We start from the raw sequence: 144,179 nt of genomic DNA on the forward strand, positions 1-144,179 counted from the left end.
GAGGAGGAGTGGCTTAAGTTGCCTGAATTATTTGCTTAATGTTGCTGTGCACTCCCAAGCTCTAGAAATGGATATGCATAGCACAACATTAATCAGCACTAATTATGCCCTTAACTTTGGTCTTCATCTCTACCAAGCCTTACTGAACTGTGAAGGCTTGGTAGAGATGAAGACCAAAGTTAAGGGTCAGTTACAAGCTTGGTAGAGCTTGATGAAAAAGCTTGTAACTGATACTTTGCATGTGGCTATCTGGTGCTCTAGTTACAAGACAAACAGCATCTCCTTACCTCTTTCTTACACATACAAAAAGAAAAAAAAAGAAAGAAAGAAAGAAAAAAAGAAGAGAGGAAGAGAGAACCCCCAGGTGAATCTGGCTGGGTGTGGGCAGGGGCAGCGTGGAGGTGAGCGCTGAAGAAGCAGTTTCCTTCCTCCTCTCCCTGAACTCTCCACACTGGAGCCTGGCCCAACCACTTCACAGGTAGTAATGGATGCAAATTAGATAATCACAAGCATCTCAGATAAACTTAACATACTATTAGAGACTCTCTCATAATACAATGGCAGAGACACACAAAGACGTGTCATCCACAGAAATATTACTGCCATGACTAACTGGCAGGCAATATTTTTATTTCTGAGGACTGTGCTCGGGGTACAATCCTTGCCCCAGCCCTGGATTTCCAGCCCAGAACTGAAGAATCATCTCCCAGCATAAGGCTTCTGACTACACAACTTCAATACTGAAGTACTCAGATCTTGGGCTTATTATGTTTAAAACAGAGCTGCTTTTTAGTTTTTCCTTTTTCTTTTTCCCAAAGGCAATGTACATGCTTGATACAGCCTTAAATATTTTTCCCATTAGTATCCATTTTTAAAATATTGCACTATGTCTGCTTCCTAAGTGTTCTGGGCAACAACATACAATTCTCTATCTCTCTCATTTATTTTCCTATCAAATTAATTAAATTAGAGTATTAAAACTTGCAACAGCTGCAATATGACTGCAAATAAAAGCACAACTGTTTAGATTTACAAGCAAAGTCACTAGTTGGTTTGAATAAAAGCATTAGGAAAATCAATTATCATTCCAAGCTTTCCCCCCACAGCCTGAGAAACAGCTGACACAGCACAAACGATGAGGCAGAAATCTTTAGTAATGTGAATAGGAAATGTGAGTAAACAACAGGGAATTGAAGAAGGATGGTAACTTCTGAAAATGCAAAGGAAAAAAGTAAATTGATTTTACAACAGACTTAAATCCTATTTAAAACTATCCAGAATAAAATGATATCTTAATTAGTGGTCATGGAGATACTGAACAGTTTAAAGACTGATTCCTTGTAGGCTCTAGGAAGTATGCTTAGCCTTTTTGTGTGCCCTCCTCTACACTTCATTCAAATATGGTGTAACCACCTCACATCACACTGATTTTGCCAGAAGCATTTAGCATTGCCTTTCAACTTTCCCTGCATTTAAAAACATGAGTCCAAAATGCAAAAAGCATACCCCTGTAGCAAGCCAAGGCAAGTAAAAGAACACTATGAACAGTGGATTTCTTTAACTGCTTGTCACTGACAAAATACAAAAAAAAAAAAAAAAGAAAAAAAAAAGAAAAAACCTCTAAAACCAAAAGAACCTTACCTTTCCTACAGACATTGTAGCAATCCATTTCAGTGACAAAGTTGTTGGCATTTCCACCACAGCCAGTATATGTGAACTCTTTACATGATTTAGTCTTGGTGTCATAGTAATAGCGAGGCACAGAAGAGGAACACAATCCTTCATCCTTTGGGCTATAGCATAGCAAGGGGCCAGCTTGGGAAAAAAGGACAAAGGAAAAAAAAGAGTGAGAAAAATTTTAAAAACATTATCTCTGTACGTTGCTTCTTAAAATTGATTCTGAAATAAATTTTGTGTCTAAACAGCTCTTTTTCCCCTTGAACTGACACTATTACCAATGACTTCAGAGACTTTCTACATCTTACTCCTGTGAGCTGTGACTTTGAGAAAGCAATAGACCATCCTAGAAAACAGGATTAGATCCCATAAGTGAAATTCACCAGCTATCTCCATTTGTGATGCTATACATATGACAGCAAAGATTTTTATGTAATCTTTTTCTGTATATACAGGAATAGAGCAATAATTTCAGTGGAACAACCTCTATAGAGAAAAAACAAGGCACAACTTTGCTATGATTTTCCCAGCAAATTCTGCTTGCAGCAAAAAGTACAAATCCAACAACTTTCCTCAAGAGCATGTTTCTTTCTGCCTCAACAAAATTTTATTTTTTTCTGCTGTAGCCCCTTTATCAACTCATTGTATGTGCAACAGAAATAATTCAGCTTTCACCTAAGAAAATGCTGATAATCTGCCATCAGCCACAAATAAATGTCATCAAGCACTAATAACAAGGCAGTGACAGCTTTTACACATTCTGGTAGATCTTCAAAGAGCCTATCTTGAATTAGATATAAATCTGGTATTCATGTCAAAACTTAGTTATAATCACCTGCTCATAATTGCCACCAATCTTATTTAAAGCTCAAATGGAGAGACAGTGAAGAATCAAACCAGGCATCTCACTTTTTTGAGAAGCTGAGCTGTTGAGTGCCAAAAACCTGAGCCGCCTACCACCATCTCAGACCTGAATTTTAGAAAGGTGCTTCTGCTTTACATTACACTACCACTTCCCTGAATGTGACTGCAACAAGCTCTGACACATCTTCCTCAACACAGATCTTCAGCCTTATTATTTCTCTTCAGATACACCTGTACAGCTCTCTAGAAGTCAAGAAATTGATTGGGTATAACTGTGGGTATATTTAAAATCTCAGTATTTTTGTTCTTCCAGTAACAGCTAAGACAACATATTAAAATTAAAGTTGACAATATAAACATCTGCTTTACACAAGTCTTCAAAAATACCACTGTATGGGTATTAAGAGGAAAATATCAAATAAAGTATCATCTTCATATAACTTTCAAACCATCTATTTTATTAAAAGTTTGGAACAACCATTACTTTTTTCTGGCAGACAGTAGTCCACACAAGACTGCAAATCTCTGAAGTTGTTGCCATTTCCATAACAGCCACCATAGATGAATTCCTCACACCTCATCGAGCTCAAGTTAAAGGCATATCTTCTTAGATAACTCCTGCAAGGTCCTTCATCAGCCTCCATCCGGCATAATTTGGGCACTTCTGCAGAAAAAAAAATAAATTCAACCTCTGTAAAGCCAGCTCTCCATGCTTTGCACACAGAACTGGCAGTGTAGTGTGCCTGTACAGAACAGGTAGTGTAGGCAAAACTGTATTACTTCAGTCACAGGCAAATCCCAGTCTATCCCACCTGTTTTTTTCTGGAGGAATCCAATGCATTAATAAGCGAGTAAGTGCAATATAAAATCACATTTAAAATACTAATAGATAAATTCCACACACCATCTCTGGGTCAACTGACTGTATTTTCTGCCCAAAACTGACATCAGCAAGAAGCTGCAACAAGCAGCAGAGTCACCAGTTGGACTCGATCATCCTAAATGTCTTTTCCAACCTAAGCAACTCGAAGATTCTAAGACTCTGTGATACATCGGGTAGGTGCAAAGCGTCCCGCAAAGCCAAGCAGCCTCCCCGGCGTGTCTCCTCCAGCCCCCTGCCACCCCGGGGCCCTCTGGGGCACTGCCGGTCCCTGGACTCACTCTTGATGGTCCAGCAGCTCTTCTCGCAGTCGTCGAAGGTGAGGAAGTTGTTGGCGTTGCCGTAGCATCCCCCGTAGGAGAACTCCTGGCAGCTCTGCGTGTGCCGGTCGTAGTACCAGCGCGGCACCTGGGCGCGGCAGGGCCCCTCGTCGGGGGGCAGCAGGCAAGCGCGCTGCTTCTCTGCGGAGACACCAGCCACCGGGGCTGAGGCCACCGCGCCGGCGGGGGCGGCCCCAGCCCCGCGGGGTCCCACCGAGGGCCCGTTCCTACCTGTGAGGGGGCGCTGGGCCAGCGCGGCGCAGGCCAGCGGCAGCAGCAGCGCGGGCAGCGGCAGGCGGCGGCCCGTGGCCATGGCGGCAGCGGCGTCCGGGAGCGAGCGGCGCTTCCCCTCCGACGGCAGCGCTTTATATGCACCGAGGCGGCTTCCCCGGGCCGCCTCCTTGCGCAGGTGGTGGGAGGGGAAGGTCTGATTCAGCGGGGCAGGAGGTCTCCGCTGACCCGGCCGTCATCGGGGTTCGGAAGGCTGCGCGATGCGGGAGTCCGGGGCCGCGGGCAGCCCCCGCCCCGCCCCGCCGCGAGGAGCAGCGGGGGCCGGGCGGGGGGCGCCGCCGGGGCTGCCTCCCCGCCGGGCTGCGCCGCCCACAGCCCAGGGGCCTCCGCCCTGGGGCTGCGGCGAGCTGGCTGGGGTTCAGCCCCCGCCCCACTCACGTTACGGGATGATGCTCAAAAAACGTTTCCTGTAAATCACGGCGAAATCTGGGACAGGTCACTTAGCGAAAGCCCCCTCTCTCCTCCCGTCATCCTCGCCTTCCCCCCCGCCCCCCCCATCCCCCGCCGAGGCCGCTCCCTATTCGGAACCTCCGGATAGAGGACGGTGGGACGCCGAAAATCAAGCGCTGATCCTGCTGCGGGTCCTGATCCAGTCGGATCGAGTAACGGCTGGATCAGGACCTGCGCTCTTAGCGAGTGCTGCTGAGACAGATGCACGGCATTAGTTTGCCTCCGTAGTGTAAAACGCTGATGAACTTGAGAAAATGAGGCATCATCCCAGGGCTTGGACTCTGGGAAAACCCGAGGGGCCGAATGGATAACAACTCTGGCAATGCAAAGAGGGACGGATTTCGGAAAATATCATGACCTGGTTTATTCTACAGATTGTAACCCCACCAGGCAAAGAGGTGTGGGAGGAGGGGGTGAGCAGCAAACAGCCTACTTTCCCTCTCTAATCTATTAGACACATTGCATTAATTACTGTTTACCCCAGATTGAATACAGTAAGAGAGATAAGAGTGGCTGCATATTAGGCGTGTTCTCCATAGATAACGACAAACTAATCTGATCTCCTATTGTTCTTCTCTGCTCCCTTTACTGTGACTTTGGGCCGTAGTCCTGCAGGCAGGCACTGCCCTCGATGGGTTGCAATACAGGGCCCTGGAAATCTGTGGCCTGCAGGAAAGAAGACACAGTCTGTATGGGCTGTAAGCAGGAGGCACTTCAGGGCACCCTGATTACTTGAACTGACTTTCTCCCCATGGCTTCTGTGCTTTTTGTCATGGAGGACTACAACCTAGTTTCCTGACATAGTTTTATTTTTCATTAAGGCAAGAAAGGAGGAAGTGTTATCCCTACTCCACCTACATGACTTCTGAAAGGGTATGAATGGCATCTCTTTCCCTCCTTTTTCAGAACTGCTCCTTTTTTCAGAATCTCCAGTAGCTAAAGTATAAGTGGGTGCTTTAGTGACAAGAAAATAAATCGTGGTGTGTCTTGAATTGTCACCATGGGACATATTTGCCTTGCTTTATATTCTTATAGCTACAATGATTACTAATGAGTGTCCTCATTTTTAGGGATTTTGTTCAGCATATTAGGCAGAGCAGCTATATCAAAGCTTATGCCCCTCCAGAAGAGAAGAACCAACAAACAAAAAAACCCCACATACTTTTTCTATTTCCAAAAAAAAGCAAAAGGTCATCTTTCTAATATTGGGAAACTAAAGTGGTTTTAATATGATGTTCTTTAATATGTTGTCCTAGACTGATGTCCTTTAGTTTTCATGACATTTTTTGGAATTGCGAAGAAAGAAATTTAAATACCACTTTAAACAATAGGAGCAAAGTGAATGCTGTAATGCAAACACCATTTTCAACATTTTCACTTTCCTCTGTTTACAGACACATAGAAATCAAAGTCTGATTTAAAGCCACCTATCCACCAATGCTGCTATTCAGCTTCTCCTTTGCTTTAACTTAGATCAGGTAAATACTGTTAAAAATATACGAACGACAATAAAAGTTAACACAGTGAGTGGTAGAATGTCCATTACTGACTGCCATCTGCAGAGCCAGTCATGTCAGCAGACAGGTCAGTGAAAGCTTTCCATTACAGAGCTATGGACACCAAATTCTTCCCACCCCAACCGTGTCAGTCGTGTGCCAGAGCCCACCTTCAGCTCACTCCTGCACCCTACATCTGCCTCTACCACATCACATGCTTTCTGCCTCTCCACACCACAATGTTTCTGCTTCTACCAAGAGACCAGGCTGTTCTGAGACACTGGCCAGCCAGCTCCTTCCACCTGTTTTGCCTGGCCCGGGACCAGCAGCTGGTGGGGTTTGGGAATGCAGCTGTCAGTGTAGGTTATGGGGGTGTAGAAAGTGCATACCACCAGCTGGGGAGGGGAAGATAGTAGCCATAGGAAGAGGAAGAAAAACTGATGTTAGTGAACTGGCTGAAGTAAAACGAATAGAAACTCCAAGAGCACTATAGGAGCAGTGCTGGAAAAGATGTAAATCTTACATGCTGCTGACAGCTGCTTACATCTGGTGAGTAGAAGATGTTGGAGAAAGGAGTGTGTTTAAAGGGAAAAAAACAGGGGAGAAAAGAGGGAGGGCTAACTGCCTATAAAGATCTTTGAAGTGGCAGATAACAGAAGAACTGCAAGCCCATTTTAATGGCCTGTAGCTATGTTCAGTCTCAGGGGTCCTGAAGTGTGCTTCCATTGGAAGGAAGCAGCTGCTAGGATGAGAGATGCTAGGAGCTGTACAAACATGCATGGAGGGACCACTCAGTTTCTAAAAGCATAGAAACCTATTTGGGATCTAGACCTCAAAACCAAATGCAGCCACAGGAGAAGAATTTCCTAACTCCTTCTTGCATTTTCTGAATGCATCACTTCCCTTATGTTGAGTACTCCACCCCAACACCTGTCATAACTCCATGTGTTCAGAGACCCTTGTGCAAGCCAGGCACAATAACCCTCCTATGCAGTGTTGCAATTCTTCTTTGCAGACATGCCTACCAAAAAGTTGCAATGTGTGGCTTTGATGGGCTGGCCACCTGTTGAGGCACTTTATATGGGAGTGGTTTCTTCCCCTATCTACCTTGGTCCAGGTCATCTGTAGTGGTAATGCACAAGTATTGAGGAAGGTACCCATGCACACCACCTGCTTCTGCCTTAGCAGCAGAGGAGAAGAACACAGAACCCAAGGATACAGGTGGCACAGAGCATGAGTCATTTCTATGGCCGAGAAGTGGATGGGGAGGAGATGGTGGGGAGAAAGATCTCACTGCTGGGCCAAAAGCTCCAGCCGACCTCGCTGCTCTTGCCCCGCACTGGAGTTGCAGAGGGTGAAGCCAGGGAGGTCAGCACAGGAGGGTCTTCCAGCTCCCGGCTCCTGCTGAGACGGCCGGACCTCCCTGCTCTGGCAGGGTCCGTGTCAACGCCCCGGCAGCGGGGCCGGGCCGGGCTCTAATCCGGTTAGGGGGGATTAGCGCGCAGGTTTAAAGGCCGGAGAGGCGCGGGGAAGGGGTGCGGGCGCGCCGGAGAGGAAGCGGCCGCCGCCGAGCAGCGGGGCAACCCGGCCGGCAGCGTGTGAGTGAGCCCGGGGGCGGACCGGGGGCGGCCGTCCCACAGCCCCGCCACCGCCCGGGGGCTCCGGCCCCGGCACCCTCGCTGCCCAGACGTAACCTTTTTTCCTCACTCCCTGCGTGCTTCGCTAGTGTAGACGATGCCAGCCATCAACATCGAGGACCTGAGCGAGAAGGACAAACTGAAAATGGAAGTGGAGCAGCTCCGGAAAGAAGTGAAGCTGGAAAGGCAGCCGGTGAGTGGGCGCGGAGAAGGGGCCCGGAGCTGCCCGGCGGGCTGCGGAGCCGGGGTGTGGAGCGGGGAGCGAGCCCGTTCCTCCCCGGGCGGCGGGGCCGGGCGCGGCAGGGGCGGCCGGGCGGTGGGAGCCTCTTGTCAGCAGAGGTCCGGCTGTTATGGGACGGCCGCTGTTTGCACCGACGGCTCCTGCCACCACTTTGGGTCAGGGGCCGGGGACGGCGCTGTTGGCACAGCACCGCTAACACCGCGTAGGAGCGCCGGGGGTGGCTGTGGAGCCCGGGGGAAGGAGCGCACTATCCCGGGGATAAAGCGCCCCGAGGGGCTGGCACGGGCCTGCCCGCCGCGGCAGGATTTGGCACCACTTAACCCCGGTGGTTTCGGCACCCCTTAACTTCCCTTCCCCGCGAGTCCCTAGCGCCCAAGGCCGGCACAAGACCGCCTTGCCCGGCGAGGGAGGAGCACGTCGCGCTGTTCCCCTCTTCTGTAGGCAGAACGCACAGGGACGTGCTGGTCCTAGGGGAGGGGTTGTCCTCCCCTGGGAAGCCAGGGCAGCCTTGTCGCGGCACTGCACCCTGCCTGGCCCGTGGCCGGGTCTCGGCTCCCCCCGTCCCCGCCCCGCTTCCCGTGCTGTGCAGTGCCCGGGCAGGAGCCAAAGCACCGCCCGTGCCGAGCCGTGACCCACCCAGCCTTGTTCCACAGACATTTAGACATTTACACTGATTGTTCCTTCCCACAAGTACTTTCCCCTTAAAGGTTTATGGTTTTGTACATTTTCTATAGACTAAAGATGTGCAGAACTGATCTTGCTCCATGATGAAAATATATTTTTTTTTAATTCTGCATGCCAGCAGAGGCAAATTACACCTAAATAAACCCTTCAAGTTGGGATCAAAAATACAATTGTATGTGGGAATCAGTAGCATTAGTCATGTTGATTACATTGAAGGTCTAGGTTTTACCCCAAGAATAAAAATGCCGGAGTTATGTTTTAGCTGTGAGTTAGGTATCAGTGATTGTACACGTTGCAGTATAGTCTAAAGCTTCAGCAGTATTGAGGGCTCAGTGTCCAACTAGTGTTGATACCTATATCATCTCTCAGAGATGATTCTTAGACAACTGAAATACACTCTGCAGGATTTAAAGTTTTGGAAACAATAATAATTTTAAATACTCGTCTACATTTTTGGAATAAACCAAAACCCTGATCACTTTAGGAAAATGGGTATTTTTCAATTTTCCTGTAATGAAGCATGCTTAATTCTACCCATGCATTGTAACAGAAGTTTCATGGTGAGAATGAAATCAGTGTTGTAGTTGCCACAGTCCCCTGGTACCTGTATGGGTGTTACAGGGACTGGGAAGTGCAGAAACCACATTACTGTTGGTACCAAAAGAAAAACATCAGCCAAAATTTTGTTGACCCCCACTAACAGCTTTACAAAATAAAAATGAAGTGGCCTTTGGAATGAATAAAAATTTCTAAATGTGTATTTAAGCAGGCTTTTTTTCTTATAAGTGAAAGTGATCCTGGCAGTGCTGACTGAAGTAAAACCCTCGTCCTTCATATACTCTCTGTACTATGGTGTTAGGTGCTCCAGTTTGAATGAACAAAGTCAGCAAGGCACAGAAGAACAAGACACATGTAATGGGATTTCTAGGTGCAGCTTCTTCTTTGCTCTAAGGCAGCTAGATCTTATTTTATGCACTGTTTTATTGGGAATTAACTCTGTTCTTTCTGATGGCTTAAAGCCTAATTTTGCACAGGCCATGCTCTGTTGTTTGTGATGCAGCAAGTAAATTCATTAGTTCTCTTGTTGTAGTTTTACCTTTGAAATAAAATATAATTAGCAGAGGAGGCAAGGGGCCTTAAATTAGAAATACTAATCATCTAGTGGCCTGGCCAACAGCTGGTTCCTGCTGCTGACTCTGCAGAGCAGTACCACTGCAGGGCCTGCGGGTAGCAAGGGAGGAGGTGGAGACAGAGCAGGAGTGTGTCCTTAGGCATGAAAGGTATTTGAGCATCTAGGGACAGTTTCTGCTGACACAGAGAGCAAGAGATGTGTGTGTACAAGGAACCTAAGGAGCTCCAGACGTTCACTTGTGCACTCTTAGACTCCACAGACACCACTACCACATGTGCTGCATGTGCTCCCGTGTCAGTGAACAGAAACTAAACACTCTTCTTCTTCATAGATGGGTTCTGTGCAGGCTTACCTACATCAGTGCTAGTTTGATATGAATTCTATGGGAAGTGTTACGGTCTCAAAACACAATAGGCTCTTTTATTAACCATTGTTTGAAATAACCCCAGGTAACCAGTGAATAAATTGTCTTTTCTACTTAGGCTCTCAGTCAAGGTGCATCATTGCTATAGTAGAACTGCAAAGTACGAATTGGTATTACCACTGAAAAATCATTGCTGAATATTTTGTTTGTGAAAAACACATAAAGCCATAAATATTTTGAAACTGAATTGAAAGTTACTGACCCTGAAACTATTGACCATAAGTCATGCTGGTGCTGAGGGAGAGTGTGATCCACAGCTTAATAAAACTAGATTGGCTAATTATGAACACAAGTTTAACTATGCAGCAACAGGTGTTTGGAGTGGCATTTACATTCTCAGAGATACTCCAATGTTCTATCAATATCAAGCTGTGAAAAGAGAGGAAGGAAGCGAGTATGCACGTGCTTGGTGCTCCGTGGCCAGATATTTTATGCTTGGTGGGAAGGTGAAGGAGGGAGAATATAAATTCACCGGTTTTCTCCACTGAGGAACATTTCCCACGGCCGTAACGCAGCCACTTTTCTGTCCTTTCCCTCGAGGTGTCCAAGTGCTCCGAAGAGATCAAGAACTACATCGAGGAGCGGTCGGGAGAGGACCCGCTGGTGAAGGGCGTCCCCGAGGACAAGAACCCCTTCAAGGAGAAGGGCGGCTGTGTTATCGCTTAGGAGAAGGAACCCCGCGCCTGCCCCTGGAGCAGACATTCCTCCCGTACCCGTAGGGAGTGACTAGCGTGTCCCCACCGCCGCCGGTCTCTGTCGTACGAGCACAGGAGCGGATTTCTTTTTATTTTCTATTTCTCCTTACAAAAATACAGAAACCCTCGCGAAAGCTGCCGAGCCCCGCGCCGGCCGCTGGGCAGGGCCGGCTGTGCCCCGCTCCCCGCCGTGGCCGGCCTCTGTCCCTGCGCGGGGCCCGCTCGCCACCCGCTTGTCGGTCGCTTCCTGGCTGTTCGTTGGTATTAAAGAAAACCTGCTCGTAACCCGAGAGCTGCCGTGACTTGCTGCAGGGGCGAGAGGAGCGGGAGGAGGGACGGGGCGGGGCGGGGGCTGCCAGGCGCCCCGGGCTGGCTGTCGGGACACGGCGGCTGTCCCGGCCTTTGCCCGGCTCCGGCAGCAGCGGTGGCCATGGCGCTGCGCGGCGGCGGGCGCTGGGCGCGCCTGGGCTCGGCGCTGCGCGGCCGCAGCTCGGGGCCGCGGTACGCCGGGGACACCCCGCAGCACCGCGACCTGCGGGAGGCCCTCCGGAAGGTACCGAGGGGGGACCTAGCGAGACCGCGGGACGACCGGCCTCGCCGCCCCGTGCTGGGAACGAACCAGGGCAAGGGCAGCGAGCCGACAGAACGGCTCGGGGTGTGCTTAATTGAGTAGACTTCCCTCTGCCAAGGCCAGAAACGGAACCGTGTGTTCCCTGCCTGCGGGTGACCCGCCGGGTGGCAGAGCCCTGCCAGGTGCGAGCTGCCCTGGGCGGAGCGGGGGCTCGGTCCTGCAGAGCAGGGCACTGTCCCCGTTCTGGAGGCGCACGACGGACACATAAGGCTCCCCTGAGCCTCCTGCAAAACTCAGTCATAAATCAAGAGGAAACGGAGCGCTTCTGGTAACATAGTGTGTAGAGTGAATGCCAAATGGCAACCTGCAAGAACAGCAGTGCTGGTGAGCTCTGTGTATTCCATGTCAGCGAGGTCAGTGTCACCTGTAGATCTCCGTGGTACTGTTCATGGTGCCTGCCAAAGCCAGAGAATCAGCCGGGTCGGCTGTAGGGAGCCCTGGTGTGGTGCCCACTGTGGGGCCAAGCGCCGGTGAGAAAGAGAAATCCACCTTTAACCTATGAACTGCTGAGAAAAGTGCTGGAGTTCAGTATCTGCTGCAAGGGCCAAACACCATTATTGTGGCCACAACATAAGAACATACAATGGGGTCAGGAGAAGGGAATATAAGGACTTATCTCAGATTGTAGCCAAGTTTCCAAATTCTAGCTTCTTGTGCTGTGTTCTGCTGTAGTTTTTTAAAAACAGTATGCTCTGCATTGCCAGATACTTTCAGGTGAATTTGGAGCTATGCTGTCCTATCTTTCATGGATGCTTTTAAAAATTACTTGTAGAATCTTTTATTTCCCTGAAGACACTTAATTATTTCCAAATTTCACCTCACCTCCAGTCCACTGTGGACAAAAGATAGTGGAGTTACTTCTGAAGGTAAGATTTTTTTAAACTTTCACACTTCCAGTGTTAAAATATCCCAAACCCAGTGTTTGGGTCAGATTTTCTATCACTGAGATCTGTTATCATCAAGCTTTGGGAGAAGGGGATGTATCTTCTGTGTTATAAAAAAGAAATCCGAGCAAGAAGGAAAAGAGGACTTATGACTTGTCACTTTCTTAGTAAATTAATTTCATTACTCTACATTCCTGGACTCTTTGCAAAGCAGAAATAAGATGATACAGAAAGAACCAGAAGCTAGAAATGAATCCTCACCTGGATTAATAGTGTAGAATTTTGTAATTAATACCTTTGTGTAAAATTTGTGCTGATTCTGTCTGGAGAGAGCCTTCATATATCTGTGTATCTGCCCAATGAACTTGTGCCCTGGCACACTGCTCTTCATTACCTGACCAGGGACAACAACTGCATTATTAAAAAATTAGTGTCATGAAATGCAGAGGGCAAGGCCAGACCTTGTAAAGGAGGTGATCTGGTTCTTTGTCATGGGTAGGTTAAGGCGCACATTGTTTTGTATCTCAAGTATTTGCAACTGTGTATTTATTGAGGACAGGGGAAGTAGCTATATTCGTGTCTGCTAGTGCAGTGTTTGCTGCTTTGTTGTGTGACACACGGCTTTTTTTTTTAATAAAACTTTCCCCTCCTTTTCCCTTTGTTTTTATGCTCTCCATGCCTACTGAAGTGCAGATAACAGTATGCTCTACCTTGCTGGGTTCAGTGCAGATAATTAAATCATGGGCTAAGAGGGAATGTGATGCTACATTTATCACATAAAGCCTTGTGATGAAAGTATTGTAGAATAAGTCACAATAGACAATTGTCTGCTTTTTTCATTGCCCTGCATTTAAAAAATGCTTATATAGCACTTATTTTAGATTTGCTCTGAGCATATTGGAAAAAAAGAAAAATCACTATTTATGTCAAATCCAGTCTGATGTTGTTCACACAAAGCTTCTAGAAATCAATGTTTGTTTTGTCTTAAGTTAAGCCTTTCTCCAGTGACTTTAGGATAAATTGAAAAGTGTCCCCAAAGTCTTTGGGAGAGAATGACCATTCAGTATCTGCAACACATTTTAAGTATACCTGTTATATATTCTGGGGCACCCTTTCTAGAAGCTAAATCCAGATGCGAGTACCAGAGAAATCAGAGAAATGAGCAGTGCAATTCCATGAGTGAGAACTGGGTTTTTTGTTTGTTTGTTTGCATTAATTTTATTTTTTAGTGTGTTAACATACTTTAAATGATCTATAATTTCCCAATTGTTCTGAGCAGGATGAGGAAGAGACCCTTATAATTCCAGGGGGCTGTTTTTAGCAAGGGTATTGAAATAATCCTGTGAGTGGTTTCCTTTACAACTTTATAGGTCACCACCCTTCCTCTTGGAAACTGAAAACGTAACTTTTCCTTAACTTGGTGAACAATGCTTGCAGCACACTGATATCCTACAGCTTGCTTCAGTAATTAGTATAGCTGGTTTGAAGAAAAAAGTTTGACTTATTCTGTGTGTGTATGTCTAACAGTATTCATATACATACAGAATGCATATGGGCTGCCTATTTGTCTTTTTCTTTGGCATTACAAGTAAGAAACTTTGGTGAAATTTGACATACATTTTGCTGGAGCTGCATGTAATGTAAAAATGACATTTCACTTTATGCCCATTGATGGCTGGGTATAGTTACACAGTGTTGTGTGTCTGTGTCTCACGACAGTGAGACTCCACCAAGGGACATTGCTTCATTGTTTGCCACTCTTGGCTTGTATGTCATGGGTTTCTGTTTATTAATATATATCAATATATTTGTGCAGCAGTTAATGTCTCGTTGTATTAGAGCATGCGAGATCTGAATTTAATGTTAACATTTCTTTTAACTTTCTGGTAAAATTTCTATAAATTTTTGATCAAAATAGTGTGGCTCTTTCTGACTACCTGAAAATAACGAAGGGTGACCACTATTAACATTGGGATACCTTGGATGGAGCTGGTTTGTTTATCGTTGTAAGAAATCATAAACCCCTACCACAGGATGGTGAAGTAATAGCTTGATGGTATTAGAAAGAATCACTTAAATGCCAGTTTCTCACTAAGTAGGAAGAGAGAAAACATGCAGCTGAATCTGAACGATACATGACTGGCACCTGTGATTTTAAAACCTAATTTATCATACACCCAAGTTAAACTCTTCTGGAAGAAAAGTTAGATGTGACACTGGCAAGGCTCACAGATTCTGCACTGACTACCCTTCTGTCTAAAGGAAGCAAAATGTATTCCCAGATTCTGGGGTGTTGCAGTAGTCTTTTTCATCTTGTATCTGCCAGAAACATCACATAAACATTTAGGGGCTAATTCTCTTGCTGGTACCAAGAATTTTTGGTAGCAATTTATCAGAGAGGAAATCTTCAGCGTTGAATTTTGTTGTTATTGGGAGAGGCAGCTGGGGTATACCACTGTATGAGAGACCATCAAATACACCTAGCAGTGCCCTACCAAGAAGTGCTTTTAAATCAGTGGAGGAGAACAGGAGTGGAAAAAAAAATGAGGTTCAGTTTATTTAAGCAAGCTCTGTAAAAAGCTTTTTCTCATAATAGGAAAAATGTCACTTTCTGTACAAATGTTCCAGAGTGTAGCAAAAGTGCAATTAAGGCAATTTTGTAATCAGTGCTCCTATTTGTTACTTGGTGTCAGAGCAGAGCTGACATTGAGATTGAGTTGATGGGTCCTAACACTGGACTTTTTTTCCTGCCTCATATCAATGTTAGAACAAATTTCCACTGTATCTAGTTAGACTTTGCAGTGAACAGCTTTTACTGTTAGTACAACTATGTACAACATAGTACAACTATGCCTAGTGGATATTTTTGTGCTTCAGATCTAGCTATTATATTGCTTTATCATTGCCACATTTGATTAGGCAATACAGTTATGCATTTATGACAACTAAAATTGTGTCTTAATAAGCTTTTTATGCCTGAGGAAAAAACTGGGGTTGAGACTGGTTTTGTCTGACAGTTCAAACGTGATGGTGTGGGCTGCAGTGGGAGAATTTGTTTTGTTCCTCCAGGGATGTAACCCAGATTCAAAAGGAGGACCCAAACCCCATCATGCCAATCTCTGGTGGAAATTACACTCTATCTAAGCAGCACTTCTGTGTTGGAAAGTATGATTTGCAGGAGCAAGAAAATCTCTGTGGTCACTTGCACAGTCCTGTATCTCTTTCATAACTCAGTACAAGTAGCCTGGATAGTATTCTGGTGGCCAGAGCTCCCTGTCACCCAAAATGCTCATCCCAGATCAGTGCCTAGATTGGCACAGCACACATTTTTGGTCTTGTAGGACTACCCTGGTTTAAAAGCATCTGCCCTCAGATCCTAGGAATAACTGTGCCCTCAGCACTCACTTTTTTCACAAATTTTGGGATCCTCCCTTTTCTGCCATACTCTTGGATAGGGCAGTTGAAAGGGGTGAATTTGTGAGTGTGCAGGGACTGCCAAGACACTCAAGTCTGCACAGGAGGGATTCGTCTTTGCAACAGTCTTTGGAAAAATGACATAAGGAGGGAGAAGGTGTTGGCTGTGATTATGTGTGTTCCTCCCCAGCTGGAGCTGCCTTCTAGCCTCTCATTCCTCAGGAAATGGTTGAGCAGGGCTCTGCTCCAGAGTGGGGGTCTGAATCTTTTATTTTCTTAGCATGGTGTTGATGTGTGCCCTCTCTGCTTCAGCAATGGGGCTCCCAGATGTGCCAGCAGCTGCATGGGGTGGAGGGCAGGACATGCTTCTGCACTGCCTGGTGAACTTTTAGCATTTTAGGATTTCAGTAAGTGTTGGAAAAAAACAATGTAGTTGATTAGGGTTTGGATTTTTTTGGTTTCCTGAAGTAAAAACTGTAGTCAGATGTATGGGACCAAAAGATAATCAGTATTCAAATTTCTGAACCAGTAATCAGCCTTGCTTTACCTATTAGGTTTGATGCAAGGAACTGCATTGCAGTGAAAAGGAGGAAGCACAATGATTTAAACAGAAACATGTCTAGATACTGACAAATGAATAGACCAGGCACAATTGCAGAATACTTATAAAGTACATGTTTTTTTCCCATGGAAAATCAGATATTGTAAAAGTAGATGAGGACAGTTATGCTTTATTACACAATGAGAAACTGCCAGCTCTTTCATTATAGGATTTTTCCTTCCACTATTTTTTTTTCCTCTGAGAAAGGGAAAATTTCCTTTAGTAAATGTTAGTTCCTGTATTTGGTGATCACTGCAGCCTTTGGTACCCAGTGCAGTAGCAGATTGCAGATTACTTTGTTGCCTGTGGCACAGCTTGATTGAGGGTACAAAAAGGAGTTGTTGTGCTCTGATTAATCAGTTTTAACTGCATGTATTTTCCATTTAAGCCTTATATTTTCCAGCTATTAGGAAAATTTTGTGGGTTTTTACCTTATATAAGCCTACTCAATATTGGTTTAAAATCCATTGGAAGCTTCTCTGGAAGGTCATTTCTGGCCACAGCTATGTGCAGCAGCATTGGAGAAACCAACTATTTTTTTCTTGTCAGTGATATATTCCAGCTGGCTTGAAGCCTTCTCTTCATCCAGTAGGTTTTTTCTGTCTGTGGGCTACACCTTATTCTGTAGGCACCAAGTGGAGCCATTGGCTTCTGCATATGTCATGTACGAAAAGCTGGGGAAATCAAATGTTTGAAAAACTTTAATCAATATTACTTTATTTTTGTTCTTTATTTTAATTACCAAGAAATTCTACATCTAGGACTTTTTTCTGCCACGTTTTTATGGGGTCACAAAATGGCTGTCTACTTTTGAACTGAACTTTTTCAGTTCAACCCCATATCATCATGGAAAATGTTTTCTTGGCTTGTTTCCAGAAACAGTCTGGCAGCAACTCAGGATACAAAAGTTTCCATATCTTCATTGAGGCCCAGCCTCAAATTCCATATGTAAATAGGGCAAATTTTTCATTGACAATTCTTGTAGCTGATCATTTGCCCAGGTGTGTCACATGATATATTTGGCTGGGTAGCCAACTGGGAATATTGAGTAAGAGATGCATATTGTATCCAAATGCCAAATCTTCTCTATTGTGGGCGAGAGGAGATTGTCTGTGAGGCAGACAAGTGTTTTGGCAGCATCTGGGACATTTACTATCTGGACATGACCCCTTGCATTGAAGTGAGTTATATTTTATGTACATCTCCTAGGTGAGCTCCTAACTAATAATAACACATATTTTTATAGGAGGATTTAGGGCTACCCCCCTTGTTTCAGTTAGTATTAAAAAATCCCCTAAAACAACAAAAAAAACCCCCAAACCCAAACAACCCCCCAAATAACCCACCCACAAAGAAAACAATCCCCAGAAAACAGTCCTGCAAAACTTCCTGAAGACCTTTGCCCTGTGCTGGTGGTGCATCCTGAAAGAGGAAGCAGTAGGCTGCAGCTTTGCTCTCTAGATTGCTGCAGACCACAGGCAAGCCTGTAATGAAGGATTTTGCTTGCCAGAAGAAAGTGCACTAAATAACTTTGTATGAGCAGGCAAGGTTAGCGCTGCAGGGAACATTTTCTGGCTGCTGTGTGGTTAAATCATATTTGTTTAATGGGGTTATTTTTAGCCTGTTGTGGTGTTTTAAGTCACATACTGCCTCCCCTTCTGCACCCAATGTGCAGAAGGGGAGGCAGAATGAATGATTGCTGAATGATTGCTTCTTCTGCTGCGGTGCTGAGCCCGTCATGTCAGGCTCTCCACCACCACGCTGGGGGATCCAGGCACGTGGGCTGCTCCTGGCTTCTGCTAGGGTCTCCTGCCTTGTGTCATGGGGGCTGGAAGCACAGCACTGCCATCCATCCTGCCAGTGCTGGAGGGACTTCATAAATGCAGGAGGGACAACAGGACATGGATTTGCCTGCTGTGTGCTGTAGGCATTCTCATCAGTGAGCTGCCATGGCAGAAGCTCAGTCTCTCCACAGCCTCTCTAGTAGGTAGTAGTTACAGGGAGCTGACTTGCTTCTCTCACACACCTGTATTCTCCCTAGTTCTGTCCTGAATGTGTTTCCACACCTCAGACTCCTTCCCTGTACCCTTTCCCTACCTTTCTGAAGAGTATTACTGGGAAAGGATTGTCCATCAAACTTTATTTAGGACTTTGGAAGAGTCTTGAGAGAGTTAAGGAGGGCTGTGACCTCCAAGCCTAGGAGTGAGAAGAAATGAGTAATATGTTCTGAGAAACTCATTCAGGTGTGCTTGGGATGCATGTCTTGGGGGAACCAAGATGGAGATCAACATGTGAGAAGTGGGCAGCTGCTCTTTGAACATAGGACATTTTTCTTCCACATGTTTTTCACAGGGTCATGAAATGGATGTCTACTTTTAAATTGAACTTTTTCAGTTCAACCCTGTATCATCATGGAAAAACCTCTCCTAGATCCTCCTGGGCAGCAGCTGAGAAGACCTGCACAGGCTGCAGGTGTGGCCAGTCAGGAGCTCACCAGTGGGGTCCTGGCTGCCTTGCACCCCTGGGATGGGTTTTGGTGTCCAGGTTTGGTAGCGCCAATGCGTGGCCCATGGGTTTGCCTACCGCAGCTTTGCCTGGAATCATTCTAAAGTACTACCTTGACCTCAGCACAGTGTTGCTGCAATGCTGAGTTGTCTCACTGTGCAGTCATTGCTTCTTGTGGTTTTGATTAAAACTGAAGGACAATTGTTTTTTTGAAGGCTGTTAATTATTTGCTTTATTTATTGATGATATGGAAAGCAAAGGAATCTCTTGTCTATTACCTCTTGTTCAAGTCATTGTTGCACTAATGTCTAGATATAACCCCTCAAGAACTGTCGTTAGAGGTTTGTTGTTTATTTATTTGCTTTTTACATTAAAGATCCTATTAACTGTGTCATCTTTGGGTATTATATCAATAGAGCTAAGTTCAATTACTGTAACTTGATTCAAAGGGGAAAAAAATTCTGCTCCTAACATAATATGGAACAGATATGTCTTAAAATCCCAGAATCATAGAATGGTTTGGGTTGAATAGGACCTTAAAGATCATCTATTTGCAGCCCCCCTGCTCTGGGCAGGGATGCTCAACACCAGATCAGCTTTCTCAAGGCCCCTTTCAACCTGACCTTGAACTCTTCCAGGGACAAGGCATCCACAACATCTCTGGGCAACTTGTTCCAGTGTTTTACCACCCTCTGAGTAAAGAGTTTCTTCCTAACACCTAATCTAATCCTGGCTCCACAGACTCCATTTAATCTTCTTAATCCAAAATACCTTTTACTTAGACATTTTCTCTTGCTTCTCTAATAAATTAGTCTAATCTCAGCTGAGGTGTAACTCACAGGAAGCTGTAGGAAAAATTTGTGTAATTTTTTAAGAATTCAGTTTCTTGTTTCAAAATTCATCATCTTGCTAATAGTGTGCTGAAACTGTATGCTGTGCAGTCTTACAAGGGGTACTTAAAAGAGGTATTGTATGTAGAACTGGTGTGGTCTTTAATTTCTGAATTGCATGATAGGAGGTAAACATGCTGGTGAATAATGAAAACTAATCTTTAATTGCTGTAAAAGTCATTTGTACATACTCTCAATACCCAAATTAATTCAGGTACAGTTTCTACTGTTGTAGAATGCATTTCTTTTAGAATTCAGAATTAAATGGCATTTCTCATGTTTCTGGGTAGTTGCTGATACAACTACAATATCAGCAAAAAATACTGAGCATCAGCATCACATATTTTTGTTACTTTTCTCATTTAAGTAACATACTAAGTTTCAGTGGAAAATAGTCAAAACTATTCCAATGATTTGGGGGGATATTTTCATTGCTCTTTTCTGAAGAAAAACTAAAATTACCCGTTTCTAAAAAAAGTCTGAATTTATGTCTCTGTCCCTTCTCTAACCCTGCTGTGGCATTTCCCCAAACCTGGGCAGGAAGCTACAGGTGCTGTTTTCACAAAACTTTGTCAAGACAGTTTCTAATGAAAACACTTATTTTTCTTACCATCATTCAACATGAAGTAAATTTTTTGGCTTGATCCATTCCCAACTGGGCAAGTATCCAGAGTGTTTTTAATAATTCACAGCTGATAACAGCCCTGAGGCCATTTTTTGAAGGCTCCCCAGAGAGCAACCTGAGCTCATGCTGGGATGCAGGCTAAACCAAGGCTGCCTCCAGAGCCTAGTCCTTTAGGTTTGCATCTTTATTGTTTGGACTAAGTAGCCCGAAAAAAACACCAGTTCCATACAGACTGTTCAAACTTACAGTTTACATAAGAATTACTGTGCACTTGCTGTCAGGAAAAGAACAGTTTTTGTTGTGGTATACTGGTACTTCAGCAGGTGGGAAAGTTACATGGCTCCTTAATCAACTTTACATCCCAAATGCCATTGAAATTTGGCCAGCTAGATTAAGTGGAAAGATTTCTTTTGTGGCTGGGAATGTCTGACAGATGACATCTGTAGTATGCAGTGCTAAGTATTTCTACTGTTAGAAGTTTTAGATCTTGTTATAGTTGGTATCCTAGTGATAGAAGTCTAAATGCCGGCACCCATGATTTCCATATTTCTCATGATAAAGCATATATAAATAAGCAGGCCAGCTGCTCACATACTGCTGAAAGCTTGCTTCTGTGCAATTGCCAAACACTGCATGGATACTTTAGGGTTTAAGTTAAGATGCCTGCATAATATTTGCCTGCAGTTCAAGTGTACAATATTTTTCTGAGGGCACAAATGTGAGGAAATAGCTAAAGCCAAGGGAGACGACAAATCAGATGGTTAAAGCACAAAGCATTATTTGACCTGTCTTTAGCAAGCTTTTAAACAAATGTTTAATTTTGTGATCATTCAGTCACTGCTGGCTTGACTCTTTAAAAATACCTCTCCTTGCTTTAATTAGCTTTTCTAGGAAGGGATGACAATACCCAGTAATCAGTGCTGAAGCACCAGCCAGTTGAGGAGTACTGTAGTTCTTCAGGAATTTGGCTTTTATTTTTATGAGGTTGTACAAGGGAAGGTGTTCCCATAAAACCACAGTGAATGGTCCAGTAGCTAAGAAGAAACTGTGGCTATCAGTATCTGGACTGTGATTTAAAAAAAAAAAAAAAATTAAAGTCATACACAATTTATGGTTTATGCAGTGAGGTTGTCTTTGGGGGTTTAATTGTTGTGTCATGCAAGGAAGATCATGTTTTACTCAATGTGGCAAACTCACCTGGTAATAAATCAGTTCTATTAAGCAATTTGAGTTTTACTCAAAGGCACAGGAGCAAACCTGCAGAAATCATGGCTTAGTCATTGAGAATGTGCTTAACTTCAAAGGTAGCTTTGTATGTGGCTACAAAAAATTTGGCCCAGTACCAGCTACAACAAACAAAACTCTATGTTAGTATATTCACCACATATTTTTTGCCAAGATCCATCAAAATACTGGAATAACTTTTTGTATGCTCTTTCAGGTATTCCCCTGGGTGTTATCCAATGAGCATTGCCAGATGCTATTACAGCCAAAAAGGTGTTTCACCACCTTCAACATTGAGGGTCAGCATCTTAGGATCTGAGCATATGGGATGTGGTAATATAGAGGAGAAATGTGAGCTCTCCTAGATAGGGTTATGCCAAGAATTATTTTACTATTGATCATTAGGCCTGTGTTAATCAATTTAACAGTGGGAGAGAGATAATAATTACTGAATGAGTTGAACATTCAGTATACGAATTTCTCAGAATTTGGTGAAAGAAGTGAAAAAGTGATTTTCCTGTTACTAGCATTCAAGTATGCTTATTTTTGTGGCCAATTGGAAGACAGAAAGCAGCCATATATGGGCTGAAATTCTCCAAAGAATGTGCCACAAATACATATTTTGGAAGAAGGTTTTGCAGGGTCTCAAGAACACAGCAGTCATGGAGGGAGAGGATTCTATTTCCAGCTCAAGAAATAGTTAGCACCACAGGACTTGTTTATTTAGTGGGGAAAGAAGACTAAGAGGAGTAAGTTCTTGAAATAACAAATTCTCTCTTCATGAAACAGCAGAGTAGTAAAATCATGGTCCCAAGTTAAAGGCATTACCTTTCTATTGGGAACTGCTGTTTGTTAAAGGCATGGCCTTTCTCTTGGGAACTGGTGTTAGTTTGGTAGGGTTTAGTTTGGAGCCCCTTGTGAGGCTGACTGAGGTGTGTGGTGCCCTTGGCTGCATGGCAGAAGCAGCCTGTGCCAAGGCCTGGTTTAGGCTGCAGAGCTGGGCAGAGGTGGGCATGACCCTGCTGCCTCGTGATGAGTTGGTAGGCAGCAAGAGCACACCTGCAGGCTGCCCACTTTGCTCCTTTCCCATGGCCATGGAAATCTGGGACTTTGTGGAGCAAAATATCCATCTCTTGTGCCCTGAAACCTGAGAGTGTCGCTGGATGTAATGGCTGTAGTGCAGATGTGTTTTGCTTGCAAAGGGAAGGGAAGGAAACGCTGAAGCCTGAACAGAGTAAGGACTGTAGTCAGGCAGCTTAGGACACTGACTTTTGGAAGGTGTGCAGCATTAGCAGTAGCACAGACAAGAGCTGCTCAGGGACTAGATTTGGAATATTATAAATTCTGGAAGGTCATACTTTTCCAGTACATGTTCTGTCAGACTTGTGGGGAAGTCTAAATACAGACATACTCCAAACAGCACCAACTTCCTTGAGAGTGTTTCAGGCAAAGGGAGAGGAAATTAATCTCTTCTACTTGACTTTCTTGGAACTGTGTATGGTCATCAAGAACAGATCAACCTTTGTTGCCAAGGTTCTTTTGAGGATAATCCAGATTTCCTTTCCTTTCTTATCACTTTCTAGAAACTGTACCAAAAAAGGTAACAAATAATGAGGGAAACAGCCATTTTCATAGACCTTGGAGAAGCTTAAATTAGCCCTGATGGCCTGTTCTAGTAGTAATTGCTGAAAGAATTATTTACATTTGCCTGATTACATTTGTTGAAATAGTTGTGGGTGAGTGGAAAATAAGGATATCCATCAGGAAGTAAGAAAATTGGCGGGCTTTTCTCTGTATATTGTTTTGTCTTTTTCTTCTTGAATTAGTGTTTTTAGGTGTCGTGGTTTGAGGAGAAATGGTTTTTTTTGGGTGAAAGTATTCAAAAGTTTTTGTGTAGGATGTCTGTGTTTATAACTTGTGCAATTTGTTTTCCAAATCTAGATCATTGACAAGGAGATTAATCCCTTTGTGGATAAGTGGGAAGAAGAAGGACAGTTCCCAGCACATAAAGTGTTTAAAATCCTGGGACAGGCTGGATTCCTTGGTGTGGATAAGCCAACAGGTAAGCAAGTGTGTTACTCCTGACTATTAATAATGATAGACTCAAAAGACTAATTCACTTTTGCCCCAGGTCAAAGCATGGATTTGAATTCAGTGCAAAGTTTGCTTATATTCCTCAGTCATATACCTGCTGGTTACCAACTCTGCAAATACACAAAATAACATTGTTGAGTACTTAAATACAAATGTTAAAACCTGTATGACTGTTATTTTAAAATTAGGGAAATGAACATCACTTCAATTTTCAAGATAAAATCTGTATAAGAACTTTCCTTCTGCATCCAGACACATATGAAATAATCCAGATCTTCATTGAAGAAACCACAATTTGTAGGCATTAGAAGCATTTTAGGATTTGGCTTTTTGTACTTCCTGAACATGCAACCTCTCCATCGCTGCAAAGGATGAGGACAGTGTGGCCTTTAGGCTATTATCCCCTAGATTGTCTTTAAAATGCATTATTCCAGCCCACAGAAGCCTGAACAGAGCAGGAGGCTGATGACACAGAGAGCAGGTTTTTGTGTGTATGCTTATATATGTTGGTGACCCAAAAAGTCCAGAGGAATAGGAAGTATTTCTGCTCTTCAGCTAAGATACATATTCTGCTATCTTGGTACATATTCTACTTTTTTTATATGTGATATAATATATACATGTTTTCTTTTCAAATGCTGCTGTTACATGTTCAAGTCAGAATTCTTGGTGATTTTCTTTACCCCCATTTTCCTACATTCAGAGCAGCTGAAAGTGTTTAATAGTTAACTGCAGATGATTTTCTATAGAGGGTAGCTCACATAATCTCATCTATGCCACACCACATCATGATATTGCTAAGGCACAGGGTTCTGTGCAACAAATCATGTCTTTTTATCACTTAATTTCAGAGGAAATATTCCCTCTTGAAATGAACTCAAATTCTTATATTATAATGTGGAAGGTTGTCCCACAGCTGTTCAGCTGTTAGACCTCAGAGAACTGTTGGGCTGTGATTGTCTGACAAATCCAATTAGGTCTGAGCTGGTATTTCTTTACAGAAATGCTGACAGTTCAAGATTATACTTAAAATCTATTTAAAGGACAAATAGGATTACTGGGGGAGAGAGAAAACCACTTCTGTTTTCTGCTATAATTGTTTGATAGGCAGATTTGAATTGCATCTCAGTGGGTCTCCTTTGCATTGCTGATATTTGTGTTGGGTGTAATAATGGTGCATTGCATGGCTGGCAGATTTCAGTTCTGCCTTCTTATATTCATCTCAGGGCATGCAGAGGCTTCAGCTGGGGTAAGGAACCTTAATGCTGAAGGTCCTGCACATAAAACAATACAGAGGTGGGAACTTTGTATAATGCTCACAAAATAGCTGGACAAGAAATAACTGGAGTAAAATCCAGTGAAGAAGGGGCTCGTGGAAGTAAAGGTGGCACAGAAGGTTGCATGCACTTATTACATTTGTCATACTCATGTTTAAGACTATTTTAACTTTGGATTTGATGTTGGCATCTAGCTGTTAATGTAATTTATTTGACCTCTGCAGCTACATTTTATAAAAGGTATAAAACATTGATAAAATCCTCAGCAACCTGTGATCCATCTCAGTTCAGTATTGTTGGACACAGAAAGTGCACCAACTCCTTGGAAGCTGCTGTCTTTGCAGCATTCAGTTGTGCAACAGATCTAGTTTTGCTCTGTAATGGTGTAATGCCACCAGGTACATCTTGAAAGTCCTGAAACTTCCTCCTGATGGTAAGTCAAAGTAAGGTGTGTAACAGCAGTGTATGTAACCGCACAACTTTGGCAAAGCCTGAAATTCTTTGTCTTCTGTGCTTCTGCACAGTGCTTAGGCTTGCTGTATACTGTATAGGCTTAGTGCATACTGTAAAATGGAATTAAAAGATCCACTTTTATACTCTGCTCAGCCACTTCTGTTATTTAGTTGCTGTTTGCAGAGAAAGAGAAGTCTTATGAAATTTGAAGAAGCCAAAAGCAGCCAGGAGCTTTGGAGGGGTGTTGCAGGTGAAGCAGGGAGGTTAAATTGATTTGAGGAGAGCAATTGCAATGCAGAGCACTTGTGAGTTAACAGTCTGCCCTACTTTCTCTTTCACAAACCAAAATTATCATGTTGTATCTCTTCAAACCCAGATCATGAGACATTGTCTTTAAAGAGCACTGATTTTTTTTTTTTTTAAGTTAATTCACTTTAGTAATACTGGTTTTGAAATACTAGTTTTATTGAATTTGTTTTTTAAAATCATTCTTTCAAGTATGGAGGGTTTTTTTCCCTTCAGAAATAATTTTGGAGCTTCCTAATTGGGCAGAAATCGGTCACAAACTTGTTTTGCTTAGATAGAAGGAAACATCTGTTGGATTTTAGATTTGTTGAAAGTAGACTTTTTCGTGTGTAAACACCATTCCCTTTATGAACAATGAGCTGCTTCATGGGAGTCAGGTTTTTAAAAGAACGTGCCTTACATGTGTCCTTAATCACTGGAAACTTTCTCTGTGTGGAGAACTGATTTGGGGCACTATTTGTATTGCAAAGGCTTTATCAATTCCCACTGTATGCAGTTGCAGGCTACAAACTTGAAAAAGCTTTTCCTGTATATTTTTTCACAGTTGTTTACACAGTAGTTGGTTCTAGTGAATATTGGCTGTAGTTCAGAATGTTCATTGGAGGTCGTGTAAACACTGTGGGCAAAGCTCAGACATGCACCCATAATTGGAGAATTTTTAAGATCATCAGTATATTTAACTTACTGTCTGGTCAGTTCTCTGCCAGAGAAAGAATCTTTGAACAATTTATCTGCTGTGCTATTCCTTACATGACTCAAAAATAGTGCATGTGTTAGTTTTCCTTAGGAAAGAGATTGTTTTCTGTTACACTGCAAGATTCTTCCCACTAGTAAAATACACAGTGAAAATTGAATATAATTTATGCATAAAAAGTGTCTTTTTGCTGTATGCAAAATGTGCATAAATTTACTTCATTCAGGATTTAGAAGGAAAAAACATCCCTATATACTTACTATTCTTCATTTATGTTTACTGTGTATTTCTCCATAAATTATACAATTTTAAGTTATTGAGCTACTGCCAGTCCCAAAACTAAGGGCAGAGAATGTTAGGGCAGGCAGCAGAAATGTTTAACCAGTCTTGGTAGTTTGCCATTGAGTGTTTTGCTAAGGGAAGTGGGCAAGACATATTCTTTGAACTGTTCTATGTGCAGATTAGATGAGATACTGGATTAAAAGTGGAAAGCATCTGTGTGGTTATTTGTGATCTTATGGCTTATGAATCAAAGCCTTGGCTGTTGCTAAATTATAGGATGTATTGCCAAAAATGCAGGCTCAAAATGTACTGTGTGCCTGTGTATGACAATGCAGATGATTAAAAGTTGTTTTATCAGCTGATGTAAAAGCACAGGAATCCTGTAAAGGATGGGAAAGAAGGATTTGTGGGAGGGCAATGTTTGCTCTCCTGCATATTCACATGGCATCACTGTGAAACATGAGTGATAATGATGCCTGCTCTGGGTGTTTCATTAGTGTTTACACTGGCAATACTGTAGGAATACTTAGTGGAATGCGTTAGCATCTAGAAATATTTATGACAAGTTTGTCCAAATAGTAGCCTTCATTTATTACTGTCAGACACCTAGCACTGAAGGTAGAAAATATGTTCTTATACATTTCAGGAAAATTAAGTAATTGTGGTAGGATTTGCACATGGATGGGAAAGTATAGTTCTGTGTTGTCAGTCCCCTTCCTCTTCTGCTGGGACAAATGCCAGATTTGGGACTGGAGAAAGTAATAAGCATTAGCTTCTTGTCACTTCAGAGAAGCATCTAATAAAACAAGAATAATGTTTCAAGTGTATGATTGCACTGCAATTGGAAAATGATACCTTCCCTTCAGAAAGTCTGTGTATTAGAAGTGTCTCTGTGTTGAATGTGGGGAGAGAATATAGATCTATACTATCCTCTAAGGTTAATTCTGTGCAAGTATACATTTGTCTGGTAAAAAGAGACCTTGTGAGAGTTTGGGCATGGAGAATCACTTGGAAAAAGTTTATGGGGTTATTTTTTCCCCTTTCTGTAATACTAAGTCTTGTTATTATACAGAATGAGCATAGAAGGACCTGGGAGGAGCAAAAACTAGAAAGGTGAAACAGGATTTGATGGTGACTTAGACAGTAAATGGAAGGTGTTCAGGTACTTCTGTGGATAGAACTAGGAGGGATATTTGTCAGAATTGAATTAATTTACCCCAAACCATTCCTGCATGGCAGTAATGGACCAGCTGCAGTGCTTGTTCTTGGTTTAGTAGATTTAAGTATAGTCTGCTGAATCAACTGCTTGATCTTTTACCTACTTACAAAAGAGTGCAATAATCATTAATAAATAGTAGTGGCACTCTAAAGGTTTGCAAGAGGAGCCTTTGGGCCATGCTTTCAGACACCAATGAACCAATAAATCAGCACTCTCAAGTGTTTACCAGCTATAATCTCTACCTGTTTGGCAATCAAGAAATAATTTTGGTAGGCCTTTAAAAAGCAGTAGACCAAATCAGCCACTGCTTTATTTGAATCAATTTAATGACAAAAATTGTGATGTGTGTCAGGGGTTTGGAGACCTTGATCAGATAATTATAAGAAATTTCAGATGCTTATTGGACCTTCTCATTCAGTGGATTGGATTGAAATCTCAGGAAAACAGGGTTTTGTATGTGTATATACATCTGAGTTTTGTGTAGTTGAGACTTTTTTCCCCTCCTCCACTGTTGTGAAATGCTGACTATTCAAGTCCCATCTAGTATCTTGCAAGTGAATGATGAAATTCAGTTGAAAATGGTAAGGGAGGGGACAGTTTGCTGCATTTCACAGATCATCAGGTATTTCTGATCAGGCAGAGAAATGAGTTTATCTTGGTTTTTATTTAGCTGTGAACCTGACTTGGGAAATGGTTGTGTTTCTTTTCTTCCTGGCTGGTTGGGAAATGCAGTGGTACCTCTGGGAATAGCTTGTTCAGCTATCAATAGCAGCCAGCAGAGAAGTGACTTACTGAAGGACACCCAGTCTTTGTAGAAGAGATAATCTTCCTTTCAATGTGTTGTTGATAGAGGGATCAGATTAGTTCCTGGGATTCTGCTTTTGTGCTTCAGATAAGGCAAATCCTCACACTTGTGGCTTGTAATGCAGAACTCAGCAGTACTTCATGCAGTTCAGGTGTGCTAATAACAATACCTTAGGGGTCAGACTTAGGAGTTTCTGAAATCTGGTATGTGTACAGGTTATGTCAAAATTATATTGAGAAGGCAATTTAAAATGTCTCTTTCCTGGAGAAAGTTAGAAGCATCTAACTGGTAGCAAATGCTCAGTTATGTATGTGCAATTAATGCTTGAGCTCTTGACACACATTTCTCTCACAGCAGACCTGCCATGCCAAATTCCCTTCTGTGAATCACAGGCTTTGCACAAACTGTCAGACCCACGGGGTGTCTTGAATCTGACTTGGAGCACTTAGAATCTGAGAAGAGAGTGTTACAAGCATCTGTCCCTGTTCTGCCCCACTCTGCTCTGGGTTGTGCAGGAGAGTCTTTCCTCCATTGTGCTTGACTTCCCTCTAGTTTTGCAGGAAATTGTTGGGCTTGGGGATTTTCAAAGAGATATATCTGATAAAAATCAGATGTTCTTGATTTTATAGTTATGAATAAGAGAAGAATGTACACTAAAGAGAACAGTTGAATATATTAAAGATATATGAAATAATATGATACCTGAAAAGAATATAGGGATTGAGACATTATCAAGTAAGACATACTGTTCAGGAAGTTGTTATTGGAGGCGTCTTGCTTATTCTTGACTTCTGTAGATCAAATAGCAAGACTGTCTCTTGACAAAGCTTGGCCAATGAATGAGGTTATACTAAAACAACCTGAGTTTTACAAATATGTCTAACTTACACATAACTGTCTTTTCCCAGTCTCAAGATTCTTGACATCTGTCATAAATATAAATGGCATAATTCAAAAGCTTTCTGAAAGTATAAATGCACCACTTACGCTTATATGTCAGTACACATTTGAAGTGTGGACCAACTGTGAGAGACAAAGTGACAAGGAAAGTGTTCTTCCAATCAACAGAATTGTACATACACTGAAATTTAATTTAAGTTTTCTGTTTTACAGAGAAAGTTTTGAAGTAAGACCTCAGGGTCAGGTTTTTTTCTGTTTTTTTTCCCTTTGTTTTGTTTCTTAAGCAGAGGCATGGGAGGCTATTCGTGATAAACAGAGTACTTCTTGCAGGACATTGTATTTCCTGAAGAATGTGTCTGTTTGTTCTCTTCGTGCCTTTCCTGGGTGGCCTAGAATTGCTGATTTCTGTTATCTCTAGTGCAGTAGCTATAGTTTTCCATAAGACTACAAACCCACTCTGTGGTCTTGCCTGCCCTGGGAGATTCTTTCAGTGCTGGGCAGCAGGAGCCAGGAATGTGGCATGACTCTGGAGGAGGGCAGGAACTTCTTGCGTGGGACCTTTGGAACACCATGACCTGTGTACAAGCACTCCCCCTGAGCCTGAGAACTGGCAGAAAATGGGCACTTGCTCAGAGCCTCAACCATTTACAAATCACCTTCACTTGTACACCTGAAAGGGGGCCCAAAGATAGAATTAATGAAAAATTTCCATGAATGTGTATCACAGGAGAAAGTATTTGAGTTTTTTGTGGCATCATTGAATGCTTTAAAATTTTTTGAAGGTGACTTCAGTCAGCATTTCTTCTGTTTCCTATACTGTGTGTCAGAGGAAATGAATGAGACTGTTTTCACCTTTGCTGTATTATTCAAGAACAGGGGTCTCTCAACAGAGCAGAAGATCAGTGAGTAATAAGCCTTCTGAAAGGAATTTTTTTTCCCTTTCTACATTATGTATAACCTGTGAAACTCATTCCACGGAAATCACAAGGAGCAAAGTTTAACAGGAATCCAGAGAATGTTAAATAAATATACAGATGGTGGCACCATCCACAGTTACTACAGGGAAAGTAATTGTATTCCAGATCATCAGCTGCTCACTTAGCAGGTGAATACACCATTTCACAGCTTCTTGTACTCTGTGGCCTCACCAACTCCCCCCTGAATAGCACATCTAGCACTTCTCCTTGTGCTGGAGTCTAAGCCTGGCAAAAACATTCATCATACATATTTCAACTTGTTCAGGATCCTTCCATAGCCCAAGAAAGGAAGCCTTTAATTAGTCACAGAACCATAAAGTTTGGAAAAGACTGCTTAGATCCTCAAGTCCAACCATTAACCCGGCATTGCCAAGTTAACCTTTGTACTTTTCTCCATCTTTGTATGTTGGAATGGTTGTGAACATGTTTTTTACTACTATCCATATTTATTTTCTAAATCTTACCAACTGTTTTCAGCCACCTCTATCAACTTGTGTTTCCCACTGAGCCTCATCTCTTTCTTCTTGCTTTTTTTCCCTCTTGGGAGGATTCTGGTGGGTCCTTGTGTAACTTCCCTAACAACTTCTATTTGCTGCTTCTTTTATTGTAATTGACTTTGGAAAGACTGAAGGCAATAAAAATATTTTGCAAAAAAGTAATGAAAAAGACCTCTGAATCAATTTTTCTGGTTTCTTGGTCTTTGATTGTTTGTTTGTTTTAGGTAGAATAATGAGGGGCTCTTTCCCCTCCCTCCCATTTTTTTTTCCCCAAGAGCGAGAGCATGGGAGCAATTTGCTCTTCTGTAGTTGGTGAAAAAAAGCTGTTAGTTGAGTTTGTCACTCAAAGCTGGTCAGGAAATTCTTTCCAGTGTGTCCAGATGCTTCCTGTGCACAAGGCTGCTGTCATACTTGGCACATGATAAAAATAAAAAATAAAAAAAAAATCACACTGAAGCTGTTTTTTATTTTGGTTTTGACCAGCTCCTTTGGCACCATGGAGGGAGGACAGTTTTGCTGGGGGGACAGTGACACTGTGCTTGGGGTTGTTTGGAAGAACAAAAAGGAACCATGTAAAATTTCTATTTATTTGTTTCTAAAGCCTTACACTAATTCATATTCTGCACATGTCAGGTTCTGCATTATTAAAAGAAAATAGGTATAGTAGCTGATACTTGTAGCAGTGCTGCATTTAAGAAGAGATTTTGGCAACTTTGTGTTCTGGGGGGTATTTGAGCTGATCACAATGCATCCTCTGACCTCTTTGTGGATTGTATTATTCTTTTACATGCTTCTGCATAGGAAAGGTTGTGTAAGCTGTACCTTCTGGTTGTTCCTGTAAAACCTGTGGGCTGCTGGACCCATAAAGGAAACAATTATGCACTAGTTACCTTTGGACAGGTCTCCCCTGGACTCCCTGGCACCACACTAATGAGATGCCCAGATAAACCTGATTCTCTCAAGAATAAAGGCAGTTTCCTACATTTTAACCCTATGTCCTTCCCAACAAAATGTTTGGAATCCCTTCTTCTGTCTCTGCCCAGGTTGAAACTGTGTGTCATCAGATCCCATAGCCCCAGAGGAGGATGTGGAAAGAGGAGAATACAAGAGGAAACAAACACCAGGAGGAAAATTCTTTACATACAACTCATTTTGACAGGAAATGTTTTGCTCCTTCCAGCAGAACTTTGTAACTATTTTCAAGATACTAATTTCACTTTATTCCACTTTTGCATTTATTTCTTGCTACCCAGTTTCTTCTCTTCTAGAAGACAGATAAGTATTTTGGTCTTTGAAAAGTATGCTTCATCATCAGCTTAAAGTCACCAGCAGATCTTTAGTGCACATGAATGATGCTATAAGTTCTGCTGCATGGTACATTGAAAACTGAAGGAATCCTGAGTTTTGGAGGTGCCCACTGAACATGCTTCTGCAAACTGATTGTGCAAGAACTGGCCTAGCTTGTAAAGCCACTGTATTGTGTAACTCATAAGTAGCTCCCGGGATTTCAGAGTATCATCTTTGAGATGGATCAGAATCTGGCTACTGCACAGATTCTGTGGTGCTGCCTCCTAAATTAGGGAAGGGAGGGAAAATAGCCATTTTCTGTTAGGAAACTGGAAAAAAAGTGGAAGATTTTGAATTGGACTTTCTCTAAAGATATTTTTCAAGCAGTTTAGTTAGGTGTCTGAAGCATAAAACATGTAAATGCAGAGGATTAGAAAAATCTTCCAACTTTGATCTTGCCAAAGGTTTGACAGGTTTTAATTGCTCCCAGGTTTCAGACTTTGAAACAATCTAAGATGAAAAAACTAAAATGATGAGATTATAGGAGATCTTTACCTTTGCAGCAACCACTATCTAGACCTATAGCATAGGTCTATAGTGTGGTTTCTGCAAGGAAAAATGCAGAGCATAGTGGGGAAGGTGGAGAGGGAGGCCCATTCTATGCTGTACCTTCTGCCTGCATGATGAGCTTTCAGGGGGCATCCTCAGGTCTCCTGTCATAGTTTCAAGCTGTCTGGGATTCATGCTGAGTTCTGTGGGTAGGCTCTCCAGCATGGCTTTAAAATATTTTGCCTGGATTTGGGTAGATTTGTGTTTGTGGTGTGCACAGTCTTCCAGTGATGGCTTTAGAAGGAGAAGAATTTAGAGGAGCTGAATAGAGAGTGGACATGGCTGGGAGATCTGGGCCCTGAACCTGCTCCCTTCTCCTACCACTCCAGCAAGCTCTGTAATTAGCTTGTCTGTAATGAAAGGTGGAAAAAACTTCCAGCAGAGACCTTCCATGTCCTGAAGAGAGATGAAGCAGCACATGTGAAGGGTTGTGGTCTCTCACAGTGTTACCATCATCACCTTTCCTGTCATTTGAGTGAAGACACTGGTAGTGTCTTGAAAGAAAAAAACAGCTGATATTTTAATGTAATTTTCCCTTCATTTCACTATTTTATTTATTCAATGGGTAGTTGTGAGCTGTATTCTGTAAATGCCTCCACATGCTGGATAATCTAATTTTCCATGTGGGAGAACAGAATAAACTTTAGAACACAAAAGGTTGCCTAGAAAGGTGGCATTAATTATAAAAAATTACCATCAGAAGGCAGATTATTATACAGAACATTCTTTTTAACATTATGAAACAGCTCCTAATTTAATACTAAGTTTGAACTGACAACATTCAAAAAACAATCACAAAGCTTTGGAATTTAATTTCTTGTAAGGGAGTATCTTAAGAGGTAGTTGTTGAAGCATATTAAGTAAGTTTAGGAGGAAAGGAAATTTAAATAGAAGTTCTGCTACATAATAATAAAGGGATTAATTGAAGTCATTAATTTCTGGTCATAACAGAGCTTGGTGAGAAAAGGTGAAATGGAACAATACCCAAGTTCTTCTCTGAGTCTCAAATATCCACGAGCTGTAAATATGAGAGTAGCCTTGCAAAGAACAACACTGCAGCTGGGGGTTCTGGTGGATGAAATGTTGGACATGACCCGGCAAATGTGCACTCATAGCCCAGAAAGCCAAAAGTATCCTGGCCTGCATAGAAGGCAATGTGGAGAGCAGGTCAAGGGAGGTGATTGTCCCCCTCTCCTCTGTCCTTGTGAGACCCTACCTGCAGTGCTGCATCCAGCTCTGGGTCCTCAGCACAGGAAAGATTTGAGCCTGTTGGGGCAAGTCCAGAGGAGGGTCATAAAGATGATCAGAAGGACAGAGCACCTCTCCTGTGCTCTGAGAAGGATGGTGCTGTTCAGCCTGGAGAAGACTCTGGAGAGACCTTGTTGCAGCCTTTCAGTTCCTTAAGGGAGTTTATTAGAAAGGTGGGGACAAGCTCTTTAGCAAGGCCTGCAGTGATAGTACAGGGAGTAATGGTTTTAAATTAGAAGAGGGTAGATTCAGATTAGATGAAAGGAAAACATCTTTTGCAATCAAGGTGCTGAATCTCTGGAGCAGGTTGCTCAGAGAGGTGATAGATGTCCCTTGTGTGGAACATTCAAGGTCAGGTTAGACAGAGGTCTGATCTAGTTGAAGGAGTCCATGCTCTGCACAGGAGGGGTTGAACTAGATGACATTTAAAGGTCAAGCCAAAACATTCTATGAGTCTACAGAGTTAATTTCACAGACATACAAATATAAACAAAACTTACAAAGAAAAGGATTGTCATTTATTTGATGTATTGTTTAAAAAGAAATGAGAAAATTAGGCAACAAATAGAAGGAAAAATCAAAACATAAATGGGCACCAATTTGTCTGTGGCTAAAGTTGCAAAATGTGAAATAGACAGTGATGAGGTAAGACTTGTGTTTTATAATTATCCCTGGCTTTGGAGTGGTACAAGCCCTTACATGTTTTCCTTTTATCTCTAATTATGCCAACTTATTAAAAAAAAAAAAAAAACCACAAAAAACCCTAATGCCCCCTCAAAAAAACAGCAAAACACCCCCAAACCAAACAAACCACCAACCTGCTCCAAGAGCTACACTTATGGGGTTATTAGAGGCCACCAGTGTAACCAGGTCCATGATGCTGGGTGGATGGTGGGTGCCCACCTGCAGTCAGGCTTCACAGCTGGGAGCTGAAATGCAGAGATGGCAAAGTCTGGAGCAGATCCAGAAAATGAACCCTAAATTTGGGAGTCTAGGTAGCTGTGATGAATGTGGGAGACAGGAGATTTCTGATCAGGATGGTTTGTGCTTGCTCTTGGATGATCCTGAGGGAGTTACTGTAGTCCAAGAGTGGAAAGATCCCAACAAATGAACCTTGTGGAGAAGTGTTTACCTCCAGCATCTCCCAGCATCCCTGCTTAGCTTTCAACCACCCTTCCCACTCTTGTCTGTGATGTTTTTGAGTAAAGGTTGTTTGTTGGGTTTTCTTGTTGTTGTTGTGAGCGTGGTAAATTTTAGAAAAAAAGGTGAATGTTTTAAGAACATAGTAGAAAACGTTCTTGCTGTTCAGATATTATGCTGTCAAACCACTTGGCAGAGGTGGTTTTACTTCAGCTGACTCTGGAGAATCTGAGGAATGCCACAAATGAATTTTTAATGGTCAGCTGCAATTCTAATAAGTAACAAATTGCAACCTATCAGGGCATAATTTAGACTGAAAAATATCTCAATGATATGAAGTAATGCTAAAGCACAGGGCCAGATGAAAACACCACGTTCAACACAGGCTTTGAACTCCCTATGTTTCTGAAGCTGAAAGCACAATCAAAACATTGCTCTTCTTTTTGGTGTATGAGATGTGTGTCATCTGCAAAGGATGAAACTGGAGGAATTATAGTTAAGATTGGTTTTAAGTTGATCCTCTGTTAAAACTACATCTCAACATACATCTTCTTCATGCAACAGTATTTTCAACACTCAGGCTGCTGGCTGCAAATTGGATAGTTGAATATAGCATCCCTGTTGCTTGCCTGTGTCTTTTTAGCTGTTATAGGTCAAATATCACCTTTCTTTAAATAACCTCTGTGCAATAAAAGGCCTGAGTGCTAATTATTGGATTTTGGCTCCATTGAACATCCATGAGAATTGGGGGACATGCAATTTTAGTTTTTTGAGAACTGAGATTGTTATGAGAGAAAAGAAATTATGTGATAAATATGCTTCTTCTTTGTTTGCCTCCTTAGAACATCTTTCCATGCTGGTTTCTACTAAAGCACTTTTAGTTTTTTGAGAACTGAGATTGTTATATGAGAGAAAGGAAATTATGTGATAAATATGAATCCTCTTTGTTTGCCTCCTTAGAACATCCTTCCATGCTGGTTTCTACTAAAGCCTTCAAGCTACCTGGAAGCATGTAACCAGATCAGTCAGTCTGTCCTGGTGTGTGTCTGCTGCAGACCTCCCCTGTCTCCCAGAACGACTGCACTGTTGCAATGCACAGCAAGGGAATGATGAGACAGGTGGCAATCACTGCTTGCAGCGATTTTAAAGGCAGCATCCTCACTGACTTTAATAAGCCCTGGATTAAAGGGCAGGAGACATCTAATGCAACTTCTCTGTAATAAAGGGAAGCTCCCTGAGCCACTCATGGAGATGTCACACAGGGAATGGGCAGATGTCACCATGGCCCCTTTCTAAGTTTTCAAAGTTTGGGCAGAGGGATACCTGTGATGAAATAACACCAATGCTACCTGGTCTGCAGCAGTGGTCTTGGGAAGCAAGGGGAAGACACTGAAAGGAGTTTTTATGAAGCTGTCATTAGAGTTTGCTTCTGAAAATAGCTCTTACTTTGATAAGTGCTCAGTTTCCTTTAATACTTTGGGATATTACAAAGCTTAGCCAGATTAATTTGAGAACCCAAAAATTTAGCAGTTCCTGAGTGTCTGAAAAAGTCCTTAATGGATGAGAGGAGAGAGACAAGAATGTGTGCCACCAAGAAAAGAAATGGGATGTGAGCTGTAGCTGCCCACTCCCTTGGCCCAGCTGGGGCAGCTGCATTTAGAGCTGCTTACCCCATACACCCCAGCCTTTCTCCTGGCTGCAGCCCAAGAGCCTGGAGTGGGGAGCTGGTGGTGCAAAGCCTGAGACAGAACAGGGGGAGCAAGGTACCTGGAGCTCAGACAGGATTTCCCTCTACATGATGGCAAAAACCACCACAATCTAATTATTTTTTGTTTGCTGGGTCACCAGGCAGAGTAGTGATCATCACTGATGCTATAAATATTTATAGAAAAAATTCCATTCCATCTTCCACTTTCACTGAGGTATTTATCCTGTTTCTCTCTTTGTTGTCAGGTTACCCACCTGATTCATTTTTCATCACTCTACACTTGTGGGCTAATGCAATGTTGCATATATTCCGATATCCATGAGAAGAATGACTATACTACTTTTGCAGGAGTGCTTTTTTACTATATATTTTGCATGCTGGTAATAGAGTGTTTCTGTATTGCTTTGAGATGGTACATTATTATTGTTGACTGTATTTTTTTCTTTTGGATATATTATCAAAGCCTTCAATGTTTTTTTTTTTCCTAAGAAAACCTTTATAAATCCATTTTCAAAGCTGTGACTTGCATTTATATATATATACATATTTTACACAGCCTTAATATGTTGAAGAAAAATCAGGGGTCAAACAGAAGCTCACAGATCTAATTAATGAGTTCTAGTAAATGCCCTTAAATCCTTTGTGCATTGGCAGTAGGGCACAGGGACTCCTCTCCTGATGCTTATTTTCATTTATTTCTTCGAAATTTAATTAGCATGGCTTACTCACTAATTCTCAGTGAGTTTTGAAAATATTTAATTTGAAACTAATTAGACCAATTCCCTGACTATTAATTACCCAAACCTGCAGATGTAGGAATGGTAGGAGATCAGTTCATGTGAAGACACAGGGTGCAGTTTTGTGTCAAGGCTGAATCTCAGGTGTGGCTGAACAGACTTAGGCAAATGTCTCCAAATCTTTCTCTGTACCCCTTTTGTCCTTCAAAAGAGGGAAGAGGGGAGTGGCATAACAACCTCAATATTGTGCTTGGCCTTTGTCCTGCAGGCAGAACCAGGTCAGCCCCAAGCAGTGGTGTTCAATCATGTCTGAAACATGAGTCAGTGTGGCAAGACATGTTGCTGGTGCAGAGATGTGCATACCAGGTGTGTTTCTTGTGGTACATGCATGTGTGTGTGTGCATATGCACGTCATGACACATCACAGAGTCAAGGAATGTCTGGAGTCAGCAGGGACCCACGAGTATCACAGGGTTCAGCTCCCCACCCCTCTCAGGACCATCTAAAACTAAACCATAAGACTAAGAGCATCATCCAAACATTTGCATTTTTCCAGTCTTTAAATTAATGAAAAATTTTTATTTTGCCATAATTTTAAAGGGTGAAATAATTGTATTTCTTGTGGAACTTCATATTTTTCTGAGGTTCTTTGCTTACTGGATTTCAGGATATGGGAGTCTGTACAGGAGGTCTTGTTTCAGAGGTTCAATGTCCTGAAGTAGACATGCTGCTAGTTGGAGATGCTCGTTTGGAAATCAGCAAGTGAAATTTCAGTGAAGTATTACAAACTCTTAAGTTTTCCATTCCTGCTTCTGGGCAGATGGGCATTACTGTATCTTGCAATAACTGTGTCATGAAATGTGTTACTAAGATTTGTAAACTTGCCAGCTTGATTGAAGTGGGGAAGCTTGCTCATGCTTCATAACTTTTGTGGTTTTGTATAAACATTTCTTCAGCATTCTCAAGTTGTCATAAGGATCATATACCTGAGTCTCTTTGTTACTTCAGTAAAGACACAGAGGCTTAGATCTCACTCTTTGAAGAATAAAAAAAGAAAATTATGCTTTTTTTTTTTTTTTTTACATTTTCCAAACAATGCTGTCCATTTTTCCTGCTGGTACCTTGGTTCTCACCTGAGACTTTAGTCTTGCATCTTGCTGAGTGTTTGGATGTGGCTTGTTAGCGGTGGACTTGCAGACATGGAAGCATTGCTGCAATGTGCTGTGCAAATCCTGCCCAACTAGTTGTTTTCACATAGACCTGCAACCCTGCCAGGCGGCAAAAGGTGTGGATGGCAGAGCAGAGAAACCACCTTACAACTGTGGGGTCTGGTCATGCAGCAAAATGGGAATTAGATTTTTCTGTGCATCATTTGTTGAAATGGCAGCATGAACCCTTCTTCTGCCTGATTAAAGTCAGTGCAACAGTGAATACTGCAGAAAAAATTAGGAAAATACTAGCAAGATTCATTTCTGTGTGTTTACAACACAATAGGTGTTCCAAATGAGTTGCTGCAGGTGCCCTGCATTTTCAGAGACCCTCAGCTGCTGTTAAATCGCAGTTGTGCACTGGGACGTTCACTGTGTGTTCTTCACACTGACATCAAAACTGTGCCTGCTTTCATGCTTGTCTCCCAACCCCCCATTGCAGGAGGGAATGAAAGAAGCAGTGCTGTTTCCTGAAACCCATAGGAGATTAAGTGTATTTTATTTTCATGAGAATATTCATGAGGAGCTGCAGACTGAACAACTTGAACCTGTAGTAGTAAGGGTGCCTGCAGTTTCTGTCACCCTTCATATCTGATGACAGTAAGATGACTTACTTGGGGTAAAATTGGATCTCCATGCACTTGGTTGCTCTAAATCTGAAGCAGCAATTGAGAGTATTCTTAAGTAAGGTGTCTTTTAGTCTGTTATCTAGAATTAATGCAGTGTGCATTATTGGCTAGGAAAGCTGAGGTTGATTTGTTTAAAACTGTAGAAACAACAGAGCCCTTTTCCTGGCACATGCCATGTCCAGTGGAAATAATAATAAAAAATAAACTTAGATCAGTTTTTAATTTTTTAACTCACCTTAGATTCCTGATTCTTCTGTTTTTCCCAAATACAAGATACTGAAAAATTGCCATTTTATATGCTGCTAGAGACAAGTAATGTATTTTATCTAGTTTAATTTCATCTGTGATCTTGATTTATTTTTTTACCAATCTGTTAATCAGCCAGAATGACATTTTTGAGAGGTCTTCTTGTTTGACTGTTGGGATAACTTTGCTGTGGTGCTGGACTGCTTCTGCCAGTGAAAGACATAAGTTCAGTAAGTAGCACTGAACCATGTTCTGCTGTAAGAGTTTTGCAGTTGTCCTTTATGTCTGAGCAGAATTTAATCCCATTCTTTATTTTAATTTATTTTCTTCTTTCTCTTTGCTACAAGGCTGCTTTTCTTTCTGCATCTGTTTACCACTTGTGTTGCAGAGGTCATCACTGTAATTACCAGTGAAAGCTCAAAAAAGAGGAAATCAATATTTTCTGTGTTTCAGGGAATTTTCATATACAACTCTTAGGACAATAACTAAATTAACTGCATATTTTACTAACATTGAGGACAGATTTGGAATAGAAGCTATTAGCTGGGCATGTCTTGGCCTGAAAGTTTTTGGCAAACTAATGAGGTCAAGGAAGAAATTAGAAAGCTCAAAGGATTGATCTGTAGGAACAATTTAGGAGCTCTCTAGTTGAGCTATGGAGTGATTAGAGTCATGTGATTACAATGTGTCTGGCATAAACAAGGAAATGAGGACCTGTTCAGAACAGAGGAAGAAAATGAGAAATACAGACTGAAAAGCTTCCAGCACATGAAATTCTGAGATTATCACTTTTCACCAAAAGTTGGAAACCTTAGTGGTGAAGACATACCAGTTGTATTCATGGAGAAGATATGCAGCTGGGACTCAGTCTTCTGGGACCTTCTGTAGAGGTTCTTGGCTTTCTTTCTCATGTTCTCAAGTCTTTAATCATCGTTAAGAGTGTCTTTATAGGTAAGACAGATATAAATAAGTCTCTTTTCAGTGAACAGTGCAAGAGTATGAATAATGAAAAAAAATCAGGTTGGTGTTGCTAATAGCTTGTCTTCAGAATCTCCATACATTTGTTCAGAAAAAATGTTTATTAAACAATTTCAAGCACATTTATAAGTTTGTTGTCTGTTAGCAAATGAGCAAAAAGACCATTTCTGACTGCAAATTATTTGCTTTACTCATTTCAATCACATAAATATTTATTTTATAAAAATTTTTTTGCTCTGTGTCTTTGTAAAATAAACCTGGCTTATATCATCATTGAAAGTAGTGAAAAATGTTAAGTCATTTATCATGCTAATGAGAAAATAATCTCAACTGTAAACAGAAAAAGATAAGTAAGGAAACCATCAGTCCTCAGTTTTCATGCTGCTCCCTCTAGACAGCTTGTTAAGTCGCATTGAAGTTAGAGTTTATGCCATGGAAAGACTTCTAAAGCACATTTTGGGGAACAAACCACCAAAATTGGTGTGATCTTGTTCATGTCTTTTGTTATTCTGTCATGTAAAAGACCCAGATAGAGTATTAAACAGACAAATATGAAACTTCTGTATAGAGTTTGGATATGGGACAGAAGGTTTTTCATACACATTTAGTTTGGTTTGATATTATTGAGACAGCCCCGTTGGGATTGGTGACACTCATTAAAGAGTGTGTAGGGTGGCCATTAGAATTAGAAAAAAGGGAGCTTTAAAGTGGAAGCATACTTTCGTGCCATAAAGGTTCTTAAAGAGCTGGTGTAAATTTTACAAATTGATTTTAAAAGTAGTCTTCTAATAGTTAAAAGTGGGGAGCCCCTGTGTTGTGCAGGGAGATAGCATAACCAGTGAAGTACCCTGGTATAGTTTAAAACAATCTACCACTCTTTAGTACTGGTTATTTTGTAACTCTTCTGTTGCTCCGGGCAGTGGTGATTGTGTGGCTGAGGGATGGGGAAACAAACAGCCAGAGACAAATTGTTAGGCTGGAATAACAGCAGAGCTGCTGGCAGCTCCACAGTGTGACAACCGTGGCTGCTCCAGGAGTCAGAAACCCTTCTCCTGCTGATTTCTGCTGGCAGATGTGGCAGTGGTTCACACTTAGGGATAGTCTGTTACCTTCAAACCAGTGCTCACCGTGGGATAAGGAAAATGAGAGTCCCAGTTGGTGAAAGTTCCAAACCTTTACCTATACCTGTTTGGGGCTGCAGTCTCTGTAGAGCTGTGAGCCACCACCCAGTTGTTAGGTTTGTCCCGTACATGCCCATTTCCATGAGGGCTATTCTTATACCAGACAAGATTATGGGATGGCAATAAAAATCTTGGTCTGTTAAAGGTGAGTTCCTCTGAGTGGCGGAGCTGGGTTGTTTATCCAGTCTCTATCTGCCTCCAAAGAAGCTTTTCCTTACTGTTTGCTTTTTCCAGGAAGAAACTCCAGTAAAAGCACATACCAAGTTGAGGATTCATATTTCCTACCACCCATTGCTTCATTGAATTAGGTTTAAAAACAAAATACTTTCATTCTTAAACTTCTTTCTCCTTTGTTTTTTGCAGTGGTGAGCATCACTCCCCATAAATGTCCTCCTTCCTTTCCATGCACTTCCCTGAAATTGTTCTTCTGTTGTGTTCCTTGTTAATTAATTATACTACTCTCAGCTTCAGGGTTTCTTTTTTTTTCTCCTCTAGCTTCTTTGAGACTAAGATAAAATCCCATAACTTGTGTATCAAGAGACTTACTCTAGTTATCTTGCAGCATCTACTTTGTCATAGAGACCAAAAACATCACAATAGTAAATTGTAGGCAATGCACTATTTCTAAATTACTTTGTCCTTCCACACCATCCTCCTCCATGTCTTTTACTAGTTTTGTAAATCCTACTGTCATCATTAAAGGGAAAAAAAATTCTTCTTTTCAGTAAGTAGTAAGGCATTTTAAAAGAAATTTCATAGTACAATACCAGGGCTGTATTGCCTCACTGGCCATGTATTTTGAAGACATGTAAAATGCTTCTTTGCTTATGCAAGGAGATAAGAAAATGAAGCTAGATGGATGGGTAAATGAAAGATAAGAAGCACAACTGTTTGGCCTCTCTCTTCCTTGCAGGAAAGGCCTGATAGCAGGTAGTGTCTTGTATCTCTAAGTGGAATCTGACTGTCAAGACATGGAGAGGCAGCAAGGCAGTGTGGGGGGCTGAGTGCTTTTGCTTAGTAATTGGCAGAGCACAGCACTGTGGCTGTTGATGACAGCAGCTGAGAAACTTAGCTAGAGGTCAGATTAAAAAAAAATAAAATTTGAGTCAACAGGGAAATATCTGGAATAATTAAATTCCAATATGATTAGTTTTTATATAACCTTGTTGCAGCACATTCTCCATTGCTGGCAGGCTAAACAAAGAGGTCTTCTGATCCTGCTGTAAAATCTGTATGAATTCGGTTTGGATTCTTCCACCTTTTCTGCGTTTGTAATCAACAAAACAGTCAGATCAATAAGGCCCATTCATCTTGCTAAGATATGCCAAAAACATCCTGAATGGGGGATAAAGAAGGTAAATCTTCATTAGCATAAGAATCAGGACTGAGTGAAGCACAGTGCCCAAAGCTGCATTTACACTGATAAAGGCTTTTCATGGAGGAAGAAATTAGGGAGCAGTTTCACCCCAGGTTAGAATGGAAAACACAAACCAGAGAATGGGATTTGTCTGAAGACACATCTTAGCTCTGGAAAGTTGGCATGGAAGCATACACTGAGAGATGAAAAACAAACAAAAAATCATAGCAAAATTTGTTACGTGATTACTCAAGCATATTCATCTTCAAATAAGAATGACAGTTTCTTGTATCACGTTGTCCCAACACAGTAAAACTTGCTAGTTCTTCTCTTTTTTCTGGAAGCTGACAGGCTGCACACATCTTTTCAACTGCAGGGCAAGATTAAACAGCACTAACCACTCCAACACAAAGTCAGAAGTGAGCCAAATCTCACAGAGTGAATTGCAATTAAATTGCAAGTGGAAGACATTTTCCAGTGGTAAAAGATTAGTGTGGGTGACCTCAGTCTGCAGCAGCAAAGCTTCCAAACAGCAATTTCCCTAAAATGGTAAAAGGTTGGGGTTTCTTTTGCAGGATTTTCTATTTCTTTCCATGACAATACTTCTAACATGTAAGAAAAATCTGTGCAACAGGAATATGTATCTAGCCTTTCATGTAAACCTCCTTAAAATGCAGAGAATAGTCACATGGTTTGGTTTGAAAATGTGATTGCTAAGGTCTGTCTTTTAGCCTGCTATTTAGGTGAATTAGTATTTGCTGCATTTTTCATGTCTTGCTTTAATTAATGGCTCTCAGTTCATACTTTATCAGTGCTACTCCAAAATTTAGAAAAAAGGATTAACCATGGTTTGAGAGAGATTTCAAACAAGAAGCAGTTCTTTATTGACTTTTGGTGGTGTAAGGAAAACAGAAGCTCAATCATTACGGTTATACCATGTTTGCATAAATGAGAGTAAAATAAATAAGCTCTTTTTTTCCCTTTGCTTCTGTGTTGGAAATTTTTGAGATAGAAGATATGCATTCATTCATGTTTTACTTGTTTTATGTTGCCTGATTTGAGGTGATGAGGCTGTAGCTTAGAAGATGCTGTGATCTTTTCCAGATGGAAAAACTCATCTCACTTCCCTCTCTCTTTTTGTTGTTATTGTTGTTTGGTTAGTTGGTTTGGTTTGTTTTATTTTTTAATGGAAAGAGAATTCTAGCTTTACAAGTGAGGAATTATTCATGTGAGTTTTCATTGTTTCAATGATGTATAGCATGGTCTTAAAGCTTATTACTAATTTTTAGTGTTCACTATTCAATGAACAACATATTTGTCTTTTCCTTAACTATTGTAAACATAGGGTGAGAGTTGAGCATAAATTGATGTCTTTGGTGTGGGCTTTCTCATTCTTTATGGTTCTGTAGAATGATGTAGTTGGGAAAAAGGAGGCACAGTCACTGCTGCTTTGCTCACCGTTAATTTGCTGCTGCCAGAATCACTCAGTTTGGGTCTTCCTGATGCTGAGAGATGCTATGCACTGGATTAATCATAATGAGTTAGCAAATAGTTCTTAAGGAGGAAAAGGATTAGAATAATGCAGCACTGAAAGGTTATGCAGTATGCCAGGATCATGAAGCTTATAAATTGTAATGCATTTATTATAATTGGGTCACATTGCAGATGCTTATATATCACTTTGTTTCTTCAGCATCTCGCTCTGCACTTTGAACATGCTAACACTGATGAAAAAGCTGCTTTGCACCCTTGAACAGCTGCCCTGGCTCTTGGGCAGTTTATAAACACAGTCTGAGTCAGTGAGGGCTTGGTGTCTCCACCAGACTAAGGGTTCTTAGAGGTGTTGATCGTGCTGGAAATGCATTTTAAACCAGAACCATTCCAGGACGGACATGTGCACATCTGCTGCCTCTGCTGTGCAGCATGGAAAGCCCACAGTGTCTCAGCTGCAGGGGAACTCCAAGGGTCCAGCAGCAATGGGCTCTTTGTGTGTCATCAGGATGATCCCTGCAGCCTCAGCCACCTCCTGTGTCTTGTGCTGCCCACAAATGAGGAAACTAATTTAGCCCAGCACCTCTTTAGAGTGGCTCTGAAATACTGGAAAGCTTATCAGCAAGCTCTTTGGAGATGTTGTATAAGAGTAACAAGGAGGTGATGGAAAATATTTCTCTCTCTGAACAGAAATGTCCAGGAGGAGACCACATAAAACAAAGGATTCATCAGCAATCTTACTTACAGTGGCTGCACAGTGAGATGGCTAACTGTGATAAAAGGTGCCTATGGTAATAAAACCCTCTTCAGTTCCCTTTCTTGCAGGCCTGTGCTGCCCACTGGGGTCTCATGGCCACAGAAGCCTGCAGTGATAGATGGGTGCATGTGAAAATTAGGCAAATATTTTGTGACTATTGAGTGTCCTTCTAAAATAGTGCCTCTTATTAGGTGGAAAGTTATGAAATTCAGAAACATGACAAGGAGCCTTAAAATATTAAAATAATTTTCTGATTGTGTGTTTTGTTTCTGGAGATTCTTACACTACTTGTCAATAAATTGCATGGTATTTTATTTTTTATTTCAGATGTTTCAGTTACTCATTTAGAAACAGTACACATAACACTGTATAAACACCAGGTGTCTGAGGGATGCTTGCAAGTGCTTTAAAAATTCTTTGCAGTTAAATGGATCTAATGGAAAGTCCATCATACAAGACCAATTAAAAAATTAGTCGTAATATGTAGTTTTTTTGACAAAAGCTTTTTCCTACATGAAAGGCTACTTTTCCCTCCCCCCACTTTTTGTCTACATGTAGATGTGTGGGAGAGATAGGAAAAGCATGATTGCTCTGGAAAATCTGTGTCCTTGGGAGTGGAAGGTGGAGGGACTCCAGCCTCCCTGTTTTGTTGTCTGTTTGTTTGTTTTAATTTGAAAGGAGGGTGTGTTATTGGCTAAATTATTGAGCCATGAAGATAATAATTTTTAAATATCTCCTGGAATAATTTCTGAATTTCTATGAAGAAGGTGGGGGTTTTGCCCTGAATAAAAATTGTTTTGCTTGTTTTATTTTAAAATATAAATATTTTAAATTCGGTTTCAGGGACATCCCATAACAATACAATACATGTGTTGATTTAATGTAATTTGCCTTTCAGAATTTCTTGGAGAAAGCAATGACATTTAATTCCTTTACAAATTTACTATGTGACCACATATTCAGTATGTTAAATATTAAATACACATTTATTGCTATGTAACTCTAGAGTGATATTTTGAGAACAAGAATTTGAAATAAATTTTTTTGTATAGCTACTCATAAAAAGTAAATTACTGAGCTGAGTAGTGAACCCTTCTTGGGTTCCTGAATGGTCTGTAAATATTCAGAACTGGGAGAGGTCTGACTTTAGTCTTAAGTGTTTAAATAGCAAGTGGTACAAATGCATCCTTACTACAGGCTTTAATTTGCAATGGTTGAATCTATATTTTATTTCTGCTGTAAAAAGTTGCAGCTAAACTGTATAGTAAAAGGGTACTTAACTACTGGGTGCATGAATTCTTAGGATCATTAATTATAATTGAGGTAGGACTGGGAATCAAGGCAGATGACAGGGATATTCTGAGGAGGAGGTTTTGTTGGCTTTCTGAAGTCATCTCAGTCTTCTGCAGATACCTTTAGCCAAGTCATTGTTCCCTTTTGCCCTAGATTAATCTCTAGGTATGTTATGGACCCCAGTGTGTCACACTGGCAATTGTGTAATAGGCAGTTTGATGTGGTTTTTATTGCAAACTGTATTATAATTTTATCTGGTCTGCAGCAGGGTGCTGTTATTCCCTCTTGGAACCACCTGCTTTTCATTGGTTTGCGAGCTGATTTGTTACTGATTTCCGAAGCAAATCTATAAGAAGAAAAAGATAATTCTGATCAATAATAATTTCGTGGAGGAGTCAACATTGTGTGATGAAATGCTTATAGAAATAATACAACACTCTGAGTAGAAGGTTCTTTTGAAGAAAATAATCTTGAATGAGGATTTTTTTTTTGTGGTATGCTTGCACTGTACTGAAAATCCTTTCGGTTTTGGCCAGTAATGCATACAGAGCACACCTTCCAATGTCAGCATAAATAAAAATAGTAAATAGCATATTTCACATTGGAGATAGCAGTTCAGATCAGAATCCTGTTGTGTCAGCTTTTCTACAAACAGAGAGGAATAATCTGTTTCATTGTATGGTCTGGCTGACAAATCTTAAGGATAAGGATGCACGCAGAATCATAGGCAAAAATGAGAACTGAGCCAGATATTTGCAGCTCTAGAATATGGTTTAAAACATTTATCCACATTCCTTAAACCAAATAAAAGTTGTCAATGAAATTTTTTCTCCATTAAAATTACCAAGAATAGAGAAAGCACGGAAGCATATCAGTTTTACTAAAATACTGACTTTATTAGAGAAAACAAAGGGAAAGGCAGTGTTCTGACATTGCAAAAATGCTTTCATTTTTATCCCAGAAATGGTTTTGATTGTGATCTTTCCTTTGTGTGTCTTTAAAAAAACCTGAGGTCACCTGACAGAAGCATACAATTTAATATTATAAAAATACTTAGATTGTTTCATTTTTATTTGACTTTTGTTCACAGTTTGAGATCAAACCCATTGCATTTCCTGGAAAACTGCAAATTTGTGTTTTGTCTCGAAGAGCTCACCACAATCCATTGCTCACAGCTAGAAATACTTTTATTGCTTTGCTTTTTCTAGCAGAAAGCAGTTCCAAAACCAGTCATGTTTCTCAACAATCACAAATACAGAAGATGGTTTCCTTTGGTTTCTGCTGGACTTGGGAACTGAAACCTCTGGAGCTGCTCCAGCAGCACGATGGGCTGTCCCACAGGGTGAGGGGTTGGGAGCTGCCAGAGACAAGGAGCTGTGGAGCTGGTGGCCCCAGCCCTGCCCACACTGAAGGCTGTGTCAGCATGCAGATGCAGATGCTGCCAGCTGAAGAGAATTTGTAAACAAGGAAATTATCTAATGACAGAGGGTGTGCTTCTGGCTGCAGCGTTACTTGATGGATGTCTCTTTAATAATCTGTTGGCTGTGGCTGTGCTGGGACTGTGCTGACCTGCAGTGTGGCAGGCATTCTAGGATGGCATGTTACCTTCTTCTCAGTGTCTGACCCAACATCTCAAGGACTTAAGAAGTCAGCCATGAATGGAAATTCTAATGGAAATTCATTTAGTTCTTTAAATCTGTGCTGATCAGGAATTCCTGTGGAAACCTCCTGCAGTGCACTTCTGTTCCAAGTTTGCTGCTACTGAACTAAAACCCCTGTGCTGGCCAGGCTAGCTCCAGAGCATGTCCAAAGTTTATTTCATTACTCACTGCACACATGATGAATTTTTTTTTTTTTTAAGTTATTGCAAATTAACATTTTTCAAGTTTCTCCCCCCATGCCCAAAATTAAAATTGTCAATTTATAATTCCATTTGTAGATTGTAACTTTTGGAAAGTGTGAACTAGTAAAATTTATGTCTTTGGGTGTGACGTATTAAGTGTCTAAAGTTTCCATATCAGACAAATGTGAATTTCCAACAAGCTATTTATTATCTTGGACTGGAATAAAAGATCTTGTAGGGAAGAAAATTAAACATAGCTTTCAGCTGATAAATATTTAGTCTTTGTATTAAATCTTAGCAAAGAAATTTTAATAAGTAGCAAATGTAATAAATCTGTAATCCCTAAATCACTTAGTATTGCTTAAGCATTTAATTATTTATTTGGAACTCAGAAGAAACAGAATGATGTTTTTAATATGGACTGTATATCCTGATACCTTAAAGGAATGAAAGTAATTGGATGCCTGAAAGAAATGAAAGCAGTAAGTCTGCTTTTTGTTTATAGAGAACTAAAACTGAGTACAGTGACGCCTTTTCATCCAGCTTTGAAAAATTCCTTACAAATGTACATACTTGTATTCAGTCCTGTTGCTCATCTCTCTCTTGTGCTTAAACTGGGGTACGTTCTTTGGGCTATCTCTGTTGGTTACCCATTGATAAGTCAATTTCCACTTTCTTTCCTTGTTGACCTAAGGATGGTTGAATGTCTGTGCATTACTGTATGTTCCTTATACATATATGTTATTTGTGCATTCCCACTTTAAGTCCTACTGAAAAAAAAATTGCCGTGATGCAGAGTAACGTAAACTTTTTGTGGGAATTTGTGGCAGACCATGTCAGAGGACCAGTTCTGAATAGAAGCACCAGCAGCACATAAAAGTGACATACCTGCTTCATCCTTGTACAGGTGTGGGACTAATTATTACCTGTTCAATGTGAACTAATAGGTTTAAGACAGCTGAGCAGCTGTTCAGACATTTTCTTGGGAGGAAGAAAATGGGAGGAAGAAAATTTTACATGGGGCTGACAGATGCTGATGACAGATTTCAGGGCCTCTGAGGGCTGACTCATGGTTGTGTCAGGAGGACTGCAGTGAACAGTTGTTGGATTTGATGCAGTGGAGGCCTGATCATCAGAAAGGTGCCCACCTTTAAGCTGGAGAGAACAAGCATTCACTGCTGGATATGCCTGACTCAGAGCAGGCATATTTACTTGAGCATCTGCAAGCAAAGGTTAGAGTGGGCTGGTGGCCTGCTGGTAGCAACGTGTGTGCTCGATGTACGTAAGGAGGCTGGCAGCTGTGGCTGGTTCACTGATCTCAAGCAGCAGGCAGGTTGCAAAGGTGATATCCTTGAATTTGCATTCTATGATTTGTTTATGAGCTTGCCCAAAGAGAGTCCCAAGGAGAAGTAACATGGCTTTTCCACTGAAGCTTAGGAAAGGTGATAGTCAGCCTTTATACTTCTTGACTTCATTTTTCTGTGTGTTTGGTGTTTATTTCATTTTCTTTATGCTGTGGCATTTAGTTTGACTGACATTTTCAAATGTACAATAATTGAGATCTGTGCTCTTTAACCTTAAAGAAAAAGCTGCAAGCTACTTTGATTAAATTCCAATTCTTTGGAACAGATGTTGTATCAGAGGAGAGTGGGGGGGGGGGAAATAAGCTCCATTTGAAACTCCAGGCAAAAGACAATTGAAGAGTCTGTGACCAGGGGTTGCTTAAAGTTTTTCTCTGGCTTGGAGCTGATGCAATAGCTGGTTCCTGTGGCTGTGTGCACTTTGGATCTTCTTTTTCCTCTTTTCTGTTTTGGCTACTACATCTTTTACATTGTTAATGTTTCTTATGTTGCCATGTGTACATTTTATTCTATTGTACCGTGCAGCTTAGCTTTTCCTCCCCCATAACATTGTTTATGCACATTTTTGGGGGTTCGTGTGATAGGGTTTTTAAGAGCTCTGATAACCTTCTGAGCTCAAAGTTTTATGCAAATGTGATTACTAACTCAATGTCACTGGGTGATTCTGCAAAAGCACTTAGAAAAGAAAAAAAACTTACAAATGTTTGAGGGATGTTTCAGAAATCAGAGGGTAGCAAGCGTAGGTGTTGGAAACTTGGTGATTTAGAATATAATGCTCTCTCTTTTTAAAGTGTCCTACACAGCTTTGAACCCTTTTTAAATGTGTCCATGCTGTCCCTAGCTGGGGCCAGGTCTGTGTGGTGTATTTATCTGCTTATTGGTAGTATTTATCTGCTCAGTGGCAGGCACTGCCAAGTTCCTCTGTGGTGGTGTTATAGGAGAGTTTTTATTCTTACACTGTGTGAGAAGTTTTTCCTTTATTTTATAGTGTAGATCTGTCTTAATCTAAAACAATTTAGATCACCTTATTTGTCTCAGTGAATTTCATTTCTGTGGTGGCAGCTGTGATGACATCTGTAGCAAGAAGGAACAGAGTACAGCATACAGTACAGAATAATACAGAATACAGAAGAAGTTTTGCAGGAACACACAGTTTGTGTTGTTAATTGCTCTTGGAATTGTACCTGTGATGCCAGCCATGAGTGCTTGAAAAGTAATGAAAAGCCAATCCATATTTTTCCTTTTCCAAGGGCTGCTAGATCATGAGTGAAACTAAAAGTTTGGTTAACAGAGTAAATCCTTACCTGTCCTGAAATTTTTGGATTAAGGTTTACCTGTGAGAGAGCAAGTACTGAAGGTGACTGTGATCTTTCTTTACAAATAAAATCAGGAAGCACTATAATTTTTCCTGGTTTGGGACAAAATTTCATTCAGATTGGGGGAGTTTGGTCTCTTTTACAAAGGTAATCTGTTAAAAGGAACTTTACAGTGGTTTATTTGTGTCTGAAGGTTTTTCCTTTGTTGGTTTTTTTTAGTTTGTTGTTTTGATTTTTTTTTTTTGGTGTGAATTGATCTGGGAGGAAGAAATAGCCCAAAAATAGAAATGTCTTACTCTCAACAAGACTAAAGTGGACTCACAGCTTTTCTGTTACTCTTAATGAGGGTTTTTTTTCCATCTTCACCCAGCCTGAAGCAAATAACCAAGAAGGCAGGAGGTGTTTTCTGAGCTTCATCAGTCTCAACTTTTCAGAATGGATTTATGGGAAATTCCACAAGACAGAGAGTACACCTTTGGTAATTCTTTAAATCCCTTCAATATAAAGCAGAGGAAAGGAATTCTGATATGGATTTCTGTACTGTCCTACCTGATGACATTTGCAGTTATGTAGATTCAAGGCTCTTTGTACTTCTCTGGAGTTGAAATTCTTGAACCATATTTATGACAGGTAAAAAAGGTTTGAGAGCTTAAATTTTGCTTCTGTTGATGTAGGCTGTAATGAAAACTAGCAATTAGCTTTGTCATCCTAATGTCAAATATAGGAGTCTCTCAGACCTATCTTCAAATTGGGATTTGATTCATGTTTTGTCTTTGACAAATATGAGAGCACATTTTGGGGTTTTTTGGAATGAGGTAGATGCCCAGAGTAGAAATAATACTGAGTGATTTTCTTTGGTGTAGATACACTTCACTGAAACTTTGGAAAGTATGTAAACACACAAGATAAATTATATAAGCATAAGAATTTAAAATGGAGTTCTGGATTCAGCTGCATTGTGTTATCACCATTCCTTTATCCAGGCTCACTTACATTCTTAAAATAATGTGAGGACCACCTGTTTCACCTTGCTTCAATTCACTTACAGACCCTTTTCACCACAGATATTGTCATTCCCACTAACAGCTGCTAGATGGGATTCAGAAGCAAATTCCAAATAGAGGCACTTGTAAACTCTTACAAATTTTTGACTAGAGACTTCAAGCCTGTCTCATCATGGAACAGTCATATTTGAACCGTCCTCTTGAACAAGTGGCAAGAAATGCTCTGGTCTTCACTAAAGTGAAATGATTACATGAAAGACTTCAGCTTCTCATTTGCCTTTATGACTCCTTTTTCATAGACTTTCTGTGCCTTTGTTTCTCCAACTGGTCTTCTCACCAGGGCTTCCATTTTGACATGTTGCAACTAGAGATCATGTCTTGCTCTTTTATTTGCAGTTTTGGGCATCATCTGTGCCATCTACTCTAAATTCACATGTAAAACTCCTGATATGCTAAGCTGTCAGATTTAGTAGAATGTACACTTGTGTCTTTTAAAACCAATGTTTTTTAAGATTCACTGTGTTCTTTTGGCTTCCTACTCCACTGCCAGTTTCTACAAACATCACATGTAAAAATTTGCTGGTCTGTATAAAATAAGGAGCTTTTGTGGGTTGGGAATGTTCAAATAATATGATGGTGGTGATTAGTAGAAAAGCAGAGATCCAGTTTAAAGGAATAGGTCAATATGCTGACCATGGTGTGGTGGGTTCATCTTGGCCAGCCCCTAACTCACTCCCTCTCTTCAACAGGACAGGGCAGAAAATACAATGCCAAGGCCTGGCTGTCGAGGAAAGTCAGGGAGATTGGCTACCAGTTACCATCACAGTAAAAAGCAGACTTGGCTGGGGAAAAATTATTTTAATTTCCTGCCAGTTAAAAAAGATTTGTGTGATGAGAAGCAAAGGCAAATTAAAGCAAGGATGTTCCACCATCCTCTTCCCAGGTTCATCTTCCATTCTTCATTCCTGACTCATCTACCTCACTCCCCACCCCAAGCAGCACAGCAGGGTGGGGATGGGAGGTTTTAGTCAGTCCACAGCACATCCTCTCTGCTCTTCCTTCCTCCTCACACTTTTTCCTTCCTGCAGCTTGGGTCCTGCCCATGGGCTGCAGTGCGGAATCTTTATTTAATTGTGTATTTCTGTGCTCTCTGCTTTGGACCTTATATTTTAATTGCTTCATAAAAGAACCTGAAATCTGACAATGGATAAGATATAGTATTGGGCCATTTAACAGCTGGAAGTTGTACTATTATCATCAAACTGTAACAATTTGAACATAGTTGAGTTGCCTCTTTCTACCTGTTTTCAGCTATAAAAGCAATAGTGCATTAGACTTTCTGCCTAGTTTAATCTACTTTGTGCTTTGTTGTTTTAATTTTCTTGCAAATTAAAATTGGTAATGTAGCCAAACAATTCTCTAAAGGTCTCTCATCTCATTTTAAAGTAAAATGAAGTATTTACCCCAGAAATGTTTTACATGTGAATATTTAAAGATACTTTGTTATTTTTGATGTGGAGTTTTTTGGTGTAGGTTTTTTGCGGTTTATTTTTTAGGAGTTTTTGTGTGTGTATGTATTCGTTTGTATGTTTTGTAAAGCAATCAAATCTGGAATTGATTTGATTTCTTTCAGTATGGATTTTTCACCAAAAATTTCACTAAAATTTTCACTCCTATGTTAGGCGTGGTGTTTGCTCTTCTGAATTAAAATTTAATTGACCTATTAGCATTACCTCATAGTACAGATACTTCCAGGAAGTGGTGTTTGTTGATGAGACTGGTGAATACAAACCAACTACCACCAGCAAATTGCCTTTTTTGCAAATAAGAATTATTCCAAAAAAGAGAAATTTCTGTCCTAAATAAAAATTGAACATTAATTTCATAAAACTTTTACCATCATCACTGAAGCAGATGGAAATAAGAATGGCTTGGTGGTTTTGTCTCAGATTGAGAGCTGAGTCCCATGACATGGAGGGAAATGTGCTCGCACCAGCCCCAAAATCGCTGCCTGGAGTGTTGGCAGTGGGTCTGCGAGCACCAGGCTGCCACTAGGAACTGAGGAAAAAAGGAAATTTCTTTGGTGCTTGTAGCCAGCACTGCCTGCTAATGCTGTGAGTGATGCCACTGGCAGCCTGGCTCAGTGTGGAGGGCCAGTTCTCCAAAGAGATGGGACACAACTGTGTTTAGGCACGGCCTAAGTTACCTGAATTACCGGGGATGTAATGGCACAGACTGACCTGACAAATCAGTCTCCACCTTGATCAAGTATTCGGGGCTCAAAAAGACATTCCCTGTCATTGTCCATCAAATCACTCACATCTCTCCATGACACTTTAACTTCTAGGCTCTTGGAACTGATGAAAGCTTAGGTGTGGTCTGAATAATGGTTTTACCATTTCCTTCTGCCCTTCCTGCCTGTATCTGTGGTTGTCTCTTGTGTTATCCATCCCCAGATTATAAAATCTTGGGATTTTATTATCTCTTTGCCCAGCAGGACTTCCCTCTCCACCTCCCAAAGCTTCATTCTGCTCCTTTATTCCCTTTGGTCAGAAATTATTTCATTGCTAGCCTTTTAAAAGCTGGCCTTTTGCAGTATTTTGTTTTTAAAGTGTACTGCTTAGTAACTTATCTCAAATGAGAGCAAGAAGAGTCTGTTATGTGGTAATATACAATGGATTGTGGTATGGACAAGGAATGTCTCTAAGCTGTATACTTGGATAAAGTAGCCCTTCTTTGGGTCAGTTTTGTACATAACATTCCTCCTGGGGAGTTACTTAGGATAAATCAAGAAACTAAGGTTTTGATCTGTGAAATTTAAGTGAAAGATGGGAATATAACTGCCTGGTAGAACAAACTAAAGGTAAAATCAGTAATAACAATAGTCTGTTAATAAAAGCTTTGACTGATTTAAAATAAAATTTTAAAAAATCTAATGAAAAGGATTTGCGAGGTGCCAGAACTGAGGTTATCTATTATAATTCTGCTATAGATCCGTGAAAAATTAGGAAAATCTCTCTCATGCCAGATATCTTTAAATAGTCTTGCCTTTACATGCACATACAGTACTGCTCTTCAGAGCATTTATTGATGGGGGCTGTGTAAAGGCAAGAAAATTAGATTATCTGTTTTGTTAAACACATTTCCATATTGCTGATGTTTCATTGTACTGCTTAAGCTCCCAGCAGGAACTTTAATTTTGCATTTTTGAGAAACAGTATTTTCAAGCAAAAGGTTGGTAAAGTAGCAGGTTTTTTTTAATTCTGACAGTCTAGACTATTCAGTATGACCTAAGGACAAATGTTTTTGGAAACCAAATTTTATGCTTAGCCTTTCCTATTGTGTTTTTCCTCTCAGCAAAGAAAGGATGCACAAAGATAGGTTTTGTGGGTTTAGGAAACAGATGATAGCATGCAAAGCCCCATGTTTATATGCACTGTGGTGTTTTGACCTTTATTTAATGGTGTTTTTTGAAAACTTCAGAGCAGGTCAGGGAAGGGTGTGCTCAGTGTTTGAGGTCAGCAAGTGAAAACAGGCGAGGGTCATCTGCCCCTTATTGTGTGTGTGAGGGGTGAGGGTTTGTATCTATTAATTTGGAATTTTCTTAGCCGGTCTTCAAAGAAGCTAAAAGGAAAAGAAAAGAAGCAGCATTATCTAATCAAAGCTGCTCAGTCAACTACTGACGTCAAGTAGTAGCCTTAACCTTCACTTTCTCACTGTATTTCTCTTGGACTATAAGCTATTTAACACAGCTAAAAATTACCTCATCCATCATAGCAACGTAGCCTTTTTCTGTGCCTCACTATGTAGTGGGTTTATCAGCACTGAGCATGGGAATGAGGTGAAGAATAATTTCTTCTTTAATTGAATTTGCAGATTGGAATGCTAGGGGGAGAGGGGCAGAAATGGGCTGTGCTGACACCAGGCCAGCACCCCAGCTTGTCAGCTCCCTGTGAACAAGAGTGCTTTAATCACTGCACAGAGCGGGTGCAGGGTGTGGAATAAATGCATTCAGTACTGCAGTTGTGTCTAACATGAATTTTGAGCTACAGCAGTAATTCAGAACAGAAACACGACCTGCGTGTGGTCACACTCCGTGCTGACTTGGCTGCTGTGTCTGAGAAAGATGATTGCATTGTGTGATGAGAGCGGGTGTCAGGTGTTATCATGGGGAAATAAAAGCACTTATTATTACCTTGTGGTGTGATTTGTTCATATGACCTTGCTATTGGAAAGAATAATTTTGCCTTCTGGTATCATTTGCAACAGCATGTCACTTCTTCCTGCTGTTTCCAGTAAAAGTAATGAGGCTACTTAGGATACTCAGAGGTGACCTGATGTGCACATAGATAATTAGAGCAGGTGTCATTCTCAGTTCAGTTCTCAATATTGTAGAGAATAATGTGGTATTGCTTTTGTGAAAGGGAAGCTGGTAATTGTCAAATACTTTAAAATTAGCAGTTAAAGTTGGCAGTCCTTGCAGTAACAACATCTTTTTTTGCTGTTTTTCTTGTTGCTTGTGCCAGTCTAGAATATGAGAATGACAGATTTGTTTTTTCCTCAGAATATGGTGGCATGGGTTTGGACTTCTCCTATAATATTGCAGTGGCAGAAGAGCTGGGATATATCCGTTGTGGAGGTATTCCCATGGCCATTGGAGTGCAAACTGGCATGGCTACCCCTGCTCTTACAAGGTAATTTTCAGAAAGTTTGGTTTAACCTAAATCCCAATTGTTATAAATAGAAAAAAGCAATACTGTTTACTGTAGATTTACTTCCTAGTAATGCCTGAGGAAAGAACCTACTCTCTACTTCTCTCAGTTTGCTTTAGGGGAGAAAATACGTTATCTTCATTTTTTTTTAATGCTAGAGTTATATGGATTATATGTTAAAACATAAACCTTGTTGAGTAGTAGATGATATGTTTACAAACACAAAATATTGGTACCACAACCAATTTTAAAAAATTTAATTCCAGAATCCAATTTGTTCATGTTTGTCTTTTTTTCTTATATCCCTGTGCAGTTATACTAAGGATGCATTTAGTTGTAATGATTAAGATCAGTCTAATTCTGCTTTATAACTTACTTGCTCTTTTTCCAGCTTTGCAAGGTGTCAGTCCTAAAGTTGTAGCACATATGTCATGCTTCCTAAAAATGCCCATTCTAGGCAATTAATAATTTTTCTTTTTCTCATCAGCTATGTCAGTGTTCCCATGTTAATTGCTTACTCTCATTTAGGCTCCTGCATTTTCTTAATCTAAATTGTTGTGGTTTTTTCCTCCCTCAATAAAAGTTACCAACTTCTTAATGTAGGAGTTTTGCAGATATTCTGTGTCACAACCGCAGTTCTTAAAACTAGAGTGGGGCAACTGGTTGATCTAGCAGTTGGAATTCCCTCAAATATGGATACATCTAAAATTCTGGAAGATGAGGGTGGGAGCTAAATTCCAATAATTATGTTGAAATCGGGAATTTCTCTGCACTAAACAGGTATACAAGAAAGGAAGTTTTGCTCAGAAGAACATTTTAGGGATTTTTTGATAATTTTTAGGGGCTTGTTGACTTTTTTCCCCATTCTGAATGGAAATGCCTGTAAATCTACTGAAGAGTCTGGAATATAAGCTCTATTCCCTTGGCACTGGCTTATCCTGCCATATGTGTGACTTTGGCGGTCTCATCTACAATGAATTTTTCTTAAAGTTTTCTTCTCCTTTGTGTAATGTAACAACGGCTTGCTAAATTCATGCAGTTCTGTATGTCTCTTGCAACAGTGCCTTAGCTATAGTCCCACTGAGAATAAGAATAGTATTTTAAGACTTCAGACAGTACTGACTTGCCCTCATGACAGCCTTTTATTCAGGGGTTTAAAGAAAATCTATGGGTAAAAGAAAATGGGATTTTGTTCCATTGCAGTTTTTTGGCCTTCACAGTAAAACTGTGAAGTTATGCATCTTTGTGCTAGTGAAATCCTAAAGTGGAAGTTTTTGGAAAATAACAGTGAAATTGTTGTTAACTTGATGAAATCTTTAGTTGAGTTTGTATCTGTATTATTGAATTTTTCCCCCACTGCTGAGGCAATTCCACTGGCTATTTATACAGTGCAGTGCCCCCCCACACATGTAAAAGTGAAACTTGGTAATGAAAAGAGAAATCTGCTTGCTACAGGAAATTTTGCCTGTGTGTATCTTTACCTCATGCTGTGTAGTGGGAAGACCAAGTGCTTGTCCTGGGTCATGGATTCAAATGGCACCCATGTCCTGGATGCTTTCTTTAAAAGTATCTTGTATGGTGGGGATGCTAAACATGTTCATAGAGAGAAGTCAGATTTTGCACCTTGGCTATGCATTGTTGCACAAATCAAACAATAATGTGGGAATCAACCATCAACCCCTAAAAAAATCCTCTGTAGCTCTTTGTTGGCTTTCATAACCTTGGGCTTTGTTCAGCATTCATCCAGCACATATTGAGTGTACCCACAAACTGACTCCATGAATGTGATTCCTGTAATTCCCAGAATCCCCTCAGTGAAGCAGTAACACTTTATAAATTTAAGAACTTAATAGATAATGCTTTGTCTACAGTGATCTGACCTTTGATGTTTTGGAACATAACTTTCTGCCAGGTCTTTCAAATGCATTCAGATATAATACTGCCCTTCTTGCTGACAAATAGGTGGAGAAAGCAGCTCCTAGCTGAGGCAGGGAATGATATGCATTTCCCAGTGTTTGTAGGCAGGCCTGTAGGGTGTCACATCTGTAGTGATATCAAATCAGTGTGGAGCTGCTTGTCTCAGCACTAAGCAGTGAACTTACCCTTTTTCCACCCCTGTTGTTTATAGGCAAATAGTAAGCAAATTTAAGATGGGCAGAATTTTACAAAAGTGACATATTTTTAACACAAATGCTAGCAGCTGAGCAAGAAGCTAGCTGTCCCCTGCAAGGCATAGAGACTCACCATCTTCTGAAGATAGTGTTCCCCAACTAATAATTTTTTTTTTTTTAATTGCAAAACAACATCTTCTATAACCATATTTTTGGAAAGAACTGAACTGTTTTCTGGAACTCAAAACAAAGAAAGACATCAAACCAAAAATATTACTCAAAGCAAAGTTCTTGCTGTGAAAATCCTCTGTTGAAATACTGAAGGTTAGCAAAGTTTCAAGCATTAGAAAACATTGCCAAAAATCACCACTATCTGCTCTCATAATCTGATTTTCCATGTTGTTGGTTAGGCTGTTTGTGGGTTTTTTTTTTTTTTTTTTTGACTGATGAATGTGCAGCTGGCCATACTTAATCAGGCCCCATGGAAAATTAAAAACCAAAGTTTGCTGCCTAAAAATCATGGGTACTTTGTTCCAGTATGCTAGAGGAAGGAGTAGGCACTCCAAACTTGCTTCTTGTATTTATTTGGGATTGCTGCTGTGATTTGCAGCAGGGTCAGCACTAGGAATTCAGTTCCTTGTGTGCACCAAATGGAAGTGTCTGCCAGATCCCAGTCTGTTCTCTGGCTGTCCCATGTCCTTTGTGCCAGGGTTAGTTGGAGGGGATGACTTAGTCTTAGCTTGAATAGCACCACTGCTTTGGAAGTACTGGGACAATGGTTTAGCAGGAGGCCCCAGTGAGCCTAAGGGGCGAGTGGTGATGATGACCTGAGAAGCCTCACAACAAAGAGGAGGCTGAGGAGGAACTTGAATTTATGGATTACTGGGCACAAGACATTTCATGACCCAAGGAATTTTTGAGTCCCACAAGAAAGGTCCAAGAGCTAGACCATGAACTCACCATTCTCGCTGCAAGAAGAAGTCAGTGAATCTTAATTAGGACAAAATCAAGCATGAAATGAGATGTAGCATATCTTAAATGGATACAGTCTTCTAAACAACAGGAAAACAGCATGTGCCTCTTAACTGAATTTAAATAGAGCCAAGTGAAATTTTTTGTTAAAATACGATCCACAATTTGCTGTTTCCCTTTTAATTTTTGTGGAGATAAAAGAACAGCTGGAAGAAGCATTAATGGATTTTACTGCGTGATTTAAATGTAGATGTGAAATAGAAATAATTTAAATACAGGTCTTTGCAGATGGTGCCCATCACTTGTCAAAAGTTTTCAGTCACCACTAAAACCTGGCAAAGAGATGGTGCAAGAAAACAGAGACCAGGTCCTCCATCCTGGTGGTTGCAGAGTAGTGCAGGAGCATTGGGAGGAATCCTCAGGGGTTATGTTTATTTAGATCTGGAACTTTTAAAGCAATAGCTATGAAGATAAATTTTGGCCATCTAGACCACACATTTCTGTGGGAGTAAGATGCCTGAATACTTTTTAAAACTTCTTTGAAATGATTGTGACTGCACTTCTGGTGAAGACTCTGAATCACAGCTTTGGAGGGTATTTATTCTATCTTTTGGCTCTGGGACAGCTTTTATGTAGTCATAGGAAAATTGATCACTGTGTGGGTAGAACAAAATTTGTAACTAACTTCTGAATAAAATTTACCTTCATAGGGTTTTAATATTCTATCTTTTTTGCTATATTGTTGTAGGTTTGGTTCTCAAGAATTGAAAAAACAGTTCCTGGTACCAACAATAGCTGGTGATTTTGTGGCTTGCTTGGGAATCAGTGAAGCTGGAGCTGGGTCAGATGTTGCAAGTAAGTCACCCTAGCAAACTGTCAGTTTTAGACAGCCTGATGTTTTAATGGAAAGAATCTGTTTTTCCTGACCCTTCACTTTGCCCCCATCCTTTGTAAGAAACAAAAGGAAGGAAAGTCTGGTGTGGTGAGAGCAAAAAGTAACATTCCAGGAATATAACCCTCCCTTCTCATGCATCCAAAGCAATCAATTTTAACATATTTGCCAGGTGAATCAATGGAATAACCTTGTATAGGCTGAGCACAACAGATTAATGCAGCTTTTATGCTGGCCCCAGTTTTCTTCTAGTGCTGTCCTGCTCTGTCCAGGCTCACTGCTGGCAGGAGCACTCCAACATCTCATCAGCTGCACAGCCACCTTCAGTTGTGCAACTCTAGATGTCCTGACAGGGAGCAGAACCCGTGTAGCTGGACTAGAACTGCGGCTGCCTTGACAAAACCTCTCCACTGAATGGGGGAAAACTACAGAGCCTCCCTGTTCTGAAAATGATGGCATCACTTTCAGAATGATTTCCTCTTGTTCATCCTTCACCTCGGCCCCTTCTGTCATTCCTGTGAAGCAAAAATATCTCTCAATTGGTGATTGCTTTATTTAGAGCTAATGAAGAATTTGCAATGTCAAATCTATTATCTTTATGATTTAGTTACTTTACATGCAACTGTTTTTTTTTGGTTTAGTGCAAGAATATGTTTAGAAACCAGGACAAATGAAACTATTATTCTGAAGTGCCTGAGGCAGTAGAAAATTTGAAAAATTAAATCAAAACAGATACAGTAGAAAAAGAATATATGTCTCCTCTGATGATAAATCATGGACTGCATGGAAAAGGGAATGATAAATGACCACTTTTATAGGTCTTTCTGTCTTGTTGGACATAGCATGGTCAAGTTGACCACATTGTATCCTTACAAATTCCTGAGACTTCTTCCTGCAGACAAACTTGCCAAGTATGACAGACATTTTTAATCCAAGGAATCCTATATCCATCTCCATGAGCAAACTCCTTTTGTTTTTTCAAGGCAAATAGATAAACATCCAGTGCTTGAGCAAGGCTGCAGCAGGTAGATTTCAAGAACATTAATGTGGATAATGAAATAATGGGACTAAATCTTCCTGCATATTTCATTGCTGTTTTCATTTCTGGGTTAATTGAATTTATTCATAAGAAGAACTCCATAATTTTAGTAGATGTGTTTATTAAATAGTACTTATTAATAATGCTTACTAATTATAAATAATAAATATAAAAATATTGAATTTCAATATAATTTAAACTGCATTATTGCTTGTTATAATTTAAATATTATTAGGATCGAAATAATAAATTGTATAATAGCACTTATTAATTCATTTATTAAAGTAATTATAAATTTGAATTTTGCTAATATAAGAAATGCAACATCATTTATTTTAATAAATGCCTCTCTAGTTTAATTAGATGATCATCAGAAAATTCTAAATAGGAATTTAATTTTTTTGATGCAGTGTTCCAGATAAGAAGTAACATAAATATGCTTCCAACAGCATCTTGTTCATCATCTAGTTAAAGTGGTATGATACACTTAGATGAATGCAGTTAGAAACCAATTTGGAATCAAAGAGGATTATCTTCTGAACCTGTGCTGCAGCTTGGAGACACACTGCAGGATGAAATGAAAATACTTTTTCCCCTGTCCTGGAAGGTTTGATCCCTGATATAAATGCCAAATCCAGCTTACAGTGCTTCTGAAGGGCAATTGAATGGACAATTTAGGTATGAGCAACAATAGCTTGTGTTCTGAGTTGCACCATTCTGCACCATCTCCAGAGGGCCCAGCTGTAAAGCAGACTGAGGTGTGTGAAACTGCACTTGGTGCTTCCTTTTGTTGCTCATGCCATTGGGATGTTTGTGTCCCTAAGAGAACTGAAGGGACATAGCAGCTGTTCTCATGTGAAGGTTGGGGATGTGCTTCTGCCATGTGAGCCACTGTATTTTAACCTGAAGAATGATGCAGAGTAAGGTATCTCTCACATTTTTTCCTGCAGTTCCAAAATTGCTGAAGGTGATATGAACACAGAAAACAAAAATAATGTTTACATGAGAACTGAACTGTGCCTCAAACTAATTTATTCAGAATTCAACAGAACAAAAAGGACTCTGTATATTAGTCTAATTCAAAATTCATATCAATTTGAAGGAACACCTGTCTGCTTTCAAGTGTAGTTATTCTATATTGTCCATAGTAGTGACCACGTGCACCAAAACTAGCACAGAGTTGGCTTGAGAAGAGAAACAGAACAGTACAAATGGTACAAAGAGTGTCTTTAATTTCAGGATTCTGGTACTACAAAGCATAAATATTTGTGTCAATTTGATTTATATTGTCTCATTCTATCTCACTCCAATTCCACAATTTATAGAATGTGGTCTGTGGGTATATATAAGAGACCACGTCATGGAAAACATTTTTCTCACACACATCCTCTATCTTCAGCTTATGTTCAGGTATCTGCAACTAGCAACACTGTTCATGTCTACCTCTTCCACATAAAAATCTTGCTCCATTTTGTCTCAGTGGAATCCAGCCTTTCTGCTTTTCTGCATTGAGTTTGTCTTTTCTGAGCATAAAACCCCAGAATTTCACATGGTGTCTATAATGGCCCAAATACATTTCCAACCCTGGAAGAATTATTACTCTCCAATACATGATGTTACACAACAGCTTGCAGACTTGTGAATCCTGTGATTAACTGTGGATCATCCTCATTACCAGTTTGCTATTGAAACATTGCAGGGTTTAGCAATCACTTTTATAACATTGTGTCCAAGTACTTGAATTTACCAAGTTGAATTTGAAAACTCAAGATTTTTCCTTTCTTGCTGGGCCATACTTCAGTTATCTGTGTTGGTGGTGTCTCCCAAGTTTGTGTCACAGACAAATTTAATTAGTTTATTCCTGTCCTTTTAAAGATCACTAATGCAAATACTGAGTAGGTTTTGTCCAGAGGCTGGTATCCAGGGAGGGGCTTAACTAGTACACTCCCTGCGCATCAGAACTTCTTCTTTTAATGAAACCTGATGCAATTTCTGCTTGGCCAAGTTCCTTATGCACATTTCCACTTTTATCCTAATTCTTATATTTTCAAAGTTTAACTCATAGTTACCTAGTAGAGTTAATTTCACTTCCTTGGGTTCAATAGGATTTTTCTCTAGAAAATCCTATTTCATAATAAATCAAGTTTGGTTTTGATAATATTCTATGAGTAAATTGAATTCTCTTTTATTTCCAAATGTATTTTGAGGCTGTGCAGAGTGCCAAACTAGCAACCTCTGTTTTCACTAATTTCAGTCTTTCTTGTACGTGTTTTGCTTTGTCAATCATATTTGAATCTGTCTGTAATCTCCTGTGAAATATTTCTTTTTTTGAAAAGAAATGCCTAATTTTTTTACATGCCTAATTTTTTCCCATCCTCTTTTAATTTCTGTGGCTGAAACAATTTTGTTTGCCACCACAATCTTTGGTTTTGGTGGTTTTAACCTGCAAGATTTAACTTAGTTCAACCTGTTTCAGTACTTGTATTCTAACCTCCAAATTGTACCTTACTTCCATGATTAATTTTGTTCATTTCCTGCAAGTCATTTCCTGGTTTTTGAAATTATTATTCATTCAGTTAGACATGAAGGTATTTCCTTAAAGTTTTAGGTTAGTTTTGTTTCCTGTGCTGATGATGTAAATTTCAGATATGGGTTCTTCATATTTTACTTTAAGGATGCGTGTTACCTATCTTTGACTGTAACATTGACCTTAAAAGTTGAAGCCAACCTTACCTTCAGTCAGATCTATTTGAGTGCATGGCTGGACTCAAGTGCAGTAGAGAAGAAAACTGAGGCTTGAGTACGTGTGATTTGAACAGTGATGACCAGCCCTGATTGCTAATATGGCATCAGCTGTATCATTGGCCTCTGGTGATGCCTTGTGCTCTTTCCTAGAAGGGCTCCTCAGAGAATGCTGTGTAAGAGGTTGTGAGAGTCAGTGGTGTGTTCCTGCAAAAATGAGTTATGGAGCACCCACTGACGTAGCCTTTTCTCAGAGATATGCTCTGTCAGGGAAAATAATTAGTCAAATATTACTAATTATCTTCACAGCCATATTCCTGAGTGACTATAGTATTCCATTTGGCTATAGTAAGTAGTTAAGTAGGTTTTCAAAGCCTGTTATATTTTAAACATATTATAAATTATATCTTGGTTTGATCATCTTTATTGATAATCTCTAATTAAAGAGAACAAATTCTTCACAAGATAATTCAAAATAGCTGTTTCTCAAGTGTTTGAAACAAACTGAAAATTGAATCTGGAGTACTTGAACATTCTCATTAGTAAGGCACTTGTTCTTTAATCTGGTGGTTAGGCCCCTCTGACGCCATGCCTGCAAGAACTATTTACATTTGTGGTAACATCACAGTGCTCATTGTGCAGACCTTCTATGGCACTTCTATCTAATCTCTTCAGTAGCTGTTCCACAACAAAGGGATGTATGATGTAAATCACTGTGTATGCTCCCATCCTTGTCACACCATTTCAGTACAGTCATATTTCTTATTCCAGCTCTTGTGTGTCCTTCCATTATTATTTAGTCTCCATGTATATGAGTGTCCAATGTCTGTGTCCATGTACTATGAGTGCCAGTACTTTAGATTGCTTAAGCTTCTTGGCATTCATTATTATACAGATTTCATATCGAGTCCCTTGGACAGATTTGCCACAGTCTTTTTATTGGGTGAGTTCCTCTGTGTCTGCTGGTTTCATCCACATGATTACTATCTCTTTCCCTTGCTTACATTCCTTTACCCATAGCTATATCCCATACTTCCTTATTTTATATCTTATATAATTTTCTCCTATCATTTTTCTCCTGTGCTTTCATTAACAAGAAAAATTTTCAGCCATGCTGACCTCAGTCCCAGTTTATCTTCTAAATGCAGATCAGATACTTGGGTTTGCTTTTGGTTTTTGTTTAGAGCCCCAGGGAAGAATGTGCATGTGCAGACTGAGGTAATTGTGTACGAAAGTGTAACCAGATGACTTAAACATGCCTGCCCACTCCACTTGGTGTCCGACTCCTACCCTCCAAGTCTATGATCCCCCTTCAGTGGATGGTCTCTTATGGATTTCATAGTCTTGGTAGATTCACAGATGTTATTAAGAGTGTGGCTGGGTTCTCTTATACCATCACCTACTTATAGCTGGATATCTGTTGGAGAGTCTTCATCAACTGGGGCTCTTGTCAAAGAAGTTCAGTTGCAGGGAAAAGAGAGGAGCCCTTTGGAAACTCTGCTGGAGGATAAATAATAGCTAATGATTCTCTCTGGCTGTCTGTTGCAGGTTAGGCTGCTTGCAGCATGATGTGACGTTGCAGATGAAAATAAGATTGGTTTTTGCCAGGGTGTATAAATAGCAGGTGTTTAGAACTCCTTCATGCCCACACACTCAATGCATTCAGACTTGGCCTTCAGTAGTTTACTAGCTTTGAAGGTATTGCAGCACTGTGACCAAGAGCATGCAGGAAATGCATGTTGATTTATGTTTATGCATTAACAGATACAGAGGCTTGTGTTTGTTTAAGTCATGACTCTAGAATTAATGGCCTCCTCAGGAGTAAGGCACACAGTAAGAGAAACTCTAACAGATCACCTCACGGTGAAATGCTTCTCTCCCAAGTTTTTGACCACCACATTTACTTAGGAAGTTTTCTGCTCTCATCCACTGGGAAGAAGACTCCACCTAAAGGAAGGTGGGAGAAGTGGTCCTGTTTCCCTGGCTTGCCTTCCAAGAGTTTTCCAGTCTTGTTTGCCTTATGGCCTGGAGGGCTTATAGGGCAGGAGAGTATGAGGGAGAGCCAAATAGTTTTCTGTCTGAGAGCAAGGGAGTGACTCTGCCAGTCATACCTGGACCAGTATAACTCTCCTTCACAAGAATAACCCTTCATTTCCTGTGTTTTGAAATAGATATCAAGACAACGGCTGTGAGAAAGGGCGATGAATATGTCATAAATGGTGGTAAGATGTGGATTACGTCTGGGACCCAGGCAGACTGGATGTGCCTCCTGGCAAACACCAGTGAAGGACCTCCCCATCAAAATAAATCTCTCATATGTCTGCCAATGAATCTACCTGGTAATAACACAGAACTCTCTGTCTTCTCATTTGATTTTATTGGTGTTCTTTGTATGCCTGATACAAGAAAGAAAGGTGTTTAACAAAAATATATTTAGAGAAGCTGTTCAGATACATTTTCATGGCAATGATTCATAACCATATGAAAATAAAAGGATAAAGAGTTTAGAGATTTCAGACTTGGGAAATACCTCTCAAGCCTGGTGGGCTTCCTGAAGAAAATTGCAGGCATATTCAGAGTGTTTCATGGCTGTGCTGTGCAAAGGGATTCCCTTCACCAGGGCACTATTACCAGTTAAATTATAAAAATAGTCTAAGAGTTAAATATGGGCTGGAGTAAAAGATTCAAATATCCTGGAAGTAGAGACTTGGTTTTGAATAAGACTAGCAATTCAGGTGAAGATATGGAAGAAATACTTCCTAAGCTAAGGCTGCCATCCACACAGGTACATCCACACAGTGTCTGTTCCTGAGTAATCTACAGACCTCACAGAATACACGAGTGCTTTATGCATAAAGAACATCATCCAGAGAGGATGCAGTTGATTGTGCCAGTGGGGATCTTTTGCAGTTTTGACAACTGTTCAAAAGTTTATACACCTTTTCAGTTTTACCTCATTTTAATATTTAAAAATATGCATCATATTAATTTACGCACTATATAATATATAGTATATTTAATACTTAATTTTTAAAGTTTATTTTATGCTAACAGTTTAATACAATTTAATAATTTAACAGTTTAATACAGTTTAATACAATTTAATAATTTAACAGTTTAATACAGTTTAATACAATTTAATAGTTATTAAATCTAGAATAATGTATATTAAAGTATTTATATATAAGATATTTATACTCAGGGATCTTTTGTTCATTCAATTCAGAGTATTTTACACACAAAGTATGTGCCATTATTGGCATTTCACAAGTAGGAGCACCACCATAACAGTGAAGGGAATGTCTCTATATTCACTTAATGGATTAGACTGAGAACAAAACTCAGGTCTCCAGTGTTGCAAAAGAGGATGATGAGAGCTTCTTAAGGGAGTGCCTTTTAAGTGAATTTAAGCATGGAGTAAGTCAAGAAAGTGAGTTGCCTTGGGAATCAAGCAGGTTCTGAGTGAGCTGTGAGTTTCTACTACCTCTGCTCATGCCAGACTGGCTTTGAATGGGAGCTCATGGAAGACAGACCTGAGCTGCTTCACTAGTTTCGAACTTCATCCTTATTGAGAAGTGATGAGCAAACATGTAACTTACAGCCAGAATTGCTCTGAATTTCCAGGGAAATTCACTTATCAGCCATCTGCTGAGAGGTGAATGAAGTCCTTCTTGTGATTTTTCATGGAAGGGTCAGAATGCAAATGCAGTACTTCTTCTCTGAGAGCGATCTTCTTAAAAAAACAAAGCAGCTGACCCGCAGCTGGTGGCAGATAAAATACATAGAAATTGACTTAGAGGTTTTCAGCTACTTGGCTTGTTCCAAAAAGACACAAGTTGTAATTGCTCTAGGAGAGGGGAGATGTTAGATCTCACAGCCTACACACAGACCTTCTTTACCTGCATTAAACAGATTTAGAGTAGAAAAATTGTCTGAGACACTTTATTCTGATCTTCAAAAGTGTATAAGTCCTTCTAGGAACAAAATTTGTGCTCCTCAAAATGCATGTGTTCTAATTCTTCTGTGATGATACACATATTTATCTCCAAAGGGGTCACAGTACCAAGATTGGCGACCTTTTGAAATGAAGTATTAAGGCTGTTGATTGTGTTCTCTGGGTGAGTCATATCAGAAGTGAGATTTTTCAGGAAACTCCATCTGGTTTGAAACATCCTAAGGATGTCTGTCTGCTAAAGATTGTGCTCCATGGAGGGCAGCAGACCAAGGCTGTACGGGAAGTGTCTGGAGGACATCACAGAATGATGCACTCTCAAACGTCTGTGGATGTATGTGTGTCAAAGCTCAAAAACAGCTGCAATGGAGAGCAAATGTGCTATGTCTGACTCACCTCTGCAGGCACCAGCCTATATGGCTGGGTAAGGAAGGATCTGTGGTGTATTTTTGCTAAAAATCTAAGTTGTTTTGTATTTATATAGGGTGGTGGGGAAAAAAAAGAGAGAGAAAAAAAATTCCAAGTATGAAAATGAATTATTAATTTCAACAATTGATAGTTTGTTGGATACACAAAGTAGGATTTGCTTCTTCTAATTTTAGATATATATACTCTCTAATCTGGGCTGAAGCAAATAATGGTCTAGATTTGACAGACACTGCTGAATCTATTTCTCATAAAGGAAGTTTGGACAACAACGCCATGGATCCACATTAGATATCCAAATTTGGTGAATACTCCTCATACAATAACAATGCCTTTAAAAAGCAGCTGAATTTTTCATATAATGAAAGAGAATCTAGCAAGCTGCAAGATGTCTGTGTATAAGGTATATAGACAAATGGCTTGCAGCCCTGATATGGTAACTATTTTGTCCTCTAGTTTGTCCTCTGAATCCTCAGATAGCTCTAGGGGAGATTGTAAAGAGGAGTTAATAAGGAGAAGAGCAACCATCAAAAGAGAAAGAGTGTGTTTCTTGGATTGCAATTTAAAATGTGTCTGTTTCCATTTGTAATGGCACTAAATGGTGTCAGGAGAGAGCAACTGCCTTTTTCTCAAGATAGAATACAGAAAATAAAAGAGATTGTCAGAATGCTAGAGGAATGGGAGAAAATAAAAAATCAAAGATGCTTGGAAAGAACTGCCCAGGCAGAGAAATAGCAATCCATCTCAATGATGCTGGTGCTAGTAGCTCAAATGGCTCTGTTACAGTGATTCTAGTAAGTCAGGTGCCCTTGTTAAATTCAGATTTGTGAGTTATTGCATATAATTTATTTAATACAGATGAACACCAGGAGTTAGCTGGACCAGTAATTTCTACTGCTGCTGGTAATTTCTCATTTGTAGTACCCCTTAGGAAGAGAAGGAAGGTAATTACATGAAGGGAGATTTTGATGCCCCCATAGTGGCCAAAGAGGGGATTATATATGATTGCCCTCCATGGTGTAAATCATGTGCTAGCCTCAGAAGGGGCATCCCATGAGACTGATGCAGCTTGGTCTCCTTGTGCGGGAGATCCATGGATTAAGAGCAAGTTAAACTGGTAGGGCATGACAAAGGGGCGTGCTGCTGGACCCAGGAAAAGTGAACCACAACCCAATCTGGAAGAACTACAGGTAGGAATCATCAGCACATTTAGCTCACTAACCAAGCCTGTAAGAGCTGTCTTCAGTAGTATTTGCTGTGTGTGGATCTGGGAAGTAAACAACGGGATTAATTTAGCAATGTAATAATGAACTGGCAGCAGTTGTGCTTTCTTGAGGAGAGTCCTTCTAAACCACCCACTAACAAGAGCAGTAAGTGCATCTTCATATGGGTCAGGAGCAGTGATTACATAAAGTCAGTTGGCTTTAGACCATACATGATCTCTGCAACTCTCAAAGAAGCCAAATAGCAGTATTCCAATGGGAAACAATGTTCCTGATTTCATCTGGACTTGCTTCTAAATTGATCAGTGTGTGGTTATTTAGCTATGTTTTTAATATGGAAACAAACTACAAATGATTTTTTGGCTGACTGAGTACAAATTACTGGATAATTTTCAATTCAAAAGTCAAGAATTTTTATACAGCTGTCTTGATTTTACTCCTGCATTGATCATATATCAAAGCAAGTCTTCCTAATACAGAATCTGTTTACAGCTTGGTTAGTGGAGAAAAAAATCTTGAGTGGAACTTGTGGAAGTCTGTGTGAACATTGTTCTCAGAAAAGTCTTGGCATTTGTAAATAATGTCAGTATTTCCATAACCTTATTTAGTGCAGCCAGAGAGAGTAAATTTGAAGGAAATGACTGCCAACTTCTTCTGCCTACAAAAGCAAAGTAATTTTCATATGTCTGAAGGCCTCCTGTGAGTAAAGGGTGAGATGTCTGTATTAGTTCAGAAGGAGCTGTTTTCTGAAAGCTGTGAAGAATAGCAAGATGTGAACAAGTACAGAGGAACCAGAACAATCTGTGTGGTGACCAACCAGGTTCTACTGAGCCACGCCAAAGAGTAGTAGGGGATTGAAAAAGAATAAAGAGGAAAATAACAACAGAATACCTTCTCATCACAAAGCTGGTTGGAATAACATGAACATGAGTAGTAAAAAGCTTTGATTTTCTGGCAAAGATACATATGCTGAGTTGGAGGACTGTTTTGCTACACATACAGACTTGCCAGATGTAACTAACGTGTTATGAACAAATCCTTATGCCTGGTTGTTGTCCTCCTTTTGCTTTTGGAACATTCTTGACTTTCACCCTGAATATTTGAATTAGCTCCAGATCAACAGGGAGATAAAAGCTGAAGACAGGAGAAATGCCACGGGAAAACAGTGGGTGCCTGTTAAACTCTCATGGCACAGGGTAAGCCATGCTTGCATCTGAACAACAGCAGGGAAGAACTTGTAGCTGTGAAAAAGCAATGGGAAGGAGTCCTGCCCAGGGTGATGAGGTGGCTGAACCCTCACGTGGCCAGACCTGAAAGAACCACCTTCATCTTCAACACCCATGCACGTGGGATCAGAGTCAGTGCTGTGTAGACAGGTCTGTGGGGAACCAAACCCTCCTCACAAACATACACACGTGAAAACAGACAGTGATCACTGTACCAGAATAAATCAGCGTAGGCTAGGAAGGGGAGGATAAATGAAGAAGAGAGGGAAGGAAGAGGATTTCCAGGAGGAGAAATACTCTTAGCTGTAGCTTAAAATGTAGCTCTGTTTTTTGTCCTTACTGAATATTTGTGTACTGTTTCATAGCAGTGCAGGCACTCGGCAAATATTGCCAAATTGAATTTCAGCATTTTATTGTAATGCTAGATAAAAATCAAACATAAACAAATAAATATTGCATTGTTTGAAGACCTGTGTGGAATAAGATTATTATGACTAATAAATATTAATTATTTGGGGATATAGTGAAAAGTGGGACTTTTACATTTAACGTGTAATAAAGTGGAAAAACATTTTAAAATAAGAATTGTGACATTTCACTCCAGAACACTGTTATGTTTTTCCTGAAGGTAGGTTGCACTGTTGTCTTGGAAGATGCACTTACATCTGCAGACTTTTCCTTCTGAAAACTTTGTATTTGTTCATAGTGCTTCTATTTTTTGTGGTCTTTCCCATACACCTTTCTCTTCAGGCATTCATGTTGCTAAAAAGATAGACAAACTGGGTATGAGGTCATCGGACACAGCTCAGATCTTTTTTGAAGATGTAAGGGTCCCCTGCAAGAACCTCATCGGTGAGGAAGGAAACGGTTTTACATACCAGATGTTGCAATTCCAAGAAGAGCGGCTGTGGGGAGTAGCCAGTGGTAAGTCATCATTCATGCTTCTGCAGGGACACAGGGGTCACTCTTTGCATGACTCACAGCACTTTTCTTTTCTGGTAAGTTGCAATGATCTTTTAGGATCTGTTTTTGAAATCCATCATAGCCTGGATACAGATGACATTCCCTTTCTGTAGAAAATTTCCTTTTTCTGTACAAAAACCTGAAGCAGAATTTAATTTGTGAGCCATTGCAGAGGGTCTTTTTTGCCTTGTTTCTTTTTCTTGTTGCTACTCTGCTAAGAAAATATGGCATCATGTTATGTCTATTATAAATATAGTGCAAAGGCTATCACAATATCAGCATGAAATAGAAGGACGGTAACTTTTCCTATAGTACAGTGCGTTATGATGCTGATCATGGATTTTAGAAAATTAACTGATTTAGAAAATTAGCTTTGTTTTGAAAATCTGTTTTACCTCTGTACACTTTGGATATAAGTGGTACATTCCTTTCCCTGAAGTTATCTTGTCACAGAGTTTATGTTACTCAGAATTCAGGCTGTACTCAAATCTGTGTATTTGGGTTATATGGATCCTGGATATCCCAGGAAACCAGATCCAAGTCTGGATTGTCTGCTTTCAGCCTGCAAACCTTCTCCCTACCCCTCAGTGTTTGGTTCTTCAAGTTAAGTAGAATGTGGTTTAGTGTAAGAAGATTGGTCCTCTTTAGATTCCAGGGTTGTCCAAATAATGTCACTGTATTCATGCTCCTGTGCATTCCCTGTCTGTCACTGTCTGTGTGTGGCTGGGGAACTGAGCATTCTAAGAGGTGGTGTTTTGATTCAGTGAACAAATAATAAAAGCACTCACTGTTTTGGGCTCATCACAGACCAAACATTTTGGAGTTCAAATGCCCTCTAAAAAATTTTTTATTGAGACAAAGTTCTTAGTTCAGCCTGAGAAAAATAGTACATGTGAGAGTAGTTTTTGCAGAGGACAGGAGCTTACACTTGATGAGGATGTCACTGCAGACTCGGGCAAGCAGGAGTTGCGATCTTACCACTGCTTCTGCTTTAATTGAGGTGTATACAGACTGCAAGGATGTGCATTGTGCATTTCTGTGCTCAGTTTGAAGTCTAAATTAAACAAACGATGAGAAGCTCTGGGCTGCAGTGAGACTCCCCAGGCAGCAGAGTAGCCGGCAGCATTAGTCATGCCCGAGGCAAAAGTTACAGGCGTGCTGACAGCATCAATACACAAAGCCTGGCAGGTTAGATCACTCCTGCTAAAACCACGGGCAGCTTGGTACTGTCCAGTCTTGCACAACTGCCTGGCTGTCACTGTGCTCTGCCAGGAACTGGAACACCAGGTTTCAATTCCTTTTTTTGTCCAAAACAACGCAGCAGGAGCAGGTGAACCCTTGCCCTGGATGAGCAGCCTGGGAAGGGCCTCTCTCCTTGCCTGCTATGGCCAGGCAGGGGCCAGCCGGGAGGAAGAGTCTGGGAGCTCACCAGGGAGAGGGAGCTGCCTTCTGCAGTGGCTACTGTGTAAATCTTGCTGGACCCCTTGGGTTTGCTTTTTTTTAACTATCTGATATAAAATACATAAAAGCATTGGCAGCAGGGACAAGACCCATGGTTTGAGCCAGGCTGCAGACTTCAGATGCAGCAATCCCAGAGATCAACTATTGTGGTAAACAAGAAAAAGAGTAACCAATGTTCAGAAGGGAGACCAGTACTCGATGGGTGCAGTTTGTTGTATTGCAGCATCTAGAGTTATCATCTTCCAGTCCTGAAAATAGTTTCACATATGTTCAACCATGACAACTCAGGTGAAGGCTCAGATGTGTGAAACCATGTAAGTGCCTTCAGTAGTTTTGTGCTTAGGTCTGCATGTTTAATCCTGGTCTTCACTTCTGCCCCTCAGTAGGACATTTCTGTTCCTTCCCAGTTCATGACTGTGACATTGAAAAGCATCAGCCTGCTTTTAAATTCTTTAGGGACCAGTCCTAGGATCCTCGCTTTCACTGCTTCTTTTAACTTGGAAAAGGCAGTTGACTTGTCTGTTTTTCCTTTCTGGGTATTATTTTGTTGTGTTTGGGGTTCTTTGTTCTGTTTATCTTTGTTTTGTGGGGGGTTTTTGTAGTTTTAATTTCAAGTATCACATGCTCTGGACTTCTTTTTGTTTATTAATTATCTTTTTTGTGGCTAGGATCTTTCTTCATTTGCTTTTTTTCTTTTAAAATCTATTTTCAGTCAAACAGGTTTAAAATACAAATGGAAAACTAGCTTCCTGGAATTCCAAAATTTGCTCCCGGGTGTGGTCTCTTCTTCTGAGTGATATATCATCAAAGCATTGTTCAAAGTCACTGTGTTTCTTGCTCCATTGAAAGAAAAAAGGTGCCACGTGTCTCCCATGTTGTGACACTTGGCAAACACTGTCCATTTGAGGGCCTGTTGCATTGATTACAGGAAAAGAATGTTGCTATGGCAAAAAAAGCAAACAGTTGTCTTGTGAATTGCTTAATTTAGAGACAAAGAGGGAGTTCAGTGTGCATGTGAGAGCAGAATGGCACTTTTCTAATGTATTCTATTTGCTCCTGCAACTTCAGTTTTATGAGCACCATTGAGTCATGGCCAGTAAGGAGGATGACAGATCCTTTTGCATGGGCAACACACGTCCTTAAAAATCAGATTGCTCAGCTTAGAGCTCACTGTACATTTCATTAGAGAATGATCAGTCACAACCGATGAAAAACATATTCATTTCCTTTTCTTTTGAGAGGAAACACAGCGACAAGACAAAGTGTCTTTACGGTGAGCAGAAATTTTAAGTGGAATAATATAAGTAGTCTGGAGATACGAGGAAAGGATTATTCTGCATTGGCAACTTCAAGTGCTTTCAAAATTCTCAGCTGTGTGGTAGGCCATGCATTCCTTAGGCTGCCCTAGAGTGACATTTCCTGCATGTGCTGTCAGTTGAAACTCATGGGGTTTGTCTGAGGATGTGGGGAACATAGTATAAGAAAAGGAAAAAAATACACAGAAAAAGAGGGGGAATTTCCTATTATGAATGGCATTTCTCTGAATTTGTATGACTGGGAAAGTGTTGTATGCTGTTATCTTGTTGAACATGGCTGTTGGCTGTCATGGTATTCATGATGTGCTGCATTTTGGTGGTTTGCTACACAGCCAGGCTTTGCCATGTTAGATCTGTGCTCAGAGCTCTGAGTGAGCTCTGAGCACCTGTCGTCAGCATCACAGAATGGTTTGGAAAGGGACCTTAAAAGTTCATCATGTCCAAACCCTCCACCATGGGCAAGGACACCTTTCACTAAACCAGGTTGCTCAAAGCCCATCCATGCTGGCCTTGAACATGTCCAGGGAATGGATGTGTCTTGGGGCACCTACAGCCTCTCTGGGCAACAACGTCCCAGTGTCTCACCACTCTCATAAGACATTTCGTAGAATCGTAAAATGATAGAATGGTTAGGGTTGGAAGGGACCCTAAAGATCATGTAGTTCCAGTTCCAAAACATTATTCTATTTGTTCAATCTAAATCTACATTCTTTCAATTTAAAACCAGTCCCCCTTGTCCTGCTACTACAGAGTCTAGTAAAAACTCTGTCCCCATCTTTCTTATAAGCTCCCTTTATATATCAAAAGTCTGCCATAACGCCTCCCCAGAGCCTGCACTGCTCCAGGCTGAGCAACCCCAACACTCATAGCCTGTCCTCATGGGAGAGGTGCTCCAGCCCTTTAATCTTCTTCAGGACCCTCCTCTGGACCTGCTGCAACAGATCAATGGCTGTTTTGTATTGTGGGCTCCAGATCTGGATGCAGTACTCCAGATGGGGTCTCAGGAGAACAGAGCAGAGGGAGAGAATCATGACCCTTGACCTGATGGCCTCTTTTGAAGCAGGCCAGGACAGTCCTTAGATTTCACAAATGACAGTTCCTGAAATAAGAAGAAGGGCAGTAATGGCAGCGAATGAAACAGGAGAATGGATCAGCAGGGGCAGGAAAGAGGCAGTGAATTGGAGAGGTGGACGCTATAAGAACAGTTTTCCCAGAACCCCAGTCTGAGCCATGACGTGTGGTGACAGCCTGAGCAGAGTTTGACCAAAGTGCCTTCATGATCTTTAGACCTTTTGCAAGCAGGACCTGAACAATTTCTGTCCTGTTTCTTCCCACCTGATCTTGCTCCTGCCTCCTCTTTGCTGTTTCCCATCCCTCTTTCCCTGGTGCCGGGTGCTGGGAACCACCCAAGCCATGCTGGAGAACCTTGCACTGACAGACCAACACAAGATGAATCCCTTGTCCTTATCCCTTCCACCTCCCTTCTGCTCTCCTAGCGCTGGCATGTACTGTTTAATTTCCCACCCAGCAGCTCAGACTATGCTGTATTCTTCCCAGATTTCGGCTGGAGGGAAAGGGACAAGTGATGCCTGGATACTCCTTGCTCTTTCCCTACATTTCTCAAACTGGAGACCATAGACATACAAGTAAAAAAGCTGTTGGTGTTATGCTACAGTGTTATGTGATATTGTCTTTCAGAAGGACAGTATTTCTATTCAAGAGATATTCCTGAAAAAATAAATTTATTTTCCTGTCCAGAAAGCCAACATTTGGGTGACAACATAGCGTGTTAACACAGAAGAAATGAGGACATTACTGTATATGCTTTTCTGAAAAAATAAGCATTGTGGTTAGTTGTATGAGAAAGGAAGGGAAAATATTTAGGTAATGAGAAAACCTGATCACCCTGTGGAATGTGGAGACATCATGGGAAAAACGGTGCTCTGTGGAAGTGATGGTGAATGATCATGGCAGGGGGAATTGGTGGGATGCAGAGTCTAAAAAGGACAGCAGTACAGAGATGAAATTTAAATAGCATGATCTTGAAAACAAAGCAAAAAGGTACATGGAGCCACACCAGGCTCCTGCAAGGGACTACAATGTGAATAACTGGCAGGTAGGAAAAGGGATTTCATACTAGTCCAAGGCTTAGGTTTATTTTGCATTTCACATTCAGAGTTTCATGGTTTTAAATGCAAATGGATGTGGATATGAATATTTTGAAAAGAGAAAATGTGACCCTTCTCCTACAGATAGATTTGTGAAATCATGCCCTGCTGCTTGTCATAGTAACATGAGTCCATATTTGCCAAACAAAATTCTCCACACATTTTCTATCTGCTGTCATCCCAGCTACACTGCAAGGGACCAATAGCTTAGTCATTCACTTCAAGGCTGGTTTGCCTTGGAAGAGAAACTTTTCCCTTTTTTCTTGTTTAAAATGAGATATGTCTCAGTTTGCACAAAAAGCAGCAGCAAACTAGCTCTGCTTTAAAGCATCATCTGCTGCCTCTCTCACCTGTTTTACAGCAGCCCTATTTTCATGCTGCTTCCATGATGAGAATTATTTGTTTTTAAAGTGGGTTTGAATTTTTTCTTCTCTATGCTGGGATCACAGAACACAGATGTAATAAGCAGTCTATTTGTGTTCCTTAATCTCAGAATAGGTTTCTGCCCTCTCCCTGAAGGCTTCCTTTAATTTACATTTGTATAGCCTTCCTCACCAAGCCCACTACACTGTCTGCCTTCAGATTTTTTTCCAGAATTTTAACAAACATTCAGGACACCGATAGCATGGAAAGTAAGAGTTGCCACAAGCTTTTGCTAGGGCCCTAAATGAGACCCTAAGCATAAAGTTTACCACATCATGTTGGTACTGCTTTTTATGACTCTCCCTCTTTCCTACCCACTTCTCTTCCCTCTCTTCCAGGTTTTGGCAGTTTGGCAGTTCCAGGGCTCAAGTGAGATAGATGTCTTCAAGGTACAAGGAAGTACCAGACTCTCCTCAGAATTGAAGCTTCCCCCCAGACTGAGTGTACAGAACAATTTCCTTTAAAAAACCTAACGTGTTGCTTGTACAATGTGAAAAAACCCTTATTCTTTCAACAAGAAGCTAAAGAGATCTGGCTAAAATGATGTGTTCTGTGCTTTGTTTCTTCCAGCCCTGACACCAATGGAAACTATTATACAAGAAACTATTGCCTACACACGGCAGCGGAAGGTGTTTGGCCAGCCTGTCCTGCACAACCAAACCGTGCACTTCCGCCTGGCCGAGCTGGCAACCGAAGTGGAGACCCTGCGCTCGCTGCTGCACCGCGCCGTGGGTGAGCTCCCACATCTGCTTCCCAGATGTGCTCCTCTTCCTGCATAGAACCTTGTCAGGCTAAAGGAACATGGGGAGGTGACTTCCAGAGTGACTGCTTTTTTCTCTCTTATTTTTTCATTAGCTCTCTATGTAGAAGGCAATGATGTGACAAAATTTGCTTCCATGGCTAAGCTAAAGGCCGGGCGTCTGACACGTGAAGTGACTGATAGCTGTCTCCAGTTTTGGGGAGGAATGGGATTCACCAGTGAAGTTCTCGTGAGCAGGCTTTACAGGTAAGGGAGTAATGAAAATACAAAGTGGCTTTAACTGAAATTTAGCCTCTTAAGTGTCCTGTTAAACAATCATCTACTTAAAAAGAGCAGCAGCTTCTCACCAGTGTGAATGATCTTGTTCTGCTTCATAGCATGTCACTGAAGTGGGTTGTGGATGCAAGGACACCCAGTGCAATTAACTATGGGTAGACATGTGTCGGAACTTACTCTTCTCTTGCCAAATCTTGGCTTTGCATTACAGTTGTGAAATTTGAACTGCCCACAGGTTAGCTTAAATGTCAAATGCAAGAGGAAAACTCAGTATTTTGGCTGATGGTCCTCTGGTATCTGCCACAAAGTAGAAAAAAGGTGGGAAAATTGAGAGCTACCAATCAGTGACTTTTTTCTCTTTGCTTTTTGTTTGCTTGTAATCTTGATTACAAGAACAGAAATAAAACCAGAAGCTTTCTTCTAAAATGAATGAAAATCAGCTTTCTCTTTTTCCCCAGACATGTGTGAAACTGGAGTTCCCCACTTGACTTCTGTAGTAGCCTGTTCTGATAGCAGTCTCCACCCTTTTAGTCACACTAGATACCATGTGAGACACACAAGAGATGTAATTGCTTCCAGAAAGTTGTTAGATTGTTAAAATGGTCCAGAGGCCTTTTTGCAAATTATTGAAGTCCCTTCAAATTTTAGTCTCTATCTACTTAGAGCACAAGACTCCTTAAGGAAACAGTTTTCTTGGTATCTGGCCTCAGTGTCTTATATTTTGTAGAAGGACCAAAATTGACCTTGGATTCTCTTGCAGTAACAGCTTTCTGTTCAGCCCTTATATAGACAATACCTAATCCAAAGTTAGCCAAATCAGTGGCTCAGTTAGTTGAAAGTTTTGGTAAATGTGTCTGTGTAAAGTGAGAGCAGAACACTTGAGAAAATCTGCAAAAAGATTGCTTCTTAGGTAGGTTGAATTACTTTCTCTATTTTTAATAGCATTTTATGAACAAGAATGCCATTGCAGTAAATCAAGAGATCCTCAATATTTTTGACAAGTGGACTCCTGAAATTTTCTTACAAAGGTACAGACTGCTTTATGATGGTGGTTTTAAGCCAGCTGTCAATATGATGGTTTAACTTAGTTATTTTTTTCACAGCCTTATTTTAACAAGTAATGGTCACTGGTGATAGAGAAGTTAAGAGCTACTGCAGTAAGCAATCTGAATAAAATGAATCCCTGCCTTTGCAGCACTTACTGTAAATTATGTAGTCTGGACAGATTAATGCGGACCTGCTTTTACATAGTTTTGTTAAAGATTTCCTAGCCCAGTATAGTAGTGCTAACTGTGAGCAGGGCTTTTCTGGGTAGATTCCAGAGTGATTTCCAAGTATAACAGCAGTCACATTTTTCCTCAGAAGAAATCCAGTGTTTCCTGTTGGTGTATGCAGTCATCTGGCTAAAGAAATGTATCTTTCTACCTCTAAAACAAATACTGTTATAAATGAGGCTAAAGACAGTGTGATATTTATACTCTGAAATTTCCTATGAATCAGTAAAATTCTACCATTGAGTAACCAAAGGTCCAGGAAGGGACAAGGAGAGTTTTACCTAAACAAACAAGTTCAAGATAGAATCTTGTTAATCTGTAACAATAAGCAAAGCAGCAGCTTCCCTAAAACCCTTCTTATTAGTACAGCAGTCTGAGTAACCATTCACGTCACTGTGATGTTTGTCCAGTAGCAGCAGTATCATTGCACAGCAGGACATCTAGTCCTAATCTTCAAACATTTTTGTAGCATAATCTTTATGAAGTTCCCAAAGAGATGTAGGTTAATCTTCAACACATCAGGCTGTTACTCACTCCTCAAAGAACACACAGCACAATGCGTAGTTAGTGAATGAAGTCTCTGAATTTTAGTTATTAGGGTCAGTTAGAGATCATAAACAGAAACAGCACAAAACTGTTTGCCAACTTATTTTATTCATATCTGTCATTTAATCAGTAACATTTTAAACTTTGTAGAACAACTGGCATGTCTTATTTTCTGTTCTCTAGAAAGCAGAGAGCTGCATGAAGAGAGCTGCTTCACCATGGAGGTGTCTATAGTGGGTTGATTTTATATATGTAAATGTCTCACTTGTACAAATTCTAATAAGAACAATAGGTTAAAAAAAAAAAAAAAAAGCCTGGAGCCCAAATATCAAAAAGTTTCATAGAAAAATACAAGCCAATATAAACCCCATAAAGAATAGGCTTTCCAAACTGTACCCTAATAGCAGGATTCTGAAGAAGGAAAGCACTACCCTGGAGTCATGCTTGTTTATTTTTCTCTCCATCTGAAAGGACTTAAAGACATCATGACTTGGTAAAGTCACGATGTCTTTATTGAACAAAGCCATCATTTATATGAAAAACCCAGGTTATGAGAGACTGAGGAAAGAAACCTTTTAGAATCAAGTTTATTGCAATTTTTTGGACTTCCTGAGTTTTAAAAAATTTCAGGTAGTGATCCATATATTTTAACAGTAATTATGTGCACTTCAGTTGCTATAGGAAGAACTTATGTGGTCTTATGTGGTTTGATTGTTTTATTTTTAATTAAGATTGTTATTAACTGCTAAACATCATGTATAACTGCTTCCAGTTCTCAAAAGTTTTTCTCCTGTGAGCTGTGATGGGGAGAATGCTGTAATTTCTTTACTTGCTACATTGTAAAAGACTCAAGAAAGCAGTATTGAAAAATATTGACTACTCATGTGAAATAGAAGTGTATGTAGCATTGCAAATGCATAGCTGCAGAAGAAACAGATTTTCATTTTACTCCTCAACTGTCATGTAGTTATTGCAATATGAAGGTCTATTTGTAATTGAGGATAGTTAAAAAACAAACTTCTGTATAATTTTAAGTGGATTTTTTTTAAGTAATGTATTTCTATCTAGATTTTTTTTTCCTTCCCATATTTCAAAAGTTAGTTCAAATACTTCATTCAGTTTAATTTTTTATTTCATTGCTTATAGTCTTTCATTCTTTATAAAACATGTCTAAACTTGAGTGAGTCCAGACAATTGGGGGCTTTAATCAGTTTTTTTCATTATAGTAATTTATAGTTGTACCAAACAAAATGAAACCTTTCCATTTCTGCTGACAAAAACAATTTGCTTTGAAGTCTGTACCTAACTGCTGAGACAAGACTTAATACCAGTTGTTGTCATCTGTGAAACGAAATCTGCAGTTTCCAACTTTTTCTGCAGAGGTTTTGAGACAGATGCCTGTCTACCACTTTCTTTGACTTTCATGAGCACTTTGAGAAGGAATTTAGGAGATGAAGCACATGACATTTACCTTTAAGATAGCAAATCACGGCAGGTAACTGTACAGTGATGACTTTAAAGTGGAGCTATGCTCAACTCTCTGCTTTATGCTCAGAGCAGGCCAAGGTGATGCTCATTCCCTCATCTTGGCCTTCAGAATGTCCCTGAGGGGGAAGGAACAGGGTCGTGGGAAGTGGCAGGCATGGCTGTGGGCTGTGCCACCCTGGTCAGAGGCCTGCTGGGTGGCACCAGCTCAAACTCTTCTCTCTAGAACAAAGCCTCCTTCAGATTCTGCTTAATTTGGACAGCCTATAGGTAATCTAGCTGAGTCTGAATATGGAAGAAGTCACAAAGTATTAGGCTTGAGGGTTCATCAGTACCTTTTTTGGAGAAAATTCTTGCCAGTAATAAAACCTTAAAATAGTTAAAACCTGAAATAGTGAGTTATGAGAAAAAAGGGTAAAGGTTTTGTAATGAAGTGCAGTTTGTGCTGAAAAGAAGCAGTGTATAAATGTCTGGGGAGGCAGCAATACTCTGAGCCATGCAAACCTTGGTAAGGTTTTTTACCAATGGCCTTCTATCAGGGAAGTGGAGAGAGGATCTCTGAGGGACTGCTGCCATAATGCCAGGCTACTCGTGGAACCCAGGGCTTAAATCACCAAAACTCACTTTCTTCCCCGTCTGACCGGCACTGATCTCTGCCAGAAAAGGGAAAAAAAAATTCTCAGTTTATTTTGGCAGGAAGTTTGAAGTTTCATGAAGACATCTGCATCACAGATAGTACAGCAGGCTCCTCTCAGCTTGTTTGGGAACAGAAAGAGCTTCAATCCAATTCCATATGGTTTTCCAGAGGAAAATGCAGTGTAGAGCAGCTCCCACAGCAGGCCCAGCTTCTCAGCTGTAGATAATAAATGGTATTGGAAGGCACAACTGCAAACATGATCCCGTTTTACCAGCTTGAAGCTACAGACAGATTTAGTGTGCCATGAGCTGCATATAGCACATTACAAGATCTAAAAGTTTGCTTGTGCTGTGAATGGGTACATGTCTCTGCTTTATGGCTGGGGAAATTGCACACAAGGGAGAGCTCAGACTGGGATAAGGACGGGCTCTGATTTTCAGGAAAATTGGGACCAAAAGTTTTAGGGGCAAGGTAATTGACATGGCTTAGCTTGTGCAAAACGAGGTCCAAATGTCACTCGGGATGCAGAGCGGTCAACACCAGCCAACAGAGGAATGTTAAACTGCAGACTATTTTGGATGACACTATTCAGAAGTACATTTTCAGGCCATAAACGAGAGGTTTCCTAATCATTAGAACAACTTTCTTATCTCATAACTTTCAAATTAGGGTAGAAGAAGATTAAAGGGAGCTTGTTTTTTCTCCTTCAAGCAGTGCTTGACACATTTCTGAAGGCTGTATGACATGGCCTCTATGGAGACAGGAAACATGATTTGACAACATGGAGGGCTTTTTTTTGCCTGTTGCTACCTAACTAGAAGTTATTAATCACCTGGATTGAGTTTGGTGGGTGGAAATGGCTCCTCACCCTCCCTCCGAAGTGCAGTTTTTTTAACTTGACACGGAAGAATTTTTTGCTTTTATTCATTAAAACATGGATTAACTTTTACCATTTATGTCTCTTGATTTGGTTGAGTGAAGTCTTATAATCTACAGTGAGTATTTCAGACACATGGGTTTTCCTGAATGTAAGAAAACTCTTCACAGGGAATATTTTAGAGGAATAGAACACAATAGTTGGATTTCTCTCCTTCCTCAGGTTAACTCCCACACTCTAAAGAAAACAGCATTCAATGACATTCAACAAGTAGCTAGAGGTTTGGTCCCTGAAAATGACACCTTTACAAATTGCCTGGTGTGCTGCAGGCTGGTTCATCACGGTCCTTGGTCAGGGGGAAGCCACCCCATGCTGGTGCTCACCTCAGCAGGGCTGCAGGTAGTTCAGCATGTGGCAACAAAATGGTGATGCAGAAATCAAAAGCAAGATGTTGTTGTGCCAGATCAAAAGCCTTTACAGCAGTAGCCTAACAATCTCCCTCACAAAAGCAATCATATTCCAATATGTATATATATTGAAATATTTATTGTCTATATTAATAATGCATTCTTGATATAAGATAAACTATCAAGTCATAAGCATACATTAAATAACTGATATAGAAGTTGACCTCACTATGTGCTCTTTCCCAGCTTCCTTATAGAGTTTCTGGCAGGATAGTTAATCCTGTGGTTTTGTCATCTTATGATGAAAGCAAGTTTCTTTCCCAGAAGAGGCTGCTGGATTAAAATAATTTGTGTCTTTTGTCATCTTAATCCGCTTAAATAAGGGGTAAACTTTCTGTCCTGTCTCCCCCGAGGAGAGATCAGCATTAGTCACCTGGCTGTAGATTCTGTAAGAAATATTCCTTATCTCACCCACAGAGACAAAAATATTTAGCAAATTTGTAAAGATACACACAAGCACAAAACATACTAAAGGTGTTCTGGTTTTTTGAGATGTGTTTTTCTATGTGATAGCCTGACTTGTCACACACACCACCAAAGCCAGATCTTACCACTGCCTATTTAATTTCACATAAACAAGCCCCATCTGTGTCCAGGATTCCTGCTGCAGAGAAAGGATTTCTATTGACATCACAGAGGAGTTCTGAGGATTAGTTACTTGCTGTTACTACAGTGAAGACGCCGAATGCTGAGCATTGGCAGGGGCTTTCTGCAGCTTGACAAAGCAGACAGCACTCAGCACTAAGAACAAGCAACCTACCACTGTTCCAGGTCTGCTGCCTTCAGCAAGGCCCATAGGAAGGTGGGGAATCTTCAGTTACTAAGCAGAGCTAGTTTAGAATTGTTCTGGTAGTTTTATTGGTGTTTTTTCTTCTCCTCAGAGGTAAAATATTTGTGAATAAATATTCTTGAAGCAGCCATTAATTTTTAAAGCACAGAAGCTCTATAGACTATATAAAACTATACTAGAATACTATACAGGACTACTTGTAATATTATACTATGTAACATTAAGGTTCTATATAATACTAATAAGGCTTTTGCCAGATCCTATATAGCCATTAGAAAAACCTAGATTGGTTAAAAACCTTGAATGGAAATTGTACCCTTTCTGTGCAGTTCTCCAATACCTCATGTACTGGTCGACCCTTTTACCACAGTTAAGCAAATGTAAGCACTGCAATGCTTTTTGCTGCTGGCCCTGGAAAAGCTCCCTCCCCTCCTACAGTTCAACTGCAGGCTTAGGCACCTACACTTTGGGACAGGCCCAGCAGGGGTGTTGTGGGAAGCATCACAGCCCACCTGCCCAGGAGCCAGTGGATGAGGTGCTCTGCAGGCATGTGGTTTTTGTATGCAATGTGTAAGTAATTCTGGGCAAGCTGTCCAGAACTGCACCATCAGAACAGCACGCAAATGTTTAAATCTACCCTTTATATTTCTGCAGGGACTTGAGATTGATGTCAATAGGAGGTGGCTCAGATGAAACCATGCTTTCCATCATATGCAAATACATGGACATACTTCCAAGAAAGTGACGTATCTGCACTCTTCCTTGAAAATTAAGAAACCATAGCGTGACTTGTGCTGCACACTCAAGGGGTACAGATCACTAATTTTGCCATCAGGAAGCACATCAAGGTCTTTCACCATTACTATTCTGTGTTTTCCAGTGTCAAATTTTTGTTGATATGAAGCACTCCGAAAGCTTGCAGCCTCCTGCATTCCATTTTTTCAGTGGGTTACCTAAGTTTTCCAATGACCCATGCTAAACACACAGAAAAAAAATATCTTCTTTAATCAAGCTTTACCTACACTTCACAGCATCTAAGCTGATAATTACAAAACAGAACTTCCATATGAATGGAAGCTTTGTAGCTTAATCTCATTTCAGTATAGCTTTGCTTTCAAGATGAATAATTATGGCACAAATTATTCCCTGAAATAATGAAACCCCAGAACAGTCCCTTTTCTCTCAATTACAGGTACCTTCCCTATTTTTCACTTTTGGCAAGCAATCATTAAAATGAGCTCTGTCATCTTTGACAAATCCATATCAGTTTGTACTCCACTCTGCCATGGACTTTTGGTGATGGGAGAAGTGTTAAATTTTTATTTGCAGAATTCTACAAACAACTGTTTAAGAGTATCAGAAGCTTGCAGAGACTGAACTTCAGCAGCAATGTACCATGTTGTATGCATAATTATTAAGAAAAATATTAAAAATAAACACATTAATATGAAAACTGTGCATAATTACTTAAAGTCTTCCTAAAACAGACATTTAAGCAGGATGAGGCAGCCTGTATTATTGATTAAAAAATAAAAATTGCCCCTTAAATACAGCAGCATTTCCAAAAAATACACTGGTATTCTACAGTAGAAAAAAATGTATATAAACAACACTAGCTAGGATAATACTACAGGGACACTTTATTTTTAAGTTCATAATTGGTCATTAATGGTAACATATCATACAGTATTGCTAAAAAAGTTTTTGAAAAATTGTAGATACAATTTTGATGTCTAGCAAACTTATTTTTTTTAATGTTAAACTCAGCAATCTAATAGCCTCAATGATTAGAAACTACTCGGTGAGCCAAAACTAAGTCTTCAAAATAAAGTACCCTAATGTGACTGCACCTCCAACAAATGCATCATAATGTACATTAATATAAAATTCAAAATATCTGCCACTGTATTTCAGACATCATGCACTGTAGATTTAGGATTACCAATAACTGGAGAGTAAACATACTTAATGGTAAAAGTTCAAGTGATTCAATTGAATCATTTAAGTTTTAAATACTTTAAATATAAAGAAAACATTTGTACTGTGTCCATATTGGTTGGTCCCAATGATGAAAGGCATTTGCTTAAAAGAGTAGATGTGTAAACATGATCTGTCACTTTTAAATTAAAAAATAAAAAATCCAGTTTAAAGTAACTTCTTGCCAAAACACGCAGTTAAAGTTACTTAAACATTATCAGATCTAAACACAAAAGTGATTTTTGGGGATACCACTATTACATTTGCTAGCTTCAGGCCAGCCTTTAAAACTCCACAGGTAAGATCTGTTTAGAAAGATCCACATATTCTTTGTCATCTTGCAACTGAAATTACTATATGCCTGAAACTGGAGCTCTAATTTAGAGCATGGCCCAGAATGAAAAGCAGAATGAAAAAGAAAGCTTTGAAATTCTGCAATTACTTCATTTTCAAATAACCACTGTTCTTTGAATTTTTTCAATCAATTCTAAAAACTATTTTCCCCTAAAAAAATCCATCCCACTATGCTAGCTATTTCTGCATATTTACAAATAATTCCCCCAAAACAGGGATGATGGAAAACCTCTGATACATTAGGAAAACTATATATAACTTCGCATTAATTGTTAATGCAATTTACAACAATTTCACTGTTATATCCACAAAATGTGCCACTTTAAATCAATGTCTTCATTAACTAAGACTACAGTTGAAATTATACAATGTAAACCAGAGGTAACATGCATCACCTCAGTTTAATAATCCAGTATATGACAAAAAAAACAAATAATGAAAAGAGCATCATGTAGCATAATAGCTTTGTCTGGCTTCCTCTGGAGAGTGTTCTCAGTCTGCCCATAGTTGCACCTAGAAGTCCACCCGTAGAATCAAAATCATTCTCCTATATTTAAAAAAGAAACAACCAAGCAAACAAAAGAGCAAAAAACATGTTACTCTGAGAAAGAAATACCCTTACAGCTCAGTAAATATAGTTTCCCCTGTTTTCTCAAAGTTTCCAAAACTAGTATTAGTGGCAAAACCTTACATCCATTTATCCAGTGCTATTACTACCCCAAGCCAAAGCAAAGTGTAAGCAAAAAAGGCATTTCTGACTCCCTTATTTTTTCCTTCCTTCTTCTGTTCTTGAATACAATTAAATATAGAAGTGCCTTTTTAATAATACTTGACATTTGCTGATTAAAAATCTATACTCATATCCGAAGCATAAAGATCTAGGTTGTGCCTTAACTGTAATGTATTTGCACATCTTATCTTTTTGAACAGAAATACTGATACTGCTGACAAATCAGTCACATGTTACAGTCAACAATAAGCTGTCAAAATTTTAATACCAATGTTCATACTAAAAGACAGGATATTTTACATTATTAACTTCTAATCCTGACCCATATTTAAAGAAAGGTAGTTATTCTACACTTACCATTTCTGATAACATTTTATTCTGGTTTTTAACTTCTGTTCCAATTTCAATTGAAAGCTATAAAAAAAACCCAAAACAACAAAACAAAACCAAAAACAAGTATTAAATATGAAGAATCAGTTAATACACAGATTAGAGAACCCAGTCAAAAATACATGACATGACTAGCATTTTCCCCAGTGAAAGCAATACCTGGTATTTTCAAAAAACAAAATAACATGCACAGTATTCTATCAATAACCCTTAGGGAAAGAAAAGATTTTCCATCTGACTAGATGAGTCTAAAGAGTCACTGGAAGTACTTCAAATTCAAATAAGACATTATCTTTTCCAGATAATGTCTTATTTGAATTATTGGACAGATTTTAAAAAACTCAAGATCTAGTCAAGTCTGAAGTAGCAATTACCCATTCCTGGAACAACTGTTAAAACTGCTGGCACACAGCAGACACAACAATGAGCATTGGTTTGACTTAAAAGTGTTGCTGGAGTTGACACTTGCAACGTGCAAACGCATCTCTTTTGACAAGCTGCTGTGCTATAAACAGGAGGACTCTCTTCAGTGAACTTGTGTAGCCCTTCTCTGCTTTATGTCGCAGAGCAGAAGGAGGAAAGCTGCACTAGAGCCAGTCCTGAGACAGTGACCAGGGCCAGCAACAGCTTGGGCAGAAGCCTGAGACAGGCCCCACGTCAAGCCAGAAAGTGAAGTGAGGTTAGTGCTGGAATCAGGGAGGTATGAGACCAGGCACAGCTGGAGCTGCAACATCGCAAAGGAGGGAGCTAGCCAGAAGAGCCTTGGCTTAAAGCAGCTCTGGAGTTAAACAGAGGAGAACTGACACTGAGCCTGACTCTTAGTGGCATTTCCTCCTTTATCAGCACACTGGCCTTGAACAACCCGCTCAACTCTTGGGATGGAGGGAAATGCACTCCAGGCCCCCATGCTTTGGATTAGCCAAAACCCATTTGTTTTTACATGTCAAAACTTGAGTGTCATTATCTCATACTGATGCATTTCAATCAACAGTGAAACTGATTTTACATGAAGCTTCTTGGATTATGTGAAGGCAACTCCATGTGCCAAGATTATCCCATTGCACTAAAAGACAGAACTCCAGAAAGATTTCCTTGGGGAACCATGAACGCTCTTTTGACATACATGGATTTTGAAATGTAACATACCACAGCAGGAAACAAGAAATTAAATTTAATAACAAAGGTCAAAGCTTTTTTTTACCCTTTAACTTGCTCCAAATTCTTATTCTAAACCTGTTTAATTTCTCTTTGACAGTAAACCATTTTTAAGCAACAGTATTAGCAGTAAGACTTCGAGTGAGTTCAGGCCTAAAAAATTCACTGGAATGTGAATTTTTTAAAAATATAAACCTTTTTAAAGAAGTTTTATAAAACTTAAAGCTTTTAAGAACAAGATATGCACACAACTTTAATCTCAGAGCTATCTTTCAGTTAGACCTGTTTGAAAGAAGTCCTCAATCTCTGAAAGGAATCAGAATCATGAGAACACCAAACTTCTCCTTCAGAGGATATTGGCATGCTATTTCTAAGAGCTCTTTTCACATTACATGTTTTTTGACTGCAACTCCCATTCCCTGTTCCCCTGTACCACTGAGAGTTAAGAAGCAGAGAAAATTGGGAGTGAAGCTGAGCCCAGGAAAAAGGGAACGGTAGTGGCAAGCCATTTTAAGTCTTTTATTTCTCACTACTCTACTGATCTGACTGTCAATAAATTCTTTTCCCCAAGTCGAGTCTGTTTTGCTCGTTATGGCAGTTGGTGAGTGATCTCTCCCTGCCCTTGTGTTGATGCATGAACCTTCCATTGTGCTGTTTCCTTCCTCGTCCAACCACCTGAGGAGTGACAGAGCAGCTTTGGCAGTCACCTGACATCCAGCCAGGTTAACACACCACAGTTTTAAATTTCTGTTTTAAACTAAGTCTACTGCTTCCCTGATTCACATAACTGAATTTCCTGACTGTGGTGACACCACTGCAGTTAAACACGTACCGATTTAATGGCACTGACTTTCGAACGCAGACTTTCCGTTAACCTGTCGTTCTCCTCTTCATAAACGCTGTAGCCACTGTTGGTATAGCCATAGCTCCCTGCAGCTGCTCCATCACCTGTAAACACAACAGTCAGCAGGCATGCTTCCTTCAGAACTCCTTGCATAAACACCCATCCCCTGTCCAGAAACAGCACACAGCTGGGCGGCCTCCGCTCCAACCCAGAGGGAGCTGTCAGTCTGAGAGACAAAAGGACTGAAGACCTAAGCACTATGAAATGCCCACTTCTTAATGATACACTTCCTAACACCTCTCTTGATTCACTAAGAAGTGTTCCTAAGACTTGTTTTATTTCATGAAAATACTACTGCACAATACAAATCTGAAGTGTAGGAGTAAATCTAGGGTAGTGTCAGACACACCTGGTTTAGCCCTAAATACTTTCTAGGAGGAAGCCCCAGAACTCAGTCATACACTTCAGAGGTGCAAACATCTCCCAAGCTTTACAGTGCCGTCACAGCACCCACACGGTTGTAGAACATGACGTGGGAGTTCAAAGTTTCCTCCTAGTCATCAACATGACTGCTGGCTGAAAAATGAGGCCTAAGCTGCTCAAAACACTCAGCAGGAATTCTGCAAGGATTTCTCAATTTGCACCAGATTCTATCTGTAATAAATTTATAACAGTGGGGATTCTTGGTTTTTTACTCCCTAAACATGACAGGAAAACAGAGAAGCACTTTAAAAAACCCCAAATGAGCAATTTCTGAATTTTTGAAGGACTTCACAGAAGAGCAACAAATCTGCCTATTCATGGGAACACGGCTCAAACTAACATGTATTAGAATAACTGAAAAAAAGACAACTAAATGGGGCAAGACTATTTACAAGAGCATGCAGTGACAGGACAAGGGAAATGGGTTTAAATTGAAAGACAGTAAGTTTAAATGCAGTATTAGAAAAGAATGCTTTACTGCGAGGGTGGTGAGGCACCGGCACAAGCTGCCCAAAGAAGTTGTGGAGATGCCCCCCATCCCTGGAAGTGTTTGTTCAAAGCCAGGTTGGATGGGCCTCTGACCAACCTGGTCTAGAGGAAGGTGTCACAGCATGGGGGGTGGACCTAGATGGTCTTTGAAGTCACTTCCAAACCAAATCCTGTGATTCTATGACAAACACAAACCCTAGCGCTGCTCCGTAAATCCAGCTGGGCCAGAAGGAGAGGCAGAGGCAGGGCTGACGGCCTTTCCCCGCCAAAGCTCCCGAGCCCTGCCACAACCCTGCACCCAGGGCACAGCTCCCCTCACGCCTCCCGCGCCCCCAGCCCTGACAGCGGCCGGGCCCTGCCCGTGTCGAAGCCCGGCCCGGCCGCGCCGCCGCGCTTACCCAGCCCCGCGCGCCTCATGGCTCTGCCCTAAGGTGCCGCGGGAGGAGCGGGACGAGGAGAAGGAGGAGGAAGAGGAAGGTGAGGAGGAGGCGGGAGCGCCGCAGGGACACGGCAGGTTTGGCGCGGCGGCCGCGGACCCTTCACCCGCGAGCGCCACGACAGCGCTGCGCGCGCGGCCCACTGGGTGCGCGCCCGGGGCGCGACGGGGCCGCGCGGGGGCTGCTGGGGGCTGTAGTCCTGGTATGGGGCCGTCACAGGATGCCAAGAAAATTAAAATTAAGCGCTGAGAGGAGCTTTTAACTTCTTTTTTCCCCCTCCACTGTTTATTTAGAAGTAACAAGCGTGCAACTGTAACATACAGAAACTTAGACTAGAAACTTGAAGATTACATTTTTATTGAATGTGATTTAATTTTTTTTTCCAAAGGTAATTTCTCATTCATTCTTTAACCCGTTGCACTGCTGTAGCACGTGTGAAAAATGCGTATTATACGATTGGCTTTTCGCAAATATTAAAATGAATATTATATGTGTTGTGTTAGAAAGTAATGCTGTATTAATTCTCTTAAGTAGTGTTTAAATGTAGTTTTAGGTTTTCCTTTTTTATAGAAAGGACTCACACTGAGATAGCAGCCACAGGACACCTAAATCTTTCAGAGAAAGAGAATTTATTGCCATCTTATCAGAAGAAATTAACTTCTTCTTGCCTGGCTAAAGATCAAAGGCGCTTTAGGATTATGAGGAAGAAGTTGATGATGACCAGACCAAATCCTGTGTTTGAATGGAATTTATGCATCATGTATGAAGTGTATGAATATGCAATATTGTTTTTAAGGGTTAATCCTTTGTTAAAGGGGGTCCTTTTTTGGGCTTCTGCTGCCCAAAAAAAGGTACCTGGACATCTGTAACTCTTTGTTTCCTTGTCTCATATTGTCCTAATTCAAATTGTCCAAATTATTATTACTCTAATTGTATTACTATTTTTATAACCATTTTATTACTATTAAACTTTTAAAATTTTAAAAGCAAGTGATTGGTGTTTTTCACAGCGCATAAGGGCTTATGCGCTTATGTTTTCGGCTTATATGAAGGATGTAACTCACTCTATACCACTGAATTGAATTTATTTGCCAGGATGATACCAGAAGGATTTATCAGCACTCCAATGTAAAGCAAACACCACTGAGCCCATGCAGAGTTTGCTGTTTCAGGGGTGGTGTCCACTGGACTGAAGAAGCTGAACTGCCTTTCCAACTACAACAGGCTGCCTTTTCATTAATTGCTCTGATGTTTGTCTTCTGGTAGGAGCTAGGACCCTCAGTATTGGAACAGCACCTATTTACAGTGTACAAGGTATTTAACTCAGACCACAGCTCCTTTTCAGTGAGCTTGCAGTGCACCAGGAGTCTTCACCTTGGCAGGCAGAGTTGTAGAAGGAAGAGTAAAATAGTTCTGGTCAATAAGAAGGCCCGTGGCATCCTGCTGACCTCCTGTGTAATTGCTGTAAGACACCCCAAGTCTTCTGTGAATAAACCCACGAATACTTGCAGCATTTCTTTTCTCTCCATTTGTGGAAGTGCATTTGAGACCTTAGCGTCGTATCTGTCCAAGTTCTAGACAGATGTTGAGATTTATTTACTCCTTTGGCACCTCTGGATGCCCATGTCTCAAACAACATTACAAAGAAAGTTAGTTAATGCAGAAAACAACTATTTAATCTTTGATAATTTAAGCAGTTTATCCTAAATTTCATTTGCTCATCTGAAACAGAAGAGAAGGCCAAGGAGAAGAAATGAGCTGCAGAGCTGTCCCCTGTAGTGCTGACTGTGAAGCTAATCTCCATGGGATCCTGTCTGGAATTTACTAGCTGCCATTATTGATAACCTGAGACTTGACTTACAGCAGTTCAGGGAAATGCATCAGTTGTTTCAAAGATGGGAAAACTGCTGTCACCAGACTGAAGCTCAAAGATTTAGCCCTTTGAGGTAAAACCATCTGAAGTTCACAGACAGGCCCATTTTTTACCTTGCTGGGGCAAAGAGGTCTCTTAAAGGATTTCATGCTTAGAGCAGCAAAATTTAGATGTTGCAAAATGTACAGAAAATGAACAGATTCTGAGAAAAACTTCTTCCTGAGTGCTTCAGATTTGAACTAGGGCTCTGTTAGGAGCAATGTCCTCATCATCACAACTTTTGAAGAAGGGCTAGTGTGATAGTCTATATCAGAGAGTAATCAGTAATCAGAGAGTTAAAACTGAAGGTTTAGGAGGCAGTAGGAAATGTCTTTTCATAGCAGCTGGCCTGACTCTCTCTTTGTTAGGTGTAATTTTATTTACATTTTTGTCTTCATACACCATCCAAGAAAATTATTGCATTTGGTGATGTTGCTGTATGAAAAGATTTGTCTTTACAGTATTTGCATATTATATGTCACCTTATTCTTTCCCACATGGCTCATCTTCCATTTTTCAATAAACATGGGTTTATAAGTAACTAGGTAAAATGTATATCTCTCAACAAGTATTGTAGTTATACATGCTAAGGGGCTCATTTTTCATTTTCAATTACATTCTCTGCAAAATAAAATCCCAATTAACCACATGTTAAGTGTTCCACCTTTGTGCTTGGTCACTGAAGAATTACTTAATAAGGAAAAAACATGTAAGGTGTTCACAACTCATAGCGTATAGATATATAATTTCCTTATGATGTTGTGAAATAACATCTTGAGTCTGTATGCAATTTACGAATACCACATTTATTCTACAGTTTCTTACAGCAAAGCATGAAAATGATACTGACATGATTAATGTTTCAAATCCATTTTAGTCATACTGAATTTATGGTTTTTCATACGCTGGAAGTACCTCGTAGGAAAGTTAGTTAATTCTTTAGATCTCCTGGTATTTCAATAAGGAAATTGGGATTCCATCCCATAGCAGAGGCTGCGCACAGAGGTCAGCTGGGTGTCATTAATATGTTTATGTTGCCTTTCCATGGAACAGCTTGTATTCATGTTAATGATTTCACAGAACACATCTGTGAAATAAATCCAGTTTTTCTGTCGATGTGATTAACTGCACTGCAGCTGCCTTTCTGGCCCACTCCCTGGCAGCCCCCTGCATGGAGACGTGCCCTGAGCTCCTCAGCCTTGCAACCCAGCTGTGCATGGGCAGCTAGCAGCTGTGGCTGCAGCTGTTCTGTGGCATCTGCAGGTCTTCCTGCCAGGAAGCCTAAATGAGTAGTCAGCAAATGGTTTTAAATGAGTGACTCATCAATGTTTGGTTTACCAGTGACAAGATACAGGAAGAAAAAGCATATTAAAAAAAAAAAAAAAGAAATAAAGCCCGCAAGCTTGCCTGTCTTGTCAATGCTTTACAATCTTTTAACAGTAGCCTGCTACAGGTGTGTCATTGTCAGAGACCCTGCTGAGGCAATGTGCATGTCAGTCTCCTTTCCCCAAAATATTAGTGAACAATTTACTCTTTAAAAAAACAAAAATCGTATCTTTTGTAAGAGAAGCATTCCACATGTCCTACCAGCTCTCCTGTCACTGCTACCATTTTTATTGACTCTTTACTGACTTCTACTGGTTCTCTTTACTGACTCAAATTAAACTAGATGAATACCTTTATATGGCAAACAGCCCACAGATTGTATTAATGAATTACTCCATGACTCCACTGCAAAAGGAATAAAAAGGGAAAAAAACTCAAAACCACAGGGAATCTGATTAAAACATCCTGTAAAATCAGTCTTCCAATACACAGCTGAAAGACCATGACTTTACTAACATGATATAATAATGACATGATTTCAAAAAAAATATTAAATAAGTAACAAGAATTTCAGTGATTTTACATGTTTAAAACCAGGTTTTTACAGTCTTCATTGTTAACTTGCTACTTTCAAAAATTATAGATTGTGAAAACAGCCTGACTAGTCACAGGCATCATTAGCAAGTTGAAAAGCGGATGTCACACAATATAATGTTTCGTATCAAATATTTCAATCAATGTTTTGTTAAGCAGTTATCTTCAATTATTCAAAAAACCACTTGCTAGTTAAATCTTGATCCATTGTGCAATTAAGTAACAGCTGACATTTCTAAATAAAACTAAAACATTTTTGCCAAAGAAGCAGCACAAAACAACAGACTATTTCAGTTAGCCTCAGTATTTTCAAAAAGGAGCAACGTCAGCATCTTTCATCAGTATCCTTGTCAATTAATATCTTAGTTTGTTCTAAGACTCTTTAGCAAAGGAGAGCTCTCAAAATGCTTCTGTTCCAACAAACCTAGTCAAATCATTCAGGACTTTGCTCCCATGTTGTTAAGCTGACAAAACTGATAATGGGCTTAGTATGTCACGAGCCTTGTTCTTCCTGGTTGTATTCTCCAAATAATGCTGTCAAGAAAACCAAATACTGTGTAAAATCACACCTTCTGTAAGACTTTAAATGGTTGAAGGAGTCTGCTGCTCCTTGCCACCCAGGTTGTCAAGTAAAGAATTAAATATCCAAGTCACCACAGGAGTAGTACATGCAGTCATCACAAATTCTTTAATTGTAAGACCATATGTAAATCACTGCAAGTACCAACAAACCTGTTGGTGTCACCCATCATGATGATTCAAAACTTTATTAAATACTGCCAAAGAGAACCATGGCTGTTTCTGATCTGAAAGCAATTCCATCATAGCTGGTACCTTCCTTCTGGAATAAGGTTTGGACTAATTTCATCTCATTTTGTATTCTAACAAGTTTTTTTTATTATGTTATTTTAATAAGAAAGTTTCAAGTATCTGCCTAAATAGCCTTTTTTTGTCTTTAGAAGATAACCAAGAAGATGTCTCTCTGGACAAGATTCTGAGAACTCCTGTAGTTTTTTTTAAAACCATGTTGCTGAATATCAGAGGAGCTTCCTTGTATATATGTAATTGTATTTACCCCTTCCTAGTCATCCTAAGCCTTTCCATATACAAGTTCAAAGGATCATTAACACTTTGTAGCTATACAGACTTCCTATCTCATAGATTTGCATATGAATGTGATTACAGGTTGAAAAACCACATAAACCTATCATAACATTTTACAACTCAGTAAATATGCTTAGAGCAAAATTTCCAGTTTGCATTTATACAAAGTTGTGATGGAACACTTTCCACACTATTTTCTTGTTCCTGATTTCAGTATCATCTCCATTTTACAGTCATAGTAGAGATCCCTCAGGAAGCTTGGTTTTTCAGAGACAGATCAGCAGTGAAGAACCACCTGGGGGAAAGAAAAAAAATATCTGTAGTTGCATCAGCAGAAAGTGTCTAGTGAGAAAATATGGTCTTTTTCACCTTTACAACACTTTCAAAATTTGTTATCAGTGAAGGCATCTTTCTTCTCACTTGGATATAAGTTGTATTAGGAAAGTATTGAGCTTTATATTAGCTCATACACCATATAATTTAATCATAATTATTATTTGCCTAGTTGCAACATACTGTGATTATTCCTATTTTCTCCTTCAGTTGCCTCTTAATATCATAAAATGCTCTGGTTTGATTCTGCAGGGAACACACCCAGAAATCTCTGCTGTATCTTTATAAATGTCTTGCCAGTGCTGTTAAATTACATCAAAATAAAGAAGAGAGGTTATGGACACAACTGCTATCTCCCTCCTAAATTTCATTACGTAGGGCTAGAATCAAAATTTACTGAAGTCATGGAGAATTTTTGTATTGACTTTGGATCAGGCTATAAATTTTTATTAAAAAACCACCTCTGCTGATTATTTATCTTCCAAGCAGTGTATGCTGTGTAATCTATGAATAATTCCAGTCATGATTTCTTTCTCTAATATTAAGGTACCATTTCTGATGTCAGCTTTGACTGAGTAATAATATCAGCTTAGCGAGTGATAAGAATTCACAGTCATGGCAGAAGCCTGAGCATTAATAACTGTAATGTCTAAAGAGGAGGACTAATACATTTAAAATAAAAAGTGGAAGTCAAAGTAATTTTTCATTTCAGTAGAAAAAATGAATGGAGCACACAGTCCCAATCCTTCATAAGATGCAATTAAATATTAATTTGATTATTTGTGTTATGTTTATTTTGACCTTTCAAATATGTGGGAAAGGCTTTCACCAGTTAAAGCAGAGAATTAATTAAAAACAGAGACTTTGAACACAATGAGTTTCAGTGAAGGGGGTGCTGTTTGGCAGACTTGCAGAGCATTTTCCTACAGGATATTTTTCAAGACAAATGGAGCACACATCATGCTTGTTTGTTTGTCCAGCAAGGCAAAACTGAGAACGTGAATCAAGATTCCTGGATATTGGAACTAGCTTTGTTCTACCTTTGTGCTTGGCCACTGAAGAATTACTTAAGAAGGAAAAAACAAACCATCATGTACTTCCTCCCTAAGAGAACTCTCTTTAGTCTTCTCACGAGTCACAAATCATGCACAAACCAATTTATTTGATGATTAATTAGAGAAGCTAATGCCTGAAAATAAATCTGCAAAAGCTCTTGCAAGCCACCTGTTTTCCAGAAAGACCATTATAAGCGAATTGCCCATTCAAAGCACCTTTATAAAGATCATTTTCTTAGACTGCTGCATGGACTGCAGCAGCTGGGTTAATTACCTGTGCTGGACAGAGCCCAGTGCTAATGGGACGATGTGACTTCCTGTCCTGTGATGGCTAATTCTGAGTTTCTTGTGTGTTTCTGCATAGCACTACACTGGGCCACAAGAATACATATTTAAGTTCTGTATTTATATTGTCTGCTTGATGCAGTGTAGCAAACTGGAAGAAAGTGTAGCATTGTTCTCTACAAAGATGCATCATTGCACTTCTAAGTTAACTTACTGAAATCTGAGCACAATATCTAATTTCTAATGAAACTAAAAAAATAAAATTACATCATTTTTTATGGAATGGGGTCAAAGACTGAAGTGCAGAAAGAATCACTGTGTTTCAGAATTAAAAGTCATAGGTTCTCTTTATTGTTTTCTGTAAATATAGCTAAAATCAAACTTAGGTTATATTTTATCCTACACACATAAAGAAAGATTCCATCTCCTGCAGACCATTCACCAACAGAAGTAATATTTATTTGAAAATAACTCGAAAAGTCATTGTCACTTGTCAAAAGTGTGGTCAAAAAGGACATGATTTATGAGTTCAAATTAAATTATATAATTATACCACATGCAAACCATCAACACTGACACCAGCTGTACTCAGAAACCCATTCTTGGACAATAACCACTACCCTCTGTCATTTAGGGACCATGTTAGGCAAAAGGTCTGGATATAGGGTTCTACCCTATTTCTACCATGGTTCTATAGTTCTACACCATTTTCTGCCAGTTCAAGTAAACAAAACCTGCATCCTATTGTGAATGGCTTCAGGTCTATCAGCTGGTGCTTTGCGAGTGGACCAGCAAATCCAGTGGTAGGTTGCTCCTTGGATCAAGATCCACCAGCTGGTGCTTTGTTATGGATTGGGTCCTGGCTTACAGCTCAAAGTCTACTGGACTGCTCCTCTGTCTTTTACTCTCAATGCTGGCCTTGTTCTGCTGGAACTCCATTCCCTGCAGTTTGATGTGTGACAAATTAGGCATGACTCTTAAATACTTTTACCTTCCCTTTCACGCTTTGCTAAGGAGCCTTATTCAGTTTGTCCATCCTAGTCAACACCACTTGATTTCTCTGCTGCTCAGATAACCCTTAAGTAATCTGTATTTCTTCATAGCCGAGTAATTATGGGTTGGTATTTTTGAATCCTTTTACCTAGAATCCAACTTTTTAATTAGACCCTCTTATCTAAATCTCTTCCCTGAAATTCTGAATCAGGGGAAATAATCAGACTGGTGGTTTCTAGAGAATATATTTTCCTGGAAGGGTTCAAGAAGGATGGAGAGAACACTAGACACAACAAATGCTGCTCAGAGTGATGTTTCTGAGTTGACTCAAAATGTTAATTACTTGTACTTCTGTTGGAAATTCACGGAGTTAAAATACAAATGTTAATTTGTATTTTAAAATACAAAATGTTAATTTACTAGAGCAATGCTGAATGTCTGTATACTCCACTGGTGTAAAAGAAAATGCAGACATCATATCTGAATTTCATACTCATGAATCTTTAGTTATAAAGATAATTTTTCTTTAAATGAGATTACTAGGATAACCTCATGCATTAAAATAAAAGTTGTTATTCAATATGACTGTCTTTTAAGTTATGTATTCCATATATGTGTAAAAGCTATGCTTTAGGAATTACTAAATGCAGTATACTAGTACCCCGTTAGAATCCTGATTTCCTGTCAGGATACATGGTCATGGATCTGGCTTCAAAAGTTCCTCTGATGGCTTCCTGCTCACTGGTGTCAGCAGTATTAACTTTAGACCGAACTCCTCTTTCATAGGTCAGCATAGATCACACACGACAGCAAAAGTAGGGATGATTCTGGCCACACATCATGTTTTACAAGACACAGTTTTCTGTATCTTGACAAATCATGACCAACTACAATGTGACTGACTGACTTCATATTAACCACAGAATATCCTGAGTTAAAAGGGTCCAACAAGGACAGGTCCCACAAGGACGAGGTTTCCCAGGAATTACACCACATGCCTGAGAACATTGTCCAAATGCATTGTCCAAATTGCTTCAGGCCTTTTCCAGAGACTACAGTTCTTAAGAAATTAGTAACAGAAAGAAGCCTGGAAAAAACAGCAAAACTAGACAGCAAAAAAGACAGGTCTGAGGCACCTGGTTCTAGTGCCTAGCGTTTGCTTGGCACATACAGGTCAGCTCATCCTGTGCCAGATGTCAGACTGGAGGTCTGGAGCCACTGCTGGGGTGCAGTTTTATGTAAGTGTGACATATCCAGTGTGTGTCATGTGTGTGCAAGTCAATGTGCGTGTGCACATGGCACGGAATCCACCTCTCTCGGATATGACTCATGCTCTTCATTAATCACAGGAAACACAAAATATCCTGGGCCAAGTCTCCAAGTAAATCTTGGTGACCTGCCAGGAGAGCAGGTCTGGCTCTAATTCTAGGTTTGTGCCTCCTAACATGGTGGTACATGAGAAGTGAGACTCTCAGTGTGTGCTCACATGCTGCTGCTGGGAAAGGGACAGTATTTCCTCATTTCTTTTGCAGCACAAAGTGCAAGTGACAGCTCAGAAAATGTTCCTAGAAAGTGATATGCAGGTTGGAGAGGGAGGATGATTGGATTTTAAGCTTGGAAAATAAATTCTGGGATGGAGCCAAAAACATCTCTGTTCCTCTTTTCCCCTGTCACTAAAATGTTAATTTCTTGCCAATAATGTTAAGAGGTTTATTTAATAATTTCTACTAATATGCTCTAATGCCTTGAAATGGGGCTTAGGAAAGAAAAGTGTTATTCATTGTCAGTGGAAGAATAATGTCCACTATTTGTGTTGCAGTGGAAACAATTACCTGATCTATCATGGAGATTACATAGGGAGACATAATTCTTTCCTCAGAGTCAGTGGGAGAGGAATGACCCTTTTTTGCATTACAATAGAGGAAGATGATATGGTTCATCTTGTATGTTTTAGAGAAAGGCACGACAGCTCTCCTAGATGCCTTATAACTCTTATGATCCCTGGAGTATTTTCTCCTACTATGAGCATTAAATTTATGCCACATTTTAGCAACAAGGAAGCCATTTGAAAAAAATATATACAGAAGTGTAAACTGAATAGAAATACATGAAGATAACATAGTATATAAAATATATATTTTATATATGTCTCTGTAATAAAGTAGATTTTTTTTGCCAGAAATAATGTACATTTGATAAAAGAAGCTATATGCTTTGCTTTAATGTTGTTGCACTGTAATTTCCAGCTTTATGAAAAAGACACAGAATGTGCAGACAAGTTTGCAAAATCATGTTCATACACATCATCAAATAGCCATATACAAAGAACTTTTGTGTGAGGTTCTTCAAGGTCATGTTTTATTATGGAATAGAGACAAATTATGTGTGTGCAATTGCTGGTAATAAGAATCTGTTCTTAGGAATCACATAATTTATGGAGCAAAAGCCCATTTTAGAAATTAAAATGAACTATTTAATATCAATCACCCTTTAACAAATTTGTAAGGATTTTTGAAAATTTAGCTTAAGACAGTTAACAATAAGTAGATTTGTTCTATTGTATACTATGAACTGATTTTTTCAAAGCTTTCTCCTGACCTTCCCTGCATCCTCCATGCAGTGACTGTCACAAAGAGGAAATTCATCTCTCCCTTATGGCACTGCCAGCAGAGAGGGAAGCAGCCAACAGCATTCTGAAGGATCCCTGCACCCTGATATGCTGACAGGTGCTGGGGTTTCTACAGGGGGAGAACCAAAGACAGAAGAGCTGCACATTTCTTTGCTGTTTCAAGTTGAGCTTCTTCAGCATCAGCTGCTCGGGTGCCCATGGTGAGGGTGCTGGGATAAGCATGCCTGTTGTCTCCACTTTTGCCCAAGTCAGGCAGCAGCCTTGGTGCTGATCCCAAGGAACAGAGAGAGAAGAAAGGGGCAAGAGAGGAACCTTGGGATCTCCCTGGCATGTGGTCTACTTCAAGCTTTCCTGTGAGCAATGAAGGCAATGAAATCTTTCTCTTTTTTTTTTTCCTTTTTTTTTTTTTTTTTTTAGTGTAGTCTAAAAAGCTTAAGAACTTGCAAAACACATTTCCCTCCACTGGTGTGTTATTAGGATCTTGTTCACTGGTCAGGTGTCTGCAGGACACTTGTGGGAATTCAACACCAATAAGGCCAGAAGCCTATTCAAATTAAACAGCAATTACCTCGGGCTTTGTTCAAATGGATTCAGGGACAAAATGAAGTGTCTGGGGGACTCCTGGGATAAAACTCCTCTCCTGGGATAAAACTCCTCTCCTGGAGAAGTGATGGGGAAGAAGGGAGAGAGACCTCCTTAGGATGGAAGAAAATATATGGAGGGGTAGAAATTACTTAGAGCCTTGTGCATGGTTAGTGCAAATACAAAAGCAAGAAAGTTATGCTGTGTAGGAGATGTTCTGAGGGAGCTGTGATAATCAACTGTGCCTAGCCAGCAGAATTCTCAAAAGATGTTGAATCCTGTTGGACACTCACATGCAAGGGATATGAATATTGTAGGCAGCTGAAAATGAGACTATGTTCCTTTAGGGATGACTTTTGTTGAGAGTTTAATTAGATGAGTTGTTACATCTTATCTTTGATGTTCTTTGATAAACTGGTTTGTGCAAATCTGGTTTTCAGGCATCTCTTATATGAACTTTGATAGTAATTAATTCTAGCCAGGGTTTTTAAAATAGTCCAACTCACTGCCTTCAAGAGCTCTTTTTTTTTTCTTAAGACTCTGGAAAATATTACCTTGAAATCAAATAAAACTGTTTACACATACTGTGAACCATCAGCAAAACAATTAAACCTCTTTCTAGGAGACCACAATGCACCGACAGTTAAGATTTTATTTAATGGAATACTAACAAAGATTTTAAATGACATTTAATGGATTTGAAAATATTATTTTTTTTCCACAGCTGAATTATTAGTAGGTTTGTACTGGGTTGCAGGGTATCATTATTATTTTACATCAGTAATGCCTTTCTAACCTCAATTAGCAGGAGATCAGAAGCCACGCTCTGAATCTTTCTCTGAAATGCAGTTGTCAGCTATGTAAATGACTTTATAAATACATCCAAAAATGGAAATGGTTTGTGCAAATCAACCTGAACGACAGTGTACAAGATAGGAAGTAAAAGAAATAACTCGGTGGTTTTGGGAAGCATTGAAAAGCATGACTTGGAGAATCAGCTGAGTTCCACCAGAGGCAGGAAAGGAGATCTTGCTAACATTTTCAGGTGTGCCAAGGATGGAGAAGGTCATCTCTTCTGCTCACCCTCTTTTCTTGTTAAGTATTTTTTTCATTCTCAGAGCATTTCCTCTCATGTAAAAAGAATCATACTTTTAAATACATCCTCAAAAATTGGAAAAACCATACTACAAATGGAAATAGATTTAAATTTATTAACATTAATGGTTCATGCTCTTTAGTGGTAGCTGGCTCTTATAAAGATTTGGAAAGAAATTTAAAAATCCTTGAAACCTTTCACTTTGATTTATTTGAAAGCTGGTAGACTGGCAAAAAGAAATATAAATCTTTTTTCTCCCCTCAAAAGCCCTGAATATTTTCCAATATTTGCTATTTTATCCATTATATTAAAGATTTATCATGAGCGTCTGCTCTTAATTTATTTCAGGCACTGATTATTAATTTCTCTCATACTGTCATGTGAGATGTTATTGCTCAATGTCTTTCAGTAAGTTTAACTCAGTAAAATCTGCAATTGCTGCTCCTTGGACAGTTTTTATTTAGACTGTGTTCATACATCTTGGGTGGAATTTCTGACCCAAAAGGTATTAAGAGCACAGAATTTTGATCCTGAAATGAAAAAAATAGCTGAAAGAGGATCCAAAAGAGGATCAGAGAGATGTCTGATGTGAAGCAGATTCATGTATTAGGTTTTTGCTTGTACATATGTAATAGTATAGATGAAAAGATACAGCTTCCTCAATTCTAGCAGACAAGTTTCTCTTCTGTGAGGAATAGAGGACTCTGTCCTAGATGCTTTCTTGAAAGATTTATGCATTCTTTAAACTATTGATTCAGAAAAGCTGAGAACTTTGTTAAATGAGTTATAGTTTCTGTCAAGATACATAAAAATAGCAAACCATAGCTAGTTTAGAAGTTGACAATTACAGTAGCCTTGTTAGGCCAGTGCTGCTTAATAGCTATTATTTCATCAGATATTTGCCATCTAACTTTTTTGTGAGCATTTTAAAGAAGTTGTCAGTTCACTGTTAGAATGTCATGTTGATGTTTTCCTTATCTTCAATATGAAAAGTTTCCAGATAAGCTGAGATATTGCATCAATTACTACAAACTATTTGCAACGTTAAATTTGCCTGAGTATCGAAAATTGGAAGGGATCTCTGGAGGCGAACTAGTCCAACCCCATGCTCAAACAGACTCACAGCCAGAAGGCTGCCAGGACAATGTCCAGATGGGTTTTGAATGTCTCCAAGGATGGGGATAATGTATTGATTATCTTGTGTCTCTTAATGACTCTTACAAGCCCTCTGAAAGCAGGCTTAGCATTTTTGAGAAAGCCTCAAGGACACTTTTGACTACTTGAGAGCTGTGAAATGCACAGTGATTACACTGCTGTACAGAGGACTTACCTGAGAGTCTGGGTTGAGATTCCTGGAATCTCAAATGAACACACTGGAAGAGTTCAGTTATGTCTGAAGTTTAATATTTGCCTCCTGCTGTGTTTCATATGTTTCACTGGGAGAAATCTGCTGAGGAATTTCATAAGCAGTTCTATCTTTTATTTGAGTTTTCAATTGTATTTCCAGTCCAGCCTTTTTATCAAAAACACAGCAGTTTGCTGACAGAATTCACTGCTTCATTTCAAATGCTCCACTTATCACCTGGTTTCTGCTGGATGCTTTATCTATTTTTTAGAAAACATTTAATCTGAGATACCAAACAGCTTTCTTAATACTGAGTATGAATTAGTCAATATGGCAACAAATAGAAAGCTTGTACACATCTATTACACCAGACAAATATGGCAATCAAAAACTTATTTAGCAGCAATTTCTGATAGAATCAAGAAATAACACTGATTATAGGGCAGAGGATTTCTTCAATGTGAAGAAATAAATAGCCCTTAATATACAATTTTTTTTGTATGTAGTTTATTTTCTGCTTTTCATAAACTATGCCAGTTGAGTTCGTCATTTCATAATGGCACACGGAGAGGGGAAGTCAAGCTGTTAGGCAGTTTGTTTCTTAGCACAGAATTAGAGCACCTTTTCTTTCATTGGACAGATTTGGACCCTTTATACTGTGTGTATAGTATCCTAGCAGAGACATGTCTCTTACACCTCCCATAAACAATTGTTTTATTGCCATCTGCTAACTCACAAAGATCCATGGACCACAAAGATCCACGTGGTCAGTGGAAGTGTTAGAAGTAAAAAATGTGCTGAAAACTTACAATCACATTTTTTCACATGCCTCCTATGAAATAAACTGGCAGAACTGGTGCAGTACCCCCCAGTCCAAAGATTAGGGGGTGAGGTGGAGTATCCTGTGGTTGTGTCAGCACTGACCATCTAATTTAACTCATTAAGGGCTATGCTCTACTAGTTATGAGTATACTGGTCTTTGAATTTGCACAAGTGCAATCTCTTGAGCTCTCACACACAATCAGAAGTGATAGCTAAGTGCTGCAGAATGACTCACACAAAGCAGGCAATGCTGGACCCAGCAACAGCAGTGAGGGTGCAACAATTCACAGGAACCACAGAGGAGGCTCTGGGAGCAGCTCCTGTGCTCAGATAAAAAAGGGTTGCTTGTATTCCCATAGCTGTGACCTATACATTCAAGCAGCCTGCAAACCAACCTATGCATGGCTGTACGTCCACCAAGTGAAAAGAGTTGCTGGGGCTGTTGTCAGGTCACTCACAAAATATTAAGGGTATAATTTAGTTTGACAAATACATTTAAAATGAAGAAAAAGCCCCAAACTGGTACTTGCATAAGTAATATTTAAATTTTATTAATAACATTCTGAAGGAGTTTTACGAATGATTAAAAGAGCATTACCAAAAAGCATGAAAAATCTCTTTCTGGTCAGTATTCCATAAGGAAAAGGCAACAATAATTATTTTAGCAAATGAGCACCTCAAAGGTGATATATTTACCTATGGACTGTTGAAAGGATGTGGAACTACAAGTGTTCTACAGAGTCCTAAAAAACTACAGACAGAAGTAATTACAAACTTAGACAGAGGAGTGAAAAAATTAATCTTCTCATCTATGCTGAATAAAGATTTTTTTTACTGCTACCAGCTTAAAAAGGAAATACATCATTTTCTCTGTTAATAGGTAATATCTCACTATTTTATACATCAGAAATATGTTGTTAGAGTCCACTAAATATTGGGGGTTTGTGTTCATTTACATGGTGTGGCTTTTCAGTGTCTGTTCAGTGTTTTTCCAGTAAATTCAGGAATCATAGCTGATTTATTATTTGTATCAGCTCAGGGCCCAGGCTGCAAATCTCTCTTCTGTGGTTTACAGAACTATTGCAGTATTGCTTCTTGGTGTCAGGCTTCCATATTCAAGGGCAATTAATCAGTGCTGAAACAATCTCAGAAGGTCAGAAGGCCATATGTATTTCATATATGAGTATCTAAGGAAGTGCTTACAAGTATTTTGTCAGAAAGACCACTGCTTTTTCCAACTGTAAATGTAAATTATACCTTATTTATCTAGGGTTCACTACTTTTGAGGCCTTTTTCAAATATTTTGTAAAGGGTTAAATGTCTGCTCAGAATATCAAGTTTACTGCACACTTACAGGATTGCTTATGCATCATCACACATTGAAGGCAGTGTCTGAGCCTGCAGGTGCTTAGAAGGCTGGATCTGCTATGGGGTGAATTGGTTCATCTTCAGTCCTTACATAGGGCAGGTTGCAGCTGTGTCTGAAACTTCTTGCAGTCCTAATAATTTTCTTTCACATTGTGAGAATAATGCACGAAACTCTGATATTTCTGCATTGTGGGGGAAAATAAAAAACCCGAAAGTTAAATGAGGGATATATAAAAAAAATAACATGTGTATCTTAAAGAGGGATTTAGACAATATTTAGCTTTCAAATCTCAAACTGCAATTTCAAGAACCTCTCCATAGCTTCTGTCTCATAATGCACACACTTAAACTCCTAAGCCACCCAGTCCTCAAGACTTTTAAGTTCTTTTACTCAGACTCGAAAGCATTTCTGCTTGGACAAGGCTGATCTCCTCAGGATTTTTCAGTTTAGACATCAGGTACATAAGAATTTTGGTGACTAGCAGCCAATCAACACCCTGATGTGGCTATTTCTTTTGATTGCTGTATGGAATACTTAATCTCATATTACCACTCATAGGTTTTGTAGGGAATCTAGTGTAATTACTTTTTTATTTTCCTTGCCTTTGTGTGTTTTTATCCTTGGAATTATTTCCAGACATGTTCACCAAAAAGTGTGATTTTTTTTACTAAAATACCATTGCTTCTTCAGCAGTTTCAAAATATTAGCTAATATATGAGCTCACAAAAGTGTTCCTTCCTCCCACTTTTTTCTTAGCAATTCTTGTTGATATTGGCAAAGTTTTTGCTCATGGCCTACAGGTATCATTTTTGGTATTCTGACTTTTAATAAGCTGAATCAAACAGAGGGAGTAATCATTAGGAAGACAGCAGATTTCAGTTATGAGAAGGTGAATTGCTGGACAAAAGAAACCTTAGTCACACAGAAGAAACCCTCTAGATGTGAAAGACCCCTCATACATAGTGTTCATTGCAGTATGGGGTATATACCAACAACTCACTGTGATGAAAAATTGGCTATCTTGAATGTCTCAAGGCTTGAGAGTTCATTAAAAAAAAATAAAAATAGATGCTTTGAAGGATATACATAACAATACCTCAAAGTCTGAATGAAAAAAAAAATCCTAATTAGGATCAAGAACACTGTATCTTCTCACAAAGTCAGAAATGTACTCCACATAAACAATACATATTTCTGTCAGCCCCTGAAAGAGGATAACATTTACTAATTTGGTTGAATCCAAACCACTTTTTTCCACTTCCTTCTAACCAAACAATATATTTAAAATTTGACAGCTCTCTATATTATGATCTTGAACACCTTCCAAAATCTGTAGGCATATAATAAATTTTAAGTGAAGTCTGACTCAGAAGTCTTTTTTCTCTGATACATGTTTGTACTTTTGGGGAAGAGAAGTTTTAAAGGGATGACACTTGTGAAGAAAAATGTGAAAATAGCTATTAAAAATCATTCTTCATGTAACTATGTTTAAAAAAATTTGTTTTAAGCTACCATATGGGGAGCCTTCACTTTCAAAAGAGATGTCTTATTTTCAGAAACAGAGAGGCATTGGAAAACCTTATAGAGATAGTGCTTTTGTTTTCTGTCATGTGACTGACTCTAAATGGATAGTACTATTATAGAAACATCCTCTTGTAGATTTAAAATGTTGTAGAAATACCAGGTGGTAATGGGAACTGATTTTTGTTTTTAAAGAAAAAAAATTGTTGTCATTTAATTCAAATGAGAAACCATTAAAATATGGTTATTAAAATAAAAAATAATTAACCAAGAAAGTCCAGCTTTTGGGAGTTTGGGATTTTGTTGATGTGTATGTTTTATGAATCCATAAAATAACCTGTACTTTTCCTTGGAGTGTTATGGTGCATGTTTGTGATTACTGAGCTTATTTACTTTCTCATCACTGTGCTTGTGATTTCCGAGGTGGGGCTATTAGCAAGTCCTTAGGAGCTAACAGCAGGTAAATTAAATACATGTAAACAGCCCCATTTATTTGGATTTATTTGGAACAGTTGCTCTAGAGAGGAAAAACACAAGGCTTGAAGAACTCAGAAGGAGTAACATTGTGTAAGTCTAGAAGTGCTAAGTTTACTACGGTACCAAACCTAAGCTGGGGTTCCTCACCAGCTCTGTGATTTGGTCCCTTCCAGCCTTACCTGCTGGGTGATCAGAGGCAGCAGTGCTGTGGTTATCTGGTGTTATCATTGCTCTTTTGCCACAGAAATGGCAAAAGAGAAAGTGGTTAGTCTCCTCACTTCTTCCACGTGTCTAAAACTGAGACAGCTGGTTGTGGGTAGGAGTTTCCAGGGCTGAAGGGGAAGCCTTAACCCTGTTTTATTTTTGTTTCCTTTCCATATTTTTTTCCCCTCCTGGGCGTACTGCTTCCCTCTCTATCAGCAGAAGACAGTATGAATTTTAGGACAAATGAATTGTTGCCAAATTTCATAACTTGCAGTCTGGACTAGATTCAGGTGACTAGTAGCTGATGTCAGTTCTGACTCTAGAATCTGTTGTAAACAGAAATCATACAAAATCTGGACTCACACTTTCGGTGTTCATGATGTTCTGGTGTAGCCTGACGAGTGGTTTCCAGCTTTATAACCTGATTAATGTCTGCAGTGTGTCCAAGTAGTGCGCTGGTGGAATATTACTGACAGTATTTGGTACAAGTTCTATGGATGCAGTAAATTAAGGCACATAAGGCACAAATCACTTGTTCAGGCCCATTTAAAATGTCACAGGGAATAAACACAATAAAATTCAGAAGTGGAGAGCTCCCATCTTTTAGAAAATAAGTTGAATTATCTGTGATTCGGGAAAAAAGACTATCCTCAAACCAGACATTTTTTCTGGGCTCCTTAAGCATAATTTGTGCATTCCTCAATAAGACTGAAGGATGTTAATTTCGTATGCTTTCATGTCTTAATATTCCAGTAAAAACAGTAAAGGTGAAAACTGAATATAGGATGAAAAGTTCAACTGAAGCTCGCTAGTGAGGCTTAATTTAGGACATTCTGTTTGCTGCCCTTTCACAAAGTCTTTGTTGTTTTTAGCTGAAAATTTTCCTTTTTTAACCTGAAGTAGGTATTAATAAAAAAAATAAAATGTGGCATAGGAACATACACCCCACAATAATTCAGGCATGCAGAGGTGTGCCTGCAGTGAGACATACATGCCCTCAGCAAGCAAAGAAAAGATGTGATTTCATTTGCTCTAATCAATGATGGCTGTGAGTCCACTGTGGTTTGGGGCCTAATTAGATGATTGTTAATTGCTTAATGTGTGAAGGAAAAGTTCATGATACATAAGAGAATCTTCTGTTGCTGATTTCAAAACCCATGAGTAATCCCCAAGATTAGCAGTGGGACCATGGCTGACTCAGCTCTATGTAGTGTCTATAAACACATCAGCAAAGCAAGAAGCTGATGAATTATTCTGGGGAAAACTCAAAGGGAAGGTTATTTCCTCTGTTGTCAGTCAAGACAGAGCAATAAATGTGGCCTTGCTTTGATTTGGTGTTCCTGGTATGCTGCAGGTTTTCACTGTCCTCTATCATCATCTCCTTCAAAATCTGCTTTGTGCTTACCCTGCCAGCCATCAGCTACAAAACATGTGGACTCTGGCTCTTCTTAAACCTGAGAGTAATTATAAAGTCCTGGATACTTTGTAAGCCAGAAGGAACTAAATCAAAGGAAAATTAAGGCCATGGGAAATCCAGGGGTTGTGGCAGGGGCTTGTTGACCAGGAACCTGGATAGGGGAAGGGATAAATTAGAGGAGCAGAGCCACTGGTGCAAGTAGAAAATGGATACAGACTGGTGAAGGGTAAGCATTTCCATGGTGACATTAAAGGAAGCAGAACAGACCTCCTCTTAAAGAGGGAAATTTGCTTTTTTTTTATTCCTTTTCTCACTTTGGAGGCAGAGATGCATAAGGGTTTCCAGAACTGAGAGGCAGGAAAAAATGAGTTGGGGTCAAAAAATTGTTGCCTTATGTAAAGCTTGACCTTTTTCCCTTTTTCCTAAGTTGTAATTATAGTCTGACTTGTAGAAAAAACAACTGTTTGAAACATAAAATAGCTGAATTCTGGTTTGCAGAAATGTCAGAAATTATGTATTTGATGACCTCAAAACATCTCTTTCAATGTTTTATTATTTTACTAGAATTAAATACTTTTAGTAAAGTGCATCAGCTTTTATGGGTGAATTTTTCATTTTAAAAGTGCTTAGAGTTGGAAAGAAATAGTTTTGGTTTTTTTAAAATCTCTAAGTGTGTTGGAGGATGTTCTACATGTGAAAGACCATGTGTGTTCTTTTGCTACGGAGCTCATAGCAAAACACCCCTATAAATCCTGAGGAACACAGTGGCTAATGTTCAAATAGGAATATTTGAAATCAGTTTGTATTTAGATCAGCTCATTTATATACTGTGCTGAAAATTAATTGTTGTAGGTTTTGTGCCAGTATTGGACAGTATGGTCTGTTGCTGACCTTGCAGAGCTGGTAAATGGAATGTTTTTATTTTTCTGAAGAATGGTATGTGTGGCCCCCTGAGCTCATATGAAGGAAGCAATGTTTTGCATCTCCATAGTAATTTTTAGTAGTACTTAAGTGTTCGTGTAAACAATTTTGCTGTTTCTTCTGCTGTAATTTTTTCTCAGCATGCATCAAAGGAAAACTGTAATTTAAGAGTTCCTACTTCAAAAGATACAAATTTTCACAATATTTGGTGTTCTGTCAAGTATGGAAAAGTCTCATCATGAAGAGCTTTACAGTTAAGACAGTTACAGCTGCAATTCACAATTCAGTCCAGTCAATATCAGCAATTACAAATCCAAATTTAAGACTTCCCACAGGCTCCTGTGAGAGCATAACTTCATCAACTTGTTGCACCTACCTCTGACTAACACTCTTGTAGACAATGCTCTACTTGAGCAAATTACTTCTTGCTTGTTTATCAGCATGGGCTGTGATACAGTGTGGTTTTTTCAGTTCTTCCCCATTCTATGCTGAAGCATGGATTCCTGCAAGTCATCATCTGGCTTTTCTAGCTTTCTAAAGGTGCCTGGCTTGAAACCTATATGAAGAAATGGTTTTTCATTGTGTCCACCACTCTGTAACAAATGCAACCTCGAGTAAAAGCGTTAGGTTAATTGTGCTCTCAGCAGCTGTTTCATCTGAAGTGCACTTTCCCAGAGTTCACTCTCAGATTCACTCTATCACTTGTGAGACAAAGAAGAGAGAAGTTCAAGCAATGAAGCAGTTCAAATGTCAAAACATAATTTGGCAAGGCAATTGTAACTGACTGTTTGCAGAGTTCATGATCACACTGTAGCCAGCAGTGGGAAAAAGCTACTGAGATTAATAGTTTCCACTGAACTGTTTAAGATAAAAAATTCTAATGTCTCTGGGAAACAGTTCCCGGTGGCTGTCTGCTTCTATAAGCTTTCAAAAAAATGGCCCAAGTCTATTTCATCAGAAACCCATCAATTTTACTGCCAATTGAGAAAAATCCAATAGCATCAGGATAAAGCACCCTTGAGATTCATTGATGGCTAACAAAGCTGCTAGTGTCTATTTAGAGTAGAAACACCTGGACTATTTTGGTTTTATAAGCAAAGCACTGAAAGCATAGCTAACAGATTAAGGTGCTCAGCATCTGGGCAAGGCAAGCCCATTTGGAGTGTGCAGAATCTGATGGCTTACTTTGCATCACTGAACACCATTTTATGGTAAAATTACTTTTTTCAGTCAACATTATCTAGATATGTGTTCTAGATATGGTTGCAAAGTATGGAACTTAAAGAGAAAGTCTTGGTAGTCACATAACTTGATTCTCCAAAATAGTTTAAAAATACTCGAGATCTAATAGATCAACCAAAGGACAAAAAGGGATGAGAAACAGAGCTGATCAGTGCAGTAATGCAGCAAAATTAATTCCCCATAAAGAAAAGATACTCCAGACCTGTGAGTAGAAAGCAGTGCTCTGTTTCCTCACCAAATCTTAAACCTTAGGTGCTCACTGCCCATGAAAGTCATAACAGTATTTCTAATTCTAGAACCACTTTATACAGATACTAATGGTGTAAGCAAGGCTAGCAGAGGCCACTTAAGGAGCAGAATATGTTCCTTAGCTGCTCTAAACAAAAATACCAGTTTCCACTGTCAGGTGGGTAAGAGCAGCACAAGCTGTGGACCTTGTGCAAGTGCAGTGGGCTCTCGTGTGGAAGTTTTGACCCCATTGGGAACTAGAAGGATATTGAGTGTCACTCTGCTAGTGGCTAAAAAGATGTCTAACTTGCCTTGCTTCACTGGCTCAACTCTGCCTTGAATTTAAATAGCTGTTTTCTTCCTAGCTGTACTGTAGAACAACTAAATAATTGTGATGCCAAATTAAAAGACTGACTGAAGTAGTATTTTTATATTGGAGCACTATTGTATTTGTAAACCCTGCAGAACATATTAAATAGACAGCTGTAGTCCAAAAATTCCATTTACTCCAATCACATCCTGGAGAAGTTTGTTTCCTAATTGTCATAGAATGATGAGCATTTCACACTTCATTAGACCAGGTTGCTCAAAGCCCCATCAAAACTTTTCTTGAATACTTACAGGGATTTGGGATCCAAAACTTCCCTGGACAACCTTTTCCATGGTTTTACCACCCTCAGAGTGAAGAATTTCTTACTAATATCTTTTCTAAATCTACCTTCTCTCAGTTTAAAGCCACTCCTGCTTGTGAATTACCACTACATGCTCCTGTAGTAATTTTCTGATCAGTTTATAATGTCATGATCCTTCATCCCTTCAGTTATGTGACAGAATACTGGGAGTTAGGGGTTGTTGTTTTGTTTTGTGGTTTTTTTAATGTTTTCTGACATGCATCAGCTGAGGCATCTTAGAAATTATAAGCCATTCAGAGTCTTAAGGGAAATCATTCAAAAGAAAATTGGTACTTTAATCTTATGCTTCTTACAAAATAGTGAATGTTTGTTTAGGATTCCTCACAACAATTTAAGCAAATAAATATCTGAAATGCTCCACAAATAAGAGCAAAGATAACAGGATTTCAGTTGCATGTAGGCAAATTATTTCTGTGTGTGTAATGACTGCCTAAACAAATAGGCACTTGAGCATGCAAGTGATAATTATGTATGGTAATGTCTTGTTATCTACCAAACCACTCATCTTGCATGAGTAAGTGCTTTTTGTGTAGGAGCATATTTGTGTAACCTCTGCAAAGGCCTTTCCTCAGTCTTCTCTCAGCTTATGGGAAGAGATTGATTCAGCTCATGTTATTGGGTGCTTGGTACTCTCTGCAGCTTTTGCCTATCTGGTTCAATTTGCCTGGTTTTGATAATGAAGCTGCCATTTTTCAATACTTTCTGTAGCAGCCTTTCTAAAGAAGTTTTTTTCAGTTTTTACTAGGAAGTAGAGGAAAGGCAAAAGGAAGAATCAGAGGTGCAGGTTCTCCAAAGCACTGAGGAGTCCCTGTAAGGACCTTCTGTCTCCACTTGGGAGAGCATTACCCTCCTGGATCTGCATCTATATTGCAGACCTGCTTTAATAAATGCTCTTCTCCAACCTACTATTTCTTGTGACCAATGAGAGCTTCAATATATATTTTGCTTGAAGAGCTCTTGCTGTAGCATTCCATTACACATGGACTGCCTAGATGCTCTGGAATAATACTAGTCCATGGAATGTATCCCTTGCACACAATAAAATACATGTTCTCAGTCATGAAACTGATCCAAAGTTGATCTGTACTGAAGTTCTCTCATTTGAAGAAAAAACTTTATTAATTTTAATTTTAATGTTTCTCAACACATAGTTTCAAATGAAATCAAGTAAAGTAACAAGTCCTCAAATAAGTCATAACACATTCAGAGCAGGAGAAAAGTGGGGAGTTGGCAGGTATGGTGCTAACCATACCTTAAAGGAGCAGGTGATTCTCCTGTTGCATAAAGGAAACATCTGATGGTGAGCAGTAGCTGCTAGCTCCCATGCTTTTAAACCTTTTCTTTCATAATAAGCCGAATCTACTTCAGTCAAAGAGTCTAACTAACTGAGTTACATTGTTGTACTTCAGCTCTATGGAGAAGGACCTGGGAATCCTGGTGAGCAAGAAGCCGTCCATGATCCTGCAGCACCCTTGTGGCCAAGGAGGCCAGTGGCATCCTGTTGTTCACTAGGAAAAGCATCAACAGCAGGTCAAGAAAGGTGATCCTTGCCCCCTACTCAGCCCTAGTGTGGCCACACCTGGAGTGCTGTGTTTAGTTCTGGGCTCCTCGGTAGAAAGGGGACGTTGAGCTGCTGGGGGGGATTGAGCAGCAGGCAGCAAAGATGATTAAGGGACAGGAGCCTTTCTCTTATGAGGAAAGGCTGAGGGAACTGAGTCTGTTCAGCCACGACAAGAGACAGTTGAGACCTCATCCATGTCCACCAGTATGGGAAGGGAGGGTGTCAAGAGGATGGACCAGGCTCTTCTCTGGTGCCAGGCAAGAGGAGAAGAGGCAATGGGCAGAAACTCTTGCACAGGAAGTTCCACCTGAAGATGAGGAAGAACTTCTTTACTGCGCAGGTGACCGTGCACTGGAATAGGTTTCCCAGAAATGTTGTGGAGTCTCCCTTATTGGAGATATTCAGCACACAATCCTGTACAGAACCGTCTGTACACAATCCTGTGCCTTGTGTTCTAGCATGACCCTGCTAGAGCAGAGAGATTGAGCCATATGCCCACTGTGGTCACTTCCAGCCTTACCCATTCCCTGATCCTGTGGTTCTGTGATGAGTAATGAACTCCTCTGTCCTTAAAGGAAAGTCTGCTGTAGTTGGAAAGCTGCATCTCACATTAAATTATTGCAGGTTAATGAAGTGTCCAACTTTAGGCTCAAACAAGCCAGATAGGCCCTGAAAGTGCTTGGTCGTCTCTGTTGACAGTTGCCTGTATAGATCGATCTCCCTGTCTTTTCCCCTTTCATCTTAGTGACGTTTGCACCTCCTTTCATATGTTAAATCCTCTGCTTGTAAGCTTTCTAAGAAAGCTCTGGGTCCAATGTGCCTTCTGGTGGTGTATTGCACTGTTCTCACAACACTTCCTGTGACTCAGCATAAGATTCGCTAAGAAGAGAGCATTACAAAACATGAGCATTTATCCAGAAACTGTACTTGAGTTTTAATGCTTCCACATCAGTTGCATGTGTTGCAATGTTTCTGTAGAACTTGAGCTGAAGGAAATGAGTAAAAGGGATACTTCTGTGTTGCAGAGAAATTCTCTTTAATTTGAATGTGGACTATGGCTTGCTGCCAGTACATTGAGCTGCTTTGCACTGCAGTGAAGTATAAAAGAGGACCTCTGCGGTCTGAAATCGTTCTGGCCTCTTCCACTGCATCAGTCCAGGAAAACTGAATTTAGAGAGAAACTAGTTAGTACAAAGACACATGGAGGCTGTCTTCTCTCATGTGTTAGAACATTGCAAGGTATGCCTCTCCAAGACAGGGACAGCTGTTCTCACTGCAGAAACCATTTCCTTCCAGAAGACATTTGCAGAGAAAAATAATGCAGGCCTATGAACCTCGTTCTATTTCAGTGTTTCACCTTCCCAGGTGAAAACTTCATAGTTTGGCCAAGAGAGTGAACTGCCTCAGAATAGAGAAAATCATACACTGCTTATTGTTTTACAGCTATCCAGAGAACCCTCCTGGTGATATGCATGTTGGATGTGTTTAACAGGACCACTTAATCTTTACATTCTTTACTCTCTCATTTTCAAGAGTATTTATCTTAAAGGACTGCTACATCAAATGTTTATGTAATGCCTAAAAAGGTAATTGACAGCTGTATTTTAGTTAGGAATCTCTCAATACCACGTTTCAAAGTGTACTAAGCATTACATTTCAGTTTTCTCCCCCTTTATATGACCACTAAGAAGCTTGATCAAAAAACTACTACTTGTAACCACTAACAACTTGGCATTTGTAGGAGACTCAGGCTTAATTCTGTACCTGAAGGGTGTTGGTGACTTGAATCAGTCCTAGGTAAGTAAACCCATTTCTGGGCTATTTAGGAGTTTCTTGGAAAGTTAGTTCTGGGGGCCTGACACTGAGAAGTATCTGATGTTACTTGGGATGGGGAAGAGGAGGAACACTCTGAAAGGAGCTCCTGTTGGCTCTGAAGCAGGATAACTTCCAGATACCTTTCTGTCTTTGACAGGACAGGTTCTCCTGTTGCCTAATTTATCTAATGATTCTAAAATGCTGGGAACTCTGACATGCAATTTTTGTCCATTCACAATGGTAAGAAACCTACCAATTAACTTGGTAGAAGATTTTTTGCATGAAGACTTGAAGTAAGCATAAGTTTTCTTTGCTTTGAGATACTATTTTGGACTGCTTACAATAAATCATAGAAAAGTGAATGATTATATTCCTGCAGTGGTTTCATACTATTTATCTTAGGAAGCATGAGTTAGTAGTTTTGAACCATGTAGCATTTGCTCTATCCATCCAGATTTTGTGCAGCTCTAGGGAACACAAAAATATAGGCCTTTCTATGGTGCCAAGATATAAAAGAAGCTAACTGGAAAGCTGAAACAGCATGGATTTAATGGAGAGAAACATCTGAATTGAACTCGTTCATATTTTAGACGCTGTATTTAACTTGTTACTGTGCCCTCTTTTAAACATGTTCCAAAGTGATGTTTGTATTTTCCCCTGAGGTTATTCAGTCTCAAGTGAAGTTAACAGCACATGAAGTTCTAAGGATCATTTTAAACCTTTATATGAATATTTCATTGCTGCCCAATGAAGTCTCCATCCAATGGAAAACATTTGCTTCTAACAATTCAAGATCAAATCCTAAATTGTTATAGCTGGCCTGAATCAGTGCACAGCTGGAACGCGAGCCTCACAGAAATGTATATGCTGAAATGTCTGGAGGTGGCAGAGGAAGCCAGGAGCCTACTGCTGGATTCTCAGCAGCCCCCTTTGTGTCCAGGCATGCCAGAAACATGGGGACTGCCCTCTGAATTTTCTGCTTGAAAGTGCATGAGGACTTGAGACTAGAATTTCTCTCTCTCTCCGAAACGCTTGGCTTTAATGCATCACCCCAATACCACTTGAATACCAGAGGCTGGCACTTCATATTTTGCATCCTAGTAAAATGAATTCTTCCTGGGTTTGATTTCACTTCCTTGGCTCCTAACCTCCTAGCAGAACAAGAAAAAGTTAACAGTGTTGACTATGTAGGTGAAAAAGGGGGATTTATGTCGGTGGAGAAAGTCTTGAAATGAACCACTCTTCTGACAGGAAACAAGAAAACACTTTTCAAAAAAGTTCAATTCAGTAGTTTAAAAAGTATTTACATATACTGCAACAAAATAAGTTTGTAGAGTGGTCAAATATATCTTGAATATTAGACTCTTAATTTCCTTGGATGTTCATTGAGTTGAACTATCCCAAACAAACCCGTAACAACTTCCCCACTGGAATATAATTTCTTTCTGCCTTGTTACATTCTTTGTCTCATTTTGCAAAAGAAACATCTAGCTGGAGAGTGGGTGGAGGCAGACTGCAATGAATCTTCTATTATTTTGAGCAGTGATACATCTGCTGTGGATATAATTTGAGCACAGTGAAATTTAGAATTATGCCTATGCTGGAATTGAATTATTTGTTTTCCTTGACATCAAAATTTGCACTATGTGATAAAATATAGAGTATAACTGGGCTGGTTTTCTGTGTTTTATCTTCTTTGTCCTCCAGTACTTAGTTTCATTCGAAACACAATTCTACTGCTGATAATCTCTACTGCAAGAAAAATCTCTCACTTAGGCCTTTGTGAAGTGTGACATCAGCTTTTATTTAAAGTTCAGCTGAGGAGAAAAATCTGCTTTTTAGTGGAAACTGAAGGTAGTGTCTGATTTTTCCTTGCTGTTAATAGCACCACAAACTGTGTTAGTCTGGTCTCTATATAGCAAAGTTTTGAGTTTTCCAGTAGCTGACAGATGATGCTTTCACCACCCCTTCAATGCTGTAACAAAACACATGCAATTCATCTGTGAGATAAAATCAAGGTCAATAACACAGACTGACTTGGTTTAGAGTACAGCTGATTAGCATTTTATGTCTGTTCTATCTGAAAATGGTTAAAGAGAGAATCTCATTAGCAAAGCACTAGGGAGTAGGGAACAATTCTAGATTTATCATTCTTAAAGCTGAGATGTCATCAGGTCCACAGAGGCAGCAGCCCATGCTCATACATGACATGAGGAGACCACGTCATGCTTTTATCTTCTTTCTCTTATTAACAAAACATCTGTGTATCTTTTCTCCATGTGTACAGGCTGCCTGAAAACAGTCCCACTTGGATCTTGGCCTATCTTGTGAAATTGCCTTGTGTTGGTATTGCAAATATGGGTGTTGTGAGCAGGTACCCACGATCCAGTGGTTTAGCAGGTGCCATTGCCTGAAATCTTTTTGCATTCACTGCCATTGCTATAATCCCTTCCCCATGGTGCAGTTTTCCCTTTCATATTTAAAATGCAATAATTGTATTATGAGTATTGTTTCCAAACTTATTTGGTTTAATTTAGTTAGTTTTTCATTAGCTCTAGATCAGGACCTTGCTTCAGTACTGACTCTGCTATACTTCATTTAATTATATTTAATGCAATCTCTTTGTTTCCCCAGAGGCTAAACAAACCTGCAGCCAAAGACTCAAAACGAGAACAGAGGGCTGCTTTCAGACAGGTCTAGAAGAACTAGACTTAAAGCATGCATTGCATCTACTGTTTAGCTCCCTGTCTCTCCATAGTACTGCGTGACTCCATAACCTGGCAGCAGTAAGCCAACCCAATTCAATATGAAAAAGAAGCTCTTTCCCTTTGGACAGCTAATAAACTGGTTTTGTGCATGTTCTGGGTTTCCTGCTTTCCTTTATGCCTGATCTTTCTACATTCAAATGCTTATTTTAGCTGAAGATTTGGGTTTTGTTTGAAATATCTGGCAAGGAGATGTGGTACTGAGCACCTCCACAGAACATGGGGCTATTCAGTTAAATCTCATTTCTGCATTTATGTGCTGCAATTGTTAGTTTTCTGAAAATACTTACTGGAAGAGTCCAATTTATAGTTTTCTTTCCATTTTCCAGCATAAGTTGAATTCTGCCTTTCCAATGAGTCCCAATGTTTACCACCATTACTGTGGCTCCATTTCCCTTACAAAAAAAAAGGTAGTTTTCATGCCCTGGGAGATATCCTGCTGTTTCCTAGGATACTTTTCACAGAAACTCAGAGATGCCTCTTTTTGCAAAAGTAGTATTGCTGATTGCCCACAGGTAGGGTGAAAAGGGCAGAGAGCAACTGGTTTGAGCTGAAGACCTAGGGAAAACAGTGTGAGGAGCAAAACTGCAGAATCTGATGCTGTGGAAATTTGTGCTCATATCTCTTTCCATGTCTGCTTTTTAAAGCATCACCAGGTCCTATTTGCCTATATTTACTGCACAGGTGCACAGAGAGACACACTGCAAGAAAAAAGTCCTGAATGGCAGAACTATGTGCTGAGGTTTCACTGCTGGGCATGTTGCAGCAGGAGATCACTGTGAATGAAGCTCCTCAGGAACAAAGCAATTATGAAGAGTGAACAAAATTAGCATTTCCTCAAAACTGTGGGGCCTCTACAAGCAGAAAAGATGTGAAGGCTAACTGGGAACATGACTGGAGATAAAGAGAGAATACAGATTCACTGTTCCTACTGGGCCAGATGCTCAGAGAAGGGTTGAATTCTCTCTGCTTTGAGGAGTACTTGGCTTCCTACTACATCTCACAAGTTGCTGTCCTCTATTTTCACAGGTGGCTTTCATTCAGTAGTAGAAGCCTACACAGGATTAGGTGAGAATCTGATTAAAACCCCATTTCATACAGAAGAATTGCATATTCCTCTGGATGTTTCTGTAGTGGTTCCAGGATCTTTTGCCTAAGCCTCAATTAGTATAGCCTTGTAATGTACATTTTACCCTGAAATACCAAGAGGTTTAATAAAATTAGCTCTATGGTTGTGTTGTAATGTACTCTAGGGATTTGTAATTAAAGCTGATTAAGAACATTCCAATTAAATTATTTTCTATTGGATTATGCATATTCTGCAGCATTATGATATTTCCTTTTACTTCTCCCCAGGAGCCCAGGGAGGCTTCAGGGAGCAGGCTGCTGTATGGTGTAAGCCAGCTTTAGCATTCCAGACAGCCCTTCCCCAAAGTAAAAAGTCTGAAGTGGCAGCCCAAGAGGATTTGAACAAGGCTGCCAAGGCTGCAAGTGTTCTTGGCTGTATGGGAGGAAACTGAAGGCAGTCTCACGGAAAGGGAGGTCACTGTCATTTTGAATGGCTGCAATTAATCTTTTCAAGCCTCATTCTGTAATGACAGTTTGCAACAGTCTTTGTGATTGAAACCTCTTGTTTTTTCTTCTGGAATCTCAGACTTGTTTATTCCAGCCTCTTTTCCTAATGCACAGAGGAGTGGAGGCATTATCAGTGTCTTTAGCTTTTCTAAAATCTCCTGGGAAACATTGAAATGGCCATCAATAAAGACCAGCAGCTATTATCACTGCTTTCTGTTGTGACAGGTGTACAACCCCTGATGCTGCCACTTTTTAAAAGTTACCTACATTTTTCTATGTGCTCTGAAAACTTCTTTTAATGTTTGGATTAGTCAGTAATGATTCTTGAACTGGGTTGCTTTGGACTACAAACCACTTACCTTTTTCTACTCGGCTTTCTAGTAGGAATAGGGACTTTTAATTTGCTAACAAGTGACTTAGAAATACAAGAGTCTGAGTGTATGGAATCTTACCCCGCTCCTTCTTCAAAGGGACATCGTGTAATCCTTGCTTTCTTCAGCTTCACTGGGGTCACTCCTGACCTTACATCAGCTCTCAGAGTACACTGTGCTACTCTGGTGTCACTGAGTTCTAATTATGGTAAATAAACCCACAAATTTCTGCTAGAAGCAAGGAACATTCATGCATTTGAAAGTCACTGTACTTGGATGTACTTTAATTATGCTCTATATTTGCATTTTTCAACATCAGCATCTCACTAATATCTCAGTTTATAAATGTTAATCACTTTTTTTTTTAAGACTGATGGCAAGCCAAAGTTACAGCTGACTCTATTCAGGTGTCTGGGAGCAGTTCCAACAATTATAAAGAATCAGAGCAGCAAGCTCTACTTATAGACATCAATTCAAAATAAATATAGAATATGAAAAAAATATGACTTTGAGAATTGCTGCTTTTAAAACTAGCTAAGGAAGCATAACCTAGTGCACAAGTGATAAGGCAATTCATGAATATATTGCATGCTAAATGGCTGAGCTGGAGTCAGAACTTTGAATTTTCTTTTATTTTAAATCCTGCTTTTGAAAAGTAAAAAATTTGCCTTAAAGAAATCTTTAAAACAAGCAACATGGTTTCTTTAATTCATTTTTAACTTAGGAACCAAGGTGTTTGTGACTGAATCCTCTTTTTCACTGTCTTTAAAGAAAAGATTTTATGCCACTATGAGAAAACCTCCACTGTTTTTTTCTGAGAGAAGATTAAAAAAAAAAGAAATTGAAAAGGCTTAAAACATGTGGGAAGTATTACACAGATGTACAGAGGCAATAGTCAAAGTCATCCCAGTATAGCAATAATGCTTAAAAATATGCTGAATTTTAGGCAGTAACTTAATTGGATCAGGATGAAAGCTGGTGTGTGGAGTGAGTTTGTAATGTACGAAGGAGTTCCTAACCTCCTCATACTGTTTGTACTGTAAGACAAAGTCACTGCACAATTCTCAAAAAATAGACATGGAAAAAGAAACACTGTCAGAACTTTCTGCTTTGAGAGTTACAAGGCACAAAATGTTAGAAATACTTCACCAGTAAGGATTTGGAATACACTTTTGTTTTAACTTGTCACAAAACTCTGGCAACTGCTCAAGAAGTTGCAGTGGAAGCAAAGCATGGTGAGCAAAACAAATCATTAGGGTAAAGCCTACCTAATAATGTAAATAATTTAAAAGGTGGTAGATCATTATGTATTTAGGAAATAGGTTTTCTTTTTAAAATTTACTTTGCAATAATGACTGCAGCATTGCTACAGGAATATATTAACATTAGACTGATGATTAAATGTAAAATTAACTTTAAAAAATTTTGGCTAATAAAGAGCAAGATACATTAAGGGACAGAGCAGGAGATTACCAGAATGACATTGAAAGTCATCTTACATGGCAGTTTTTTGCAAAAACAAACCTATACAATGTAACAAGGTAAATTGCACATTATTCACTGACATTCTTCAGCAGGAATTATTTGAATAAAAGTTTATTCAGCTCAGATGTTTGGAAGAAATCTCTTTTTCAGGCTGTTGAGTCTTTGATATTTTCAATGTGCAGAACTGCATAGTAGTCATGTTCTTACAGATGAAAGTACCTTCATGTCTATTTTGCTTTTAACATTTTTAACAGCTGTTAGAACCATTCAAGGGGGTTTTTTGCTTCTTGAGACATTGAGATCAGAATTCCCACCCTGTCTTTTTCTTTGGTTTTTTTTTTTTCATTATGAAAATTAATCAGAGTATTTTGAATACCTTCCAGGAAGAAAATTTGGAAGTTTATGAGAACTCAGATGAGGATGTCCACTCATTAAATAATGTAAGTGTGCATGGCTGTAGAGAAGGGGAAGGCACATGGGTTTGAAGCAAACACTATTGTGTTAAGCACAGATCAGCCACCAAGTTTCTTGAGCTCTGAAACTTGGAGTGGCATTCATTTTGCTTCACTTCAGATATAATACTTTCCATCTAAGCTAATCATGCTAAGCTCAGTTTATAGTTAAGAAAGACAATTGGGTAAACTCTTTTAGCACCTACTGTGAGATGAGAAAAGTTGAGCCTGACACTCTAGTGGGGAGATTGGACTCTCTACTCCCTTCCTGATGTCTTTTGGGCTCAGGTTAAAGTTGTTCAATGAATCACTGCCTCATTTTTGCCTCCATGTACAATTAGGCCCACCTTCATTGCCAAGTTAAAGCTCTAATTAATGAGACATTGAAATAGCCAAGTGTCCTTCCCCAGGCTGGTGTTCTCTGTCACTCTGGAAGATTATGCCTGAAAAGCTTGATGTCTAAAGGACAGGATATTAGCAAAATAGCCCACTTTGCTGTGAGAAGTGTGATGAGGGAGATCTCCCTGGTGTGTTCTGTGGGACCAACGAGCTGCTCTGCCAGCTTTCTGAGGCATAGCCACAGATCATGGCCTGAGCACGTCAGCAGGATATCTGGAGATTCATTGGACCAAGAATGAAGGCTCTGACAACTGTCAAATGTATACTACAAGTGTATTTCTGTGCTCTTGACTGAAATATTTAAGCTCTGAAGCAGTCTCTTCCACTTTCCCTAAGACATCTTGGGCAGCTTTGTCATGTGCCAATTACTATTTAATTCAGTTTTATTTTACTTTGCAGCCTATGGATGCCTTAGTTTATTACACAGCCTTGTGTAATGTCCTTGATGTATCGTTATGAGTACTTTGACTCCATCTGTATCTGATAAGAACTGCTATTCCATTTACTTTTCATTGGGAGGACAGTTTCTTCTTGCTATACAAGTGTTGGGCATTTGATCAGACAATTAAGAAAACTTGGAACAGAACATAATGAGAGGCATGATGATCTTTAAGTTTTCTGCCACTCTTGGTGAGTCAATTTAAAGCTTTGTTTTATTATAAGGTTACAGCAGAACACTTTCTGTGTAACATCAGTCATAGGACTAATCAGCATTAATTCTTTGCAATAATAGCACATCTATTACACATGGAAAAATGTCTGACAGATTTGTTCTTGTTAAAGATTGAATGGTGTTCCCAGGCAAATTATGGGCATTTGTTGGGATTTAGGCCCAGATGGAAATTAGGCGCCACACAGTTCAATAATTAAAATATGGTAACAATTGTAAATTTTTATAATAATGAGAATGAAAAAGGAAAAAACAAGTGATGCCCAATGACCACTAAGAGATGCTAGACACCCTTCCCAAATCCAGATCAGCTGCCCTTCCAGGCAACTCACCCAGTTTATATACCGGGCATAACTTTCTATGCTGTGGAATATCCTTTTGGTCAGCTAGGGTCACCTGTCCCAGCTATGCTCCCTCCCAGTTTCTTTTGCACACTTCCTCACTAGCAGAGCATGAGACACAAACACCAAGTCCTTGACTTATGATAAACACAACAGTAAAAAAGCAAAACATCAGTGTGCTTTCAACTCCACTCTCATTCTAAATCCAAAACACAGCACAGCTACTGAGAAGAAAGTAACTTTACCCTAGCTGAAACCAGGACTCAATTACAGAGTTTTTATTCCCTTCTCTATCAAAATAAATAGATGAATAATTAGTTTAGAAGGAAAATGTTTGTACCTCTGAGAAGAGACTGAAAAGGCAAACACTTTATGCAGGCTAATTTGGGTACTGCATACATATTGCTATGAATGCATAAAAATCTATATGGAAGGTAGAAGTAGTAATATTTTTAGTTTATTAAGGGCTAAATTTTGTTACAAAAGTAAAAAACCCTGTAAGGATTAAGGAAGAATGGGAAGAAAATGCCATTGTTGTTACCGTACACCAAGGGACTTAAAGGATATGCAGATGACAGCTCTTTAATAAAAAGGCTTCAAGACACCAAAAAGAGATTATTCCATTTAGGAATAAGCTGTGAGAAGTACATGCCATACTTTATCACATTAGTATTTTCTTATGTTTAGAGAGTACATTATGGGTTGTTATCAACAGTACATTTAAGGTATTCTTCAGTCAAAAGCATGACCTATTTTCAGAATTTCTGTTTTAAGGCCCAGTTCCTGCTGTGAAGAAAAAAAGTTTGTTCAGGAAAAATGTTGGCAGACTTATGACAAAGTCTTGAATTAAAAAACAAAGCAAATAGGGAAGCTCTCCGTGTCCCCAGATTACCAGCCCTTCACTCCTGGAGAGAACCAGACACTGGTAAACTCTATAACTCTTCTGTAAACTCTGCTTTGAAGGTGGAAGTCACAGATGAAAACTTCTCAGTTTAATCAAAGAGCTGGAAGTCATGAAGAGCCTTGGAAGTCTGGAAGCAGGTTTTTTGATTACAGTGATAAATGCCTTTTGGTTCCTAATGTGTCATGTTCACAACTGAATGTAGTTTTATTTCTTTTTGCAAATTCCCAGAGCACAATTTGTGTATGCATTAGTCACTGTCACAGCTTGGGCTCATTATCTTGCAGTCCAAGACAAGTACACCCTCTGTCTTGGAGGTCTAATTCTTCCCATCATGGACACTTCTGGTAACTGGGGTAGCCTTGGGAAGAACCAATGGTTTTCTCTTCCATTTACTTCCATCTCTATTAGCCCTGATATTGGTCTGCTTGTTATACCTCTGTTTCCCTTGAGAAAAAAAGTGTTATGTATCCTACCTTGAATAGTACACTTTTTTCAAATAAACCCATGCTCATTTCTAAGCCTTGCAAATTTCCACTTGCCAACATATTGAGTATTTTTCCCTTGTGATTTCCTTCTTGTTGCTTTCATCTTCTACTGGGAATTTTTAAATAGCTTATCGCCTAGTATTCTCTTGATTGACTGAGATATGCCTTTTGTCTTGAATGTCTTGAAAACAGACTCATCTTCTAGAACTGATAGCTCTAAACATAACTCTAAATGGGGATTTTCCCAGTTGTAGCAGACTGGTGTTTTCCTGACTGCTCCTATACCTGTTCTTTTTTAATTGTGAGGAAAAGAAATAAAATCGTGTCCTTCTAGGTAATTCCTTTTGCTTGAATTATTAAACTTTATATTGAAAATTATGTAATTTCTCAATCAGGAAGTTTTCTTTGTGCTGGAGCCCATGAGATGAGAGTCAGTGATGCTACATCTCACACTGCATTACTCAAAGGAGTGAAGTGTCTCTTGTGAACAGCTCAACTTTCACAATTCTGAAGCAGCATTGTTAATGCCCAACTGGATTTTCTATTTCAGCTTTTCCAGGAAGTCTTTCCATTCTGAAGTTGTACTCCTGGCTTTATTTTTTCTGTCATCTCATTTTAAGCTGAGTTCCCCTTTGTGCTCTGGCAGTGGCTGCAGCTCTCCAGCTGCCTGCTTCTTGTTTCCTCAGAGTCCCATGGAGAGTTTCAGGCACAGTAGTTAAGTGTTGCAGGTCAGTAATTTCTTACTGCAAGAATACTGAATGTCAGATTGTTCCTCAAGGAATAAATAGAAGCTGGTCCTTAGTGCTTCAGGAGAGTTAATTTTATGGTTTCCAGTCCCTTGCCTGTTTGTCTCCTTTTGGGCTGAGAGGCTTCTGTTCAGAAGAAGCTGAGCCAGTCTCTTGGGTGAGACTTTGAGGATCAGTGTTTCCCTTTTAGTTTGAAAAGTGTTCTTCATTAACACAGTCCTCTGCTTGATTTTGAGTGTTTGGTTTTTTTGTTGTTTTTCCTCCCTAACAAGTGTCATGGAATCAGAGCTTATGTGTTTTTATTGTCTCTTCAGAGTTCAATTTCAAATATCCATCTTAGCCCACAATTCTGCAGCTCCCTGCATGACCTTTCAGAAGGGATCTTACATGAGGATACATACATAAGTATGTACATGTATTTTTTACATCCATTATGTTGCCTTTCAGTGGCAAATTACTGATATAGTGAGGATGTTACCCATACCTATAATACCTAGTATAAGTAATTTACAGAGATTACAGGTAATATAATAGGTGATACCTGGAGCATTTTTGATACCTGATACCTGTTGCTGAACAGTTTCAGCATGACTGCTGAAGAAAAGGATGAAATATAGTAGTAAGACACCTGGGGTGGTGCAAGCCAGGTTTATTGACAGCATTGAGGCCCTTATGGGATATCACTGATACAAGGCATTCTGGACCAGAGATGATAGTTTTTACTATGTGCTGAGCACAGTGGGGTCATGGCTTTACAGCTCATAGGTGTTACCTTAATGTAAGGAATAAATCAACCAACAAGTTTATTTTTCTACAATGTTATCATTCATCAGCCTCTCATTACAGAAGGTTCATAGTGCCATTTGTGTAGGTTGTCATCACTGATCTTTGCCTCTGTGTGATGATTCATTGTCTATCATCTTTTTTTGTCTTTTGTCAGCGCACAAATTTTAGGAATGGGTGAAAATTTCTGTGATTAACAAAAAGGCTAATTGTACAACAGATCCCGAAAAGCTGGTGAAAATCACACATAAGGTGTCTCATAGAATTCTCAGATTATATTCTGAAAACTTCCTTCATCCTTCAGGGAGCTCTTTACATCACATATATAGAGCATTCTGATTCCTTACCATGGAGTTATGTTAATTTCTCTTTGAGTCCTTGATTTTTTTCTTGTTCTGGTCTAGACCAGATAAGACAGAACAGAGAAATATTTGATGATGTGATAGTCTTGCTCTAAGATCAGTCTGCTTCTGAAGTATTCGTAGGATCAACATGACGCAAGCATAACTGTACATGAACATTCAGATTTTTAAAAGAAAACCTATCCTAGAAATCTGACAAACTTCAGATTTTCATTTGAAAAGTCATAAACAAACAGTAGGAAATCTTCCATATTCCATTTAGGCAATAGCTATACTCCAGCTTATTAGAGTTAATAGTTGTGTCAGAGGAAAAACTGCGCCATGCATACAGATATAGGAGATAGATGAGGTTCAACAGCCTCTCAAATGATTAAATTACCTAAATATAACATTCAGAGATTTGTTACACATTGAGAAAAATCTAGATCTATCCATCAATGGGAAAAGGACTAAAAATTATTGTGTAAAATATCCATAGCTGTTAATCACTTATACCCCACTGTTAATAAATATATTTTTCTTGACTATTGGTTAAAATTAAAGAAGCAAGGCTACTTTTCATACAAAGACACACAAGGCATTAAAATGTCATGTAAAAAATGTACCTACATACACAATTTTGGGTTTTCAGCTGGTTTTGGTACTCCATGTTATCTGTGGGTAGCTGACTACAGCCAAACATCAAATGAGTTTTGTAATTTTTGTGTCCATCAGGCAATCTGGGAAGCAACTGGAAAGGCTTCTGACTCTGCCGTGAGTTCTCTGTGGGGAATCCCTGTTGTCAAGAATTCTACTTCTCTTCTCAGCTTCATTTTTCATTTCTCCTCAGTTTCCTTTGAGGTTCTCAGAATGCCAGAACGAAACAGACCCAAAAAATGTTTCAGTAGATGAGACAGAGCAATTAAGCTCTAATTTTATAAAGAGACACCAAAGAAGCCCATCAATCCTTTATCCTAGTGAGATAACACCAAGTAGCATTCATTATGCTGCAAGGACAATATGGTTCATTGGTCATTCATAAATACAAGAGATTTCAGACCAAGATCAATTACCACAAAAAATTCATTAATATTCAAATATATTCAAATTCAAATATATTCAATATATAAATATATTTTTTCAATATTCAAATATATAACAAATATTACTATTTGTTAAAGGTTTTAAGTGTTTTGTCAAGCTCTTATTTTCTGTGGTTTTTATGTTGTTCAGAGGTTACAATTGATAACCATACCTTATAGAATATCTTGATCATGTTATGCTGTTTTAATTTCATTTTTTCATGTACCATTAAGCTAAATCCGTGTCCCTAGAAAAGCTTCCTCCTCTCAAAACCAGGGTGTGAAGGAGGGATTTATTATCTCCCCAGACAGTTTCTTATAATCTCCTCTGTTAGTTATGCAAAGATGAGTACTCTGAATATTCAAATAGTAGCAACTTGTATCTGTCTTTCCATAGTAAGACTTTATTCCTTAATAAATCAACTTTTTTTACTTTGAAACAACCAAGAAGAAAAAGTATGACAGGATAATTCTTGAAACCCTTTAAAATAAAAGAAATATAGTAATCAAATTTTTCTTCCTTGTTTTTTATGCAGATTTATGAACATCATGAAGCTTTTATATCCATTGCAGGTACTCTGAAGAGATCACAGCTATCTCCATGAATGCAATAAATTTTGAGGACACAAAAATGTAAGGTATTCTGGAAATACTGAAGTTCTCTTAACTGCAAAGAATGTCATTAGTTTTCTGCCTGTGATTCTTGGCAAGCTGTGCTTCCTTATTCACTCAATGACAGAAATATCCAAGCAATTAAGATATTAAAATAGTGGGGTGGTGGTGGGAGGAAGGGGAAAATAAAAACAGAAAAGAGGATAACTCAAAATATGTATCTATATAACTCAAAATATGTATCTATGTTAAAAATTTACCCAGTATTCTCTCACTAGAACATTATCAAGGAGATTTTCCTGCTTTTAGGAAGGGCTGACTTTTCACAGATGCAATAATAATAAATACATTTTATTTTCACTCAAAGAGGAAAAATATCTTTCTTGCTCTTCATATTTAAATATTTTTTAATAGAAAGCCTTTATGAACTGTACAGTGGCCTGTTATTTGCAAGATTGGTTTACCAGATGTTCCAAGACTACGGAAAGTAGTAGAACCTGGTTAATAAAGAAACCATACTACCAAAGTAAGAAGTTATCTATAGGGCTATGGAAAGCAGTCATTGTTTATCACTTCTGTGATAAATAGCATAGCTGTGTCAGATAACACACATTTGGAGGTTGTCCAAAGGATCTCCAAGGGGTAGTGAAGGCAAAGCAGTAGCCAGCTGCTATGGAAACCCTTTATCCCATCATGGCTCCTTCAGGTCAAAGTCCATTCAGAGCTCTTTCTTGCTCCCAGAGCTCTGAATTAAGAATTCTATCTATCTGGAAAAAATTAGCTTCCCAAGTACCATATGCCTAATGAACCTGGCTATGGCTTGTTCCTTGATGAAAGATCTGATGGGATCATTGGTCAGAAGCCTTTGGCTATGCTCTGTGCTCCTGTGGCATTCTGTGCTTCTGTAGAGCAGAGGCTGCTGCAGTCACAGGAGAGTGGCCAGCAAAATAACACCTAAAAAAAGGTGGAGTGAATTTCCAAATATTCACACAATGTCCTTTTGTCTGCTCCCTTTTATCAGTTTTGTAGGCACTTAATTATTGTTGAGATCTCTACCTCTTCTGATCAAAACCAGGCAGCAAACTCAATAAAATATTTATCTAATTTTAAAAAAGATACTACAGAATATTAAGATTCTGGCTTTAAACCCTCTACAGTAAAATAGAGCAGAAATAAATATGGTCTGTGGTCTCTCTTCAGCTTCTGCATACCTGACCATTGCAGATAGTCTTATCAGCATGTTCACTGTGTATTTACTGGTCATGTGTCACTGGTGCCTGAAGGCAGTCTCACTTCACTGTAACAGATGATAAAACTTCAATTTTCACTGGATGTGCCCAAACATATATCTCCTTTTCAAGACTAAATAGTTAATTTCTTCCAAAACAAGGAGTGCAAATGTGATTATAGAAGTGTTGATACTGTCCTGAGTGATACAAAGAGTAATAGCCTCCTCTGCCAGGGGAGTTCTTTGCTGAATGGCTAGATAAATGCCAGGTTTTAGAAGGATCAGTAGCTGCACATTAATCAATACAGGGTGTACCTCACCATGAGCTTGGATTTAGTGCTCCCTTAAAATTCATTTTGCAAAACCCCTTGAACTAAGAACCTCACTTCTCTTTCTTTCTGCATCACAGGTTATTCTTGGAAATGACATCTATGACATTCAGATATGAGGTGAAAATAAATACCATTTGCACATGTACCTTGCCCTGTCTGTTGGGGGCAGCAGGCTTGCAGCTCCAGGCCTCTTGTCAGCACAGTGAAGTGGCCAGCCTTGCAGAGACCAGTGGGACCAGCTGGCTCTCCAGCAGGGGCAGGTGAATTTGGGTTGGGAGCTCTGCTGTTGATTAAACCTGTGGCTGTAGCACAAGGACAGAAAGGGAACACCCATTCTTTCTTAAAGGGACTGGAAACAGAAAAGTCTTCAGGTATTAGTAACATCAAAATAAAATACTAAAACTGCTGGGTTTTCTTTGGTGTATAGTTGCAAAAGATGGACAAGAGACAATGCAGTGGAAGGTAAAAGTAAAGCTTTTGCCAAAAAAATCATTGCCATTATGAAGATCAGGCTCTTTTAACACTCTTGTATGCCTGTAAAGTCAGCTTTATAAAAATCAGTCAGACTGACTTTTTTAAAGTCAGTCACTGATACCTATTGCTCTTCTACCCCCTGTTTTTGCTCTTTTCCCCTTAATGCAATCGTTTATACATTTCTTAATCCCCATTATTCTGAAAAGAAAAAAAAATCAGAGCATGTCAGTGTAATGAGAGGGTCTGTGTTATCAGCAGCATAGACAGAAAAGCATCTGTGAGAGTCTCAGGCCCTCTCAGGCAATATGGTTTTACCCCCTTTTATTTAGATCAGGACAGACTCTTCACATCTGTTAGTGTGTAGCAGCAATTATTTTAATTTCAACGGGGGTAGATTAATTCTTAGCTGTGCTGAACAACCAAATACTTATCTTATTTTGCTTAGCATTCTTCCTCTTTTGTGTGTACAATCCCTCTTGCAGAAAATCATGCTAGTAATACTGCAATATAATTAAATTTGTCATGTACCATCTCTGATTACCAGAGCTTCACAATCACTCTGAAGGGTTTAGTTTGGGGATTTTTAGGAGATAGACAGCACAAGGTCAGATACCAGAAGAAATGAAACTGCAGGTTAAAAAGCTGCTGTGAAGAAATAATTCCTGGAAATATTTTTGTTGAAAATAGTCTCATACAAAAGTTAAGACCTAGGGATCTGATCTAGCCTGAAATGAACCTGAGATCCTGAAAGGACTTTCTGATGATATTGTACACAGTTATAATTATGCACATTTCTGAACATTTGATGGCAGGAAATCCTCTGAACACTTTTAAAATTATTTAATATAAATTTTGTTATACATTGTCTGGATAAGAAATTCCTTTTAATGAAAAGAATTTACTTCTTAATGACACAAACCCAAACCCTCTTCACATCAAGTTTCAAGTCAGTTCTTTCAGAAACTGCAAGAATTGGAGCATGTCTACCAAAGTCAATGCTGTCTGGTGTGTTCTTTTGGAAGAGGCTCCATTTCAAACTAATTTTTTGGACCAGAGTGTGTGTCACAGGCAGAGGAGTCTGCCTGGTTTTCTGTGTATGTATCTGTCTTATACCACAAAACTTATTCCAGAACTGAAAAACCTTAAGGTAAATTAACAGCTATTATTAAAACCTACATTAAAAGCCAGATTATAGCTGGACATATAGGTGTGCTCACAGCCCAGAAAGCCAGCCACATCCTGGTCAGAATCAAAAGATTCATGGCCAGGGGCTGGAGGGAGGGGATTCTGCTCCTCCACTCTGCACTGCCCACCTGCAGGGCTGCACCCAGCTCTGGGGTTCCAGCGCAGGAAGGACATGGACCTGTTGGAGCAAGTCCAAAGGAGGGTCACAAAGGTGAAAAGAAGGATGCATCACCTCTTCTATGAGGAAAGGCTGACAAGGTTGGGGTTGTTCAGTTTAGAGAAATGAAAGCTGCGGGTTGACCTTAAAGGGGGCGTGTAGGAAAGTGGAGACAAATATTTTAGCAGAGCCGGTACAAGAAGACAAGGAGTAATGATTTTAAGCTAAAAAGGGGTAGAGTTAGACTAGATATAAAGGAATCTTTTTTTCAATGGAGGTAGTGAAAGACTGGAATGAGTTTCCCAGAGAGGGGGTGGATGCCTCATCCTTGAAAACATTCAAAGTCATGTTGGATGAGGCTCTGATCAAAAAATATCACTAGATGATATTTAAAAGTACCTAAACTTTTTTAGGGTTCTATGAAATGTCAGTGAACCATATCCATTTCTGCAACAAAAATTTGACTACAGATTTGTAATCCTCTGCAAAAATTCTCACAGCTGTAATTCATTTCACTTTCCAAGGAGCTGAGTGCAGTTCCCATTTGCATTATCAGAGCCTTACTGCTCTCATGATTCCAGCCTACCACATGCAACCAGCTATCACCATGGTGCAGTGATTGTGCAGCCAACCTGCTTCTATGGAGCAGCAGAGAGTAACACAATATTATCTTGAATGACAACATAACTACCTTCCTATCTCTGTATTTAATGACATAACTGTGGTCTCTTGTCACCCCTAAAAAGACAAATATTAGACGTACCTGTGTTTAATAGATAATATTGACACTTCCCACAGCTTCATTAGTACTGACAAATTGTCTGTGTGGCATAACAGTGCCACACAGACAATTAGTCAGTAGAAGCACAGAGGTACCTAATCTGCTTCTAAATACATCTTAAATACTACAAGGAATGGTGTAATATTTGAATGACATACATAGCTAGGTTGACTTTAGTGCTTGTAGTAGTCAAGCTGACAGCTTATTTAGGGGATGCCAAGTAGTTGAGTGCAACAGGCAGGCAAACTTTTACTGCAGACAGAAAATGAATATCCAACAAGAATCAGCCACATATGAAAGATGTTGTAGCAACAGGCCTTTTTAGCAGACACTGTATAAACAACTGAAAAACTACTTAGGGAAGCTGCTTAAATAACTCCAGTAGGATGTCCAACAATGAAAAAGTGCCCAAGATGGCTGATGTCACATCTGTAGCACAAATCTGGTAAATTATCTCTGCCTGATACAGACTTTGCCAAATGTGAACCTGGCTTCAAGGACATATGATGGCTGTAATAGGCCACACTGAACCCACAAGGAACTACAGTCCCAGGGGTGGCCAGATTCTTTCCCACATGTCATTCCCCACTATATGAGCTTGGAATAAAAATGAAGACTTTAAATTTAGTTTTTCATGTGTGGAATTACAATTCCTTTGTATTCCATAGCTTTCTGCTGTTCCATTTCTCCTATTTTTTCTAGTATCTCTAGCGTCTAAGTTTAAAGCTAAAGTGAATGAACATTAAACATTAGTTTCTCCTTGAATTTTGCATTTTCTCACATCCCCGCCTTGAAGCCACAGCATATTAGTGTTTCCATGAAGAAAAGAAATAACTTTCCATTCCACATCTCCTTGTCATGACCAGGTCACCAGGTCACCTGTGGGTTAATTTCTCTGGTAATGTAGTTGGACACTGTAAAATAGCTTTGTTAAAGAACAGTAATTTATTTATCTTTTCATATTTTGAGACATTTGCTGTCCTTTACTCTCTCTGCTAATCCAATCCCTCTCATTCAGTCAGTCCTTAAAATATCACCTGCAAATGTGTTTGTGTGCTGCTTTTATTTCATTCTCGTTTATCACTGCATACTCACCTCCTCAGCATTCAGTTCAGCCAACACGAATCTCTCATATCCTCTGGGTAATATTTTTGGAAGAATACAGAAGACTCAAATGATAAAGCATTTTTGTGGTATATCTGTGTTGATACAAGGTGAATGAGGACTCAGTCCAGAAAAGCACAGTAGTTACTTAACCTGAAAAATACCTCTGCCTTCCCTCTATATTTAAAATACCTGGTTTTAGCTATACTGATATGTTTTGACACCAGTCACAGAAAAAAAGATCATTTTAGCAAAGGAAAATAATAAAATAAATTCTCCAAGATGCCTCATATGACATTAAGTTTCAGAACAGCAGCACAAAAATTTGAAAAAGTACTTTGCAAAGGAGATAGCTTGAGAAATTTCTTGCCATAACAGAGCTATACTATTCTAATAGTCTAATGAAAGAAATCTCTCAGCAGCTTAGCTGCAGCCCTTAGAGAGGGCTGTTGTGATATGTAGCTGCCTTGTAAACCTCATGCTAAGTGATCCAGGAAATGTCCTGGCCCTTAAATAACAACATGACAAGATACAGGGAATTAAACAGATACAAGACAGCCAGGCTGAGTTTTCTGCATTTTCACCTGGGATGTCAGAGCAAGAATGGAAACCTTAAGCAGAATGGCAACAATGCTGGCTAAAGTTTAACTGTTTCATCTCAAAAACAACAGAAAACAGACTTTGGTTCGATTTTTTTAAATTTAGCTGACAAAATTTCCAGTCTGTACATATTCATCTAGTTATTAGAAAATATTTCTGATACCAGAGAAGCTGGGGACATGGTGAACATCATGAAAACACAATGTGTATACTTTGAAATCAGGCTTATTCTAAGTGCTTGTTTTTCACACAGATGGAGATTTTCACTAGCTGCCTAGATCTATAAATACAAGACAGAAAGAGCCTGTTTCAAAGTGGCAAATACTGTTCAAAAGACTGCTGAAAAATGCAGGATTGAGTCCTGGAATCATATATTTGACATCTGAATGAGGCTCTTCAGCTCTTTCATAGCCTGTCTCATACAAAATCACTATACTGTAAATTTCTAAGAGACTGTAGTCTTAGCACATGAATCCTAATGAAACTGTCTTACTAGCACAGCCGTATCACTGTGTAGAAAGAACTTGAATTTAAATTTAAAAATTAATCCTTTCTAATTATTCGGCTTCAGTGGAAATGTGCATTGACATTTAGAAGAGTAAGTTTTTTAATCAAGATCATATTTACCAATGGTGGCAATAGCTTTTGGGGTTACCTTTATTATGTGCAAGCTCATAACTTTTAGATGCAGAGTTAAGATTCTCAGGTTTCTGTGTATTAGACAGATGAGGGTATGATAAACTGTGCTGAAACTGAGAAATTCTTTTGGATTTCTAGTGCTGTAAATTAGACAATTCAGAAAAGAGGAAAAAATGAAAGCCTTAAGCCTCTAAACATTTGCACAGTATATGGTTTGGCCATTGATAAAAGCAGTAGAGGTAAAAGGAGGAGCTGCAAGAATGCTGGTGGGTGTGTAGAGGATTGCACTTTTGTTGTGCTCTGGCTACTTTTATGCTCTCTTTCTGAAAATAATTTCCAATATAACCTGCTAGACTGAATATTAGGGACTCAGCTGATGAGGTCTGGCTGGAGCACGTATAAAACCCAAAGCCTGCAAACCTATAAACATTCATACTGGAAACATACATCTAAAAAAAAAAAAAAAGAAGCCTAAATGTCATGTAGCATATATACAAATCAGCATTTTGGCTATCAAATACAAGCACAAAATATATACTCTCATTTCAGCTACTGCATGACTGGTTTTGACAGTGAATGCTTGAGAAAATTGCAGCCCAATATGCATATGTTTAATGGAAGTTTAAATACCATAATAAATACTATAATAAGTGTGTATTATTCATCTAGATCCAAACAGTGATTCAGAACTTCTTATAAAAACAAACATGCACAAAAATAATCTACTGAAAAACATAATCTACTGAAATCTCATAAGAACAGAGAAAGTTGTAGCTATATTAATATTGTGAATTCATTAAGTAGAAGAACAAAACTGACAGCCCTAGAGAGGTATAAATTTGCAATGAATCACTCTTTCAGACTTAAATGTACAAACTAAAGCAATTAAACTATAAGCCACTGTAGCAGTATTCTCTGCCTGGAATTGGGGTAGAACACTCAAACAAAACTCTATTTGCAAAGCTGTCAGTGGTGAATAGAGAAAGGGTTGTCTTGCTGCTTCTGGTGCTGAATACTGCTAAAACCAGCCTGATTCAATTCCAAAGTTAGGCACCCTGACAGTGAGGGGAAGATGTGGCAGAAGTAGTGAAGTGCCTGATACAGGAATCCACAACTGAGACTCTTGCTAACTCATCTGAGCTCACACAGCTGGCCCAGAGGGACATGAGTGACAGTCAATCACTTTAGTGTCTTCCTGCTCTTGAATGGTGGGGTCTCCTCATACACCCACTCTGGGAGTGTATGTGGAGATCCTTCCCTTGAGCAAGGATACTCCTCAAGGCTGAGTGAAAGAGATTTTCCTATGGGTATGGGTATGGGCACGGGTATGGGTATGGGTGTGGGTATGGGTGTGGGTATGGGCATGAGTATGGGCATGGGTATGGGTATGGGTATGGGTATGGGCATGGGTATGGGTATGGGCATGGGTATGGGAATGGGTGTGGGTATGGGTATGGTTATGGTTATGGGCACGGGTATGGGCATGGGTACGGGTATGGGTATGGGCATGGGTACGGGTATGGGCATGGGTATGGACACAGGTATGGGCATGGGTATGGGTATGGGTATGGGCATGGGTATGGGCACAGGTATGGGTATGGGTATGGGTATGGGTATGGGCGTGGGTATAGGTATGGGCACGGGTATGGGTATGGGCACAGGTATACGTATGGGTATGGGTATGGGTATGGGTATGGGCATGGGCATGGTTATGGGTATGGGTATGGGCATGGGCATGGGTATGGGTATGGGTATGGGTATGGGCATGGGTATGGGTATGGGTATGGGTATGGGTATGGGCATGGGTATGGGTATGGGTATGGGTATGGGCATGGGTATGGGCACAGGTATACGTATGGGTATGGGTATGGGTATGGGTATGGTCATGGGCATGGGTATGGGTATGGGTATGGGTATGGGCATGGGTATGGGCATGGGTATGGGTATGGGTATGGCTATGGGTATGGGTATGGGTATGGGTATGGGTATGGACATGGGTATGGGTATGGGTATGGGTATGGTCATGGGCATGGGTATGGGTATGGGTATGGGTATGGGCATGGGTATGGGTATGGGCATGGGTATAGGTATGGGTATGGGTATGGGCATGGGTATGGGTATGGGTATGGGTATGGGCATGGGTATGGGTATGGGTATGGGTATGGGCATGGGTATGGGTATGGGTGTGGGTATGCGTGTGGGTATGGGTGAGTAGCATCAATCTCGACTTAATAACTGGGTTTTCTAGCTTTAATATAATTGCAACAAGATAACTTCAAAAAGAGTGCACTATGCTACTAGTTATAGCCACTTATGCTGTGTAGCAAATAAATCTGGTTGTGATCTTTTAGTCTAGTGATTACCATAATAAATAATTTATTTTTATATAAATATATCTGGTTTGTCATCCTTAATCCTGAAGGATGAAGTTGTTTAAAGGACAAATTACACCTATACAATCCTAAATACTCCTTTAGACATAAAACATTGAAAAAGTTTGAGTCTAATACTGAATTCAGCCACACTTAGACTCCCGTCAGAGAAGGAGTTTGGAACGCAGCTTGGAGGGCTTCTCACAAACATTGTCTGGAGCTCCTATTTCTGCCTGTTACAGCCACCCAGACACATCTTAAAGTTAAAAGTTTATACCTTATAGGCATAAAAACAAACTGGCTTGCTGAGAGTGCAAAAAATGTTACTTCACAGTTTGTCAGTTTTTTGTCACATAGGCTACAGCCTAAAGCTGACTCTCTATAACATCCTCTTCCACGTGACCAGGTGGAGGCCTTTTATTTGTCCATCCCTGTTAAATCTACAGTAGTTCTACATAAGGCTAAATAATATTGAGAGAAGACTAAGACATTTCTTAAAGCTAGATATAAAGAGGTATAATTTCCTTTTGTTTTTCCTTTTCTCCTCCTCCATCCTTATAGCCTATCAGATTACTCCCTGCTGGCCCAGATGTTTGTCAAAGTAATGCAGTCAGCCTTTGCTTTGCTTTGCAGTCTGCCTTTGGCACTCACTCCTCACAGACTCCAGACTCTGGAGGCTCCTCTTCTTCCTTAGAGTCTGTTTATCCAAGGCCATAAAGTGCTATGCAGAGCAAAGAGGGCTCAGTTTCACAACTGCTGTGCTCAGATTTCTCAGGGAAATGAAGAGTCTGATCTGCAGTGGAAGAAGTGGAAAGTAAGAAAATATGTGTACCACCTCACTCATTTTTCAAAGCAAATATCATCAGCTGAAAAGTGAAAACAAAAATTGAAATAACAAAAAGAGAAAGGGATGGTGATATTCACTCTGACATTTCTCTTAATTGAAGCCACAATTGCTACTTAGTGCACTCACCAAACCTTATAATGCAACACAAGTTATTTAGATAAAATTCATTATAGTCACCTAGAAATTAATAAAAGTTGTACTGGTACTAATAGATACTAATTCACATAAATGGAAAATGAACTCTGAGACCTTCTGATTTTCTGTTTTTTTTTTTTTTCCTTCTGCTTTATATCTTTGTATAGGGCAAATAGAACACAACAATATGCAATAATGATTATTAAATTCTTTACACTTTCTTAGCTTGCTGCATTACTCTTTGCTTGAAAAGAAGGTACTGTGCTCTGTTCTGGCCCAAGAAAATAAAACTGGCAATTATTATTTATTTCATCCTAAATACTATTTACCCGACCAGTACAGCAATATGTTGCAAAATACAACCTACACAACAACCAAATAACTTCTATATTTACAAAGAGAAAATTAATTACAAACAGAAATGTAAATTTTAAATTGAAGAGATAAAGTAAGAAGTGATGTCAATATAATCACAAGTTTTTAAAGGCTTTTCCTAAAACTTAGGAATTTTCCTGCCTACTTTTGTTCTGCATAGTGCCTTGCCAATATAAATAGCAAAAGTAGACATAAAGGTCAGTCAATATGCTGGGAGAGCATCAGTGATCTTTCCTTCTACAGTTTGTTATTGCTTGACAAATTGCAAGTGCTGAAAGAAAAAACATGAGCCATTATAAATACCATAGTGCATTCCAGGACATCATTTTCATAAACTTTTTGAGTCAGTTTATTAGAAAGACTGAAAAAACAGCCTATATTCCCTATTGGAATATTGTGATTTGAGCAACTTTTGGATTAAAATAAAGAGGCGGTTTTGATTAAAACACATTACATGAGATTTTTCTCCATATGATATATGTGGCATATGGAAGCCACATCCATGGGTCTGGAGACCTATTCCACCGAATTCAATGGAATATCTATTCCCATTTACATCAATAGATTTTTTCTCTATATTTATTCTTTGCAGACCTTGTTTCATTATTGTGAGCATTATTTTTTCAATATTTACATTTTCCACACTTCTTTTTCCATTCCACCTTCTGCTTTTGAAATTGTATGTGCCATCATTTCCCTGGCTCTACTAGAAACCCCTCCCTTGACATATCCTATTATTGTGTTTTCTTTTTTCATACAACATCATATTTACAAATGTTGACTATCTTTTGATAAACTCATGTAATTTGATCTTTTTGTGTTTGCTGTTCGCAGCTAATAAGCTTCTCCCACTTAGAGCAAAAATTTTTACTCTTAAATTCATGGTGTTACAGACAGCATTGTTACATATATAATTTCTATTATTTTTGCACTCTGAGTCATCTAGTTTCTGCAGAAAGATACTCTGATGTTCTGTATTCACAGTATCTTGCACCTTCTGTGATCAGCCGGTTTTGTTCCCTTATTTCTAATGGAGCCAGGGTCATTGATGAAAACAACAAATGTGCAGGATCACTATGGGATTTTTTTCTCCCAAGGATGCTCTGGGCAAGCTCTTTTTTTTACCAGACTTGATTTTTCTTCTGCTATGCTTTCAGCTTTAATTCCTTGAGGAATGCCACCAGCTGCTTCCTCCAGCATGCCAGTTTCACTTGCTTTTTGTGAGTGGAACCGGACAGAAGATATCAGCCTTGTCTAGGGTGCTCCTCCAGAGCTAGGTATCACAGAGACTACACAGAGACTCTGATTGGGCTCAAACATGTTTCACACTTTTATTTCAAGTGAGAGAAAGAGTGTTTATTCTTAGCACACCTTTTTATTTGCCATCTCTTACTTTTGATATTATATGATAAAAGCATTTTTTTCTTTCTGACAGTCACAAGCACTGGCTTCGTATAAAGATTGACCTTTAATTCATTACTGACAATAAGCAAGCTCTGAATGTGTATTTGTTTAGCTTGCAGATATCCACAGGGACTTCATACAAAAATAGACTGTGGCTCTGGAAATTACCCAGGAAGAAATGAAAAATGTAACTCAAAGTGTTTTGATTTCCCTTGCTAATCACCAGGGGGAGGAACCCCTCTCATATCTTCTGGATAGAAAATCAAAGACAGTTCTTCACTTTGTATGTGAGAAGGTCATAAAAGCTGATTAACCCAGCCAGAAAGCTCTAAAATTTCAGGAAAAAAATTAAAATTGGGTAGTAGACTTCACAAAGCACTTCAAAATGGAGAATATAATTATATTTTCATACATGCCACTTTTGACATTCCAGAATGGTATACCTTGATCTTTCTACTTGAGAACTGCTTTTTAAATGATTTTAAAAACCACATCTATTGTAAAATACTGACTATTTTTTTTTTTTTTGTTTTTACATCTTATCTCAATTTAGGAAAAACTGGTTTACAACCAAGTCCAATTTCCAATGTCACTGATAGGTCTTTTATATCTATAAATACATACTGAATCTCTCTTTCTTGTGTGTGGGAAGAACTCACAGAGTATTTTTTTGTCTCATACCACCAGATGGCTTTTGGTCATCATTCCACCCAAAAGCCATTTTCTGAAGCACTTCTGAGGTCTGGACATCAAGGCTGCCTTAGGGAGCGGTATGAGGCTGAGGCTGAGCTACTGAGCTTTGGAGTCTGTGGTGTCCCACTGTGTCACCGTGATATTTTCTGAAAAATCCCTTAGCCAGAATTTCTTCTCCTGGGGAGATGGGAAGCCTCAGCTTCTCCATGTTTTGCTCCTCTGGAATGTGGTCTGGAGATTGTTTATCCAAACATGTGAATTGTTTTCAATTAATGGCCAATCACAGCCAGCTGTGTCAGATTTTGAGTCAGTCACTGGTATTTATTATTCGTTCTTTTCTAACCTTCTGATGTACCCTTTCTCTTTCTTTAGTATAGTTTTAGTATATAATTTCTTTTAATATAATATCATATCAGAAAATAATAAATCAGCTTTCTGAGAACATGGAGTCAAATTCTCATCTCTCACCTCATTCTGAGGACCTCACAACACCACACCACTGGCTTTTCATCTGCTACCAATGGAACCAGCTCTTCCAGCCTCCTACTGTAACAGTATCCATTAGCACTCCTAACCTGCTTCCACAAGTATTTATTGGAGATTGGCAGTAAGGACAGAAAGATCTGAATTTATGACAAAACTGAGGACATTTTAGCACAGACTTACTCTTGTAATGCAGGTATGTAAAGACAGGGCCTGAGCTATGGATATAAACCAGCAATATATGAAAGCATAACTTCATGTGCTCCTCTGTATGAAGCTTCTGAGTTCTTGGTGGAAAGCACGAAGTCACTGCCTGATGCCATTCTGACAAGTGAAAATTGTATGCAGTCACGCTTGGGGGAATAAAATTAAAAAATTGACATGCCCCAACCTTCTACACAGCTAGCAGAAAATAGGCTGTTAGCAGAAAGGACAAACTGGGGATTATAAAGTCAGTCAAAAGTAAAAGTGGTTTAAATGGAGCTGAAATTGTAGGGGCATCAGAGTATCAGCATTAATAAAAGCATATACTCCTTTCTGAGACTGGTGCTTCCATAGGGAAACACTTTATTATAATGTCATGTTGAATTAAATGCTGGTCTGCTTTACTGTAGTGCTAGGAACATGCATCTTTTTGCTTACTCTGAATTAAAAGAGGTATTTTGTCTCAGTAATGTTTAAGAGCTCCAAATTATTTAACAGAGAGATTAAGATCTGAAACACAAACTGTTTTCTGTTATCAGAAATAGAAATTAGGTACTAGTAGTATTGTTTGTG

At 39.6% G+C, this 144,179-nt stretch overlaps 4 protein-coding genes across 6 annotated transcripts in view; 2 read left to right on the plus strand and 2 right to left on the minus strand.

The window, feature by feature from the left end:
- Nucleotides 1–4,215, minus strand: part of TFPI2 (tissue factor pathway inhibitor 2) — a 6,201-nt gene extending 1,986 nt beyond the window's left edge. Inside the window, exons 1-4 of the mRNA XM_059843319.1 lie at nucleotides 3,973–4,215; nucleotides 3,703–3,882; nucleotides 3,026–3,205; nucleotides 1,642–1,815 (exon numbers count right to left, since the gene is read on the minus strand). Of these exons, the coding sequence (XP_059699302.1) occupies nucleotides 1,642–1,815; nucleotides 3,026–3,205; nucleotides 3,703–3,882; nucleotides 3,973–4,054 (616 nt within the window). The 5' untranslated portion in view covers nucleotides 4,055–4,215. The remainder of the gene's footprint in view (nucleotides 1–1,641; nucleotides 1,816–3,025; nucleotides 3,206–3,702; nucleotides 3,883–3,972) is intronic.
- A 3,204-nt stretch (nucleotides 4,216–7,419) lies between these two features.
- On the plus strand, nucleotides 7,420–11,076 carry LOC132325784 (guanine nucleotide-binding protein G(I)/G(S)/G(O) subunit gamma-11). 2 transcript variants are annotated; one of them, XM_059843354.1, is made up of 3 exons: nucleotides 7,420–7,576; nucleotides 7,705–7,808; nucleotides 10,637–11,076. In XM_059843354.1, the coding sequence occupies exons 2-3, from the start codon at nucleotides 7,713–7,715 to the stop codon at nucleotides 10,760–10,762; spliced, it is 222 nt and encodes a 73-aa protein (XP_059699337.1). In that variant the 5' UTR covers nucleotides 7,420–7,576; nucleotides 7,705–7,712; the 3' UTR covers nucleotides 10,763–11,076. The 2 variants fall into 2 exon arrangements, with proteins under 2 accessions (XP_059699337.1, XP_059699332.1); XM_059843349.1 differs by lacking the exon at nucleotides 7,420–7,576 and having other exon boundaries at nucleotides 7,583–7,808.
- A 123-nt stretch (nucleotides 11,077–11,199) lies between these two features.
- Nucleotides 11,200–86,653, plus strand: LOC132325752 (probable acyl-CoA dehydrogenase 6). 2 transcript variants are annotated; one of them, XM_059843329.1, is made up of 9 exons: nucleotides 11,200–11,344; nucleotides 23,507–23,627; nucleotides 57,027–57,156; nucleotides 61,006–61,112; nucleotides 67,102–67,269; nucleotides 72,508–72,681; nucleotides 78,659–78,820; nucleotides 78,944–79,094; nucleotides 85,855–86,653. In XM_059843329.1, the coding sequence occupies exons 1-9, from the start codon at nucleotides 11,222–11,224 to the stop codon at nucleotides 85,943–85,945; spliced, it is 1,227 nt and encodes a 408-aa protein (XP_059699312.1). In that variant the 5' UTR covers nucleotides 11,200–11,221; the 3' UTR covers nucleotides 85,946–86,653. The 2 variants fall into 2 exon arrangements, with proteins under 2 accessions (XP_059699312.1, XP_059699319.1); XM_059843336.1 differs by lacking the exons at nucleotides 11,200–11,344; nucleotides 23,507–23,627 and adding an exon at nucleotides 40,559–40,832.
- A 164-nt stretch (nucleotides 86,654–86,817) lies between these two features.
- Nucleotides 86,818–92,209, minus strand: BET1 (Bet1 golgi vesicular membrane trafficking protein). The gene is made up of 4 exons (XM_059843345.1): nucleotides 92,021–92,209; nucleotides 90,639–90,754; nucleotides 88,619–88,675; nucleotides 86,818–88,078 (listed from the first exon to the last, which is right to left on the minus strand). Exons 1-4 carry the CDS (start codon nucleotides 92,037–92,039, stop codon nucleotides 87,923–87,925), a joined length of 348 nt encoding a protein of 115 aa, XP_059699328.1. The 5' UTR covers nucleotides 92,040–92,209; the 3' UTR covers nucleotides 86,818–87,922.
- Between the last annotated feature and the right edge of the window lie 51,970 nt (nucleotides 92,210–144,179).

Source organism: Haemorhous mexicanus, chromosome 1 (assembly GCF_027477595.1).
Source record: "Haemorhous mexicanus isolate bHaeMex1 chromosome 1, bHaeMex1.pri, whole genome shotgun sequence".
Classification (NCBI taxonomy): Eukaryota; Metazoa; Chordata; class Aves; order Passeriformes; family Fringillidae; genus Haemorhous; species Haemorhous mexicanus.

Coding starts and splice junctions, on each gene's coding strand:
- LOC132325784 (XM_059843354.1), top strand. CDS start 7,713: ATGCCAGCCATCAACATCGAGGACCTGAGCGAGAAGGACAAACTGAAA. Junction 7,809..10,636: donor TGAAGCTGGAAAGGCAGCCG/GTGAGTGGGCGC, acceptor CTTTCCCTCGAG/GTGTCCAAGTGCTCCGAAGA.
- LOC132325752 (XM_059843329.1), top strand. CDS start 11,222: ATGGCGCTGCGCGGCGGCGGGCGCTGGGCGCGCCTGGGCTCGGCGCTG. Junction 57,157..61,005: donor GCTACCCCTGCTCTTACAAG/GTAATTTTCAGA, acceptor ATATTGTTGTAG/GTTTGGTTCTCAAGAATTGA. Junction 78,821..78,943: donor GCTGCTGCACCGCGCCGTGG/GTGAGCTCCCAC, acceptor TTTTTTCATTAG/CTCTCTATGTAGAAGGCAAT.
- BET1 (XM_059843345.1), bottom strand. Junction 88,676..90,638: donor AAGTCAGTGCCATTAAATCG/GTACGTGTTTAA, acceptor TTTTTTTTATAG/CTTTCAATTGAAATTGGAAC. Junction 88,079..88,618: donor ATAAAATGTTATCAGAAATG/GTAAGTGTAGAA, acceptor TTTTAAATATAG/GAGAATGATTTTGATTCTAC.